The sequence below is a fragment of the Drosophila grimshawi genome, unplaced genomic scaffold (genome assembly GCF_018153295.1).
Source record: "Drosophila grimshawi isolate 15287-2541.00 unplaced genomic scaffold, ASM1815329v1 contig_1377, whole genome shotgun sequence".
Taxonomy (NCBI): Eukaryota; Metazoa; Arthropoda; class Insecta; order Diptera; family Drosophilidae; genus Drosophila; species Drosophila grimshawi.
This window is the reverse complement of record NW_025062900.1, coordinates 15,045,732-15,168,695: the sequence shown is the minus strand read 5'-3', so window position 1 is coordinate 15,168,695 and position 122,964 is coordinate 15,045,732. Positions and strand designations below refer to the sequence as shown.

The 122,964-nt window shown below is 39.8% G+C and overlaps 16 protein-coding genes across 25 annotated transcripts in view; 9 read left to right on the top strand and 7 right to left on the bottom strand.

Annotated features, from left to right (window-relative positions):
- The first annotated feature begins 1,466 nt into the window (after nt 1–1,466).
- On the top strand, nt 1,467–2,819 carry LOC116805269 (A-agglutinin anchorage subunit-like). 2 transcript variants are annotated; one of them, XM_032736256.1, is made up of 3 exons: nt 1,467–1,535; nt 1,638–2,245; nt 2,301–2,819. In XM_032736256.1, the coding sequence occupies exons 1-3, from the start codon at nt 1,490–1,492 to the stop codon at nt 2,763–2,765; spliced, it is 1,119 nt and encodes a 372-aa protein (XP_032592147.1). In that variant the 5' UTR covers nt 1,467–1,489; the 3' UTR covers nt 2,766–2,819. The 2 variants fall into 2 exon arrangements, with proteins under 2 accessions (XP_032592147.1, XP_032592148.1); XM_032736257.1 differs by having other exon boundaries at nt 1,478–1,535; nt 1,638–1,741.
- Nucleotides 2,820–3,936: 1,117 nt separating this feature from the next.
- Nucleotides 3,937–4,681, top strand: LOC6562607. The gene has a single exon (XM_001988054.2). It carries the CDS (start codon nt 3,955–3,957, stop codon nt 4,519–4,521), a length of 567 nt encoding a protein of 188 aa, XP_001988090.1. The 5' UTR covers nt 3,937–3,954; the 3' UTR covers nt 4,522–4,681.
- Nucleotides 4,682–8,046: 3,365 nt separating this feature from the next.
- Nucleotides 8,047–11,089, top strand: LOC6561596 (ionotropic receptor 40a). The gene is made up of 7 exons (XM_032735772.1): nt 8,047–8,146; nt 8,223–8,791; nt 9,199–9,474; nt 9,533–9,959; nt 10,050–10,554; nt 10,606–10,871; nt 10,938–11,089. The coding sequence occupies exons 1-7, from the start codon at nt 8,047–8,049 to the stop codon at nt 11,087–11,089; spliced, it is 2,295 nt and encodes a 764-aa protein (XP_032591663.1).
- Nucleotides 11,090–16,447: 5,358 nt separating this feature from the next.
- LOC6561597 (zinc finger protein 492) lies at nt 16,448–19,284 on the top strand. The gene is made up of 7 exons (XM_032736155.2): nt 16,448–16,703; nt 17,078–17,248; nt 17,326–17,523; nt 17,685–18,171; nt 18,239–18,509; nt 18,577–18,765; nt 18,847–19,284. Exons 2-7 carry the CDS (start codon nt 17,093–17,095, stop codon nt 19,280–19,282), a joined length of 1,737 nt encoding a protein of 578 aa, XP_032592046.1. The 5' UTR covers nt 16,448–16,703; nt 17,078–17,092; the 3' UTR covers nt 19,283–19,284.
- A 2,802-nt stretch (nt 19,285–22,086) lies between these two features.
- Nucleotides 22,087–56,643, bottom strand: LOC6562721 (AF4/FMR2 family member lilli). Of its 6 annotated transcripts, XM_032736368.2 has the most exons (7): nt 33,290–33,353; nt 32,283–32,310; nt 29,489–30,126; nt 29,011–29,223; nt 26,450–26,667; nt 24,585–24,743; nt 22,087–23,856 (listed from the first exon to the last, which is right to left on the bottom strand). In XM_032736368.2, exons 1-7 carry the CDS (start codon nt 33,313–33,315, stop codon nt 22,505–22,507), a joined length of 2,634 nt encoding a protein of 877 aa, XP_032592259.2. In that variant the 5' UTR covers nt 33,316–33,353; the 3' UTR covers nt 22,087–22,504. The 6 variants fall into 6 exon arrangements, with proteins under 6 accessions (XP_032592259.2, XP_032592255.1, XP_001988095.2 ...); XM_032736364.2 differs by lacking the exons at nt 32,283–32,310; nt 33,290–33,353 and adding an exon at nt 53,678–56,643 and having other exon boundaries at nt 22,091–23,853; XM_032736366.2 differs by lacking the exons at nt 32,283–32,310; nt 33,290–33,353 and adding an exon at nt 53,678–56,643 and having other exon boundaries at nt 23,776–23,856; nt 24,575–24,743.
- Nucleotides 34,552–35,568, bottom strand: LOC6562722. The gene has a single exon (XM_001988060.3). The coding sequence runs from the start codon at nt 35,423–35,425 to the stop codon at nt 34,679–34,681; it is 747 nt and encodes a 248-aa protein (XP_001988096.1). The 5' UTR covers nt 35,426–35,568; the 3' UTR covers nt 34,552–34,678.
- Nucleotides 56,644–56,716: 73 nt separating the features above from the next.
- Nucleotides 56,717–78,679, bottom strand: LOC6562070 (suppressor protein SRP40; the record flags this gene model as incomplete). Its single annotated transcript, XM_001988061.2, has 4 exons — nt 78,446–78,679; nt 60,321–60,715; nt 58,602–58,781; nt 56,717–58,017 (listed from the first exon to the last, which is right to left on the bottom strand). Coding segments are annotated over exons 2-4 (1,554 nt in total), but the record flags the coding sequence as incomplete, so codon positions are not given.
- A 2,326-nt stretch (nt 78,680–81,005) lies between these two features.
- LOC6562071 (cyclin-K) lies at nt 81,006–82,637 on the top strand. Its single transcript, XM_001988062.3, has one exon. It carries the CDS (start codon nt 81,053–81,055, stop codon nt 82,355–82,357), a length of 1,305 nt encoding a protein of 434 aa, XP_001988098.1. The 5' UTR covers nt 81,006–81,052; the 3' UTR covers nt 82,358–82,637.
- Nucleotides 82,638–83,457: 820 nt separating this feature from the next.
- LOC6562053 lies at nt 83,458–87,257 on the bottom strand. Its single transcript, XM_032736461.2, has 5 exons — nt 87,072–87,257; nt 85,079–86,596; nt 84,247–84,549; nt 84,053–84,179; nt 83,458–83,996 (listed from the first exon to the last, which is right to left on the bottom strand). The coding sequence occupies exons 1-5, from the start codon at nt 87,222–87,224 to the stop codon at nt 83,812–83,814; spliced, it is 2,286 nt and encodes a 761-aa protein (XP_032592352.1). The 5' UTR covers nt 87,225–87,257; the 3' UTR covers nt 83,458–83,811.
- A 457-nt stretch (nt 87,258–87,714) lies between these two features.
- On the bottom strand, nt 87,715–88,967 carry LOC6562054 (SUN domain-containing protein 1). Its single transcript, XM_001988064.2, has 4 exons — nt 88,749–88,967; nt 88,110–88,685; nt 87,888–88,054; nt 87,715–87,816 (listed from the first exon to the last, which is right to left on the bottom strand). The coding sequence occupies exons 1-4, from the start codon at nt 88,902–88,904 to the stop codon at nt 87,789–87,791; spliced, it is 927 nt and encodes a 308-aa protein (XP_001988100.2). The 5' UTR covers nt 88,905–88,967; the 3' UTR covers nt 87,715–87,788.
- A 330-nt stretch (nt 88,968–89,297) lies between these two features.
- LOC6561649 (protein real-time) lies at nt 89,298–96,018 on the top strand. The gene is made up of 6 exons (XM_001988065.3): nt 89,298–89,512; nt 92,906–93,829; nt 93,886–94,144; nt 94,214–94,332; nt 95,091–95,418; nt 95,478–96,018. The coding sequence occupies exons 1-6, from the start codon at nt 89,450–89,452 to the stop codon at nt 95,756–95,758; spliced, it is 1,974 nt and encodes a 657-aa protein (XP_001988101.1). The 5' UTR covers nt 89,298–89,449; the 3' UTR covers nt 95,759–96,018.
- Nucleotides 96,019–96,950: 932 nt separating this feature from the next.
- Nucleotides 96,951–100,956, top strand: LOC6561650 (peroxisomal acyl-coenzyme A oxidase 3). Of its 2 annotated transcripts, XM_032735752.1 has the most exons (9): nt 96,951–97,343; nt 97,499–97,655; nt 98,194–98,331; nt 98,405–98,624; nt 98,693–98,963; nt 99,207–99,955; nt 100,023–100,177; nt 100,252–100,539; nt 100,605–100,956. In XM_032735752.1, exons 1-9 carry the CDS (start codon nt 97,303–97,305, stop codon nt 100,713–100,715), a joined length of 2,130 nt encoding a protein of 709 aa, XP_032591643.1. In that variant the 5' UTR covers nt 96,951–97,302; the 3' UTR covers nt 100,716–100,956. The 2 variants fall into 2 exon arrangements, with proteins under 2 accessions (XP_032591643.1, XP_001988102.1); XM_001988066.2 differs by lacking the exon at nt 96,951–97,343 and having other exon boundaries at nt 97,404–97,655.
- A 566-nt stretch (nt 100,957–101,522) lies between these two features.
- LOC6562043 (protein adenylyltransferase Fic) lies at nt 101,523–103,624 on the bottom strand. Of its 2 annotated transcripts, none has more exons than XM_032735753.2 (4): nt 103,379–103,624; nt 102,464–103,320; nt 102,195–102,398; nt 101,523–102,125 (listed from the first exon to the last, which is right to left on the bottom strand). In XM_032735753.2, exons 2-4 carry the CDS (start codon nt 103,309–103,311, stop codon nt 101,726–101,728), a joined length of 1,452 nt encoding a protein of 483 aa, XP_032591644.1. In that variant the 5' UTR covers nt 103,312–103,320; nt 103,379–103,624; the 3' UTR covers nt 101,523–101,725. The 2 variants fall into 2 exon arrangements, with proteins under 2 accessions (XP_032591644.1, XP_001988103.1); XM_001988067.3 differs by having other exon boundaries at nt 102,464–103,314; nt 103,379–103,490.
- Nucleotides 103,625–104,828: 1,204 nt separating this feature from the next.
- On the top strand, nt 104,829–114,634 carry LOC6561909 (tiggrin). 2 transcript variants are annotated; one of them, XM_032736521.2, is made up of 6 exons: nt 104,829–104,995; nt 105,643–105,929; nt 107,325–107,566; nt 107,762–110,605; nt 110,726–113,770; nt 114,292–114,634. In XM_032736521.2, the coding sequence occupies exons 2-6, from the start codon at nt 105,653–105,655 to the stop codon at nt 114,346–114,348; spliced, it is 6,465 nt and encodes a 2,154-aa protein (XP_032592412.1). In that variant the 5' UTR covers nt 104,829–104,995; nt 105,643–105,652; the 3' UTR covers nt 114,349–114,634. The 2 variants fall into 2 exon arrangements, with proteins under 2 accessions (XP_032592412.1, XP_001988104.1); XM_001988068.3 differs by having other exon boundaries at nt 107,325–110,605.
- Nucleotides 114,635–114,752: 118 nt separating this feature from the next.
- LOC6561910 (putative mediator of RNA polymerase II transcription subunit 12) lies at nt 114,753–117,698 on the bottom strand. Its single transcript, XM_001988069.2, has 3 exons — nt 117,519–117,698; nt 116,348–116,551; nt 114,753–116,287 (listed from the first exon to the last, which is right to left on the bottom strand). Exons 1-3 carry the CDS (start codon nt 117,656–117,658, stop codon nt 115,579–115,581), a joined length of 1,053 nt encoding a protein of 350 aa, XP_001988105.1. The 5' UTR covers nt 117,659–117,698; the 3' UTR covers nt 114,753–115,578.
- Nucleotides 117,699–120,051: 2,353 nt separating this feature from the next.
- LOC6562565 (neurotrimin) overlaps nt 120,052–122,964 on the top strand; it is a 63,651-nt gene continuing 60,738 nt past the window's right edge. The window contains exon 1 of the mRNA XM_032736699.1: nt 120,052–120,492. The gene's annotated coding sequence lies outside the window, so the exon portion shown is untranslated. The remainder of the gene's footprint in view (nt 120,493–122,964) is intronic.

The following is a 122,964-nucleotide window of genomic DNA, read 5'->3' as shown; positions in this document are numbered from 1 at the left end:
GCATGCGCCGCTGTAAACTGGTTTTAACAGTTTTCTCGTTGCTGTTGTTGTTGTTTTTGTTGCTGTATATAGGCATATAGAGGAGATATTGTCGTATTTATTTTTTGCACCAAACTTTTCGTTACACCACAACAATAACAACAACAACAACAACAACAAAAACAACAACAATAAAATCAAAAACAAGCACTGCTTTTAACTATTTCAATATTTAACAGTTTTTATGTTTTTGTTTTGGCAGCTGATAAGCTTTATTTTCTTATTTTTAATTTATTGATATTTTCTCAGCTGTTCAGTTTTGTTTTGTTTTGTTTTTTCACTTATTTTAAATAATTGTCTTATTTCTTATTTACGCACCTTTAAAAGATTTTGCGCCTTGTTAAACGCCTTGCTTGGTATTTATTTTTGTATAATTATTGCTTTTATTTATTTTCACACAAATTAGTTGTCACTTTATATTGATTTGAATTGCATTATTAGTAGTCGCTTATTTGTTGTTGGTTGTTGCTGTTGCACCTTTAAACTTAAACTTGTTTTTGTCAGCGATTTCTTTACAAGACTAATTTGCAATCATTTATGTATTATGTATGCCCTCTTTCCAATTAATTTTCAAATCGCATTCAAAAATTTCACTTTATTGTTGATGATTATTATTGTGTGATTTGCTTTTGCGATTCGGTTTTTGTTTAGCATTTCACAAATGTCCATTTAAACCGAACAAAGTAACGTCTTCCAATAGCAACCGCGTCGTCTGCCGCCTCCGACTTCGACTTCGTTCACGACTTTTAAGCAGCGTTCCGCGTCTTGCCACCAACACGGCCAGCAGTCGTTCAAGAACTGAACTTAACCCTCGGCGACTTGGAAAACCAACTGCAAGACTCACAGAGACCGGACGCTAACACACACAGCAAGCAAGACGACCCGACAACATCGTCGTCGTCGTAAGCGTCGTCGTTGACGTCGTCTTCGTCATAGTAATCGTCATTGTTGTGGATCGAGCGGGCTCTCTCTCTCTCTCTTTCTCACACACTCTTTATACTCTAATCTCTCACCTGTGCTCACGTGTGCTCAACTAAATGCAGCTGTTTTTGCGTCTGTTAGGTTCCACACATTGTGGACGGCATTCGTGAAACCGTTAAAAATGAATTCATTTTTGAAAGCAACTCAATAAAAATTAACATATATTTTAAAAAAGTATTTAATATATTTGAAACCTATTTTGATAAAACAAAAAACACAGTTTCCTGTAAGAATTTTCCAAGCTTAATGCGTTATCGATATGCGATGTTACCAAGAATGGAGAAACACGCCATAAACTAGATATGGAAATTTATGACAAAGCTCATAAATTATGTTTCAGAACGTTTTGACACTTTCAATTAGATTTTATCATGCACAAAGTCACTTGCTTAAGCTCTTTAAGCGCGTTGTATAAAAGCGTAAGCCGAGCCAGATTTAGAACACAGTTCTAATACTGAAACAAAGCAATATGAGATTGCACTTTGTAACTCACTGTCTGTTGCTCAGCACAATTTGTAAGTAATATTACATTTTATTTCAGTCCAAAGCTTAAAGATAATTCAATACATTTTTGCATATTATAATAATATAGAATAATTCTTTTCTATATAATACAGTGACAATTGGAACAAAAGGGGAAACGTTCCACCTTTTGCTATCAAAATCGAGAGAACTGTCGTCATTAAAATCGGGACACAAATCATTAACGACAGAGCCACCGGTAGGTACATCGCCATCGGCAGAATCATCGCCATACACACCGTCATCGACAACAACGACAGAATTATCGCTAGACACATCGTCATCCACCACATCAGAATTCATGCCAGATACATCATCATCGACAATATCGACAGAATCATCGCCATACACACCGTCATCGACAACAACGACAGAATTATCGCTAGACACATCGTCATCCACCACATCAGAATTCATGCCAGATACATCATCATCGACAATATCGACAGAATCATCGCCATACACATCGTTATCGACAACAACGACAGAATTATCGCCAGACACATCGACAATATCGACAAAATCCAGTACTACTACATACACACCGTCATCGACAACATCGACAGAATCATCGCCAGACACATCGTCATCGACAACAAATACGCCATCAAAATCGACTGAAACATGGACATCACCAACATCGACAACAATATCGGCAACAACATCGATAACAGGGTTTTCAACACTAACAACACCAAATAAGGTAAAGCTTTAAAGTTGCACTTCCAAAAATATTGTCAATTGTATCATTTTTGCAGAATAATATTGAGAGCGAAAAGTTAAATGTGCAAATCGAGCATATCTTATATACATCCAGAACAGGTCATTTTATTGGCAATACGGAGTTTGATCATCAATCAGCTATTCTACGACATGCAGCTAGTCTGGACTCGGATTTCCTGCACGTAAAAATACGAGAATATTATAAGTTTTTGAGTTACAATTCGTTGCGACTAAAATTGGAAGCTGATTTACAAAGCCGAATCGCCGTCACCGAAAGCTATTTGCAGGCTGAGAAAATTGGCGACAAATGCAGAGCGTTCTATCAGAACCAGAAATGGGAACTAAGGCGCGCTCTGAATGAACCCAATTTCCTCAAGTCGCATAAACTGAGATTGCATAGTGAGAAGTGTCCCCACAAGCAGACCGAAGACAGCGAGGAAACTGAGGAAGATGAGGATTTCTGTTTATTTTGTACCAATTGGTTTCCATTTAAGAAATAATACCTTAGGCAAAATAATAAATTTACTGGCCGCTGTCTTTGGCTTTCAATTTAATACACTGATTTATTTTAATCATTTTTTGTCATCAATAAATTAAAATGTATGGATACATAATGTAGTTTTACTTAAGTACTTCTTCGAATAATATATTGACGATAGTCTTAAAAGTCATTGTTGGCTTTGCTAAGTGCGCAAAAAATCAATTTTTGTTGATAATTTACATTTGCTTTCTAATTTGTAGGCAAATCCGAAATCATCAAAAATTATCAATATGCCATGGTGACGGGAAAACTTTCCCATAAATAGATTGGATAGCCCAATGACCATATATTTATTTGATGGCTTTTCGAGAAAAGATCCATGGAATGATTGACCCTATATGGTGAAATATACAATTTAAAGCTTGGGCTGAAACTACTAGTTATGAATAGATATGATAGGAGAAGGAGAAACTCGGGGACATATTAATAAAAAAGCTGTTCGATATATATTTTATTGATCATTTTAAATTATTTTAAACAACGCCCATGCCAAGGGCAAATAAAAAATAAAGAATATAAGATTTCTATGACTACAATCCTTAACTTAAATATCTATAATATTATTTTAGTTGTCATATATAAATCTAATGATTAAATAAACTTAAACATGAAACACTTGACTAATTTCACACAAAACTATTTCGTTTTGGGTTTCAGATAATCAACTTGGTGATGCAATAATTTCCATTAATTTCCCAAGAAAGGGAAAAACAAATAAATACATTAATTAGTTACAATTTGCCTTTGCTGGCGTTTCTCCTAGTCGAGCTTTCTCAACTGGAGCATTTTTACTTGTTAAGTGGAGCCTGTTATATTTGCACCTCACATTTGTACTAATAATTAATCATTTTTAATAGAAACACAGCTCCAAAGTAACTACAAAATTCTATGCAACATTAATTATGTTTATTATTGATTTGGCTTGGGGAATTGGCAAACATAAAATAAACTTATTGCAAAGCATTGTTAACCTTTTGTTCTATATTGACTTAGCCATATGCGGGCGTCAAGTCAGAACCGGGAACCTTGGAACCTAGGAAACTCATTAAATGTCAGCTAATAACTTGGGCTTATCAGCGAAATGTGAACGCTTTAAAAGCACTCGATGCACACAGGCTGGCAACAGTCATCGATAGAAGTTTGCAGTCATGTCAATACTGATCAGAACGCTAGAAGTGTCGGCGTTGCTGCTGTTGCTCCTAGTGCAGATGCAGTGCATCCATGGGAACTCCGAAGTGGCACAGCAGCCGTTGCTGCGACTAAACGAAATACTTACAAACAGGATCACTAACATGTTGAGCAAATATAAGGATTTGAGAAATCAATCAGACAACAAGGAATCTCTGCAGCAATATAAACGCCTGGCAATGGCAGCTGGTCTCCCTTTTGCTCAGCTGGATGAGAAGATAAGGGCTTATAACGCATATCTGGCACACGACATGATGCTTCAGCGAAACGAACTCGCAAGTTTATTTGGCAACAGCAGCTCTGCGAATAGGATAGCTCCCGAATCCAACACAGCCTTCGAGCAACGGGTCGTCAACATTTTGAAAAGACTGGGTGTCTATGATAGGTTTACGGAGCGCGTTTTCAGAGCCATATTCAGCGATGAGCAGCAATTGATGAAGCTAAAGAAGCGACTCGAGGAACTGGACGATGACGAGGATAACAGCCCGGATTGTTATTTGTGGGATGCCGTATTCGGTTTGTTCTAAGAATGCTGCCCAAGTCTTTATATTTATATTCATTACTTAATTAGCCGGCTATATATTGTGAAACACATATTTGTTGCTGCTGCTTAAGCCAAATTTTAATTATTGAATATAAGCAATTGTTAAGTTCAGATTGCCGAGTAAAACATTGCGTTAATTGCAAGCTATAACACTGAATTTGTTCGGCTTTTCAGGCTTTTCTTTTTGTCGAAGCAACTCTAACGGTTCGATTGATTTTGCAAGTTAAGTCAGTCTTAGTCCCTCGTGTGATATGTAGTGTGGCTGTGGCCAGTACTATCTTTAGTAAGTGATTTACATTCGTGCTCTAGCAATTGACAGCTCGTTATGGTGATGAGAGGGCGGCTCTGGGCTCTCGGCTCTCGGCTCACGGCTCTTGGCTGACGGCTCGCTGGCAAAACAAATAAAGTGCATTTAAACGTGCCGGCCCCCTTCGACCAACTGCCTTCTACCAACATGATATACATACACTCAGAAATAAATTGCACTGAAAACTATAAGCTCTTTATTAATTTTAGATATTTTAAATATGGGAATACAATTTTTTATATATGTTTTTTTTTCTATTTTTCAAATACATTTTTCTTAATAATAGAAAATATTTCGAAAAAGTAGAAATGGTAACACTTATTTTTTCTATGTGAAATCTTAACATAATTAACAAATAAGATAATGTTACAGTTCTGTGTACACATATAAAAATCAAACGGGAAACGAAACTTTTTTTTCAAAATATTAGAAAAATAATCAATGGAATTAAGAAATGAAAACTTCTGGCTTATAGATAGAGCCAAAGTACCGTTATAGAAAAACACTTTTTTAATAATGAGGGGCGTCAAAACTATGACGAATTTCTAAAATTTAGGTTGATTTTTTTCTGAGTGTTTAACATGCAGCAATCCACTTAGGCTGTCTGCTGTCTGCTGCCGCTGCCGCTGCCTCATGCAACAACGGCATCGATCGAAGGGCCAAACCGGGCCACATTTCACTATCGTGCGCGTTGAAACAAAAAGTGTTGGCGTGCTGCTGCATCCTGGCCACAGATCAGCTCTTGGCCAGACTCACAGTCACAGAGTCCGACTCAGACTTAGACTCAGAGTCAGAGTCAGAGCAGATGCAATCGCCAGACAGTTGCCCACTCAGCATGGACATTGCTCTTCTTCTTGCCGTGTTTGTTGTTGTTGTTGTTGTTGTTTTTGTTGCTGCTGCTGCTGCTGTTGTCGTTTATCAGACAATGTCGCGTTTGCAGACAGTTTGAAGTTTAACAAGTTGTCGAACGCAGAGCGCGGGGTTTATTTGTTTTAACTCCTCTTTTTGTAGTTGTTGCTGTTGTTGTTGTTTGCGTTAGCCGGCTTTATAAATAGCCACAGACTTAAACGTTGCACTTCTCCATACCCTCTGTGTATATGTGTGTGTGTGTGTGTGTGTGTCTACACGTGTTGATCAAAGGTCATGCAAAGTTTTAGTTTCCGTTTCAGCTTATTTCTTCCTCCCCACGTCCCTCTTTTATTCTACTCTATTTTGCTTTTGGCCTTGCCCTTTGGGCATAATTAATATACACAGATACATTTATGGCAATTATATACGCTCTCATATCATAATCGGGTCATCAGTTTTTTTCATTTATTTATTTATTTTTTTTGGCTTTTCTCTTTCGCTTCTTAGAGCTTATCGCCGAAAATGGCATCAGAACCCTCATTTGGTCAAACAAAACGGCTCAAAGCGACTTTCATTGATTGCCATTTGGATGAGATATGAAATATTTGGTTATGTTTGTGAAACCATTTGTAAAATTGTTGGGATGATTATTACAGTAAGCGATATGATTATTTGTATGCATATTTATTGTTAATGAATCTTAATAACTTATTTTCTACCTTTAGAAAATATTATTAAATATATACATATTCTTAATAAAACGTCTGGTTCAAAGATATAAAAAAAATACACTTCTAAAACAAGCAAAAAATTCTAAACAAACTTATTCGCAAATGAGAGTAGTCATTAAGTAATATTTTATAATTTTTGTGTTTTAAAAGCTTGCTTAACTTTAAAGAGAAGTTAAATAATAATTAAAATATAAATATGTTTTAAGCTAATTCACAACGAATTTGCTTTTATGTTTAAAATTATGTGACTGACTTATGTAAATTTTTGTGTTACGCAAAATACAATTGTGTAGAAATAAATAATTAATATGGGATAAATAATTTTCTTTCGCCAGTAATTTAAGCAGATTTGATTGAAAATATTAAAAGGTAACTTTTAGTGTACAAGATTGAAAATAAAGTGTTGTAAGTACGTAAGTTATTAGTCGATCCCTTCATTTGTAATTAAATCATGATGCAGTCAATTGCAACCCACAAACTAGTTAAGTATCCATCCACACTTGTAATCTTGACTGTTACTTCTGTTGCTGCTGTTGCGTCTCTGATTGCGATAAATCATTGACTGGCGCAACAAAGTAGAGCGTTGACATGTGAGTTGAAAGCGGCAGAAGCAGAAGCAGCAACAGCAGCAGCCTCAACAACAACAACAACAATAACGGAGGCAAAAGAAAAATGCGCACAACACGGAATTAATGTCAACAACATTAGAAGATTGACGACAACAACAGCAACTGGCAACTGGCAACTGCTATCATGCATCTATTGAGCGATCCATCGATCCATCTATCAATACACAGGCATGAATAGAGAGTGAGACAGGCGACGATCACGGGGAGAAATTGTTGTCTGCGAAAATGGCAATGACAAACTTCTGACAATTAAAAAAATAACTTGGCAGCTCCGCTTGGCCTGTGGGCCAGCGTGAGAGTGCGGGAGATTGCCCAGCTAAAGGCCCCAGTTATGATTATGAAAATCGATAGTCGGAATGGGCACATTTCAGCATTTCAACATTTTCAAACGTTTCAGCTGTCTTTTTAGGCTGTCTGCGCTTATTGATATGTGATATTTCAGACCCAATTGCTATAATTGCTATAATGAAACCATTTTTATTTCTTTTTTTTAAATGTAGAAAAAATATATATAATTTTCAGCTTTTTGTTTTTTATATATGCCTATAAAAAAAACTCAAACGTATCAGTTGAGAAAACAAATTTCAAATCTATTTTTTCAATTTCAGAAATTATTTTTCTAAAGATTAAGGTTTGCATTTTTACTTATCCAAATGTTTTCTATAAAAAAAAGTAAAAGCTTTTTTAATTTTAAGAAATTTCTGAAAACAATTAAGTTTCCGGGAAATTCAACAATTTATATTTTATTTATTAATAAAAAAGATTTGTTCCTGGAATCAAAAAAGGCAGAGAACGTTCGTAAAGTTGCAATAGCAATTTTTGTATACTTTTTTAGCATTTCAGCAACTGTCTTTCTGTCTGTCTGTCTGGGCTGTCTGCAGCCAAATGACATGTGATATTTAAGCCCTGATGCAGTAATTGCTCATCAAACAGCAATCATAAAGCGCACTATAAAAGAGCGTGGTGTAGGACTCAAAACTCCATGTCTCAATATGCAGTGCAGTTGGGTTGTGCTGTTGTTGCTCTCTGGGTCGCTGACGCTGCTGGCCAAGCTCAGTCACAGTCCGTGCAACGAATCCGACGTGGCGATAGGTAGGCGATAGGCGGTCGGGCCAATTAAATGATCGATTCAATGCAATTTAATTCAATTCAATGCAATTCGATGCAGCGCTCTCGCAGATCATCAATGGCCTGCAGCCACGTCAATTAGCCATATTGGCATTGCCCAGCTCGCGGCTACTTAGTGGGGATTGCGAGAATGATGACACCATCCAAGTGGATGACTTTATACAGAGACTGCATGAGCTATACTACAAGTCTGTCATATTTTACGACACGGAGCTCTTCTTTGACTACATTGATGCCAATCTGTTGGGCGCCATCGAGTGCGTCAATTTAATATTCCACGAACCGGATGAGCTATCGGCACGCATACAGGAGCGGCGACTGGCCCATCGGCTCAGTCTCTTCATCTTCTATTGGGGCGCCAGGCAGCCGCCAAATGCGACGCGCCTCAGCTTCGAGGAGCCGATGCGAGCGGTGGTCATCACACGACCGCGTCACAAGGCATTTCGCATCTATTACAATCAGGCGGTGCCCACGGGTACCAGCCAGCTCCGCTTGGTCAACTGGTACGATGGCGACAATCTGGGCCTGCAAAAGACCCCGCTCCTGCCCAGCGCCGCTGCAGTCTATGCGAATTTTGAAAGTCGCGTTTTTCGTGTGCCTGTTTTTCACGTAAGTTGTTAGTGGCAGTGAGTGATTCCAATGAAATTTAGTAATTTTATAAGTAGAACTGTGAACGTTATTAAGTGCATAAGATATTGGATTAGAGATTATCTCGAAGTGGAATAATAACCATAATCAGTCTGTTATAGACTTTATCTTTACTCTTTCTTACTTAGTTTGGCTATATTTTAAAATAGAATTCAGAGCTAGTTTGAACAAGTGTTGCTTTAGTAAATGTATACCACAATCAGAACACCTTTTCTTGATGAAAGCAAATAGAGACGATACTTACTTTATTTCAAACGAGCATTTGATTGTCTAACGCATCTTTTGTGTGGTTTTAGTGAGAGTTATTCTGTTAATTTTAGCAATCATTATTCAATTCTGTATAATCTGCATACACGTTAAACTCTCAGTCACCACCCTGGTTCTGGGTTAGCTACAACAACGACAGCAACATTAGCAGCAGCAGTGAGGAGCCGTTGGAGGAGTACGAGAATATCGAGTACAATGAAGTGAATGTCACCGGCGGAAGAGATCATCGATTGCTGATGCTCCTGGCACAACATATGAACTTTCAGTTTGCCTACATTGAGGCGCCGGGCAGAACCCAAGGATCACTGCGTGCCATGGATGACAATGGCGAGCTAAATGATAGCTTTACCGGTGGAATAGGCATGCTCCAGAGTGGCGTAGGTATCCAATGCGTAACATATTGCTAAGTAATTGCCTTTTCCATGTACTTCATAGTTGGCCGACTTCTTTCTGGGTGATGTTGGCCTCAGCTGGGAACGGCGCAAGGCAATTGAATTCTCATTCTTTACGCTCGCCGACTCTGGTGCCTTTGCAACACATGCGCCGAGACGCCTCAACGAGGCCCTGGCCATTATGCGTCCCTTTAAGCTGGACATATGGCCATATCTCATCCTGACTATTGTGTTCTCTGGCCCGATATTCTATGGCATCATTGCCATGCCCTACAAGTGGCGCAGCCGTCGCATCGCCTTCGATGTGGAGCACATGGGCGATCTGTGCATCTATATGGCCTACATCAAAGAGATCACGCCCTGTGTGCTTAAGGTCAAGCGCTTGAGACGACCTCAACCATCGGCACAGATGCCGCCACAGCTTTTCCAGCGTTGCATTTGGTTTACACTGCGCTTGTTCCTCAAGCAATGTGAGTAAGCACTGATATTTGGATATTTAACCAATTCCATTAGGTATTTAAATTGAATTTCTAAACTTTAATCTTGAATCTGCCCCACAGCATGCCATGAACTGTACCACGACTATCGCGCCAAGTTCTTGACTATTGTGTATTGGATCGCTGCCACCTATGTGCTGGCCGATGTCTACTCCGCCCAGCTGACCTCACAGTTTGCACGACCGGCACATGAGGCACCGATTAACACCTTGCAGCGTCTGCAGTCGGCCATGTTGAGGGATGGCTATCGTTTGTACGTGGAAAAGGAGAGCAGCTCCTTGGAAATGCTCGAGAATGGCACTGAGCTGTTTCGGCAACTATACGCCCTGATGCGACAACAGCAGCCGGATGATCCACGCGCCTTTCTCATTGACTCTGTGGAGGCGGGCATTAAGCTGATCACCGATGGCCGGGAAAACAAGGCTGTGTTGGGCGGACGTGAGACCCTCTACTTCAATATACAGCAATACGGCGCCAAGAACTTTCAGCTCAGTCAGAAGCTATACACTCGCTATTCCGCTGTGGCCGTGCAAATCGGTTGCCCCTTCCTGGACAGTCTCAATGATGTGTAGGTGTAGCTCAAGTTTTTAAATCAGACTTTTCCGATTATCAGCTTAAGCTTAATGCATTTGTTTGAGGGCGGCATACTGGACAAGATGACAACGGCTGAATACGAGGCACAGTCTCGTATGATGACCAAGGAGCAGGCGCAGCAATCGAAGGAGTTGGCTGCTGTGGAGAGTGCCCAAGCCAATGCCAACACCAAGAGCAACGAGGCCAAGAACCAGCCACAGCACACACAGGACAATGAGATGATTAGCGCTCTCAATCTACGAATGTTGCAAGGCGCCTTCATCGCCCTCGGCGTGGGCTCGCTCACGGCAGGTCAGTGGGTCAAGCAAGCACTGCCCGAATTAATCATTCATTATTATGAAACTCGCTCGCTTCTAGCTCTAATGCTCTTGCTGGAGCTCTTCTATCGACGCCTGAATCTGGCGCAGTCGCTGCGACGCTGCCGCCAACGTTGGCTGCGTCGCTGGCGACGCTTTAAGCGGATGCTGCGTCACCTAACCGTGCGAATCTTTGCTCTGAATTGGGGTTGATTACTTTATAGCATCGTAGTTTGTATGCAAATTGGCATTGGCAATGCGGCTGTTGGGTGCCACTGCGCCACTAAATTATTTGCAAGCTTCAACAGTGGCACAAAAACGATTAGAATGCATATACTTATTAATATGTATTAAGCGTTTTCGTGTATTTGTTGTTGAATGTTCCCCAAAAAAATAATATATACATATATATAGCGTATGCGAACATTTATGTAGGTCGCTGTAGAATGAGCACGTATTTCATTGATGATTTTTGTGTCTAACAATGACAGTAATATTATGTTTTAGTGATGTTTCCATTCTAACCCAGTTCCACTGTGCTTAACTGACTTCCTCGACGTTTGCTCGGTTTGGTTTTGTCTTTGGCATAATTAATGCGCCTGGCCAGAAGACAAGCGGTGCTGCATGTTATAATTAATCTGTAGCTTGAATTGGATGCGGGCGCAGCTGCCGTCACCTTTGCTGATGTATCTTTTTAAGTTTGTGTCTTAAGTCTTTTGTTTGGTTTTGTTGTTTTTTTGCGCTCAATGTGGCCTAATTTCCCAAGCGGCGCAACATAATTTTCGTAATAATTTCCCATTTCCTTTTCATAATGAAACCAAAACAAAAGCAAACGGACACAGAAGCAACACAAACGAATTTGCCCACTGGCTGCCAGAAAGCACAAAAATGTTCGTTCCGTTGCCCTTAAAACATAAAACGGTTTACGATTTTCATACCGTAATTAAGCAAAATAAATATAAAAAACCAAAAAAAATAACTAAAAAAATATGAAAAAAACAAAATAAAAAAGAAGCCACAAATTAAAACGTCGTCTTCTGCGTTGCGGCGCAGCACAAACAAAAAACTGCGACAGCGGGTGAAGAAATTGACTTTTACTTTGCCCCACGAAAGACGAATCGCTGACGACGACGATCATTGTAGAAAGTGGTTCTAGCCAGTTTGTGCTCCATCGTCGATCGGTTCGCTGGTTCCCGGTTCCTTGGGCCATTCCATTACCATGCGCTCTTCAAGTGTCATACGGCGCGAAAGTCAATTGCATGTTTGCTTTACGGCTATCAGTTGGCTCTTGTTTGAACCCGTACTTGTATTTCTTCTGAACAGCGGTTTCAATTTCAAGAATCCCATAGATCATTGTCATCTGTCATCTTCAGGCCGGAGCGTGTGAGAGTTTTCAGTTTCGTTTGGGACCAACTCTGAAGCTGAAGCTTTTTGCTGCTGTCATTGCCATGGCCTCAGAAAAAGAAACGCCTTTGGGCGTACCTAGAGCCATTACTAATTATATAGTTTCTATTTTGCTTTCCAACGGAAATCTATACCCCTACCAGCCCTACACCATCAAAAGGGGCCTTAATAATATGCGGTTAGACTCAAAAATCAGGGACCGAAGGTTAGCGGATCAAAGTTATAGTTTCGATAAAGTTTGAACACAATTGGTTAAATCAGAAAACGCATGTCAAGAACAAATATTCACAGCCACTGCTGTAATCTGCAATTAAAGCTGATTTGTTACTGAGGCAAGCTCTATGAGGAAGGAAGACGAGGAAGTCTTCAATGTTAATTAGATTTCAATATGACTAAGAAATCTTGAGTTGTAATTGCATTGCGTAAATACACATAAAAATAAGGTTAACAATTAATGGAGCTGCTTTTATTTTAAAAATAGATTGCTAAGAAATTCAAAATACTTTTGATAAATAAGCCAATGTGACTTGAACAGAACCGAAACATTTGCTGCGTTCCACATGGAGTGTCAACACGCTTAGACATGTGTACATGTACAAATTGTAGTCACTGTAGTGTTAGAAATGCCCGCCTTGGTTAGCTACAAAGTAGCGAAGTACAAAATACACCATTAAGATAGGTAACATTTTTGCGGGTTTAGCTTTGGATTCTTATCTGGTTTTTGTAATTTGTTTGCCTCAATGCGCAATTGGGGCACATAATCAGTTAACCTTAAGCTGCATACAAATGTACTCGGCGCAACTCGAACGCTTGAGTAATTTTACTCTTAAAACATACCATTGAAGAACTTCGACTTTAACTTTACTGTACACATATGAAAATTGAAAAACTTCAGATGCGCATTCCAAAGTCAAACGACTTCTGTTGACATTGAAGCGTTTGGGTCGAAAGCCATAACTGTTGGCCAAGAGCCAGTTGCTTCCTGGATAGGAGCTTTCCAACATGGGCGGACATGGGCATGTGCAATATGATGGATAGTTTGCCACGCGCATTGCGAAAACTTGACCAACAATTTAATGTACCGTGAAATATTGTTAGCCATTTCCATTCTCATTTCCATTTCCATTTCCATGACCATTTCCACATGGAGCGGGAGAGACGTTAAGTAATATTTGCGCTAACGATTGCTGGACTGGCCAATGCTGCGTATGCTTCATGTGCAGTCCAAGCAGCTGCAGTCTGTCCATGGCTAATGATCTCGGCCAGCGGCGTCGGTGTCTGCATTCAAGCGTCAAATTAAAAGCAAAGCAAGAAAATAATAATAAAAACAACACTTGCAAGTGCAATTTGACTGGGGCCAGTGCAAAGTTGATGTACAAGCTAATGCAGATGCCGAGATGCAGATGCCGAGATACCGAGATGCTGATGCGCAATCCAGATCTTGGCGAACGAAATGAAAAGTCATCATAATCAACAATTTTAAAATATTAGTTGGCAACAAAAAGCGCTGCGATGCCGTCGGCCAATGATTGTGAACTTGATTTGGGGCCAATTTTCTCTTTCATTGGCCACGGCCAACGGTGACCAGCAGCAGCAGCAGCAGCAGAGGCAGCAGTAACACCAGCACCAACACTAGCTGCAGCCGGTTGTGCCACCAACAGCTCCGCAACGCATGCAAAAATGCCAATTAATGCGGCTGCTGTCTGTGTGTATGTTTGTTTTAATACCCTGTACTTATTGAAAACGAGTAAACAGGGTGCTTTGAATTTGTACAAAGCGACCACCGCATCATCAGCCGAGTAGATCTGGCCATGTCTTTAATATACATTAAAATCGATTACCTTCCTTTGGCATATTACTTGCCATAATATTAGAACTAAGCAGACAATACAATGTATTGTACAGGGTATCGAATAGTTGTGCTCTCTGCACTAGAGCACTCTTTCTAGTTGTGTTTATCTGTGTGTGTTGCGATTGCAGGCCGGCACAGTTTTTTTGCGCTCAAGAATCTGCAGTCTTCGATTTGAACAGCATTGGTGCGATGAAGCGATGCCAACCACTTTCTAATCTAACCCACAAGCGGCTGCTTTGACTGCTTTGGCTGCTTCGGCTGCTGCTGCTGCTGCTGCAATCGTCGTCGCAATTTTTGGGCTCAGACTTTGGGAGTCTCTTGACTGGCTGTAGCTATTTTTAACGGCGCACTTTTCATTTCTGTGTCGTTTCTGTATTTATTTTTTTTATATTTTTTTGGCGGATGCGCCTTCATTTGTTGGTTGTGTGCTTGTGCTTGCCCACTTTACCAGACAGAGTCTAAAATGCGGAAAAATAGCGAGAGTGAAAATTCGTTGCCGGCATAAATTAACTGTAAACTGTAAAAATATGAAAAGCGATAGCGAAAAAGTCTCTTTTGCATGAAAGAAAAGAAATAACCAAAAATAAAAAAAAAAGTGAAAACTCGTATGGTTACTTATGTTTATGGTATTACAATTCTTAAAACAGAAAAATTCGCTCACTTAAAGTCAAAGTTGAGATAATGTTGATTTTATTATTTTTTGAGTCTATTACAACAGCTAACTGGCAGCGACGGCAACGGCGACGGCGGCGTTCGCGTCGGCGTCGCAGTCGCTGTTAAAAGCGAAGAGAAGTGAAAATTTCTCCACGCACTTGCGCTGATTTAGTTTTGTCAGACAGACAATTGCGTTGCTATTTTTATGGGCTTTTTGAAAGTGCTTAACTACTGCAATCCGTACATAAAACGGCAGCACGCCATGAACTTAATTATAATAACAACAAAAGGCGGCAATTCGTGTTTGCAAACATACCAAAAAAGCAAACAAAAAAAAAAAAATAAATAAAAAAAAATAAAAAGAAACATTTACAAATGGCGCACCGCAACATACAAAATATGTTGAAATATTTGTGTAAAAATGTATCTTGAACGTACAAATTAATGCAATGATGTGCAGCGAAGCGTGCAGCATGAACATTTTTTGGGCCAAGAAGAACGTTGAACCAAAAAATGAATATGCAATCAAAATGTGCATGTTGTTGTTGCTATTCTTGTGCACTTAATTAGCTTTGTTGTTGTAGTTGTTGCTGATTTTGTGGTGGGCATCCTCTTCTTCTAGCGCTTCTTCTTCTTCTTTAATGTTGTGCAAGCGCAACAATAACGTTGTCTACTATTTTGCGCTCCAAAAAGCTTCAACGGCCATTGCACAAAGCAATTAATTTAAGGCAAATGAATAAAATATAATGGAAATGAGCATTCATTTGAAGGCTGCTGTGGTCGACGGTGACGCCGATGCCGATGCTGAAACCAGCATCATGCCTGCCACTGCTGCTGACCCAAATTCACCGTCAGCTTTTCCAAAATGCAGTGTTGCAAATAATTTGAAAGTGTAATTTATGACTGCGACACGACGCTGGACTTGTAGACCGGGACCTGGACTTGGACCAGACACGGCAACGACAACAGCCAGTTTAAAACTTTCAATGCAGCGTTTGGCGTGGGCGATGGCGAGTGCTGGCATAATGCCGGCAGTCTTTTGCTTGAACACCCGGCTAATGTGCTTCAAACTGCATAAGTTTTGCAATAAAAATTAATATTTTATTTTATTAGAGCCGCAAGCCAATTTCTTTTTAAATTGGCGCGAGACTTTCGCTTGTATTTAAAACGGTTCGGCTAACACCCATCTGGCAGCATAGTCGATCATATTTTACTGATCTGGCCACGCTCGGCTTATATGTATAAGAGTCAACTGTCGAAGAGCCACACTCTTATTATAATACACGTCTGATATTTTTACAATTTCCTCATATTTATTACAATGTTTTACAATTCTTATACAGCAACTAGAGAACATTTCAAAATTGATTTAAACAAATGCAATATTAAATATTTATATATAAGTACATACATGCATTAATTTTAATCAGTATATGTGTGAGCATATATTTATATAACTATTTCATTTTTAAAATTTATTTGTAAAAGGCGACCAGCTAAGCGCGGTATTTTTTATCCCCATATATTTTAAAATGGTAACCAGCGATCTGGCCACCCTCGAAGATAAAACGCGCGGTCTGGCAGCCCAGTGGCGTGGTTAATGTGCTACTGCTCTCTCCATGGCTTTCTTCACTCTCCGTCTCTCTTCAGCAGTCCACATTCGAACGCACGTAAGAACAAACGAGCAGAAGGTTTTTGTGCTGGAATTTAATTTGTTAGAGGAAGAAAAAACAATAATAAAGTTTTGCTTTCATTCCAAACAAAATTTTGTGGATAAAAAACTGACAACCGGCCGTGCATTAGCCGTTTAAATTAACAGTGCCAAAATAAATCTATTTAATATAGCCACTGTGTGTGTGCTGCGCTGGGCGTGCAAGGCGCAGCAGAAACTATTTTTTGTGGTTGGTTGCGTAAAAGGTAAATTGCCAAATCAAGCGTAAGCGTCCAACTGCCTGCTATTCTGCTCAAATTTGTACAATTTAGATGCATATTGTGCAATTGACGAGTGCAGACAGCGGCATATTTTGAAATGAAGTTACAATTTTGTGTTCGTTTGTGAAGTGTGTGCAGCGCATACATATTTTTTGTCTCATCGTCGCCATTTTTAATCAGTCGTTTTTCGCTGACGTGTGTGCTCTATGGTTGGCTCGCTCGCACACGCCGTATTGGTGGCGTCGCCAGTGTTGTGAAACACAACTCAATGTGCATTTTATTTAAACGAATTTCGCACATTTTAGTTTTACTTTAAATAAAAACAATAAATATTTGAAGTAATTTGCATTGCCATTTAGTGATTTGTGCACATAATGGAAGACCTCACCAAGAACATAATATTCACAAACGCCATCAACGGCCAACCGACAACGATTCAATACCAAACAGCAGACGGCACCATTCTCAAACAACCCAAAATCGAGGGCCAGAAGGCCGATCAACAGCCCACCTTTTACTACACAACAAATGTGAGTGGAACGTTAAATGCGTTACATGCTTTGGCATATTTTCATTATTTCTGTTTGGTTTTTGTCGCAATATGCAGGGCAATGGCGGCACGGTAAATCTGGCACAATTGGCCACCACAGACGACAATAAGACTTGCTACATTACACAGCCAGTTGGTGGCTACAATTATGCTCTGGTCAACGGAATGCCCCTCAATCAGGGCACCGTGGGCATCGCCACTGTAGATGCACAAGGACGCATACAGATTGTCAATCAAAATAAGCCAATTGCAGCGGTAAGTCGCCATCTCTTTGAAAAGAAGGCTTAGCTAAACAAGTAACATGTAAATATGTCAGCTTAGCAGTTGTTAAAAGTTTCATTAAGAGTATATAAAGTAGTAGACTATAGTTAAACATGGGGCAATCATTAAGTAAATCGTCAAACTCTTTTCTCCAGACAATTTCACCACTGCAAAATACAATATCAAACATCAGCTTCAAGTGTGATGTCTGCTCGGAGATGTTTCAGCATTTGGCACTGCTCAACGCTCACAAGCGGATGCACACCGATGGCTCCGATCCGCAGCAGCATAACTCACAGCAATCGAATGATGCCATCACGGTGGTCAACGCACAGGGTCTGGTGCAGACACAAAATATAATCACCGGCAATGGACAGATGGGACAAATACAAATCGTTGCTTCCGATTCACTGGAGCCAGTGCAACAGTCCGTGATGCAGCAGCAACAGCAGCAGCAGCAGCAACAACAGCAGGCATCACAACAGCAACAGCAGCACGACAATTCCAAGTCGAGCAAGTGCATCAATTGCGGCACTGCCATGATGCAACAGTCGAAGCGCAAGGGTCCCAAGCAGGTGCGCTGCGAGTCCTGCATGCAAGCGGAGCAGGCGGCGCAACAACAAATATTTGTGGCACCCGATGGTAAACACCATATCTTCAAATGTGAAGATCTAATTGTAAACTAAATGTTTTCCATCCATAAAAACAGGTCAAATGGCGCATCCTGTACAAATCATATCAACTACACCCCAGGCGCAAGCTCAGCTTCAGCAGATTGTTGCCCAGCAAACTGGCAGCACAACTCCCAAGCGAGAACCGAGCTCATCCGGTCATCATCCGGTGAAGAAGCGCAACTCCCAACAGATGACCAAATGTCAAAAGTGCAATGGTTCCGGCGTCGTTCTAATGGGTCAACACACACATACACATACCGGCGCCAGTGGTTCCGTCAAACAAAATTCTGTCACCGTGAAGACCGAGTGGGTTTTTCCCCATCATTTAAACTATCGCATATTAGAAGCTAATGTTTATTTGTTTTGCTTGCAGAAATCCCAGTAAACCCTTCAGCTGCAACATATGCGGCGGCCTCTTCTCACGCTACTCCAGCCTGTGGTCACACAAGAAGCTGCACAGCGGCGAGAAGAACTACAAGTGCACCATCTGCGGACTGGCATTTGCCAAGGCCGTCTACCTTAAGAACCATGCGCGCATACACACTGGCGAAAAGCCCTACAAGTAGGTGACGACAACCAAAATGAAACGCATTTTATGTTTATCATTTACTCATTAATATATGTGTGTATTACTTGTGTGCAGATGTCAAACTTGTGGAATGCAGTTCTCGCAATCGCCGCATCTGAAGAATCACGAGCGCACGCACAGCGGCGAACGTCCGTATGTGTGCGGGGTGTGCGACAAGGGATTTGCGCGTCATGCCACGCTGTGGAATCATCGTCGCATACACACCGGCGAGAAGCCGTACAAGTGCGAAATATGCGGCTCGGCCTTTTCGCAGGCGGCACATCTGAAGAACCATGCCAAGGTGCACTCCGGCGAGAAGCCGTACAAATGTGAAATATGTTCGGCAGCGTTTGCCGATCGTTTCGCGTTGAAACGCCACCGGGGCATACATCAGAAATATGGACAAACGGCGCCCAGGCAGCCGGCTGGTGATGGCATGGTCGTGCACAAGCAGGAGCTGCCAGACATGGATGACGATGCGCAACAGGAGGTGATCATCGGCGGCTTATAGATAAGAGCAACCAATGCCAATGCCAAGACGACTAGCACAGCAACAACTACGGCAGCGGCGTCCGCCTATCAATCGGCCACGGGTACGGGCATGGGCACGAGCACGGGCACGGGCACGGGCACGGGTTTGGGAACAGGCTCATTTTCAACGCATCCGTATCCAGGCTATTACTATCAGTTGCCAACGACACAGAATTCACAACGTCAGGATGAGCTGTCAGAGCAGGGCGCCGCCTTTAGTTCGGCATCAAACTATTGAGCTGGCGCCTGTACATAATAATAATAATAGTAATCGAGGCAGGAGAGGAGCATCGTCATCATCACCATTACCAGCTAGGCACCATTAACGTTATATATACATATATTATTAATATTATTATTTTTTTTAATACCGTAGTTTTTCATGTAGGGCTCTATAAATTGGGCTTGGTGGCTGTCTCGAAAGAGAACCGCCAAAACGCTTTTTTACGTTTAACAACAAAACGAATCGAACCTAATTTATTCATAGAATGTAACATAGATATGGCGCAATGTGTGTGGTACATTATAAGTGTTATAGTCTATTTCCGTATACAAATTGTAGCTGTAATTTACACGGATTTATATAAGCGGAGGAGCGTGCGTTAGGCGCATCGAAAGCAAATACGTAAGAATCTACGCAGGCATGTACTATATACATACATACATACATAATATACATCCGTATCGTCATTGGTATATGTATATATACATATATGGGTAGGACATTAATTCGTTTAAAAACAATACTAGCATTAAGGAGAAAAAACAAACCAACATTTTAAATACAATTTATGTAAATCTAAATAAGTATTACACGAAACAATTATAACTTTAATAAATAAATCATATTTGAATAATTTCAAAACTATTTACTTATCGCATCCTAGCGCAATATGTCCTTAGCTTCTATTCAGTTCTTCGGCTATATTGATGTTTTTTAACTCGTGAGACCCAGGTCAGACCCATTCAAGAATCTAGGATATTTTCCAAACAGTCAGAAAAAATCATATTAGAATTGAAAAATCGCCTAAACTTGGCCATCATAAATACTATTAGGATATATTTCGATCAACAAGCAAGTCAAATGAATATATTGGATGGTCCTTCAAATCACTAAGATCAAAGTTTTTCCTGTATGCATAATAATGATCATATCTCAGAAGTATATTTGTGCATCCTTGCGACCCATGTTTCCTACTACTCGTAATTACCATAAGCTGACCAAAGGACATCCAAAGGTGTCTGGTAGGGATTTTGCGTTTGACTGAATTTTTTTGTTTGGTTCTTAGATAACCCCCTAAACCTCGTATGCCAATGAATACAGTTAGTCCTTATAATCCTAACTCACGATGTTCATCGAATCCGCAAGGATACGCAGAGTTAGAGTTGTCGTCTGAAAAGTTGCTGTCCTAGCCTTTTTGCTCATCCTAAAAGTATGCTAAGAGATTTGAATTTTTTAAATCTACTTTGTACAACAGATTTTATTGTTGGCTACAAAAATATGCTTTAAAATTTTTGATTTTCACAACCGAATTCAGCCCCTGTTCGACTGTATTGTTACAATTTATTAGACCAACGTAGTTATGACCATTATTCTTTTTGCCCACAGCCCACAGATTGAAACTCATTTTATTTCAATAATGTTGAATGCATTTTATTTATTGTATTTCAAGTCGTTCTTACAAGTACTAAACAACTTACAGTTTTCTTTATATTGTTTGAGAACTAATGTTGTGTGTTGTACGAATCTGTAGAATTGTGTTAATTAAAGCGCTTTTTACTCATATGTATATAATGTAATGAATGTTTGCATGTATGTATATGTATATGTATATGTATTTGTATATGTATATGTATTTGAATACAAGTTCTTTTGTATTATTTACACAAAAATGTATAAATTGTTGTGTGTTTGGTTAAGCAATTTGAACTAGAAAAGGAATATTTGGAGAGTTACCGATCTAATAATATTTATTTTAGCTAAAAGTGAATGTCAAAATTTTGGTTATTGGGCATTATATTAGCTTTTGATTCTCAACTCTAGTATTTAGTACACAAAATTTAACTAATAGATATATATTTAAGCTAACCTAGATCCGCATTTGACTTACACATAAATAAAAAACCTAATTTCAAAGGCTACAAAATGTTACGCTTTATTTTTGGAGGGGCAGAACAAATTCAACAAACTTTAAATAAGGCCATAAGCAAACAATTTGCTCTTGTTACATTTAACACATAGAAGAAGTTATTTGTATATATGTATGCATGTAAATACTCAAGTATTTGTAGTTAGTTATATATATATATATATATATAGTTTTTGATGTGTCTATGTGAATTGCAATATAAAAAGTGAGGTTATGCTTCGAGTAGCGCCGCAGCTTATATAGGAAATTGTCTTGTGTTTTCGCGTTAACTTAATTCTTGTCTCTTAAGCTAGAAAGTTGAAAGTGTTTTAGTTTTTCTTTCTTGCTACTTGGAAGCTGCAGAATAGATCTGAAGGATTCAGGGGTAACGTTCAGTGATATCCATTGAGAACTGTGAAGGACATCTTTCAACAATTATTGGGTCTCAACTCTGTCAACCTTAGCTTGCAGTTATATAGCATGTAGCTTTCGCATGTGACTTGCTGTCACCTGTAAGCTCAGAGATATATGATAGTAAAGCTTGACGTTTTTTAACATTAGTTTTTAAAGTTAGAAGTTAGTTTATTTTTTTTTTGCTGGTGGCTTTAATTCCCCCAAATAATAAATGTTTTTCTTTTAATTTGGTTTTGTTTTTTTTCTTTTTTTTTTTAGATAATTTTCGAGAGTTCTATCGCGATCTGACAAATGGATGGGGACTGATGGTGTTCCAGACAACGAGTGTTCTTTTTTTCTTTTTTGGAAGTGGAGGGCACTACTGATATATGACGCCTGTGTGTGCTCACACTAGCCCTTGTTACTAGTAGATAACTAGCTAATTGCAGTAACTGAACAGCTGACTAACTAACATGAATATTTGTAGTAGTAGAGTAGAGAACGATAGTAGAAGCGACTTGTTGTTCAAAGACTTATTTACTAAATCCAGAGAGCAAAACGTGGAAGCGATTGAGGCACTCTCACATCCGTGTGCTCTCCAAACCACAGCTCAGGGCATCATCATCACCAAAGGTGGTCCTTTTTTGCCTGATGCTGCTGTTGCGGTTGCCAGCCTTTAATCAACTTGATGGCGTGTTGCGTGTGAGCAGCTCATCATCGTCCAGCTGGGCGAGGGCGGCGGGGGAGCCGACATCAATGGTGGTCACACGATTGCCACCACCATCTGCCGCCGAGGGCAGCTTGATGAACTCACTGTCCGTGTGGACGGGCATTATGATGCAGACGAAACTCTGGCCAGTTTGCGAGTCACGCGGATGCAGCGTCACCGGATTAAACTTGTCCGCCTGGCCGTCCGTGTAGGTCTGCAGTCGCTGATAGATCTCCGGATAGTGTTTGCGAAGGAGTACGCCACGCCGCGACAGAATGTCCAAGATGTTGGACAATATTAACTCCCGGTTGCCGGGCACGGTGCGCAGACCCGGATTGAAGGTGAGTATGAGTATCTCGGTGCTCTCCGGCACGGCCATCACAGCGAGTGGTTGCTGCAATGCCTGCTGCTGCAGCTCCAGTTCGGCGAGCACAGTCTTGCACAGCTTCAGCTTGGCACAACGTGAGACCAGCTGGCGTTCCCAGCGCACTGGCGCCTGACCCATGCCCGGCGCCTCGGAGACCACACAAATGGCCACATAGATCAACATCTTTGACTCGGGCTTGTATTCGGTGCTGAGCTTGAGCAGTTCCGAGTACAGTTCCAGACCCATTTCGGCCGGCATCAGATCCGGCCAGCGTACATACGATGCCTCGCCCATGCACTGAAATCCATGCTTGATAAAACCCTCCGCTGCCTCCGCGCTGCGAAAGAGCACACGGACAACACCACGTCCCTGCGACAGGCTACCCCGGCGCGCCAGCAGGCTAAGATGCCGCTGAGAGTCAACGTCGTCCTTGCACGTGGCTAACACCTGCCGGCACAAATTGGAGGCGCGCGAGTGGAGACACGCCTTCCGATGCTTTTCCCAGTGGGCGCGCCGACACTCACGTGAACAATATAGATGGGTACAATTGTGGCATGACTTGTACAGCTTCTTGGCTTCGGCGGGCGTGGCACTTGCCTCACACTTGGTATTGCGGCAACGGATCTGCAGCTGCTGCTGCTGCTGCTGTTGCTGCTGATCGCCGTTATTGCCCTTATCCGCCTGGGCGGAATTGGAGTCGCCAAGCGAAACGCGTCGGTTGCTGGCATTGCTCGAAATCTGTGACTGTGATTGCGATTGATATTGATATTGAGCTTGTGATTGGGATTGTGATTGTGATTGCGATTGTGATTGGTTTGGTTGATTCTGATTTGGATACTGTTGCTGTTGCTGCTTCTGCTTCTGGCTGGGTGCGTCTCCCTCGCTGCGACGACGCAGCAGCTGCTGCTCCACCTCCAGCTGTTGTTGGCGACTCCTACTACTAGCTGTTGTATCTGCTGTGGAAGAGAATCGAAGGCGATATGCGTAAAGCCGATTAGTGGAACGCGTTTACTGCACATCCAATCAAATCTTTCAAAAATCACAATTAACAACAACAACAACAATGAGCATTCAAATGGATGTTTTAATAGGATGTTTTTGTTTTTGTTATATATATATATATATCTTGCCTCGCATGCTGGGAGCAGTTCTAGTGGAAAGGATACTTTCAGTATATATGTATGTTTTAGTGTTGAATAACGACGCAAGCGCAGCGTATATGATATATGTATGTCATGTATTTTTTCTCAGTGTAATTTCGTTCGAAAATAAGAATGGAAAGTAAAATGTTCAAACTAGAACTAAATGCGCTTGATAGATTGCTAGATAATATTTAACCAAGTATATGAAGTTGTTTCAGCAAATCTACAAGAAACGTTAGGATTTAGGAGTATATAGTATATAAAGAGAACACATAGCACTGAGTTAAAGGCCTTTGTATATTGTATGTATATATATATACATATATAGAGAATATATATAGGATATAGAGCTTTATATGCAAACAACAAACAAGAACTGAAGTAGTCTTTTTTTTCCTATACCCATTTGTCTCTTCTCTCTCTTTTTCACATAATTTTCCAAATATATTTTTTGTTGTTATCTTTTCATTTTTAGTTTAGTTTTTTTTTTTTTTTTTTGGTGGGTATCGGATATATTGGATCAAAAACTTACAGGTTCATACCTGTCGTCGAGGACCCTGCTATGGTCGACGCTGCTGCTTGGTTTCTGTTGTTGTTGTTGCTGTTGGTGTTCTGGCTGTTGGAGGAGGAGGTAGTTGGCAGTCCTAAAAGTGAGGCTAAGACATCTTCTAGCGATGCATTGCTCAACGAGCGTTCAGGCGCTTTAGATGCAATTTTAATTACAAAGTTTTTGTTTTTTTTTTTTTTTTTTTTTTGGGACCAAATTTGTTGCACAATATTTTTTTTTTTTTGTTTTGTTGTTAATAATGCACGATATAAAATATAAGAATACAAAAACAAATTGTTGTTAGGCTTGAAAAAATATATAGCGCATTAAATGTTCTTATATCTAAAATGGGGGGGAATTAATTATGTTCATTAAATGATTGAGGTAAGAAATCCAAGTGAATATGTTAAGTTTTAATCAAAAATTACACTGAGAAAATGGCTTATGTACAAGCGTGTATTATTTCGGTTGTAAAGAGCAAAGGGTATCTCAACTATTTCTACAATGCAGCTAAAATAATAAACAAAGAACTACAAAATGATAACATTTCGAATAAAATTGATGTAAATATTGTTCAGTTTTTATTGTAGCCACCATTAGCGAGGCAGACATATAAAGCACTTGATATCGTTATTTTTTTTTGTTTAGAATCTATAATAATCATTTTTACAAAAAATTATAGGTGTATATATATTTGTATGTAGCATAAGAGTATGCGATCGAGAAGGAAATATCTTCGAGTCGTCGTTCGTTGCATTCTAATCAGATTACATTACATATAAATATATAAAAGAAATTAAATTTATAGCACGCTTAGTTGTTAAATAGTCGGCTATTATTATTGTTTAATTTGTTGTTCTTTTTTGTTGTTGTTTTGTTTTGTTGTTGTTGTTGGGGAGTTGGGTATACGAATTTTGCTAATTTTAAAAACCAAGCCTAAAATCGAAAATTCCAAAATTAAAAATGTGTGTTTCTGATGGTGCATTTTGAGCAGAATTTTAAATGAATGATGCCAACGAGATGCATAGCAAACTTATACGCAGATAAGTAAGCTATGCAATTTGTTGGCATTAAATTGGGCGACAAGGAGGGACGAGTACAATAATAATAATAAAAATATGTAATAATGATAATATTGATAATAATACAATAATAATTAACTGTATATGCCATAGCTGTGTTTATTAAAAATTAATTATAAAATTAAATATTATATTTATTAAAATAAGTTTTGTAAACACTAAAAAAAACTACTCATGTACGTTTTTTGCTTTTGATATGCTCAAAAAAGTAGGTTGTCAATTTCAAATGAATTTGTGTAGAAAAATGTGTTAAGAACGTTTTTTGTAATTTACAGTCGTTAAAACAACAGAAACTTCAAATGCATTTGCACTTTGCGCCCTATTATCTAATATTATTATTTTCTTCTGTTTTCTGTTATTTCTTTTTGTTTTTAACGATAAACACCATAATACAAATAAAAAACAAATGTAGAAAATTGCATTTCAAGCTACATTTGTGTATGGGTGTGTGTGTGTTGTGTGTGTGTGCGACTACGAAATCATATAATCTGTTTTTAGGTATATAAAAAGCATATGTAAGCATAGCTACATATGTATTCATATATGTACATATGCATATACATATATGTAATTATGAAAATATATATATATATATGTATAAACGCATTTCTCATTTGTGACCTTTGTGCACAATTACAAAAGCAATTTTTGTGATAGATAAATAAAAACAAATCAAAGAGTTAACTAGGATACTAGGATAAAAACTAAGCAGGCCATTATTGGCCAGGTGCTGCTGCTACTGCTACTGCTGTTGGTCAGATATAAATGGTGGACTCACCGCCACCGCCGCCGACTCGGCTAAGTCCGTTCATGCGTAGTGGCGGCTGTCCAATGGCAACCACCGTTGTGGCATCCAAATGGAGCTGTTGATGTTGATGTTGATGTTGCTTGTTCTGCTGCTGGATCGGGGGCGGGCTGCTGCTGCTATCAATGACGGGCGTTTGCGGTGAGTCCAGCGGACGTGTGCCAACGAAACTGCTCTCCAGCCAGCACTTTCTGTACGAATGGATTGAATTAGACAGATTAGTCTTAAGCCAACAACACAAATACAAATACAAAAACAAAAATAAAAACAAACAAAGAGGCAAACACCAGGCGAGTAGTAAAATCAATAAGTGACGTCACAGCAGCTGTGACTCAACTGACGTTGCACTTGTGGCAGGCGCAACTGCACTAACCTTACACAACAATTTGCATGTTATGCCAAATGCCAACGCATCGCCCAAAAACAGAATACGCATATGATTAAGGCACTCTAAACCCGGCCAACTAACTCACTTGGTTTATATAATTCTATTTGCAATTTAGGATATATATATTTTTGTTGCGCAGCACTCTTTTCGGGTAGCGTTTGGCAGCAGACGTCGCACACGAATGATGTGAAACACACAAATACCAGAAGGCAAAACCCAATTGTGGGATCGAGAGCATAAAAGAGTCCTTCGTTTCCGCTGGGCGTGTGGGTTTATTCTGTGTCACTGATGTGTGCGAGCGCGAGAGAAAGAGACGGAGAGAGATAAACATAGGACACGTTGGCAACTGTTTGGAGGGTTGCTGCTGTCTCGGTACTGCGGAAGCTGCGGCTATGTGGGGCGCCTCGCTGGCGGCCTGACAATAGGAAAAGAGCTTTTCCAAGTGTTCCAGAGAAATGCTTGGAATAAGACTAAGCATAAATATATATATATATATATATATATATGTAATTTGTACTCATTTTAAACTAAACTTTAAATAAGTATTTTGCTTTTAAATAAACTACAACTTTCTTCTTAGATTTTCGATTTAAAAATCGATTTCCTAATCTGTTTATGACTATCACATAATATTTTATAGCCAATCTTCGACTTATGTACTGCCAATAATAAAGGCAATTTTGGTTATTATTATAGGGTAATCAGCTGACCAACAAGTCCACATAAATAGAGCTGCTGAGCATGGCACCCTGTATGCGAATTTGCTCCACTGTAATATTATTGATTTGCATTATGATTGGCACTGGCAAAGTGCTATGTGGACTCCACTCCTCGAAACATGTACAAATGGGCCGCACTGATTGCACAGGTATTGGAAGTGGGGCTTTTGGCTAGGAGCTGGGCTTGACATATTGCCAGAGCTTGGTGGTGGTAGTCCCACATCAGAAAGGCTCTCTGACAGCTGCATTGTTGGCATTTAAATTACATGTGGCGTTTGGGGTTGGTTCGCTTTTATATATTGAACCTTATTAATAGCTGCGGGACAGTTTGCACTGACATCTCGAATCGACTGGCAGATTGAGCGTGAAAGCAAAATGAAATCAATTTCGATTTGAATAGGTGGCCATTGTGCGAATATTTATGAAAGAAAACTCATACGATTTCGATTTGATGAAGCAACTCATTCAGCTTGCCACAAAGCTGCCTTAATATCAATAACGATTGTGTGGGGAATTAAAATATATATATATATATCAAGAATTATATTGTGTTCAATTTCGATTAGAAAAGGTAAAAGTTGATTACTAGATTACATTTAATAGACATTTCTAAAACCAAAAAAAAAGAAAGCATTTTAAGGAATTTTTCTCAGCTTTGATTTTAGTATCCTGAAGAGCATCAACTTCATAATCACACGGAGAATTTCATCCCTTTTTGCCAAGCACACTGATTGACCTGCCCCATTTATGCCCATCAATTGGCAACAGGCCAAGCAAAGTTTTTGAGGTGAAAGTTGTTTTTAGTTCATTTGTTGTTTGTGTTTAGTGTGTTTAGTAGAAACCAGCACAGATATCAGATATTTGGTGTGAGTAACATGTAAGACATGTAGATTGCACGAGGATTGGGTTAGTCACATGGTTAGCCACATGGAAGACGCCAAGACGTTGAAGCGGATGACAAAGCCCAATTATGGGGTAGGGGCGTGCTTACCTCTGGACATCGCTGAGGGCGTGGCAGTTAGGCAGCAGGCAGCAGGCAGCCTGACAAACTGACAATCTGCCAAACTGACTGACTGACTAACTGACTGACTGACGGCTGCAGTTGGTGCTGGGTGTTGGACTTTACAGATAGCTACGCGTTGTGTAGTTGTCGAAGAGAAATGAAAGATTTCAGTACGAAATGTGATGGGATAAAGAGATGGGAGCGGGTATTCAAGTAGATCAAATGATATATATATATAGATAGAGATATAGATATAGATATGGTAATAACAACTACACACAGATGGAGGAAAGTAGGCGACTACTACGACAACTTGAACACTCAATGGTGTCAATTCTGTATATTCTCTGTCTGTCTGTCTGTCTGTCTGTCTGTTTAAACTGCAACGACGGATGAGTTGATGGCTGATGGATCCGCTGCCTACCTCGAATTGGGACTCGCTGATCGGCTGCGCTGCTGCTGTTGCTGTTGCAAGTGCTGCGCCTGCGTCTGATCGTTCACATAATGCACTATGGCCGAGGTGACCTCCTTGATGGAACTTTGTATTTCCGGCGTAACCGGCTGCATCGCACGCACTCCATTCGTCGCAGTTGCCGTTGTGGGCGAGGTGCGTTGCGCCAGCAGCGAGTTGGCCAGTCTAAAATAATCAAATGAGATATGAATTAATTTTAGTTATAATGGATACTGTGAAAACTCTCCAACTTGGCGGACAAATGCAACCATTTAGACTCTTTCTTGGACCCAATTTTATTATATATTTTAAGGTATGTGAAACAAGATCCACTCTCATTAAATTTAAGCACAATATCTAAGTCGAAATGACTCAAGTTAAATTGGGGATTGCCTTGACTTCTTTGCACTGTCCGCCGAAGAGAGTTTTCACTGTACCAACTTGCACTCACCGTTCGTGTGGCGTGCGCTGTGACAGCTTCTCTGTGCTGCGCCAGCCCAAATATGGCTGACGATATGAGTTCCTCAGGACACCGCCGGCGCTGCTGCCGCTGGCCACCGACATGAAGCTGCTGTTGATGGGTGCACCACGGGCAAAGCTGCCCCGCTGCGACACACTCGGCGATGTCTGCGTCGAGTTCAGATGCGAGGTGGACCAGCGTGTGGCGCCCACCTGACCATGGCCATGGCCGTGCGGCGCTTGATGACCCGCCGACGTGGAGGCGCTGACGCCGCTACTCTGACCGCCATGATGGCTGTGCGCCGAGGGACTCAACAGCAGGGGACTACGATCAGAGCGCTGTGATCCCAGCGAACTGAGCGAAGTCGTCTTCGAGTTAAGGCCCTGCCAGCGACCAGAATCCTGTGTGCGCTTGCGCGTAAAATTGCCCGGCTTGTAGCCGCCAGAGGACGCTGTTGCGCCAGCGTTGCCGGCAACGGCGCCATCTGGCGACCGGGCGGCATTTTGATTGTATTGTCGGAACCAGTCAGGTATATTCAAGCGTTGCAGCGACGCCTGCACCCGCAACTGATGTTCGCTTAGGGCGGCCGGATTATGTTCGTGCGATTTCTGTAGCTCATTCTCAGGTGGCTGCAATAAGAGAACGAGAGAGAGAGAGAGAGAAGAGAGAGATAGATTAGAGAGTGTTGGTAGGCAATGGAGAAGATTAATATTGATGCGGGTTTATCTTTACTGTAAATAGATGTTCAGCACTCCAGAAATTGTAGGCTACTCAAGGGAAGCACAACATTTGAGCTAACAATGCGACTAAAAAGCCACTCGTATTGAATTGAATTAGTTTCATATGTCTGAAGAAATATGCCTAAATGGTGCACAGATCTCAGGCAGATCGAGCTGCCACATATTCAAATGGAAGAGTTCTTTTTGCAGTGTTCTTTTAGGTAGTTCAATTACAATGAAAAATAAAATAAAAAACTTGTTAAAATATTTATTCATTTTCAATTTTTTAGCTCTACACATAGTTTGCGGCATCCTTTAAGAGATTCACAATATTCAAAAAAAGATGTGTAGTTTTTTTTATTTATCACAAACTTAATAACTATTTTGCTCCTAAAAATAAATGAAAGTTGTAGTTAAAATATTTATTTAATTTCAATCTCAAATTTATGTTTTAATTCTCTTTTTTTTTTTCTTTTGCAGACTTTAGCTTATTTGAGCCAGTCCGATGGATATCAACAGGTTTTGCACTGTGGCTACTTGCGGTGCCATAATACAGCTGAGATTGGATTTGGTCTATTCCCCACCGAAGCTGGATGATTTATTGCGTGTGCATAGGAAGCGACACTTGAATGATTCAATTTTCGTTTTTTAAAGGACACTACTCAGTGTGTGCCGAGGGGGTCGAATCTGCGATGATTCAGCAGAGCGGAAAGTTTTCAATGGCTCAAGTCAAACTTTTGCTTTTGTTTGGTTTCCTGTCGATTGTGTCCGTGCGGCCCACAAAAAACTTTGTGGCATTATAACCGACACTGGACTGGACTATATGGAGTCATCAGCGGCGCAGCAAGAACAAAACTTTTTTGTTCCGACACTTCTAGGATATGTGGGAGGTGGTGGCTAAAATCTGACAAGCGCTTAAGTCTGAAGGTAAATAGCTCATTTGTTGAGGTCTGGGGCAGATCCAGATTTATGTCAACCGTAAAAGTTATAAACAGATTATGCAGTTGAAACCTTTTCTTCTTTTTTTCGACACCCAAAAGATTTTTGGCGGATTAACTATTTGGTAAATTGTTACATATTTGTTTTGACAAAGTTTTAGGCCTTGGCATGGAAAATAAGTGGAAAGCAAATCGATGTTCCTTTAACATATTAACAAAGGAATTGAGAATGAATTTAAAATATGGAATAGAAGAATATATAAAAAATTTAAAACTAAAATTAACACATTATATTGTCGAATAATTTGATAAATAAATATAGCTTTAGCCTTGCAGCTAATGACAGATTGCCTGGGCTAATAAGTTTTATTTGGGATAGGCACATTCGGCATCATCCAAGGCTCAAGCTCAACATTTCCTAGACAACACACACAGACACACACACACACCAACACACACAGACACACACTCACTCTTATAAATATGTACATTTGTCAAGGCAAGTGCTTAATAAAAGATTTCAAGTGCATAGTAAAAACTTGAGCTAGCATCCCAAGTGTAAACAATGCTTAGGCTACCAACATTTTGCATGGGATGTAGCACAGTGTAAAAGACAAAAGCACACAACATAAGAGACAGAGATAAAGAGAGAGAGAGAGTGGAAGGGAGGGAGCGAGCACGAGTGTGAAAAGACCTGAGATGGACGGAAAAAAACAAAAGACAGACAAAAGTTAATCACAGTCGTCATACACGTATGCAATGGCACTTCAGCGCTGAAAGTGGAGGTGCTACCGGAGAATGGCAGAAGAACGGGCAGGAGTTGGTTGGTGGTGGTGTTGGGGAAAGAAAGGCATTGCTATTGCTGTCAAGTCGCTCATGTCGTCAGTTGTTGTCGTTGTTGGCGTGACAACTGCTCTGCTGCTGTTGCCACTTGCCAGCCAGCCATGGAAAGTGGTGCAGTGGTGCAGTGGTGCAGCGGTGCACTGGTGCAGCACAGCAGGCGGAAACAGTTGGATGTCGCTAAAGCTTATGTGGGTCATATTCTAATGCCGGCATTCGATTTGACGTCAACATTGTGTGTGGTGTTATATGATATAGTATATTAAATAAATTATCGCACTCATTTACCTGATCGTATTGCAGCATATTGTTCTTACTGTACAATGGTATATAGAGTATTTATATGGGTTTCTTGGTTTCCTTGCGTTTTTTAATTTTTGAATTTTGAACGAATATGCAAGGTGTGCGTGTGTGAGATATTTGTCAATAAACAAAAATAAACACACACACACACACACACATACACATACATACATATATTTGTACATTTAGATACAGTTGTTGCTCGCAAATTGTAAGTTTACAATTGCTATTTTAAAAAAGCTTGTTTCTTACTGCTGAGTGACTACTGTATCTATATATGTCCAGATATATATTTGTATGCATTTCCATATACATTACAAAACTCAATTAGCACGCACACATTCAGCCATGTACAAAAAGAAAGTCAATAAAAGTGTCACACACACACACACACACATACACACAGGGAAGCAAATTCATTTACACACACACACACACACAGACACACATTGGCAAAAAACTGCAAGCCATAAAATAGGCACACCCCAAAAAAACAGGAAGCAAAACTCTCTTTTTTTGTGCTGGGAAAGGTTCAAAATGTATTTTTATAGCTTTTGCATATTTTTGATTAGATTTTGGTTGAACGCGCCCCAAAAACGGCAGCGATTTGACCTTACAAAATTTGACTAGCACACAAAAAAAGCATAGGGAATAAACCAAAAAAAAAACGCACGCAGCAAAACACCAATACACACACACACACACAAACACACACGGACTAACACACACACACACACGTATCTATAACGGTACTATGGCGCAGCGCGCGCATCAATTCATATTTTATTGTCAAGGGAACAGGGCACTAAGTATTCGAGGGGGAAGTGGTATAGAGTCTTGGGTACTATTTGCAAGACTTTGCCAAATGCGTTTCTTTTTGGGAGGGGGCACTTTTAAGACTTCGTCGTATGTGTGTGTGTGTGTGTGTGTGAGTGTGTGAGTGTGTGTGTATCTCGCTTAGGCTAAATGAATTAATCAAATTTGGCTTTTACTTGAGCAAACATGGCGCGCGCGACATGCAACGCTAAACAGCAACACACACATATATTTATATATATATATGTATATATATATATATACGCACACAGCAGCTCACGCGCACTTGCACACACACACACACACACACGCACACACAGAGACACACACGAGCGCAGACACTACGCGCCGTTAGCCATTTCCGGCGCAGAAATGTGTGCTACGCTTTTGAATTTGTGATAGATACTAAAGCAGGCGAGTCGAAAGGCTAACGCCAAAAGCTGTTGTAGCCGCTTTTATAGCAGCTTCGGCGCATGGCCAAAACCAATACAGACAGCGCAACAGCGGCGAGCTTTTGTTATTTGTTTCTTTTTTTTTATGGCAACAAGGATGCAGGCAGGCGCCAAGCCAAATGAAATGCCCTGTGAACTGAGCCACCCTGTGTGCAAGGTTGATAAACAAAACCACAGCAGCAGCAGCAGCAACAGGCGGTAAATTCAGCGACAACAAAGCAATCACACACACACACTTGAACACTATATATATTAGGTGTTTGTCTGAATGACAGCTGCCTAACCGAGCAGGCTGTCATTTAGGATGCTTATTTTTAGATCATATTGCCCCCGAGCCACAACCGGAACAGCAAAGCCGACACTCGTTAAACTTAAGCAGTGCATATGCAGCAAGAAAAACAGGAGGCAGACAGACAGACAGACACGTTGACAGCCTGCTAAATTGGAGCAGATTATTGAGATGATGCAGCCAGCTTGGCAGTTGACAACCGTGTCACTGGGTCTTCTAACACTGCCTCTAAATGGGGAGAGTCCGAAGAGTTTGTGTGCAGCAAAATAAAATCATTATATCAACGTGGAAGATAGCGTGAGAGAAACAGAGTGCGACAGAGAGATATGGGAGAGGTAAGCTGACAATAAGACAACAGACGAGTGGAGTGAGAATAACACGTGTAAAATATAATACAAAACGTCTCAAGTCGGATATGCTTACAATATATTACAGTTGATTTCTGTTAAATATATAATGTATGAGCAGCGTATACAAATAATAAAATAGTAATTAATATTATTACTAAGTTGCAAACAATTAAAAGTGTGTAATTAAATTGAAAATTTTACAATTTAAGAAGTTGAAGTCATCGTAGAAATAAAGTTTATTATTTACGTCTATCGATAAGAACACTTTTTAGAGCCAGTGTAACGAAGGTCGTTCTATTAGCAATTACCAAGCGCTAATCTAATCACTATATACAATCAGCAATGGGTTTTCTTGTAATAGTTTTTTAATATCAATATGTTTTACAAACAAAAAATGAGCTTGGTTTATATTATTGTACTGTGTTTGACTTAAAAACTAAATATTAAAGCTGAGGGCAACTTGGTGTGCCCAAATCACAAAGTCATAAAGCGCAGCGCTTTGTCGAGGAAACACTCCTCGACCGAGCTCTGACTGCTTGCAATGCCGCGTCGCGCTTTGGATGACATTTGATTCAACTGATGCCGACCACAGTGCATCTTGTGGCCCAAGCTCTCCGTGGAGGGCGCCTTGGCGTAGTCCCGCTTCAGCACCATGCTGATGATGCGGGAGCGAGTGGTTCGATTCTTCGGCTTGCTAATGACCTGCGAGCGTGGACGCAACGGCACTGGCGGAGTGGACCCACCATAAATGCCCGATTCAGTGGAATCCGAGTCCAGGCCACCAGCACAACTGCAATAGGTGACACTGCTGCGGGGCGTCTGATTAGCGCTGCCGTAGGCCTCATCATCACAAACATCATAGGTGGGTGAGCCCGTCTCGGCAATAATGGGCAGTGCTTCACTTATGGCATAGGGTATGCACTTGGCCTCCAAGTACGTGAGCGGCTCGTCGACAGCCTCCTCGGCGCTGGGCGTGGGACTGACACAACGATCGCTTTCCAGCTCCGCAATGCGTGCCTCTCGCAGCTTCTGCTCCCGTCGACGCTGACGTCGCTCGTGACGCTGCCGTTCGATGCGCTCGATGGTCTCCAGACTCTCAATGAACAGACCCAAATCATGCTGACCAAAATGTGCCGCATCCAGTGTATAAGTGGTGCTCATCTTGCCAATGCTGGCCGGATCGGCAAAGTTCACGTACTGTGTGCAAGTGTAGGTGGCCATCTTTGCTTGGCGATAATCTTGAAGATGCTGAATAGATGTGCTGGCTTTGGCCGCTGCTGTGCAACTGTTGTCGACAAGCAGTCTCAAACGGGGTTTATATAGCAGAGTCAAGCAGGTCAGGCAGTCAGCCTCTGAACTGTGATCCCTTTGCACCAACCCAACCAACCCACACAGGTAGGCAGGACAGGTAGGCGCGTCCTAGCCACACCCCCCAACGTAAGGCAAAATCCCTTAGCGCTAAATGCAAGTTGAGTAATTACGGTGGGTGACCTGGGAAATTCCTTGATTGCATTTTAATTTCGGCATTTCCCGAAGTCTATAAACCAGAGTGCTTCGCACGTGTTCAAATCACTGCCACTGACACTGGCACTTCTCAATTTTATAGCCTGGCAAATGCATTTGACAGTTGGCACATTTCTGTCTGGGGTCAGCTAGCCCATAAAATGCAAATCGCTGCGAACACCTGGCTGACATCTGCTACCAGCTCTGCATAACTGATTAGTTGCTGTACGACTAGTAAAGCTTGCCAATTATTTAGAATTACTGTGTAAGTCATATATTATATATTATGAATTTACACCTGTGACAAGGTTAGTCAAACTATAAATAAAGCTGACGAGTGTTTACTGTAAGAGGAGGCGTTAAAGAATCAATCAGCTTATTAAAAGTTGATAAGATTGCGTTTTCTAATCATTTATGCTCGCAGATACCACAATTATGGACAAAGTAAACAAAAACAGATATAAGCAGTGTTTACAAGCTCTAAGAAAACTACAAAACTTTAAAACTCAAAAGGGGAGAATAAGAATAATAATTAACAAAAGATTATTAGAAATACGGCGCCTGTGGCACATGTCAAAAAACTGGCAAATCGTTAGTTAATTTGAAGTTGGTGTTTAAATAAAACTAGCACAAGATTTGCCTCCAGATGTGAATATAATTCATGTTATTTGTCGTAAATAGATTCTTAACACAAAAATCAAAGCGTAACGAAATCGTTAACATATTTAGACGATGACTCGAGCTTTAAATGTGTAATTATATAACTTTCAAGAGAGAAGAGAGAGAAGTGTAGCACAGGGGAATAGAGACTTAAGATAACATTGGTCTTGTGACCTAAATAATCTGGTATTTAACAGCTTGCTAAGCTGGCGTCAGCTTAAACTAAGTAGCAGCTTAGCTAGCGACTAAGATTAGCTGAACCAAAAACAAGACTTAAGCCAAGACTGCTTATGTTAATCCAATTTAAGCTACCTGCAACTCAGGTAATAACACAGCCATCAAATTCCTAAGTGCATCTTAGCTTTAGTTAACCAAATAAGCCCCGGCATTAACTGCGCATTAAACATTTTTGATTTAGTAACTTAATTTGTGAACTTAAATCCAAATAGGTTGTGCAAATTGCTAAACATTATCTGCTCATCATCATCGGCAGTCCAGACAACAGTCGTTAAAAATACAGCCAGCAGGTCCAGGCAGGAGGCAGAGAGGTCTGATTGATGAGTGTCGCATAAATAGCAGACACGTTCTCAACGTGGTCAGCCAAAATCATATGCATGAGTTACCAAAGTCGACGAGACAGGGACAGTGAACAATAACTTGACTTGTCTAGACGACAAACGACAGACGACAAATGACAGACGACGGCAAGGGTGCGTCGCTGACTAATTAAACTCATTACATTTTTACATTTTTATTTTTATTATTTTTTTGTGTGTTTGTGTCCCACAAACTGGCCCTTTTTGCGAATCTCAGCTGATTTGTAAAGGGAAATAAAGTTCACAGCGTGCGATATATGCATAATGTACAGTTTGCAGCTGCTGCCCGAATTCCAAAACGTTATTCATTTGAAATATAAAAAAACCAAATGCACTTCAGAGTTGAGATGAGAGATGAGAAAAGTCTCAAAATTGAAGGGAACTGCTGGCTGGCTGACTGGCTGGCTGGCTGGCTGGCTACTTCTTGGGAACAGCCGCTGCTGTTCTTCAAATCCATTGAACTTTCAATTAAGCACGTAGCAGAGTCGAGTGAGAGGCAAGATTGAAGCATCGGGGCACTTAACCCATTGATGCCGCTGCTTTTAACGAGCTGCAAATTGTTTTTGGCCACTTAACAGCTCTAATTAATTGCTTTAAATTATTAAAGACAGCAGCGGCATCTTTTTTGGCGTTTTTTATAAAGTGATTTAAGTGTACAAACTTACGCGCTGAGTTGACTTGTGAGACGAGTCTTATATATGAATTTAAATATATATATATATATATATACGTACCTGCAATGAGAAGAAATAAAGAGAAAGCAAATTAGTTAAATTGTTTTTAGAATGCATCGCATTCGATAGCAGCTCAGACTGCACCCTACGGAAATATCAATTTACAAACACATAAATGCCAATTGGCAAATGACAAACCCAAGGCGACAGCTACAAGCCACAAAAGAGGCCATGGGCTGAAGGAGGTGTGAGGCACAACGAATTGTGCAGACATTCATCGAGTCGTTTGTCGTCGTTTTCAGTTCTTGTTGAACAAACGAACAACCAAAACTTCAATTGCTTCACATTTGTTAAAGACAAAGCAAATCGTAAGGGTGTGCAACAGTGGCGTAGTGCTCAGGCCTGTCAAGGGGAGCATGGCTATGGAAGTGGTGGTGTGGCAGCTTGAAAGTGCCCCTCATATTTGTGTAGTGTCAGTGAATTTAACTTTAAGTGCAATCTGGAGTGCATTTTGCGTTTGTCATCATAAATTAAACTCTGATATGGAAATAGAGGCGTCATTTATGAGGAGAAAATGTTCACAACTGCCATCAGATTGGTTTAATATTTGAATATATTTATTTTGATTTCAGATAGCTTAGTTAAGTACCAGAAAATACATAGATCTCAAGCGTCTTTAAGATAGATACGATGAATTTCGAGCTCTAACTTTAAATATACTATTTACCAAGGAGTCAAGCTATTATAATTGTTGACAAAGTTATGGCTCCGGAAAGTTTTCGATCCATGAAGACAAGAATCTTTAAATGCAGTATTAAAGAAGGGCTAGTCCGTTCCAGGTTGAAAACGACTTGGTTTTTGAAAGTCGGTTCAGTTTAAACCAAGTTATGACGCGTCCATAAAAGCGTCAAGTTTAGCAGATCACAAAATGATCACAAGTTGTATTATTGTACTTTGCAGATGATAGCTGTCATGGAGTCATCAACTTATGATGAAAACCGCATACCACCCCGTCACTGAGTCATGGAATGCATGAAGAATTACAGCTCATCTCAGCTCTGATATGAGTAGTAATAGGGTCAAAATAATAAGAGAAGAAACGAAAACAAAAGTTGACTGGTGTCTTGTGGCATTCTGACTGTTGGACTCCGTGGCTGTTTGGCTGTTGGTTGCGTGCCGATCGTCATTGGAGCTGTGGAGTGTCTATTTATAGGGCCATTGTAATAACTCCATCAGCAGCGGAAAGTGATCCATGGGCGGGCATTTAGAGTAAGTGGCAGCAGCTACTGTGCTGGAATGCCAGCATAAACTTCAAACAGATGTCAAGCCGCCGGTCGCGTAATTATTATTAATGTGCTGCTCCCTTCCAATTCCAATTCCAATTTCATTTCCAACAATTTCCAAACTCAACTCAACCAAACTCAACCCAACCCAACCCAATTTCAGCCCAACACACAACAACATCAGTTTCAATGTGATCTCATCTAGCAAATATTCAACGAGCTATGCGTCTCTGTTTTACATTAAAAATATTATTGCCAGAGATTTTTTTATTTTTTAAACGAGGCGTTTACTCAGTCTCGCGGGTTGTTGAACCTTCGGCCAACATGTGGGGCGGTCTGCGATTTGCTTTGCTCTGCAATTTTCCCCCCAAGTGCGTTCTTTACCAAATGAATGGCGTGCTTTGATAAATGGCACATGGTACCGTATGACTACGACTACGAGTACGAGTACGGGCACTAGTAGACGTAGACTTTGCTTGGCCACAACACGACTTATATGGCTTTCTTATTCTGTTTTGCAAGCAGCCGCTACGCAAATTCATTGTCACAATTCTTGCTTGACTTGGGAACCGCTTCAAGTCGTCTCATTGATAAATTGCACTCGAAAACCCACACACTCAATCAACTGAGAAATTCTCTGATTGCAACAATTGTGCGTGCAAAAGGGGGCGTTTAGCAAAAAAGAAAAAATAAATAATAATAACAATAATATGAAACCGAGCTAAAAATCATGAAAATTGCAATTAAATGCTGACAATACTGATGGGATTTCAAATTGATAAAACAACTGCTGAAGCGACATTTATAAAATGTATATAAGTGCTGATAATGGTCATCCACCGATATCTGAGCATATATTTGTTTAAGTTCTTGAAAAATAAATTAAAACAAACATAGAAATTTGGTTCAAACTCGACAGCTGGCTGAAGTGCGAACATATCGTATATATTTTATATATATTTCAAAAGCTCCTCCTTACTTCTTACTTGCAATCCCAGTGATATTCTCATGAGCTTACGCAATTGTTATTGGGTTATTCACTAGCTCAGTCAAGCCTAAATTCAGGCCATAAAAATTGCATAGAAAGGCTATATTTAACAAAGATTAATGATGGTCATTATAATATTGAACATTTTGGCGGTTAATTGAAAAATTGATCAACAGTATCAATAAATTGCACGAGTTTTCTCACAGACAGCCAAAGCGGTCGGCGGGGAGCGGAGCTTAAATCAAATCATCATTTTAAAAAATTAATAACAAGCTTAATTATGCAGTGTTATGGCTAATGCGCATCGCTTTATGCAAGCGCCGATCGCCATGCGGCATTTGCCACAGAATTTGATTGCGATAGAGGAAATAGACAATGCGACGCAACACAAATGAAAATAAATTGAGTTACGCGGCAAGTTGGACGCAAATGCAATTTGGCTTTAGTTTAATTAAGTTTTGTGTGTTGCTGCTGCTGCTGTTGGGCAACGGGCCAACACTATAAAACCGCTGTCCAATTAACTTTTAAACAATAACAATTCCAAGTCAAACAAAAATTGTTATGCGTGGCATGCGGCTGCTTTTGGCAAGATGCGTCCATTTGGTGCACTCGGTCAATGGGAGTTCGTAGCACCTTAACATTTCATTTCAGTGGCCCAAACAATGTAAATAGTGCCAGCCAGTCAAGTATTTAAGATTTCACATCGAATCTGGGCCGACCGGGGCTGCTGACTCAGCATCGTCGTCGGCGAGGTGAAAAGTGCGTTTTGCATAATTTTCAAGCAACTTAAGCAATTGAATTCAATTGCCTAAGCATGGGCGTTAATCAAGCTAATTGCTGACATCAGCTAAGCGACGGGCCCAGCATTAGATACGAGGGTCGATTCAGCAATGTATTTTCCACTCCAACAATTTGATTTTGATAACAATTATTACAGCTTATTGGCATTGGTGTGGAGAGGCAAGTGTCTGGTCCAGCAAACATTCAATGTAATCAAAATTATATTTTTGATGCAATACAATTTATAGCAGATTCAATTAGAGAAAGAGAAATTGATAGAGATAGCTGGAGAAATTGTTTACATCAGCTTAATTTGTCTACTTCTATCAAAATAGACTTAACCATTTGTTAATCTTCCGAATCTAAGTTTTAAAATGTTAAAAAAATAAATATATAAAAAATTTAAGCTTAAGCATCATTCGAATAACAAAAATATCAAATATTTTCTGCTTTATAAAAACAATTAATTTTAACAAAATAATAATAAAATGCAGGCACATTTGAAATAATTAAAAATTTGATTATTTCAATAACATTTTTTCGTAAAACAAAGCAGGCACATTTTAAATAATTGAAAATCTGTTTATATAATATATATATAATGATATAATGAATATCAGAAATGTTGATTACTAACGTTAATTAATAACGCAATTGAGTGACCCTCTTGAAAGTGTTCTGTGTTCTGTGTTCATATATCAAGAGCCGCAGAGCGTTGCGTAAGTCTGACTCAGTCATTATCACATAACGCCTCAGACACGACTGGAATTTCAATAAACGAGTTCTATTACAAATACACATAAAGTCGCACTATTGACAACATCTATATATATATATATATATATATATATATACTGAGTCGCCTTTAGCTGTTTACAAAGCCAGCAAAGACAAGCAATACGAACAACAACAACAACAAAAATTATGCATAGCAATGCTAAGCGTTTTATAAATAAATATGCAATAATTTTTAGCGAACGTTTGGCTTTTGTATCAACAACAACAAAAATGGCAATTTTATGAGCTGTGCAGAGCCGTAATTCAATTGCACGAGCTCAAATATTTGACTGTCATCAATCATGCAGATAGAGTATGGAGGGTGTGAGGCTGTCTGATTGGGTGGGTGGGACTGGCAGCGACTACTTAGCTGGCCAACTATTTGTAAGCCTGACCTTGGCAGTTTTATTGCCAGTTTTGTTATTATTATTATTTGACAGTCTGTTCCGCTAGCCGAACACCTTAATTCCATCAGCACAACATGATGTGATGCAATGTGTTGATAGATGATAGTTGATGTGACATTTGACGGAGCAGGCGCAGTCAAATCAATGTGAATTAAGTCAGACATGGCGTGCTATTTGGGCAGCGGATGTATCTGTTGATGTGCATAAAAGTAAATATAAACACACACGGTCGGGCAAATATCTCTCTACACAATCATTTGCGTAATTGAAGGCAACAACAGCAACAAACCAGTTTTCAAAAGGCATTGGGTCAATGGAGCGTATGCGTAATACAGACTACTAAGTTACTAAGTAGCACTTTGTGCAAAATGTGGAGCAACAGCCAGTAACAAGGTCAGCAGATACTGTAACACTGGCTCACACTCAAAAAATAAACATTGACTCTGAGAAAAGCGCAATCAATTGCAATGCAAGTGTAAAAATATACGCAACTGTGTGGAAAGGTGTTTCATGGTTCAGTTATAGTTGGAGCGAAGTGGAAATGTAATTTTTCCATACATTTTAAACCCATTTTTTGTCAATCTTAAGTCGAGATGAACGGGGTGAAGCTGCCATTTGCTCCAACCTATAAAGGATTAGAATGAGAAAAACTTAATCTGCCTATTAATATAAAATGTAGAAATGATACAAAGATTTTTCCAAGACAGAAAACTTGTAATTATAGACAGAAATGCCAAAGGCAAAAACAAGCTGCACAAAAACTAAACTTCAAAATGATTTGATCACATTATTTTTTAATAGTACAATATTCAATGTTTAATGGGTAATTGTTGTATAACCAGAGAAGCAAATACAAATACAAATGTTGCAAATGTCACGTAAATCTGGCAATAATGACTACTGCACAAAAAGTGCATGTCCAGAATGAAAGCCGGAAATTCTAGAGAATTAAGTGAAAAATCATGTTTTGTTTTGCTTTTCAGCTGTTATTCAACTTGATTAACTTTCATCATTCATAACTAGAAACTACAACGATGTGTGTTTCGGCTATGCAGTCTGCATAGGCAATATGTATGTAAAATTATATGTGTGTCTATAAACGTATGTAGATTATATCTTCGCAATCAACCACCAATAACATGCTCAACACACTCGCCTGAACTGAACCCCAAGTTCAGTTGAATTGTGAACTGCAACCCTTTTCGAACACAATTTGTAACATTCTAGCAACAATTTAAGAATTTATTCAAACGAAAAAATACAAAAAAGAAGAAAAAAAAACTGGAAAATTATGCCTGACTGCACCTGAGGCGGCGGGGGGTGCACATGGCGCACAGGGGAATACCTGGCTGACCAGCGGTGTCTGTGGTCAAACCAAACCTGGAGGTCACTGACACATTCCACATTGTGTAAGGACTGCCAGTTTGCTTGATGGATTGACAAACTGTTGAGCCGAGTTCCCTCAGTTGCCCTGGCCAACTAACAAAAAGTTTGTTGTTTGTCCGTTGCTATTGATTTGAACGCCAGCAACCCTGACAAAAAAAGGAAATAACAAAAAAAAAAAAAAAAAATACACCCAACAGAACTTAACCTCAGCAAGCTTGCAGCGGAGGTGACGTGACTGAAAAACGGAAGCGGATGTGGGCGTCTAAATCGTTGAGGGGCGCTCCGAAAAAAAGTCGAGTTAAATGTGCTCAACTAGAAATTGCTCTCTTTGGGCATAATGCAATTGTGCTTATCAGCCTTATGACCTGCACCCGTTAAAAATGTTTAAAAAGGATACAATGGGGTTGTTTGAGGATCAAAGAACTAAATGCAATTTAAATCCTTATCAACTTAAGTGATTTCAAATGTCTTTTTTAACTATATCTTAAGTAATTATTTTATTTAGTAGAATGAACTATTAAATATTCATAATATGCATGTATATTTAATTTATAAAAAGAGACTTTGCCAGAATTAAATATATTGTTTATACTTTTTTGTTGCTAGCTTGTGCCCCTCTCTTGACCACGCAGCCAGCTATACTGTTACATGACAACTCATCAAGCTAATCGACTTGGCTGGCCGAGGGTAAACAAGTTCTGACTATAATTATGAGCAGTTAGGTTAGCTATCGTATATATGGCATCCATAACTGCATCTGTGCATTTTATGCTTCCTGTTGATTGCAATTAAGCGGGCATGTCATAATTACATGTAAAGCATGGGCAAAAAGAACGCAAATTATGGTAAAGACAGCCAGACACGCAGACATTCAGACAGACAGATAGACAAATATCAACTGTCTGTCTGTGTCTGTTTGTTTGACTGACTGACTGACTGCCCGTGTGAAGTGGCATTCATCGAGGCAAAGAGCCATTGTCATGCCTCTTTCAGTACTTATGTACCTGATGACAGGCAAACAAATGCGCTGGGCCCAAGCTTTGATTATGGCCAGAACCCACAAATGGAAGCAGCAAATGAGTACTGTATTCAAATGGGACCCACTACAAATAGCCCAACAAGTTAGCTAGCTACCAAATGGAGTTCTGACAGCAACTGTAAATGTTTCAACAACAACCTGGAGACCGAGGACAACACGTGCCACGCATTTATCAAATGCATTTCACGCCACGCTGAGCTGATATGCAGTCCCCTCCCCCGCCACGGCTAATGAGCGACCCTCGCTATCTAAATATATGTATGTATGTAGAAGTATATGTATGTTTAGCGACCATATACAAATAATTTACATTTTATTTCAATTTACTTAGACGGGAGAAGCGCCCCAGGCGAATTCGTTCCACAGTCGCAATCGCCACACAAGCTGACCTTTTAGATGCTCACTTGGAGGAGCAAGCGGGTTGCAGCGTCGGAGATAAACTCTGCAGGCGACGGCGAGACGCAAATGTCATTTCCATTTGCATGTGTCACTGTAAATAAACCCCCAAGGAAATGCTGGCAACTGACATGGCATTGAACGGCACAGAAATAGGGAAAGTGGTGGATCTTACATAAGCATAAGACTGTATGCCCTAAACTGGAGAAAATTGAATGGTATGCGGCAAGAATGTATGCTGTAGATAAGCGTGATGACGCATAAGCATACATATCAGAAGTATTTATTATGGCCAGCAAAAAAAACGCAAGAATGATTTAAAGATAATTATGTAAAATACTTGTGATTAAACCGTTGAATAGATTACAGACATCAGCAAGAACTTCTTGCAATTATTATAAGTTGTAGTACTAAAAGCATTTTCAAATTAATTGCATTTGATTACCATGGCAACCCATGACCTTTGAGGATGTCACACGATGTACAAATTAAAATTAAAATCAAAATTAAATTTCAGAGCAAGGAAAAGAGCGGGATGGGAGCTAGTATTAGTTAGTAGTCAAAATACACATTTATTTCAATCCGAATTATGAGTTTTAAGTCAAGATAGATGGGAATTTATTTTGGTTACCAACAATTTGTACTTGCAACAAAACAAAATAGAAAATCAATTGGAAAAGCAACCCTTTTAATTGCATTACAAACTAACAATGTCAAAGGTCAAAGATCATACATATATTTTTCACTTCTATTTGATTGATCGCCTGTGTTGGATCGACGTGTGGCCAACAGGCAAACCCATTGAAAGATAACAAATACCCTCCCTTGGCAAGGCAAACCAAAATGCCAAATGTCTTATGACTCGAACAGAGAGAGAGAGTATTAGAGAGAGAGAGAGAGAGAGAGAGAGAGAGAGAGAGAGAGAGAGAGAACAAGGGGCATGCATAATTCCGTAAATGCTTATATATCATTGCATACATATATATATATATATATTTTACATAACAAAGTCTAGAGAGATCTCAGTGTCTCGCTCGCTTTTTTATGTCTCCCTGCAACTCTCAACATATGGCAGACAACAAAAAAGGTAAACAAAAATGCAACCAGAAAACAGGGCGGTAGAATATTTGAGTGAAAGATGCGGCACATTTAAATGTGATTTATATGAAAATGCCAGCAGCAGCAACAACAACAACAACAATGAAGAACGGCAAAGTGTGCGACTATTTTTGGAATGCCAGCAAGGTGAGGGGCTGTTCGGGGTAGTCAAACAGCAGCGGAAAAGGAAGTGCGCGTTATTTGTTTGCCCCTCTTTCCACATAGCTACGTACATGCATATATATGTATGTATGTATGTATGTATGCATGATGTACATATGTACATCTATTGCAGTTGTTGTTATGTTGAACTATGCGCCGCTTGCTGTTCACGCAGCTTGGCTCAGTTTAATTCTTCAAGGCAGGTGTGCATTTTTTCGAAGAGAGGGCAAAAAACGGGAGAGCAGCTGACACAGTTGTGCTGTGCATGTGTGTGTGTGTGTGTGTGTGTGTGTGTGTGTGTGTGTGTATGTTTTCCAATCAGCATTGCTGTCGTTTAGCCTTGGACGTTGGCTGTTAAGATAATTATTTTGCCATTGGCCCACACACAGACACACTCGAGCCTAGTCGTGTTAACCCAGTTTGAGGTCGAGCTTAAAATTCAAATGTGCAACTTTGCAGGCTTGCAGTCGAACTAGATTCGTTTAACGATAACTACACTGTGCCAAATTAAAACATATAATTAATACATTAATATATAATCATACTTATAACAATACATACAGTTAACAGTGATCATTTATTTTCAGTGCTATACTCAACTCATACCAATATACAGCATAACCCTGTATATATGTAATTAATAATAATAATAATAAAAATATTTTACATTTATAGCTCTCAGTTATTGTATCTGACTGTGGCAGCTTTGGAAATACTTAAGCAATAAAAAAAAGCATTTGATGGATAAGAGCCAAAAATAAGTTGCCGAAGAAAGAGTGCAAAATACTTTGAAGTATCTTCTTATGGCTACTGGGCTACTGTGTTTATTTAGCATTGTTTGTGGCGAGTTCAGTGACCTTTAAATAGTAATAAACACTGTGCTCACTCAGAGGATGAACAATGAAACAAATAATCAACTCAGTAATCAATCAGACTCGATGATGTCATCGTTTTAGATATTTTCTTTGAAATGCCATTGTTTAATCAAGTGCCCTTTGAACTATTTTATTGCTGTACAGTTATGCTCTATTCAGTTGATTATTAGAACACACTGTTATGAGCTGGGGGGAATTATTATCTGAAATAATAATAACAATTAGGCTGTTTGTGTTAATAAATTCGTTCGTACAACTTTTATCTTGCTGAACAGAAAGAGATCCTATTATAACTGATTATAACAAATTGTTTATTGGCAGCTTAACTGATTGGTATTATTATTATTATCAATTGAGTTATAGCATAATATAAACTGCTTGAAGAAATTTTACAAAAGTTGTTGGACAAACTTTTCTGCAATGGCTAATATGACAATTAGCGTTTATAACTCTTCTGCTGATTTCTATGAATGTTTTCCACACATTTCAGTACTTTTATTATTTTTTTAAGCGTTAGTTTTTTTGGTATAATATTATAACTCATGTTAATCCAGTTTAAGGCCGAGCTTAAAACTGTAACCGAATAATTAAAGTCTAGCCCAACATGCTGAGTGAAATTAAGCACAAGTAAAGGCTTTGTGGTGTTAAAAATAAAACAGTGCCTTTCTTTTTGTTCTCCCTCTGCCTATTAGGCACTCTCTCCTTCTCCTTCTCCCTCTCTCTCCCTCTCCCTCTCTCTAACCCTCTCCCTTGTTCTCTGTCTAGTTAGAACAATGACGGCAGCTGGCAGCCGCCTTTAAATGCCCCGCAAAGAGGACGCATCCCGTGCACAGTGTTGACTTAGGCCCAGAGACCCTCGTTGTGCCAATTCTGCGAGCAACGCGGCATAATAAAGTCCTTTAACCTTTTGCTCGACATTTTACTTTTTGCCAGGATTTTCTTTTTATGGCACCCTTTTGATTTTATGCAACTGCAACTTCCGCATATCTTGACGTGGTTTTTGTGCACTGCTTAGAGCCACTTCAAGCCAAAGGTTGTAAAAGGTTTTTCTTTAACAGATCCTGAAGTGTGAAAAATGCAAATGTGAAAATGTGTCATGGATTTGTTTTCGTTTTATTTTTATTTTTATTGGATATGTGAATAATTTGACAACTGTGTGTCTGGCGTTGGACTCAGCCATAAATTACTCAGCATTATGACGAAAATTTGATTATTAGTTGAATGGATGAAACACAATTAGAGATGTGAATCGTGTGAAGAGCTGTGCGTGAGTTCTTTGTCCGTTTTCTACATAAGACATAAGTAAACACACAGCTGGCCCCACTGGCAATAATTTATCATATTTTTTGTTTTTATTATAGACAATGCCTAAAAATAGTAGAAGAACAACAAGTTTACAAACAAGTCTAGAGTGTTGGCCACTTGGCTGTTAAGCAGCATCGAAAAGGCCAAAGATTCGACAATAAACAAAAATAAGCTGCAACCAGCTTAAAATTCCAGCATACACAAATCTCGAAACAAATAATATAAATACATATTAATTTTTTGTGTTCCTTTTGCTTTTCGGTATTCAAATTTGATGGCATGTGCAAAATGTTTTTCACATTGGGTGGGGCGGAGGTGGGTGGGTGCTACACACTATTATTTTTAGATTGCAAGTTCATTTCGCAAAATGTGAACAATTTTATTATTATTTCATTACTTTACTTGGCCGCACTAAATTAACAGTTCGTTAAAAGTGGCAACAAACAGCGTAAAATCGTTGAAAATCAGTTGCTGAGTTAATCAACATTTAATGCATACATTTTTCATACATATATTCATATATTTTTAAATATATCTGCTGCAAAAAGGTGACTCAATTTCTGTGCGAAGAAAGTGTGCTTAAATCAAAAGTGTTTATGGTGTCGTGTCAGCTGACGTGCCCAAAAAGTAGATCGCATTTTGGCCAACTCGTAAAACAATCTGACATTTAGCGTAAAATACAAAAAAGAAAAAAAAACTAAAATAAATATAAATATAAAAAATAAGAGCCCAAGTATATAACTAATAGGTTTTTATTGGCATTATAATTTGCATGTTTTGTGGCAAACTATGAACGCCATTTGAGGTGTGAATGGAATTGCCGAAAGCAAATACAGAATACAGATTAAAAATAAAGCTGACCAACAACTTGGCCATAAAGTATAGAAATGAATGTTTATATGTACATTGGTTTAATGTGTTTGCCAAATAAATACTAGATAAAGCCATAGACTAAGTAAAACCCCTAACTTGTTTATAGAATTCATAATAAATCATTAGAAATCTAAGCAACTAAACAAAAATCTCAGATAGCATATTATATATATATATATGCTAAAAAAGAAAAATGTTTCTAATATTTTAACATTGTTCTCATTTAATATGTATGTATAACGAAAAAGATTCCCACATATTTTCTAATTTCGAAGTTTGTTAAGTTTGAATCAGCTCGCGCCTTGGTTATAATTAAAAAAATACAAGACTCATCAATTAGCTTCAATGAATTTCGAGCGAATTGTTTTCTCAAGATCAGCTGCACCCAGCAAACTGCGCACACAGGAAAAACTGATGAAAAGCGCCCACATATTTCCTTTACAACAACAACAACAACAACAGCAGCAACAACAGCGACAACAAATAACAATAACAGTCAAATTGATTTGCGTTTAACAGTTGAGGGCGAAACAACAAAACAAATGAAAAAAGAGAAGAATTTTGTTTGTCAGTTTTGTGGGTTTCTCAATTTCAAATGTTTACGCAAAAATGAAAATTACACGCTGCGAACGCAATGGAAGCGAAATTAAAGGCGTGTGAAAAATAAAATAAATTGTGGCAAGCGCAAGTGGCGCACTAAGCACAAACAAAACTCTTAACGCAAATGAGATGTACGAAAAATAAACTTCAATTAATTAAATTTCCTGCTTTGTGCGCACTTTCTGTGCACACTGTGCACACTGTGTGGGAAGCGAGTGTAAAGCGAACGGGGCACATTTCAAGGCAGACAAAATACCGTTTTAATTTGAATAAATTACGACGTCTATGAGACAATAAAAATGCTTAAGCCATGAGCTCAGCTAAGCACTAAATATTTAAGTATTTTAATTACTTCAAAAAATTTTTTTAAAAAAAAAAAGTTGATCAAATTATTTGCGCGATTTCTGCGTCTTGTCGACTATTTAATAGAAAGTGGTTTTTTATTTTGCTTGCTGTAATTTCAATTTGACTTTTTCCGCAGCTATGACGAAAAAAAAAGAAGGAAAGCAAGTTGCATTTTTCGCTATTTTTGTCGCGATCACTTTGACATTTTAGGTGTGTGCAGGTGAGAGCAAGATGGCTGTCAATATTTCAGATGTGCACTCGTTGAAGCGCAACAAATAAGGAAAAGCAATACAAAAGATTGTACAAATGTTACCAAAGATATGGCCAAAAGAAACAGGTAGAAATTGACACAAAGAGACCGATCGCATAACAGCTGCCAGTCATAAGAGAGAGATATAGAGATAAAGAGAGAGCGCACGTCTGCTGCGTAAGCAAAGAGAGCACAGCTAAGAGCACAACTTTTTAAAGTTACAGCAGCTCTGACCAGATTATATAATATATCACTAACAGACTGCTCTCTGCTTTCTGCTCTCTGATCACGTTAGTTTAACAGTCAGGCAACAATGTAATAACAGCACTTGTAAACTTGCTGTGACGGAGACCGACCACTGATCTCACTCTCTATCGCTCTCTTCGTTTGGCAGTCGGCCAAGCGCTTTGGGCGATGTTTTTTTTACCTTCGCCTTTGCCTTCAATATTTACAAGAATGTAAACAGCAAATATTTGATGAAACTGAAATCTAAGCGCAGCGGACAATTGAAAGCCCAACGGGAGGGGGCAAGTTGTGGGGAGAGCGTTGAAATTTTTTTGTGCTTTATCAGGCGACAAGGAAATACACGCAAAGATAACCAAATATGTACACACTTATACACACATACATTCGGACAAGCAGTAAATACACAGTTTGACAAAGGTAATAAACAAGCACAGTGACTAAAAACAAAATCAAAAACAAAAACAAAAACAATAAGAAAACAAACAAGAAAAAGAAAATAAAACTGGCACGCTTTTCTGTCGGGGATTAGAGAAAAGCAGGAGGTTTTTTTCATCTGTCTCTCTTATCAAGCGATTTGTTTGTTTACACTACAAGACGAAGCAGATATGATAATTCCTGGTTTTAATTAAGTTTTTAATTTGTATGCCTGGCGGCAACATCATTTCTACGCTTTGCTTTCTTTTTCAGCAAGTACTTTTCATAGTTATTATTATTTTTCATTATTATTCAACATGACGACAACTGTCAAGCGCAACGAGCACAACAACAACAACAAATATAAAATAAAATTTCCGCAAGAGCAAACAAATACATATGTATGTAAGTGTGCACTAAATACATAAGCATATACATATATATATACATATGTAGTATAGTTTTAGCGGAAATCAAGGCGAAAGTTTTGGCTCCAGCCAAACGTGGGAGTTGAGCACAAGAAATAGAAGAAAAGACGCCAAAAAGGGCGCAGTTTTATGGCATTTTTTTTTTTTTTTTTTTTATCAATGCCAATAAATTAATTTAATGTGTAAATGAGCCTTGATGCCCTAAAAAAAAGAAAACAAATACATTATGCCAAACATATTTCAGTAGCCATATCAATAAAAATATATTGGCAACTTATTGAAATATTATTTGCTTAATTTATTTAATACTTAACATTGAATTTTAGTTTTTGCCAAGACAATTTTATGCAAGTTTATTTTATGACTTCAATTAATTAATATAATTTTCTTTATTCAATAGAACCGATTCTTGCACAGAATTTTGTTTAGCCTCCACTTTCTACAGATCTGTACATATATTTATATGCATGAAGGTATTTTAGAAAATTTATAAAATAAACATTTCGAAAATTCGGTTGACTTGTTTATATTTGATATTTGCTTGCTGCATTCTTTCATGTTTAGTGAGCAATATTTAGTCATCTAACGATTTATTTAAAATTGATTCTATTTATAAACTAAATACGCAAAAACCAAAAGATTATTGGCATAGTGAATGAAGGATTTCTGGAATCGATGAGGGCAATAAAAATAGCTGGTCTGATAAAAAATCAATTAAAGAGCTTTATAATTGCCATTAGATTATGCACAAGTAAATAATAACTACACTGGCGTCCAAATTAAAAGCCCCACAACGAACACAAAATAATAACAATGTTTAAAGCTCACCAGAAGATGTAAATCAAAAAATAAATCTGCAAAACTTTTGGGTCAACAATTTCATTTCGTAAATTGTCAGGCAGACCCAAAACAAACAACGACTTGATTAACATAATGACAAACAAATTGTGTTGGCCAAGTCTAATGAAGGTCGAGCCAAAAAGAGGGCGTGGCCAGCAGTCATTACACATATTATATACAATACATATGTAAACAGTATACAGTATATAGTAAAGGTCAAGTGGTCGTTGTCTCTGCTGGAAGATGATATTAAATTGGGTTGAATTTGTTGAGCGCCAAGGAAATGAGGAGAAAATTGCGAGAAAAACAACATGAACACCGATTTGAGCTCTTAGGGACTATAAAGGAAATACACACACATACACACATACGCACATATATACATATATATAAAGTACGAAAATATCTAATAAATCATAATCCATAATCCGAGAAGCAACTCAAGGCGTTAAGTGCGCGTTTTAAAACGCGTCCATGTGCCAAAGCCGATTAGCGAGCGAATTGTGGGTGAAAAGGATACGAATAATGTTAATGCAAATGCAACGAGCATTAAGCAGAGGAAGCGCCCCCAAAGCGAAAACGAGTGGAAAAAAAAACCGAAAAAATAAATGACACAAATTTCAGTTTTCTTTTTATCTGTTACGCGCGACTGAGTTAACAGCTAGCAGGCGTGGCTGGACGGGGTGGGGCTGGAAGTGTCATGAGCCGGCTGTAAATGACGAAATCAATTAACAGCCATAAGGAAGATCAAAGCTGCGCTCAATTGGAAACGTAAGAATGAGAGCGAAGGCGAAAGTGGATGGAGGGTGAGAGAGGGAGAGAGTGAATGAATGGAAATCACGTCGTATGCATAATTCACACAATGAGGCGAAATAACATGGAATCGCAAAAAAAGTATAACAGTTATGTTAATCTTGGAATAGGAAAGCTGCAACGAACTTGAAATACCCTTTTATAACTATATACATGTATATGATATACATTAAAAATAATTTAACATTGCATGAATCGATATTTTTATAATTTTTGAAATGCTTAGTTGCTTTAAAATTGCATATCGATTATATTTTTATGTTAAAAGGAAACTACTAAAAATATCCAGATAGCAAGCAAACAAATAGAAACATTTGTAAAGATTATAGAAAATATACAGTCTATCTAATCTGCTTTAGTTCGAGCTTAAACACATTAAGTTATTAAATACTAAATTAACAAAATAAGTGAAAATGATATGAAATTCGAATTTTTTATTTTTCCAGACTTAGCAAAACTAGTTGCCAATTCAGGCAGAGTCTCACAGCGAATAGACCCTTTCCCCATTGTTGGCCAACGGGTATTAAGCAATAAGGGAGCGTCTAAAAGACATTAAATGGGCGAGGGGGTTGATGGCGTTGCCCGAGACAAAAGCCATAAAAACTATGGGCAAGTAGTAAGTATTGTGTGGTGTGTGAGCCCCAAGGGCGGTTCAGATAAAGGGAGGTGTTAAATATACATATACATATATATATATGGAATTGTGTATTGTTATGCATAGATTTTGCTGCTCACCAAAACATTCTTTTGATTCTCCTTGTCCAACAGAAATTCCATGCTTTTGTGCGGCCTTCGCACGGAAGCAATTTGAACGCCGCCCGCCTGCGAAGATGTTTTGATTCGGCTCCTGCGACTGTCAACATCATCCTCATCGTCGTCATCGTCATCATTATCCATGTTATAGGTGGCACTGGTGACATTCAGTCGCTTGACGAGATAACGTTTGTGTTGCTGCTGCTGCTGTTGTTGTTGTTGCTGTTGTTGGGTTGGATTGCAGGTGATGTCCATCAGGGAGCGTGTTTTGCCCGATATAACCGTTTCGTGTGTGTCCAAATTGGTTTCGATTAGACCCATTTTACCACTATCGTCGTCGTGGATGGGCGAAACAGCCACCGGAATGGCTGTCACCATGGTGACTGGTCGCGGCTTAAAGCCGGCTGTCTGCGGACCGCCCAGCTGATTGAACATTTGCGTCTTTTGGGCGACGCTGGCGCGCGACGGCGATTCGCTGTCCCGAGCCATATCCCTTTCAGACATTTCGCGCAACTGGCCGTGTGTCAACTGTGCGGCAAATGCGGCATATTGCTGCCGTTCGGCATCCAAAAAGAGAGCATTGCTCTCCGCATGGGCAGCACTCGAGGGACTGGCGACATGGGCAACACTGTTTGCAGGCGCATGCGTTTGTCGTGGCGGCAGCTTTGGCAACGGCGGCTTACCAGTCACAAGCTTTTGCAGTGTCGATGTTTTTGACTGTTCTGGTTCTGTATTAGCAGCTGATGCTGCTGTTGCTGTTATTTGCCGACTGTTAGCGCTAACAGTGCTCGCCTCGGAGGCGTTGCTCTCATCGTGAGCATTGCTGCTGCTGCTGCGCGGCGGCTTTAATGGTATATAAATGAAATCCTGTGCAGTGCCATTGCTAGCTGCATGTTTGGGCTGCTGTTGTTGCTGCTGCTGCTGCTGTTGTTGTTGCTGCTGTTGTTGTTGCTGCTGCTGTTGTTGTTGTTGCTGCTTCTTCTTGCGTCGCAGGGAGAAGCGCAATCCGTGTGCAAAGCGAGAGAGAAAACTTTTTGAGCTAGGATGTTTCTCGTCCGTTTTGTTCGCACTGCGCTGCTTTAGTGGCGATTCATTGTTGTTGCTGGAAACAGACGCGGAAGCGGAAACGGAAGTGGGCATTACAGCCTGTGATTTGGGCATAATGCCGAATTTGTCAAACTTGTTGTCCTCGTGGGAGTCGTCGTAACGCTGCAGCAGTTGCTGCGATGCGTAGAGTATTTGATGGGCGCGATTTGTGGGCGGTTCGCTCAATATGGGCAAATGTAGGCTGAGGGGGCGTGTGGCAGGTGGTGGACTTATAACGGTAACTGGCGTAATTGTTTTAACGATCGCGCGCGTTGCTGATGAGCTCGAGTCGACGCGCGTTTCAACACTGACGGCAGTAGCTACGCTTGAAACTGAAACGGGCTGAGGCGATGTTTTCGTCGTCTGCTGCTGTTTCGTTTCCATGCTGGCGATGTTTTCGTTGTTCTCATCGCTCTCCATGCTCTTATCATCGATCACGCTCTCTGGCGCTCTTTGCTGTTGTTGTGGCTGTTGCTCTTGCGCTCTTGGCTGTTGCGGTTGCTCTTGCGTTTCTCTTGGCTGTTGCTCTTGCTCTTGCGCTCTTGGCTGTTGCTCTTCTTGTTTTGCTCTTAGCTGCTGCTCTTCGTTATAGCGCACTGCTATGTTCTCGTTCTCTTTGGTGTTATAAATAACAGTGGCATCGTTGCTATCCAACAGCAGCTGCTCGGAATCGTCATCGTCATCGTCATCTAGCTGCTCTTCGTCGCTGCTCGCCTGCTCCTCCTGTGGCTCCTCCGATGACTGCTCCTGCCAGCAATACTTGCTCACCACCGGACAGAAACTCACCTCCTTGCTGAACGAATTGCGCGAACCAGCTGGCAGCAGTATGCCCAAAGGCTTCGCTTGAGTTGCTGCCAGCGGCAGCTGATGCATCGAATTGTGCGCACTGCTCACATAGATGTCATCCTCTGCTTCCTGGCTGCCGCTGTCGAAAGCTGACAGATTCGGAGTGCTGCTCACCAGACTGCGCTGCTTTGCCGTCGAGCTTTGAAAGCGTCGCTTGGGCAGCGCACGTGTGTTGGATTTGGCTGTGGTGAGTTGTGAGTTTTGACTTTTTGGCGGCAACTCGAAATTGCACTGCTCCAAGGATTGGGCGTAGGAGGTGCGCAAATTGGTGGGATCCTGATCGAATGTCTTGCCAAAGCTGCTAAAAGTGATGACGGTGGCAACGGGTTGCGAGGGGGCAATTATGGGTGCCGGCAAAGATTCCTTATCCAAATTTATTCGCTTCTGACGCGCTGGCGGTTTTCTTATGGTCAACTGGACATGTTGCACTTGGGGCGGCGACGGCGGCGGCGTTGCCTCCTTCTGCTCCACGAACACTTCCCTCGCCGGTCGCTCCTCCATCAGCTCCTGCTCGGCCGTCTTGTCATTGAGTATGGAGGCATTCTTGTCATAGATCTGACTCAGCTCGTCCAGCAGAAAGTTGTCCTTGCAGATGAACTGCTCGCAATCCTCGCTCGAGCTAATGCGCTGCTTGCGCTTATCCATGCCGCGCTTACAATTCTCGCTGGGATCCGTGTAATCGAGTAGTGTCAGATTCTGATAGCTGGCATTCAGATAGCCAGCTCCACAGCCCGCTCCTGCTGCTCCTCCTGCTGTTGCTCCTAGGCCGACGCGATCGTTCCAGCTGCAGCTGCGTCGCATGCGCGGCAAACTGAAACTGCTGCAATCGAACTGATCCAGATCCTCGCTAGAACTGTGCCCACCGCCACCACCACCACCAGCACCCGCACCCGCACCCGAACCCGTCTCGTGGCGACGCTGCTGACGACGCTGTTGCTGCTGTGTGCGCCGTCGTCTGCCCAGCTGCTGCAGCTCGTTGGGCACCGATGTGGATGAGCCTCCGGCTCCCTCTCGACTAAACACTGGCGAGGAGCTACTGCTGCTGCTACTATTGCTGTTGCTGCTCCCGTCGTCGTCGTTGTGGTTGTTGTTGTTGGCGTTGTTGTTGGTAGCCAGCACGTAGCTGTTGTTGTTGTCCGTTAGCAAGTTGGGCGACGAACCTCGCGGCTCGCGTATATCGGGCAAACTGTTCCGCAGCCAAGTGAAAGAGGCAACCGACGATGCTGACGTCGCCGAATCGCTCGGCGATGCTGCGCCGCTCTCGCAGCTATTTATAGACGATGTCGGAGAGGCAAGCAGCAGCGATGATGCTGACGACGCTGATGTTGATGCTGATGCTGAGGCGGAGGCGGAGGCGGAGGCAGAGACGGAGACGGAGGCAGTTGATTGCGTCTCGTCCACGTTTGTCTGCTGCACTATTTTCGTCTGACACAAATCATTAGAGTTTAGTGCGTCGGCCTCCTCCATCTCCATTTCCATCTCCAGCTCCAGCTCCAGTTCCTCCTCCTCCTCGCAGAGTTTATCGAAATTCTTTGGTATGCTTTTCGATTTGGTGCGTCGCAATGTGCTCGGCTCACAATACCCCGAATCCTCAGACAAATTCTCCGCCGAATTGAGGGGCAGGCGTCGGCCACCGCCAGCATCTTGTTTGCCCGGACAGGCGCTGAGTAAACTGTGGCCGCTGCTGTCGCTGCTGCTGCTGCTGCTGCTGCCGCTGGATGTTGACGATGTGCTGCTCGACTCCGAGTCGGATTTGATTTCGGCCTGATGCACGAGACTCTTGCAGGCGCCAAACAGTTCCCGCTGCTGCTCCTCAAAGTCCAGTTTGTGCAGCTCGTAGTACGTTTGATGCAAACGTCCGTCGCTCGACTCGTAGCGCTTCAGCAGCGATGTGGCCGATCCTCGCCGGCTGTCCGGGTTGCTGTGTGTGCCACTGCTGACATTGGAGCTGCTGCTGCCGGCCACCGTTTCACAGCTGAGCAGCGATGGTGAACTGTTGCCCAGACTGCTCATGCTCTGGTGCTGCTCCTGCAGCGTCAACTGTCGTTCCAGCGACTCGAACTGCACCAGCGACGAGCTGCGCGACAGCGAATGATACGAATCGTTGTCCGAGTAGAAATCCTCGAACCCTCCACCTCCGCGACGACTGCCAGTGCTGTTGCGCTGTCCCTGGCTGCCGTAGCTGTCGCGGGAGCACGCCTCCAGCGCCAGGAAGCGTTCCAGACTGTTGTGTGCCTCGGCATCGTAGCGTGGCGGCGGCGGACGACGCAGCTGCACCACATCCTCCAGACTGTGCGGCTGCTGCTGCTGCTGCTGCAGTTGCTCCTCCTGGGAGCGACGCGCTCGTTTCGGCGGACAGGCAAAGTCACGTTCGGATATGGCGTCGATATCTGCAAACAGTAATCAGTCAGTCAATAAAGTTATTTCTTTTGGTGTTTAACCAAGTACAGTGATCTCTCGCAAATGTGTACGCATCAACAAATAAAGGAACTTTTTAATTTGTGCAATAATTTGATTATTCTGCTTGAATTGAATTGAATACTTGATTATTTCCATTATTGGGAAAATATAAAACTAAAGTCATCATTTTCAGGAATATATTCATGGAAAATTATAGAATTTGAGAGGATTTTCATGGAAAATTCTATACACTAAATTAAATAGTTGATGATATCCATTTTTGATGGTTTCCCGCAAACTTTGGTGTCTTAATTTCTTGGAAATGATTTCTAATTTCTAATTTAATTATAATCCAAACGATTTTAGCTAAGAACATAGAAAAACATCATAAAACCTATTTTCAGATTTGAGAATCTTGATAAACAGAACTTTGTATTTCTTAAAAGTTTATTATAAAAATACCCCTTGAAGAAATACCCCTGAAGTTGTAGATGACATCAAGTGCAAGTAGACAGCTGTAATCTGTTGGCGTTGCTATTTGCGAGCGATCACTGTACTCGTATTTGAGACTTACCCTTGTTAATTTCGACTCTGATGACCGAACCCGTTTCGGACTCCGCGGAGCTCCAAAAGCCGCCACAGCTGCCACGCTGCTCGTGGCCATTCCAACTGTTCTGCGCATGCTCCTCATCCTCGGAGGTCTCCTCCATGATGGGCTCCAGCATTTGACGCGAGCTGGACAAGTAAATGCCATCTGAGAGAAAGAGAGAGACAGCGGGAGAGAGAGAGAGAGAGAGAGAGAGAAGTTTAGTTATTTATTTTTAATTCCATTAGAGTAGATTATTTTTAAGGGGCGCACTTTGCAGCCGCGTTTGCCACTTGCGCATCTTTTGCAGCACCGTCTCCAGCTGTGCCTGCAGCAAAACTGAAGCGCAGCGCGACAGTCAGCCTGCCCCACAGTTGTCTTCATTCACAACAACTGAAATGTGCAACTGCAACTGCAACTGCAACTGCTTCTGCAATCTTATCGGGATCGCTGCCAGGGCGTGCATGATTCATGCGGCTTAATTATGCAATTTATTAATAAAGTGCCCGCAAACAACAACAAAATCTGTGTGTGTGTGTGTGAGTGTGTGTGTGTGTGTGAGTGTGTGTGTGTGAGTGTGTGTGTGTGTGACCAAACTGACCATCTGCGAAGTCAGACCTACACACATTTCAGAGCTGAATCGACGAGAAAATTGTATACCCTTGCAAGCATTTTCTCAATCTTACACAACATCCTTAATAAGTGAAAACTGTTTTATAAACCGCTTTAATTATTCAAGTTGAGTCTTTAATTTATTGGCAAATTAATCAGAAATGCAGTCTTCGGATTCGCCAAGTCATCCAAGTAACCCTTCAGTGCTAATCTTTTAGTTGATCTCAGTTTATGATTTCGTTAATTGCTTATCTTAAAGTTTTATTTGAATATTGGATTTCATTCAAATGCGATCAATTTCGATATGTTTTGTATTCATTTGAAATTGGCATTTTTCAAAATAATTATAATAAAAATACATTTTGAAGCGAGGAAGCACCAAGATAAACTGAGGACAATCTTGGGCACTCGAGGGTTAAATAACACTTCTGTTTTACTTAGCTGGATTTTGTTTTGGAATACTACAAATATTCACAGAATAACTAAGCTGCTTTGTTATCATATCAGGATGACAACTTTCCCAAGCTAAATTGTATTATTTATTTATTGAATACAGCTTGAAAGTGATCAATAAACAATAATACAAGTGCATTGAAGGAGACGAATTTGACTCCTTAAAGTATATTTATTCTTATCGGACTTCTACAACATACTCCAAATAATGTTCTAGAATCAATTGATTAAAAGATGTTTTCTTGTATGAATTACTTATTTATTTTTTAAAGATATTTGTACAAAACTCATTCATAGATAAATAGTATTAATAATGGCCAAAATGATCAACATTTATTGTAGAAGTCTCTTAGGAGGAATCGGTTGATTTTGGGAATCAATAATTAAATGTAGCCTTAGCAGAAGTTGGCTTTGCTTACGCATAATCTCAATCATATAATTTAAATTGACTTTGCTGATTAAATTCCAGCATGAAATAATCTTTTCAATAGATAATGACGCAAAACATTGGTTATTATTGCTACACATTTTTGATATTGGCCAGTTGCTCTTGACTATATTATGGCACTATCCCCTGTTAATTATTTATAATAACTTAAGCAGTCTCTTATCGATAAAACTCTTAATTACTTTTGGACTCACCTTGCTGTTCAAATGCCCCCAAATTCCAAGTAACTGGTGTGTTTAGATAACCCGCCAGATCCAAGTGTTCCATATTGAATTTGGCAAGCCTTTTAGCCTATTTTTGTTTAGTCTTTTGTGTGGTTTCGTCTTGTTTGCAGTTTCGCTGCCAATAGCTTTTATCTACAGCTAAATACTAAATACTAATGTATTTATATCGTTGTTGTAATGCTTAGTCTCCAAGTATCACATCGGTTCGTTTCTGATTCTTCAGGTTCTCCTCATTGAATGCAACCGGGGCATTTAGCACCATTTAGTTCCAGTCGCCGTATCGCAACACTTTTGACTCTTTGTGCAATTCGGCGGCAGCATTCGGTACAGACTTTTGTTGTATTTTCGATAAGCGAAAATGATATCTGTAAACAATACAAAAGAAGAAGAAAAAAAACAAAACCATTGGCAATGGAAAATTAGTACATATTGATAAGAATGAAGTCATATAAGTCTATATTAAAGGGGCAGGGAGTGTTTTTTAATTGCTACCTTACAACTGCAAATGCACTGCAAATTATTTGACAAACAAACTCTCAGCACAACTAAGCAGATGTTTATTAAAATGCACCTATTTAATTAGAATACTTCACAAGTCAAGTGCTAATATGAAAGAAATACAGAAGCTACTCTCGTTTATTGAGCTATTGTTGAATGACTTCAAAAGTGAATGTTTAACATTTCAGTACATTTTCAACAACCAACTTATACAATCGGATAAATGCAATGTGATTGAAGATTGTGCTGAAATCAAGTCTTCATTAGATATAAAAATAATACTATAATAAGTGGATTTTTTAGTTAAGATTTAATTAGTATAATCTTTGAGGTAATCTCAAATAGAAAACAAAATTTAATGTTCATCTTTATATATTATATATTTTTTTATATATAAGATATAAGAAAAGCAAGTTGTTTTTGAAATTAATATTTAATTAGTATAATCTATGAGGTAATCTCAAATAGAAAAACAAATTAAAGCTCATATTTATATATTATATATGTTAACACTTTTTTAGCAGCCAGCTAGAGTTGTATTAAATTATAGTCAATATAGCTTTAATATGGCTAATACAATTACAAAGCGAAAATGAATTGAACTAGAAATCAATTTCATATTTTATTCATTTTTTTTTTTTTTGATAGTAAAATAAAAATGACTTTGTGACTATTGAGTTGGGGGCGCATTGAACTGATTCAGCTGAATGCCAATAGATGTATTTGTGCATGCTTTGCACATGGCAAATGTATAAATATAATAATTCAAAATCGGTGCCCGTGGGCGATCAGCAATTGAGTTGTTTGCTTTGTTTTCAGTTGCATTACACACACACACACACACACACACATGATTGGCATTGGCAGCACATATTCCCATTAAAATATAGTATAATTTACAGTTTAAAGAAACAGGCGATAACCCAATTCTGCGCCCGCAATTTTCAATGTCAAAAGGGTTGAGAGGGAGCAGCTCGGATTTAAGTAATATATATATATATAGTAAATTGTATTATAGTATTGGCTGGGCATATTTTTTTGCTCTAGCGTCATTGTGGGTCTGTGGACCAGTTGTTTACAGTTTCGCAATTCGTGCTATGTAAACTCAAGTTATTTATAAATCGATTGGAAATACATATTGCACAATAAACATGCTACGCATGGAAATACACAAAGCACATGTTTGGCGCAAAAAATCAATTCATATATAAATATATATATATATATATACATGTTCGCAATTAAATGCGATCTGTCAAGGTAATAGGAGTTGGCCAGAAGTATTTGTATTAATTACTGGATATTTGATAATTGATTACAAATATTATATTTGACAGCTCGTGGCACAAGTGTCAAATGGTTTCATCACATTTGAAATCATAATGAATATATATATATATGTTTTTAGTACAGTTCTAAATGATTATAGCAGGACTGAACAAGTCAACAACAAATATCAAGCCGATATAAAACCATTTAGTACATTTTTAGTACGCCTATAAATGATTTTAGCTGAACAGCTGAATGATTATTTGGCATGTTCTCGCTTTTTAGAACACATTATTTTATGGTATTTCATCAGGTTATTGTTTCAATGCGACTTTCTTTGCGTTGCCACATGAAATATGAAAGAGCTGTCATAACTGTCATGCATTTGCAACAAATCTTTCCCAATTAATCAACCTCAACATTCAAAATGTTTTGGGAGTACAACGTGAACACTTTGACAGCTGTCCAACAACAGCAGCCACAACAACAACAACAACAACAACAAGAGGAGAATATTGTTTAAAACAAGACACATGTATGGTATTAGAAATCAAGAGCATGACATCAATCTTGTATCTCTGGCGTCCTATGCAGCTTATCGCTGAAACCAGACAATATATTTAATGTCATTTTTTGTAGTTTTTTTTTTTTAGTACAAACGATAGAGGTTTTTGTTTAAACGATAGTGTTGTTCTCTTTTTTGCTAAAGATAAGATAGAGAAGTGTGTGGAATAATACTGGCCAAAGCAGACACCCTATATAATAATTATAAATCGGAAGTTATTTACTTATGGCTTTGCCCGCATGCATCCATCAAATTCTGGCCCACTAAGCTCAACTGCGTTGGACCTTGGACAGTGCAAAAAAAAAAGCCCAGAGATACATGAGGAAGGTGTATGATATATACAAACATAAATATATTTACATACATATACATGTATATGTATATCTATAATGTGTACCAGGCGATAATGCAATTGTCCAATTGAAAGATTGTCACATGTACTAAAAAAAAGGCGCACACAAAAGTCATTCACTCGAAATAAACAACAAAGCACCCAAAAAACAAATATATATATATATATATATTTATATATATATATATTTATATATATAAATAAATAAATAAGTTCACATGCCAAATTAAACGAAATGCGTCACATTACGTTCGCTTCTAAAAATAAAATGCCTAAAAAAAAGCCTAAGCAACAAAAAAAAAAAAACATTTTCAGCTCTTGAGGCTCGGGAAGGGCACAAGAAAAGTTCACAGAAAAGCATAAATTATTTAATTAGACGGTGTGTTTGAGTGTTTTTGTTATCTTGTTATGCATACAGACATCATATATATAAATATATATATAGAAAGATGTACATATGAACGTTGATTTGGTCAGGAATTGCGGAAATCTTAAAAATTTTAACAAAAATTCTTGGTAGCCATCTGGCTTCTAGCGGAGATCACGATCCGTCTGCCAGTTGCCTGCCAGCAGCTTTTAATTGCAAAAGTTCAATTGCCCCCTCTTTATCTCTTTCTCTCTCTCTCTCTCTCTCTCTCTCTCTCTCTCTCTCTCTCTCTCTCTGTCTCTCTATCAACTCCCCCCTCTATGGCCTCTAGGAAAATGTGCGCTTTTAAGTTGTTTAACATTTTCTCTTTATGCCGGCTACGCATTGTTTTTTTTATAACCTGAACCCATTCAAAATTTAAAATGGCGAAAAGGGGTATAACAAAGTTGTGCAAGTGTATATAGCAGTATATATATATATTCTTAATCAGCATTAGCCGAGTCATTGATAACTTTCGCTGTTTGCAAATAAAAATCAGAGCTTTAAAAATATATATTTTCAATTGATAAAATAACTTTCCTTGTCATAATATTAATTGTATGTAAAAATGTTATCAACATGAGTTAATCGAATTTTGAGATTTATACGAAACAAATATAAAATACAAATAAAAAATGGAATGTTATAGATATAAACTTAAGTGCAAGGTATCTGCTAGTCGTGCTCACTCGACTGGTGCATTCTCAGTTTTTTTTCTTTAGCTTCCTTCAGGGCATGAATCTCTGTTTATTTTGGTTCATATAAATGTTGTACAATTTCTTGTTGGCCTTTCATAAACAATAATGCTCAAATGAATTATTGGATAAAGGGGATCTCTCTGTTTCTCTGTGTCTCTGGCAAGCTGAACACGTTTGTTTTTTGGGGCGTGTCTCAGTGCTCGCTGTTAACATGACTCACTTGTCTTGTTGGCCAAGTGTCGCGGGACTTTATGTTATTATATCGTTATGAGTATGACCAAAGTGGGAAATAAATAAGTGTGCAAATGTGAATAAATGTCTTTGCTGGCATTAGCATATTAAAGAGATTTTCGCATTTACTGCACTTTTACACCAAATGCAAAGTAAACAGTTATTAAGCAGAGCTACATATGTATTTTTAATGTTTTCATTTTCTCTGTTTATTTTTTGCAACTTAACACAATGCATTTACTTTGTGAGCAAATTTAATATGTGAATCGTGCAATAATGAAATAAAGCCAAATGCATTTTATTAGTATACATTTTATTTAGTACACTTTTGACATCATTTTGATATAGTATAGATATAAACCCGGCTTTAGCATATTCAGGTTTAAATTGTTGACATTTGTTCAGACTTCATTTGGTAAACTTTATTACAGTGTCAAAATATATAAAGTTATCTCATCGCACAACGTTTCAAATTATTACACAGATTTCTTTTTTATCTGGTGTCTATATATATTCTGTATATATAAAAGATATCTTTCGGCAAGCAGCATGCCCTCTGATCGAAACTTTCTCACCTGTGTTCGTTAAGAATCGGATTGTTCGTTTTGTGTGTAATCCTTAAGCGATGCGCTAAAATCTCAAAAATTTTAACACCAAGGCACTCTGAGTTCATACTTAGCTCATGTCAGAGCAGAGTTAAATGTCGTTTTATATATGTATATATTAACCATAACAATTGTGAGCTGCGATAAGCGTTCTATTAACACATAACACACACACGCACATCAATATTTAGATATATATACACAAATGGCAAACAATTTGGCGGAAAGCGTTTCGTTTTGGCAAATTTCGTTGCCAACTTTCGCACAGTTCGATTTAGTACTAAAACCCGCGCTCATTTAGTACGGGTCTAAAAGGCAAAAGGTGCGCGCGATTCTTAAAAAAAAAGAAAGAAAACCAAAAACAAATACAAATACAAAAACAAAATGTGAGTGCGACGTCAAGCGACATTTCCGACTGCCAAACGCCGACCGCAGCGTTTGAGGTGCGCTTGAGTACTAGGCAGAAAAAATATTATTAAAAAAAGCAACAACAAGCCACACACACACGCACACACACACACACACGCACACACAACAATCGCAGCTGCGACGGCGACACACGAACATAATTCTTGTTTGGCTTTTGTTTTTGCTTTTGCTTTTGTTTTTGCTTTTGCTTTTTTATAGTATTTATTTACAATTTAATATTTTTCAACGCAGCGAATCGGGCGAATTGTGCGACTGCCGAGCGTTTTACAGCAGTGGAAAAGGCAAACAACACTCATCACAGATAATAAGTGTAAATATTCGTAATCTGCAGCGTCAAACGCCCCCACAAACAAATCTATTTTGTTTTTTTTTTTATTGTTGTTGATAGCTGCCGCCGCCAAATGGCCGCTTACCACATTTTGTGGGGCATGGCGCGCCTCCATTCCTCGCGAGCTGGCTAACGAAACCAAACTGGTCAGCAATATGGTCAGCACATCCAAATGCAAAACGCTCAATGAGCATACGATTTATTTCTTTTTTTGCGACTCTCCAACGCAATTAAAGGAACAACAAAAACAAAAAGAAAAAATCACATTCATTGACGCAGATAACACTTATCAGCCTGTTATATCTCCTACTGATTGTCTTGGAAACCCGTTAATACTTTTGTATGTACATTGGGCACAAGGTGAATGGCAAAGTTAGCAATCAGCCGGTCGACAACAAGTTCGAAAACTAATCTATTTTCATGCTGTACTAAAATCTAATTAAGGGTTCGATTCAACAAAAAAGAACGCCAAAGATTACCTATCCTAGTGGGTCATCTAAATTTAATCGCCCGATGAAAGCTATGAAAGCTATATAATGTAATAGACCGATGATCATCATCTTTGTCAGTATGTTGGTAGCATAATAATTTCGTAAGTTTGTGCGCTGATCAAGAATAAATATATAATAATATATATAATAATAATATATATACAAAATGAAAAAGAAGTTATTTAAAAGAAATTTCGGAAATAAACTGGAATGGATAAGTCTGGTACTTAAAAATCAAAAACAATTAACCAATGTCCTTAAAGGTTTCCTTTTATTTATGAAAATTAAACTTTTATTTTGTAACTGTGTTTTTGAGTTTCATATTTTTCATTTAATAACGAAAAATGTTGTTCAAATTCAAAATGTTTAAATTTTTATAATTAATTTGTTTATATTAGCGTCAATCTTGGTAATAATATTAAATGAATAATAATTTGATTTTTAAAAAGTAAATAATGATTAATTAATAAGAATTAGGTAAATCAAATGCTGTTCTAAAACTCATTTGAATGTCAAAAATATAGGAAGTAAAAAATAAATAAATTATCATAAAAACTGACAAAAAATTGGCTTTAAAATTCAAGTTAATTATACAATTAGAAAAAATGAATGCTATTTAAGTTTCAAAAACATAAAGCGATCAACTAAAGTTAGTTCAACTGACAAAGATATCAATTAACAATGTTAAGCTGCAGCTGTCTGATAATTAATGTAGTAAGTGTTATCAAGAAAATAAGTGAATCAATGTTAAAGCATGAGTAAAAAATAAAAAAATCACGTACAGAGCTATGAAACATACAGAAAATGTCGATTAAGCTTCTTTTCTGCAGAAGAAAAGGTGGCAAAGATGCTGCAAATGCATTGGCCTTATGCGCTGCTTAAGTCTCAATAATATTAAAAAGTATCTACGGTTTTTACTCATAAATATGTGTGTTGTAGAAATAAAAGAAAAAAAAAAAAAACAATTTAAATTGTGAATAGCATAGCTGTTTAATGTTTTATGAGCTGTCAGCTGGATTTATTAAGCAATAAATCATGCAACAACTGTGATTGGTATTCAAATAGAGAAATAGGTTTATCGCTTTTCTATATTACAGAAAAAAAAGCAATATTTGACTTTATATGACCAGTTTGGTTTATGGCAACTCAACTTTAACCTGAACGTAAGCACACTTGTTGCTCTCCTTAATAACGCTTGAACGTTGAACGACCGACGTGTTTTTGCACCTTTCGCCAACTCAGACAATGCAATCTGCAGTAAACATTTTGTTAAGATTTGTGGTGAGTTTCGCACAGTCAAAGTTGAAAGTGTAATAAACTTGCGTGTGAAATGCACGAACAGTTTAAACAAAAGGCGCGCTCGCATTTCTATTCATACATTTTGCACACACACAGAAACACTCCACAATCCAAATCGTGCTTTCACTTTCGTCTGGCCACGAATCAAATTAAAAGATTCATTAACATTTTTTGTTTTTGTTTTTTTTTTTTTGTTTGTTTTGGTTTTGGTTTTTCTTCCCAAAGTGCAAACCATTGTCGAGACTGAAGCTGATGCGACTCAAAGCCAAAAACTCGACTCGACTCAACTTCAACTCCTCCCACACAATACACAGCTTTACACAATTGCAAACTTATTTTTTTTTTTTTGTTTTTTGTGGCTTCTTCAGGCTGCCTTTTGGCCATTTTGTTGTTGCGGAAAGCTTACGAAATTTTTTAGCTGACATAGTATTGTTTATTGTACCCAGTTGTTGCCGGCCATTCTGCGGAGTTGTGCAATGTTGCTTTTGGGAGCTTTGCAACTGGAACTTTTCACTCGCTGCATAGCGCACACAGCAGGAAGTTTCTTTCTGTATAAAAAGTGAATGCCAGCCAACCCTGGCAATAAGTATATATACTACTACTATAGTCTATTGGGGGTATATGAATGTATATGTATATATATGACTCGGCTGGTATTAATTGATCTCGTGCTTTGTGGCACGCCTTCTGTTTCACTTTTGTTTTTATCTTTTTTTTATGCAAATTCAGCTGAGCTCATTATAAAACATATTTTCTGCTCTAATGAAATGTTCAAAGCGAATTGCAGCCTTGCGGCCAAATTGTTGCCAGTTTTGTGGTCTAATAATTTGATTTTTGCAGTTTCTTTTCGAATTCATTTGATTCCTGTTTTCGTATCTAGGCCAAATGCTTCAATTTATTTACTTGTCTTTTTCTATATCTTTTTCTTTTTTTTTCTTTTTGCCCAGTGTATATGGTGACATTTAATGGCGAGCATCTACAACAAAAACAACAAACACATTAAATCGCCAAATCACTCGGGCAAACAATGCACACAATAAAAGTTCGTGGGAAAACCGCAAAACTTGTTGCGAATTTTTTTGTTGTGTGTGGCAATTGATTAAGTTTGCATCTAGCTCCAAATTATTCGTACTATTCGAGCTAAAGACGAGTTCATCGTCGTCATCGTCATTATGCAAAAATGCCATTTGCAAGCGCTCTAAAAATACATTATTTGTTATTGTTATTGGCGCTGCTTGAAATGCCAAAAATTGTATAAATCAGCGTTTATCTTGTTTACGATTTCATCATTCAACATAGCAACCGTAACATGTTCTAAATGCGCCTCAGCAATCGTTGTGGGATGCGTAATGTTATTATTATTATTATTATAATTATTATTACTATCATTATTATTATAATAATTATTAATATGATTATTATTATTATTGGTATTAATGAATATCACCCAATTTTGATTTGGCTTTTTTAAACAGTTTTTCAATCGATAAACAAAGTATTAAATAATTTTTTATGTAGATTCGCAAAAAAAATCCTTCTTTTTTAAGCATTTACTAATAGCTTAATACATGTTTATTTATTATAAAATCGCATTTAATGTTATGGTATAAGGGGAAGTGACTTTAAATCTTGTTAGTTAAATGATTAATAGGCGTTTGTCCATATGAACCAGGCTGTCCGAACCGAAACGAATTTATGTTCCGATTTTGGTACATGATGATTGTGGTATTTGCCAAACTAGTTTACAGTATTTGGTTACCTGTTGGTACCTTGATTTCACGGTACGGTGTTGATTAGGATCAATAGAGACTAACAGAGAGACACATTCACATTCACATTCACCTAAGTAACCGGATCGAATGTTCGAGAATGTTTCGCTATTATGTTTTGGTTCCGATAAATTTGGAATTTATGTTCTGATTCCGATTTTGATTCTAAATTTCAACAGGTCAATTCGTAATGCATAAACTTGTTATTATTTATTTATTTCGAATCCAATATAATTTTAGGCTTGGCCTCCTACGTAGTACAAGAAAAAACACTGATTTATAATGCACACTCAGCATGTATATCGAAATGCAGTAATGCCAAGCCCAAAATAGATATATTTTACTTCCCACTTCAAATATATATATATATATATATATATAAAGAAAATGTATGCGATGAGTAGCATAATTCAGTCGAGCTGCTCCCTGAGCTGAGGAGGAAACATTGTGTTCCACTTTAACATTGGGGTCTCAACTTTTACTGTCAAGTTGTGTGACTAAACAAAAATTCCTAACTGCAAAATTTAGCAGCGTAATTTGTAATGCATAAAAATGCCATTAGGCAGATTTTAAACACTTTGAATAGCAGACGGGCGAAGATGAGGCAACCAAACTGGCAGAACGGAATCGCAATGAGGCAATGACTGTGGGGCCGGTCGACTGTGTGTGTGTGTGTGTGTGTGCCAAATTCACGTGGAAGTAGCACAAGAGCCGCAAAATTGTTTATTAAGGACGGGAGTGCGAAAGACAAACAACAACAACAAAAGAAGTTAAGAGAAACAATGATGAGCATGCAGAGCTCCACAACGTAAGCCAAGCCTGACACGCCTCAGCGCTTGTGCAGCAGCAGCAGCAACAGCAGCAGCAACAGCAGCAGCAGCGGCAAAATGTGGCACTTAAGAATCCAGCATTTGAATGGCCGCCAGTCAGGCAAACCCAAAACAAAAACAACGTCAAGCCAATGATAAGCCCAGTTAGACAGACAGATTGGACAGAATGACGACGGGAAAGTAGGTGGGCGGTTAATCAACAGCTACGTATGGATCGGATCGAGGCGAATCGGTTTGGGCAGCTGGCAGACAACGTGGGTGCAGCAAGCAGCGGCAGCAGCAACAACAACAACGACAATAGCCAGATTGTTGTATGCTACGTGCAACGCTTGCAGATTCAGTTATCTGGCAAGACCATAAATTAGAGTCGACTGTGATTTGAATTTCTCGTGGCTACCTTTTTTCATTTCTTTAGTTTTTTTAGCTGTGTATTGCGGTCGCTTGATTAAGTTTTTCCATTTACCTTGTTCGTCTTCCACTTTTGCTGATTGCGAACGAAGCGAAACAAAATGACAAGAAACCGCAGCACACACAAAAATCGTTGTCAAGTAAATTAAACAGAATGGTGCTAGTTTTGGCCAGAGCCAGAATACGGTTCAGTTCTGTGGGAACAAGGTCATCCAAGGTACTCTCCCGTCGAGTTGCGAACGGAGAACTGTTGCCACTGTTCTCACTGGGAAAATGCTGCCACATTTGAACTGAAGCCGGCGGATAACAGAGAAATCCATTGTGCAGCCAATTTTGAATGTGAAAATCCACAGCGAAGTGGATTTTGGTTGATCTTGGTTACAATTATTGTATATGCACATATATATATAAATGTATTTATATTTTGTATATATAATCAGAGTAAAAAATAACCAAGAAGAACCAAGTTATCTTTGGCAAGCCGTTGATTAAATACCCTGGCAGATTTGAGTTGTAATAAGCACGACTCTGATTAATGTCAGCTTGAGGCTTTTGAGTCGATGATATTTTTGTCTTTGGTATTATGTGAATAAATTTTGCTTGAATATTAATATATGTATGACAAATTTTGTGGCATTTGATTAAATAACATCAATATTTTGAAGAAAAAAAAATTCATTTTACACATATATTTTTCTATTGATTCCAGTTTGAGGTTTGACTTTCTAAAATCTGTCTACGGCTATAAGTTGTGACCTACAAAAATATAAGTCTAAATGGGTATATAATCATCAGCATACCAAAGAAAACTGATCTTTCCTGATCGTAATAAGCGTTGACTTACATAAGACTTAAACTCATTGATTGTTCCCATAGCAGCTACATGATATAGTGATCCGATCAGGTGAACTCCGGGCTATGTTCTGCTTTTAAACTGACGGAGTTCTGCACATATAATTATAAAATTTCGGACAAAGGTACATGATTCGACTCGGCTAGTGATGCTGATCAAGTCTAAAAGCAAAATTCAAATACCCTCTAAGGTATAAAAACTCGTTTCCTATAAAAAAAAACCCAAGGGATAAAGAAGTTAGCCACAAATTGTCGGCTCTTCACTGAGCTATCAAAATGTGTGCTCTTGTTAAAAATGTTTTCAATACGCTCTCATAATTTGTCTGTTAACAAGCAAATGTCAAATGGCTAACTATAGCAAATAAATAAGCTAGGCATTAGAGTCAAAAATGTTTAAAAAAAAGAAAAAAAAAAACATCAAATTCGCCTAGGCACAATAAATACTCTGACCGGGAAATTATTTAAGCTTCGGGCTAAAAATATATCGTTTTTTGTTTATATTGCGATGAGAGTCAATAAACAAAGAAGACAAAAATTACATAAATTATGCAAATTTAGGCCAAGATAGCCAAAAGCGGTAGTCGAACTATGAAAACAAAAACCAAAATAGAAAACCAAAACAAAAAGAAATCGGACCGTGTCCGAGCAAACACCTACACCAACCTACACCTGAGGTGTGTGTGTGTGTGTGTATGTGTGGTGTGTGTGGTGTGTGTGTGTAATATCATGTTGTGCATGGCCAAATATTTGCTGTGCTTGTCATAGGATTGTGTTATTGTTTCATTGCCGGGGATGAATAGCAACATAATGGACAGATTGACAGATGGACAGATCGACAGCTGTTGAGTGCAAAGGAGTCAAGTCATTTATGAAATTACTATTTATAATACAGACATTTGAATGGTGAAAGTTGTGACAGCCACACTCTCAATCAAAGTGCACTATAATTGCCAACAAATTAACAAAATGAATTTTCAATTAAACCCATTGAACTGCCGCCGTCCGTAAAAGTGTGGCCAATTGCAACCAATTGGCAGCGGAAGTTTCAACAGCAAAACTGTTAACAAAGCAAACCACTGAAGATTTCAAAAGAATCGACAAAGCCGAGGTTCATTCAACTCAACGCTAATCAAGACCTAACCAAAAACAATTACCTACACTGTCCAAAATAAATAAAATAAAAGAAATACACACACACACAAATGGTCAAATCGAACGCCTTTTGGCCGACTGAGCCCCCAGTTCGCAGTTGGTCAGGAAATTAGTTGGAATTACAAATTACGGAACGTGCCGGAATGACCAAAACTCAAAACGTTCATTTAACAATTTACGCGATTTGACGATGTGACGATCTGGTTATTGGCCAAAAATTGATTGGTTAACTTGGTTAAGCGGAGGTCAAAACAATTTCCAAATCAAATTGCAATAGCTGTGTAATGGACCAATGGATCAAGGCTGCACTCTTAGTTGCTTGAGAAATTGTTATTATATGAATTATTATTATTATTATTATTATTATTATATGAAATGAAATCGTTAAACCAACAATTAAATGCATGATTTATGTAAATCCAAAGCACTAAGCAAACAACGTACCAATTATTTGGCATGTCGAGTTTGTTTTTTGGATTTTCAGCATAGAATGTCGTCAGAAGACTGCTTTGAGCAACAATGCCGTTGTTTGCCTAACAACATTTGAAATTAGATTCCTTCACATGCATTCTCAAAATGTATGTCATTAAACAACCACGCTGTAAAATTATTCAAATATTTATAGAATAAGTTATTCACACTCGAGCTAATTTTTCACTGCCAAAATTCATTTAGTCATTAAGAATGATGAATCAAGAATGTATTTTTCGGATCGATAAAGCCTATAATTACAACTATACCTATCACCATACAATATAAATAGCCATAGTGAGAGATTCTGAGAACCTACAGATGACTATCTCTATATCATTTATTTTCTTATTCAAAAACCGTTGCTATGCGCTGAAGAAAGGCTGCTAACAAATGCATTCCTGTGCCAAATTAATGGCCTTTATAAGAGATACCGATTGCAAAGAATACGTATCAATTAATTTCTGAAACTGATACGCAGCTCAACTCCAATTTTAGACCGGATCTGGCAACAGCATTTAATAATTGTTTCAACAAAAAAAAAAGAAGAAAAAAAACCAATAATAAATGCAATGCAAAGCGTGTGTTTGTGAGTAGAAATACGAAAAACCAGTTTCGCTTACTCTTTCCCAAGACATTGTTGCTGTTTGATGCTGTTTGTGCTGTTGTTGCCTTGTGGCATGCAAACCGACAGCGTTATTAGTCATTATATGTGGCTACACATATGACTATCCGTGTAAAATGAATATGCTATGCAGTATGCTGTATGCAGTCAAAAGTCATGGAGACCGAATAGCTTGGCTCCACCAAGCGCCGGTGCGGCCTTCACGCTGCCCGCTGGGCCAGCTGCACAATCTATTTAGCGCGGGTCCGGCCCAAAATGGGGCGTCAAAAATTGTTAAGCGATTGAATTTCATGTGTCTACTAGTGGTAGTAGCTGTTATGCTACCTTTGCTTTTTTTTTGGTAAATCCATAATTATTAGCTGAGAAAGCGCTTGTTGAAAGTTCGAAATGGGGAAATGCTGTCTTTAGTCTTGGACCAAATGTAGAGCGCTGAAAATTATAATTGTGAAAAAAAACTATGCTCGATCGAAGCAGTATAAGCATTATAATTAAGCATTTGTATAAAACTATTCAAGCAACCTTAATTATTTAAAATTGCAGCATGTTGGGTTTATATTCAGCTGTGCAGCTGTTGAAAATGCAGCTCAAGTAAAATTTTCATTATTTATTTCCACAAAGCTAATTGAGCAATCGTCTCACACTAGACAAATAAATATAAATATAAATAGCAAATTCAGCAACAAACCAGACATTCAAAACCAAGTGAATACATTTCCTAATACAATTTTGAACAATGCTTAAAGTCTAAAATTTTGCTTGCATATTTAAAGATCTAAGTCTTTCATTTGAATCTTCACATGACTTGAAAGTTCAAAGCATTTGCAGCGTTTGGTTTATGAAATCAAGTAAAATTAAGTCTATAATGATTGCAAGACTTTAATGAAGCTATTTTTTCTTCTTTATACACAATATCTACATATGATCTTTGGCAGGTTCCTCCACAACAATGGCTTGTAAAAAATTGCCAGCCAAGCAACACAACATAAATGTGAGAAGATTCTCAGCTATAATTTTTTTTCCTCTATGTTTTGTGAACATTTTAATTACAATTTTCAACAGCAAACTGAAAAATAAAAAAAAAACGTGGGGAAACATAAAAGTCGAAAATTCTTTGCCGCTTGGTTGTAAATTAACAACAAGCTGAAGTTAAGAGCTTATTTTGGTTGCTCGGCATTGTCAAAATATTTAAAAACCTTTTTACCATTATTTTGATGTTGTTTTATGGCGTTTCAATGAACTTTTGACAAAACCCATTTTGTATGTCAAAGTTGAGGGACAGCTTTGAAAACTGGTTGACTTTTATTATTTTTCAATTAGAGGCAACGTCATGGCTCCCAAAAAAACAACTAAGGCCAATTCCAAGCCCAGACCCAGGCCGCAGGCCCAACTTAGATAGTTCAATAAGCCGTCTTGCAACGCGGTCAACAAATGTCAGAAGCTCTTAACGGAAAAGAGAGTGGCGACACTTTCTACCAGAGTCAGTGAGCTCCGCAACTTGGGGACTCAGTGTGCGTGCCTGTCTTTAATCAGGTCAGCATATAAATGTGTAAAGTATATGGAGGTAGTAGAACGCAAAAAAAAAAGAAATAAGAAATAAGAAAGAAATTACAGAAATAGAAGCAAAAAACACTTAATAATAACTTTGGCCAAAGGCTAAGCTTCGTTGATGTCTGCCTTCGCCTGAGTTGGTTGGCTCAAATGAAATTAAATGAATTAAAAGAAATTTCGATGTGTGCAAGTCGATTTATAAAGTTTCTGTTACTTCGCATAATAATAATAATAGAATAATAGGGCGCTCGGGGAAATGGTTCTTCTTCATCATCTTCTTCTTCTAATGCGAACTGGGTCAACAGCAAACAGCTTAAGAGCCATGTTCATTTGGCCGTTTCCAACTGCGATTGAATTAAGTGTAACGCATCATTATTAAATAGCCAAGCGCAACATCTTTTTGCCACATTTTGTGTCTTCATGTTGTGCTGCGCCGTTGAAACTACGATTTTCTTCCATTTATTAATGTTTTTTTTTAAACTTTTTTTGTAAATAAAAGTAAAAGTTAAAGGCGTTTTTTTTTATTTGTCCTCCATATAACTATAAATAAAATATAACCATGCTCTCACTTTTTGTAATAGGCACGAACTAAGAAAGTCGAACTTCAAAATAATACAAAATACATAAATAAATATTTATTTATTTATTATTATTGATTCCGGGCTAATTTTAGTTTTGGTATAAATATAAAAAAAAAATACGACAAACATTATAATTCATAAATAAGTAGTTATTTTAATATTTTTCATGCTATTAAGAAAAAGCGAAACAATCGTTTACCAATAAAAAGAAGTATATAAAAAATATATAAATTAATCATTTATTAAAGAGGTTAAAATTCATAAATGAAAACTATTTTGAAAATTTCATAATCGTGAACGACCAATTTCAAACGAACATAGTAAATTTTATATTAAAAAAAGAAATAAGGGAAAAAATATTATAAACAAATTATGTGCGCTAATCAACCATACTTTTTAAACAAAGGCATTCAACTTGCATTAAGTACTAGAGCCAGCTTTTTCAGCTAAGTGTAATTCAATGAACCAAGCGAGCAGCGCAGCTATTTCTACAAAGTATATTAAATAACAAAATAAAAACAAAAACAAAAACAAAGAAGAAAAAAACAAGTTCAAACAAATTATATAAATGGTGAAACGGTTTAACAAAGTAATCACCAATCTGACTGATTGCTTACCCAGCTGTCACAGCTGCCATATCATAATAAGCACAGTTATGTTTCAAATGGCTTTAAGCTGCTTTTTGTGTTTTGGCTCTTTTAGTTTTTTATTTTTTGGGTAATTAACATGCAGCAGCAGTTCAGATGCGTCAAGGAACTTGTAAGAGGCACACAAAAATTACGAGCACTTTGGTGCGTACGAATATGGCCAAAACAACTTCTATATAGACAATAAAAAGCAACTTAAAAGGTAGCTGACATTTGATGGGTTGTGGCCCGCGACTGAGCCACAAATATGGACAAGGCACGCGTGATTTATGGTCACGTCGAGTGCGTTGTGCGTTGTACAACAGATCACCATTCCGCATCTCCACTACTACTTCCCCTCTCTCTCTCTCTCTCTCTCTATCACTCTTCCCTTTGGCCATTATACAGCTTCCATTGCGTGCGGTTTTTCGAGATGGCCAAGAATGTGCGGAGAATCATTTTGAAAAGTGTTTGCGGCCAAGCGGCGAGTTCAACGCCGCTCCATTGGGCTGGTTGGTGGTTACGCTTGGCGGCGGCCACAACAATTACAGTGCTGTTGCAGTTGGCTGTTTGCAATTTGCAACATGCAACAGATACAACGGCGGAGCAACTAAAAACAATGCAAACACCACGCATCGCATTGCCAATCAAAATTGTTAACATATTGTTGAAAGCAAAACCTCAAAACACACAACTCAAAAGCCTGGTACAAAAACATTAACACACAGACCCAACAACAACAACAACAACAATAGAGAGTATGCGAAATCAAGATACAAATTGGAATTGTGAACATGCTACATCACTATGTTGGCTAACAAAATAGTCTCATCTAAAAGTTGAATAATTCGTAAAAGCCAATAGCATTTAGCATTTAGCATTTAATAGAAAGTATTCTATTCAAGCGAAAACATTGAAATAAGACTCTGTTTCAGTTTTCTACAAAGTAAAAGCCAATTTGGAATGAAATCGCATAATTTATATGATAAATAACATTTCACGCCATGCAAATTATATTATATTTGATTGCTTTATAATTATACATAATAGTTGAGTATTTAAATTTCAAAGCCCAACAAAATCAATAATTACTATTTATTGTTAGCCATTATGCAGCAAATACGATCTGACTCATGTATTATATTATAGAGTTTGTAGAGCTACTGACTGCTCTCTGTTTAAATTAGATTATGTTAGTCATAGCACAACTACAACTACAAACTCCAGCAAATCTCAATGCTTAAATATTTACACAAATTACTTTAAGGAAAATTCAAACTTATCAACAATGTTACATAATTTCACTATTATTGTGGCAATTTGAAAAGGCCTTGACTCTAATTAGCTATTGTATTTGGTACATAAACTATGAACTCACGAAATAAATTGACTAATCTTTGAAAAGCAATGCGAAAGATTTGTCATACTCACAAACATAGTATATTTTTCATATATATTTTCCCTTTTATACAAATGAATCAACTGCATTGATTTTCCAGAAATTGAAGTGCAATTTAAAAATTAAACACAGGCCCGTGTCTATAATTATATAGCGCACTGTAGCAATCGAGCGTATTTCAGGCATTTAGCTAGCAATCCGTTTTGAATTTGAGCTACCTGCAACTTGCCACATGACTGAATGCTGTGTGTGGCAGGTTCAATCAACTCGCGGCTCAGCTCGAAGAAATCAGGCTCTAATGGCCTTGGCTTGCGCCCGCCCAGGCGCCCAAAACACTCATTAGCTTGGTTAAGCGGCTTGACGCGCCCCGCAGATGATCTAATCGACAAACACTTAACACTTAATTTTGTGACGACGACGACGACTTTTGTAGTGAAATGCGAGCGGCGATGATAAATCACAAATAAACCTGCAGCAACGCCAATTTCCCATGTAGGATGGCTAAAAACTACACAACTGAATCAACTAAAATAGAGATGAATAATTAATACGAACTAAATTACAGGTGAAATTTCATATACAAATTATTCGTTTCTGCTAAATTCTGTTCACTATCGAAGACTTAGACTGAATAACTTATGTTTAAAATTGTTCAAAACTTACTTATTTATCGTTATCGACTGAGGTATAACGTAAAAAATATTCCAAATAATGCAACGCTTGACTCGTAACGATAATCCACATAGAATGATTCCAAAGAATACATGCAGTAGAGGGAAGCTTGGGAGGAGTTGGTTTATAGCTTATAGAGATAGTGGGAGATGGATAGATACACAGGTAGAGAAAGAGACTAAGATCGCGATACGAAGCTTGTGGTTACTCTATAACTTTTTCTTTATAACATATTTTCTTTTCATTTGCTTTTTTGCTTTTTAGCTTTTGTATTATTGAAAAGCTTCTATTTTTTTTTTCTTTTTGTTATTTGCCTAGGCAAGCACTCTTTTTGTTGTTTAGCACTCGCAGCCACTTCTTTGATTATTATTTATGCTTTATTTGCAGAGCCGTTGTCCGAAACGAACGCGCTTTTAAGATACAAAAAATAACAAATACAACTACAAGGCAACTGGACGGAATGTTTTTTATTGATACTTTTTTTGTTGTTGTTGTAGTTTTTTGTTGTTGCTGCTGCTGCTGCTGCTGCTTTTGCCAGCTGCGCGATCCGCTTTGGCAACTGGCGACGCTGACGACGTTTTAAAAGTGACTAAAAAGCGTCGAGCGAACGCCAAGCGCAACGAAGCTGCAAACGTGTCTTAAACGGCCGAAAGGTGTACGCGACAAGCAGGTAGACACACATACAAAAACATTGAGAGCGAGAGAGAGAAAGACCGCTCCAGAGAGAGAGAGCGAGAGAGAGAGAGACGGTTGGTGGAGCGCATTGCGATCGGTTTTACAGACCACGGGCAAAGTAAAAGCTAAAGAACGTCAATAAACTGGTTATAGTATGTTTCTCTGTTTCTCATCACTCGGACCGGCACAATTCTATTTAACTAACTTGGACCTGTCTGGAAGCGCCCCCAAGGAAGCAGCAGGCTCCAAGCAACTGGGCAAGGTTAATAACATCAGCAGCAAGAAAATGAACAACAAAAAATACAAATAAAAAAAATGCACAGACTGCAACTGTGCATACAAATTGTATATGAAATGTGAGATAAAACTCAATGCTGGAATTTACAGCTGCAGCGTGCGCTGGGAAATGGAAACTACCAGAAATAAGCATCGTTTAGAAATTAGATCTTATTTACGTATAAAGCTTTTGTGAATTTATATAAATCAGCTTAGAATATATGGTGATAAGCGAGAAATTAAATTATGTTCAATTATTTTTAGTTGTTAAGCTCTTTTTAACATTTTTTAAAAGCCCTTTAAGTTCGCCAAGGAAATAGTTTAATTCATAAAATGATCAATTTAGTTGGTATGGAATGATATAGAAAACCCAATTTATTATTATTACTAACAACTGACGTCCAGGAAGCGACTACTGCATAGATACATAGATAAAGCTATAGATATATGTATATGTATACATAGGCATCAAGCCACATAAAGCTCTTGACTTGTCTGGGTTGGCAGCCTAGGGCGCGCCATTGTTATTTATTCTCAACACTTCCTCGAGCGCAATGCAAACCAGTTTCTGGTATTTTGCAATGCTGCTGTTATGCAAAATGCAAAAAAAAAGGTTCCCAAATGCGACAAAAGTGGGCGGGGTAAAAACTGGAAGACTGGAGGAGTCGTCGGCACATAACCAAATTCCTGTTAGACGAGGCGATGTGTGAGCTGTTGACCGCATTACTTGATGTCTGCACATGGCATATTAGGCCGACGACAACGACGACAACTGGAAAGGCTGGTTATAAAAATAGTAGTTACCTCAACTAAGCCAAGGCATTGCGGCTAATTGGCTGTACATTGGCCATGGCAACTGGTAACTGCCAATTGGCAACAGGTAGCAGTTGTCGTACCATTTGATGCAGGCGGCGCCGGCAATAAATATAACATCGTGGAAAAGCAACTTAGCCGAAAAGCCAACATGAAAAACTACAATCAATTATTCGATTAGATATTAGATTTATTAACCTTAAAATCAAAGTCAACGCAAAAATTCCCAATCCATCCAAGCAAAAACTTCTCATGTAAACAAGTCGCATTTGGCACATATAAAAGTCATAAAAACATTCTTAATGTTTCTTAAATATATAAAAGGCTCAGTCAAAAACCGCGCTGTACAAGTGACCAGATTGATTGCTGCAGCTGCTGTCCCCAAGAGCGTTGCCACACTCTGTAAAACCATGTCAACACATAAACTAGCATTTTAATTTTAACATACATATGTAATTTAGCATCATTTTGAATATGAACACGAGCTGAACGCGCTTTAGTTACAAGCACATGGTCACACTGAAAACGACAACAGCTGTTTCTGACTGAAGGTGCACCGTTTTTAATACCACAAATATTAACGCATGCTTAAGCACTTATTTAACAGAATTTTGATTATAGTATTAGGAAAAACGATGTGTTCTGAATAAAATGACTGCAAGTAAAAAATAGCACACAACAAGATGCAACAAATTTGTATTCGCATTAAGCGTTGGTTACGCACACAAAAAAGAAATACCAATAAATAAATAAACCTAAAAAATCCCATATGGAAAACCACTAATTCTTGTGATAGACAACCAAACAAAAAAAAATTGGTTGGCCAGGAATAAGATGCCTTGTTGGTACTATGACAAAAAAGAACTACGTGAGACACCCTCAATTCTGGATGGCGCCACATACGAAACGGAGCGTCGCTATCGCAAGGAAGGCGCACGCTTCATCATGGAGTGCGGCACCAAAATGGGCCTCGGCCACAACACAATGGCCACCGGTGTCGTCTACTTCCACCGCTTTTACATGTTTCACTCGTTCAAGAGCTTTCCACGCTACGTTACTGCGTGCTGTTGCCTGTTCCTCGCCGGCAAAGTGGAGGAGACGCCCAAGAAATGTCGCGACATTATCAAAACGGCACGCGGCATACTCAATGACAATTATTTCTACTCGTTCGGCGATGATCCCAAGGAGGAGGTAATGACACTGGAGCGCATACTGCTGCAAACGATCAAATTTGATCTGCAGGTGGAGCATCCATATACGTTCCTCCTCAAGTATGCCAAGTGCTTCAAGGGCGACCAACAGAAACTGCAGAAGATGGTACAAATGGCGTGGAATTTTGTAAATGATTCCCTCAGCACTGTGGTCTGTCTGCAATGGGAGCCGGAGATTATCGCTGTGGCTCTAATACACTTGGCCAGCAAGCTGAGCAAATTCACAGTACTGGATTGGCTGGGACGGCAGGCGCAGCATCAGCGTTGGTGGGATATGTTCGTGTCGAATGTCACCATGGAGATACTCGAGGATATTTGCCATCAGGTGCTGGACCTGTACCAGTCGACGCAAAAGGAGGGCCAGGAACCGAATAGTCCGCCACAGAAGCCACCCAGTCGTGCCGACAGTCCGACACCGACAACCAATGTTAAATCTCTAACTGCCAACGTCGATTGTCCTCCACCACCAGCAGCATCCCAACAGCCCAGTGGTAACGGTGGCAACATCGAGCTTAATAACATACAGACCATTAAATCGCTGGCGAGCGTGGTGTCAGTTTCTGGGCCTTTGGCGCCGCCCAGTGATACGCTGCCGCTAGGCATTGGTGTGAATGCTGTGGGTGCACCACTGCCACCACCGCCAACGAGTAACTTGAACAGCAATGCTGCCAACTACCACATGTACCATGCACCACCGCCGCCGCCACCCCCCGTTGTGCCCATGCCGCCATATGCGGGCAATGCGTGGACACAGCAACCGCCACCGCCGACCCATTATGCGGCTGCGGCACTGCCACCATCCATGCCCCCTAATATGGGACCGGGACCAGGAGCGAACAGTGGTGGCGGCGGTGCACCCGGCTACTACAATGCTGGACGCCAACAGCAGCAACAACAACAGCAGCAGCAGCAGCAACGCTATCAATAAAAAAAGCATTATTTTTTTGTTTTTAAATCAATTGGTGGAGTTCAGTTTTAGGGAGATTCACACATGAAATAATATTATAAAGCGTAATTTTATTAAAAACAAAAACATTCTCACCGTTGATGCATTATTTCAGGGGGGGACATTATTCTAGTCCAAGGAGTTGAGGCTGCGTCTTTTTGTCTTGAAATGTGATGAGTATGTGTATTCAAATTTCGATCTCTCGACGCTTACACGCTCCTCTAATCGTGCTTCCCCAAGTTGCTTGCAACAAATTCTAAAATAATTAAGGAGTATGTCATTGTGTGTGGAATTTAATAATCTAATTAAATTGCAATCAATCCGAAGTCACGATTAGTGTCACGTATAAACGCCTTATCTGTGTGAGTGTGTGTAGATGTGTGTGCGAGTTTACTTGGCTACTTAATTAGTATACAAGCTAAGCTATATATACTGTATATATATATATTTATTTATATATATATGTATATAAATTTATTTTATGCATGTATGTATCTATATATTTTTATATTGTGATATACGTTAGTGGGCGTGACATGTACTCAAATATGTGGTACTCTATATAAATATTGCAAATCGATTAACGGTTATTGTGAGTAACGTCTATAAACCATACATAAATCCGCACATTACTTTCTCTTATTTTCTTTTCGTTTTGTTTGACTGCCGAGTCGCCGCAATTCCCCCCCTAATGCAGCAGCGGCAACAAAATTATTTCTATCGCTTATGCGTGGCTCTTTGATTTTCTTTTCTTTTAATAGGCAGCATTGGCTTTCAAATGCAATTAGAACATAAACAGATCTGTTCCGGTTTATTCTCATGTCTCATTTCGGTGGTTTATCAGTCGTATCAGCGTAGCAAAATAAATCCCAAATATTTTAACTGATGACAATCGTTTAACAAAGTTTAGCTAATATGACAAAAGCCTATCTAGATAAAAGACATAAATCCTATACTCATATTAATCCGATTTTCATTTCATTGAATAGAATCGTTTCTAAAACAATAAACTGTTTGTGTAAAAGATTTTTAAATGCAATTCATGTTTTAACGCACAACAAACAAATACTCATTGAACCGTATAAAATATATAACAAAACAAAGTCTCGACAGAAAAATAGAAAGATATTAAATAGTAGTTATTTTGCTGATTTCATTTGAGAACTTTAACAGAACTGAACAAATATATATTAGAGATCTGATATGAACCGAGCTCATGTCACCAGTTTAAATATTATAATATTTATTTATGTGAAAGTTACTTATAAGCCCGATAAGTCCGATAAGAAGTTAACCGGAATAGACCTATATAACTTGCAGCGTTGCATTCAAGAATCTCGAAAATTGAAAAATTAACAAGGAGCAACCACGCATAAGCGTATTATGTGGCGTGTTTGTGTGTGTTTGTATGGGTGTGTGTGAGTGTGTGGCAGCTTCTAACATTTGCGTGTCAATGTTAATTCACCACAAGCATAATACTGCGGTATCATTAGAAATTCAGGCAGCTCGAGCTGCGTTGACGAGATTGAAGTTAATGCCGCAGCCGATGCGGATGTTGTTGCCGCTGAGCCTGATGCCACCGGCGTCTGTTGTGCCTGTCGCACAATGTGGCCAATTTTGCCTGCAATGCGATAATGTTAAAATGGTATTGAAAGGAAATGAATTCACATAGCTCACCCAGCACATTGGCGAGATGGAAACGCGCATCCAACTGCCGCAGCACATTGAGATCGCGATGGCGCTTCCAGGCCGCCAGAATATCCGTTACCTTCACGGGCACCAGCGCTGTTTGGCTAGCGTTGGTCTACAATTAAATGCGAGCTAATTAATATATATATTCGGTATAGTTTGAAGCGTCTTTTCTTTCTTACGCGTTTGAATTGTACGTTGAGCTGATGTTGCTGGGGCTGCTGCCGGGTGATCAGCTCGATCAGATTCTTGAGCTTGCGATGATTGCACTGCTGCTTGGAGGCATGCAGCAGCAGCTGCTTCAGATTGGCTGCGTCGGTGACACGTGGCGACGGCGCCGCAAGCTGCTCAAAATAGGCATGCAACAGGGATGCATTGTAGGAAATGTGAAGTTTGTCCAGCGCCTGCACCAGATGCTCCTCACTCAGATGCGCCGTGGACAGGCGCTCCACCAGCGGTTCAGTCGAAAAGCTTTGCTTGAGCAGCTGTTCATATGAAATACAAATAAACAAATAACAGATACAACAAATTGTTAAATATATGTTTTAAAAGATTTAGGATTGTGCTGATAATTAATTAATTTAAAGCTTTTGCAATGTTATTATCATTGTCATATTTTATATGTCTAATTATCCAAGCATTTCTAAGTGTGCTCGAAGTAAAATCAAATTAGCTAAGAAATAAATTAGAAAATAGGGCTTGAATCAAATTTTTTATCTATAAATGAGCTGGGAAATAAAGCTTAAATTAAAAGCAAGTTAAAAGTTATGATTGCAGTTGCGTGCTTTTGATTGTGTTGAAGTGTTTGCAAAGGTTCATTTGTTATTTAACAAACAAAAATATAATCAAGCAATGCACAAACTTTGTTCCAAAGAGGACAGTGCAAGTTAGTCTATAAGATAATTATAGATATGGATTTTCTTGAACATGATTGAACACTTTAACTAAAGCTGAACAAAATAAAACAAAAATATTGATTTATTTACAAAAACAGAGAAATCTATTTCAGCTCACCTGCATGCCGCCAAAATTATTATCACACGAAATAAACCTTTGGTTGTAATGACCAATGTCGCCGGCGCCACCAGCCGGATTGTGCCAGCTGAATAGTCCGCCATATTCATCCAGATAGCCCGGTGAGCCGCTCCGACAGCGCGTCTGCTCGGCTCGGGCATAGAGCGAGAGACTGCTGCCACGACCGCCGCCGCGTCGCCGGCACTTGGCACAGCTGCTCAGATCGAGTGCCTTCCCAATGGTGTTGGCCAGAAACTCCTTCTCCAGGCAGTCCAAACACGTCTCCTCGCCGCTGCCCAAATCGAATTGTGTGGAATTGCTGGCCATGGCGGCACTGGCCGCCACTACAGCTGCCGCGGCGACCAGCATGGGCGCCACATCCTGTTGGTGCTGCTGTTGCTGCTGCAAGGAGACGGCACGAAAATCGGTGCAGCTGTAGCATCGTTCATCGAAGCTGGGCTGCGAACGTCGCGACTTTGACGAGGAGGAGGCACAGCTCTTGCTGGCGGACACCAGTGATGATGAGTTTGAGAGTGTGCTGAGACGTTTGGGCTTGGCGCCCGTTAGCTTGGAATTGCAGGGCTCCTCCGTGGCATGCGAATTTCCACTGGGCACACTGGTGCTGCGACTGAAGCTGCTGTACACCAATGTGCTAGGCAGCGAGTGTGCTAGGGTCGTATTTACATCTGCACCAGAAGTGGTTGCACCTAAAAGATCCTCATCATCCTTGCCGCTGCCTATGCCGCCGCCGATGCCGCCACCGCCACCGCCACTGCCGCAGAGCAGCTCATCCGCATCCATATCGGAGCAAGCATCACCATCATTCTTGATCTGATCGAGATTCAGACTAATGCGTGCAAATTTCTTGCTCAAACGCTGCAATGCCTCCTGTGGCGCCGGCATCGCCAGCTCCTCAATGGGTGAGCTGTAAAGCTGGCGTGACTGTGTGGGCGTGGACAAGTGCCTGCCACTCTGCAACTGACTGTAGTCGCGTGGCATGAGCAGGAGATTTGCATGACCAGCGGCAGCTGCGGCCGCCTCCTGTGCGCTGGCCGCAAACTCCAGCTCCGACGATGGATCCGGCTCAAAGTCCATTTCGAGAAAATCCGTCTCGTCATCGCGCACCAGACCAAAATCCAAATTACGTCCGCCACGCCCGGTGCTGGCATCCAGCGCTGCCATATCAAAATCAGCGGCATCGCCACGATACGCATAGACGCAATCATCCGAATTGAGAGATATCTCCTCGGCCTCCACATCATCGTCCTCGTCATCGTCCTCATCATCGTCGAGCAGTATGAGATCTTCGGCATAGTAATTGTCGCTGGCATAGCTCAGGTTCTCCGTCGAGTTGTTCATCGAGGTGCGACTCGAGCTGAGTCCCCCAACGGCTGCATCGGTGGGCGAGAGTGCGGAGGCAGCCAACTCGCAATTGAGCGCAGGCAGCGCACTCAGCGCGTAGGCAGCGCCGATCCCGACACCAATGCCAATGCCCATGCCGAAGCCAATGCCATTCAGCTGGATGAAGCAACAATAATTGCATTATTACAAAAACAATAAACAATGGCAACAAAACACATAAACATGAAAAGAAAAACAATTCTTTTGTTTTTTGCCTTGCCAAAGATTGAATACCCTTTTGAAAGAAAGCGCCGCCTTGGGAACTATAAGTTAGGGTCAAGGATAGCTTGGGTATGCCGAAGATTAAATTCCCTTCAATCTGCTTATCTCATTACATATTTAAAAAAAACAAAAATCACCGATTGTTCCAATTTTAGCTATATGAAAGTAGTTCGATGCGGCCTATTTCACTTTTCAACAAATTTTGAAACACCCGTTGCAAGGGTATTAAAACTGAGACTGGTGTGCATAGCAACAGACGAACAGACGGACGGAACCAGACATACTAATAATAAATGTAATTATTTACTGCCTACAATATCAGAATACCCTCGATGAGGGAAGGGTACCCTTCTCACTGCTGGCAACTTGCCTTATCACTAGTTACTGCAGCTGCAGCAGCAGCAGCAGCGGCAGCAGCGCAGTCACCGTCATCGTCATCCGCTACAGCGCCGTCACTTTCTTCTCCTCCGCCCTCGTCCTCGATGTGTGCGACACAAGTGGGCGTAACAGCAACAGCGCCCATCGTTGTTGTTGTTGCTGCTGCAGCTGTTGTTGTTGTAGCTGTTGGTATTGGTATTGGTATTATTGTTGTTGTAGTTGCTGTGGCAGCTGCTGCTGTTGCTGCTACGGCGGCGGCGGCTGCTGCTGCTGCTGTTGTTGTTGTCTGTTTCTGTTTCGCTTTTGCCATTGTCCTTTGCAGCGTTGCCTGCTCCTCGCCATCGGGGCTGGTGTAATTGTGTGTTGAGTTGCACGCCACAAGATTGTTGTTGTTGTTATTTAGATTCAATCGCCACAAGCCATCGTGTTTTAACTCATTTATTTCAATCTTATTTTCTTTGCCAAAACCAAAACGATAATCGTTATCGCTCATGTCTAACTTTAAGCCTACACCTTAGAGATGGGCGATGATTGAATGTGTACCCCAGTAACTGCTACTTGTTTAAAAGCAATTCCATTCGGACAAGTAGCAGTGACGCAGTCACGATTTTAAAAGAAACTGTGAAAATGAGGCGTATCACAAAGTGTATTTTCTTTGAAAAAGAACATTTAACAATTTGAACACATAAACAACTTTAACACGTTTTCTCTATGGTAACTTGCCGTACACCTCTATCCTGCATATGGAAAGTAAATCTTTAAATTGTATATTGTTGTTTTTTTTTTTTTTTGGTTAACAAATAATTACCGATAAATGCAGGTTGAATTTGCGCCATGATTTGAGTTGAATGTAATAACTAAACTTTGAAAGCTGCTTGTATTTTTACAAAGGAAACTCTGTGCCCGTTTTTTGGGCGCATTCTCATAAGTCCACTGACCCAAGAGTTCCTTTTTGTGGCTGCCTGGCGGCAAACCCTAACAAATCAAATAAAATATAGAAAAATTCGATATGAAATGGCGTTGAGCTTACATAAACCTCAAAATCCTTTGGCGCATTATCCACACATCGACTGGGAGTCGTTTCCTTGGGAACATGCGTCAGACTGAATTCCTCGATAATTATAGTTTTGGCCAGGTGTAAAAACACCGTTGCATTCGACCCTCTAAAGCCAAAACACGAACCAGGCAATAGATTCGATCTCAGCATATTTACTGGCGGATTGGCCATAAATTCCAAGCCTAGCAGTTTCCTAATGAAATTAACTTCTCCTATTGGCTTTGCTAACACATTAATAATGCTTGCGCCCAGCTCCTCGGAGGCATAGTTGATCCTCATCGTGGACAGGGCCATTGCTTCATTTTTTGTCTCCGGCAAATTGCCCTGGAAGGCACATCCCGATGTCATCACTTGCTTTTTGAGATTGTAAACATCGTCCATGAGAGTGCCGATTTTGCTTTTGAATAGCGTTTCCACTTGAGCATTCAATTCGCTCGAATCGCATGTTCCTCCAGCTGAGGGTCCTTTGCTAACCGCAGGGTCACCTGTGATGTGGTTGTATCCCTCTCTCTTCTCTGTGCAATGCCGTTGTTGCTGCTGCAATGTTTCCTGCGAGAGTCAAAAGTCAAAGTTAGAACAACAGAGCTAAATATTCACAGTTTGAATATTTACCGAGAGGAGGGAAATATCTTCTCTCAGTCGCGAAACTTCCAAATTGGTTTTTCTACTATTCCACAGCAAATGATAGAAAAAGATCGCAAGAAGTGATAATGTGAATAAATAAGTAAAATAGATGCGCTTTTTACATGCAGGTCTACCTGCATCCATAGTTATACTCAGTTAAAAATTGGAACAAGTTAAATATTTACAAAAAATAAATAGGTTACTTTGTTTTTAAAAAATACCAACGAAAACCGTTTTCGCTCAGTGCTGCTAAACTAACAGTTCCATTTGAAATTCAACAGCACTTATCGATAATACTGTAAATGGGAGAAACGATATCGATACATTGATATATTGATGTACCAGCTCTAACGAAAACAGTCAAACGCTCGCGGAGTGTACACAAAAAAGGAAAGGCTTTCTTTTCAGCCAGCTGCAGCAGTTGCAAGCACAATAACAAACGCTGGGGCTGCAAAAGAAACACATCGAATTCGACTAAACTTCAACAAAATTAGAATCAAAACAAAAAAAAAAAAAAACAACAACAACAAAACTGACTTAACTGTTAATAACAAAATACAAAATTTGAGTGAGAATTAAAAGGCGCTTTTTAGCGCATTTTTGTGCATTGAAACAGAAGCAGTGCAATTGATTAGAAAGTAAAAATTGATTTTTAACCAGTGACCAAGTGCCAACCAGCAAACAACAAAATGGTGCAAAAATTCCAATCGCCTGTGCGCGTCTACAAATATCCCTTTGAGCTCGTTATGAAGGTGTGTATCTTGTTTGCAGTAGGCGTGTCATAAACAGCGCCCCCTCTCTTCCCCCCTCATGAGTATGTCGCTCTCTCTGTGTGTGTGTCTGTTGTGTGTGCATGCGCCAGGCGCGTGGCTGTGTTAAAACTAATCGTATAAAATATAATTCTTACAAGTTATTAATTAAGCACAGCTGCCGTTGTTTCCGTTGTTTTTTCAACCAGCTGCTTGACTCCTTCCGCCAGCATTTATCTGTGGCTGTCGCATCGCATCGCGTGCAGCAGATTAATGAAATTAACCTTGACGTTTTCCATCTCTGTCTATCTCTCCATATTCATCTCGCGCTCTCCTCACGCTCTGTCTCTCTCTCTCTCTCTCTCGCTTTGTCTCTCTCTGTGTCTGTTGCTGTTCGCTCAATTGAATAATCCGCGTCTATAATTTCATGAATGGAGCGTCGCATTTGTCCGCTTTGTCGTTCGGCGGGTCGAGGTGTAAAGAACACCGGGCAGCTGCCCGGTTCGTGATTTGCATTCCATACAGCGACAGAGACAGAGACATGCAGGAAGTAAGTGATTATGGCCCATTGTCGACAATGGACAACAATCAACCAAATGGCACTCATAACACACGGCGGCCAATAACTAACAAGAATAATCAGTTGGTTAGCTTGGTGATTGGTGCTCTCCATAATTAAATACCCTTACATACATATGCTGATAGATTAAAGAAAATAATTTTAGAAGTGTACAAAATATCTTTACGAATTCAAAATATCTGATATGGTTTTAATTCCATTCCAATTATATTTTTATTTAAATGTTAAATTATTTTATATGGCCCTCTTCAAGGCTATTTGAATGTCCCAGCTGATAACATCGCAATGGCTCATTCCTAATCATATCGTGTCAGATACTAATTGACTATCTTTCTGATAAGCAGCTGCAAAACACATTTTGTTTTAGCTGTGTAACTAGAAGGCTAGCTGGAAATTTGATTAAATTTCGCATAAAATTATTGCGTCGCAAATACGCTGAGAATTCAGTGACCTGCTGTCGGAAATCAATTTATTATGATTTTAAATGAAATAGTTTGCACTTGTCGTTGGGTGTAACAAACGCAACCCATCAGAGTGTCATTGACTTTAGAATAAAAAAAATAGAAAAAAAGAAAGAAGAAAAAACACAAACAGCGAGAAATTGCGTAGTCATTGCGCAGTGCTTTTACTCATAGAAAGACTAACTAATTGGCTTAACAGTAAAAATAATCGCTTTAAGCTACACAAAGTCAGCTATCACTTTTGTTGACGCATTTTGTCTATGTGGACTACAGACCCACACAATCTGGAAAGTGAAGAGAGCGTTTCGGTGATTAAAAAAAGTTAAGAACTTGAGACTTTAATGAAAATACGTAAGACTGATAAGAATAGATAGCTTCTCGAAATTAATGCTGATCAAGAATATATTTCTTTGCACAACTTTTTGTTACTCATTTTCAATGAGTTCAGGATATTGAAAAGAAAATAAATGCTTTGAAATTTTATATATTTAAATATATAATTAATTATAATTTATTGACAGCAAAAGCGCACTTTTGATTAAAACTAACAAATATAAACACTTTATCTCTCAACCATTTTAAAAATAGAGAAACTGACTTATCATTTGCAGAGTTCATTCATTTCTTTATTGAAGAATATGCAAACATATTATTATCTCGATTCTTCTTGCTAGTTAGCTGGGAAAGCATACGCTGCAGAAATGATGTAAAACACTGACTTACAAAAATAACAATAAAATAGTTGGAACTGACAACACGGGATGTGTTGTATTCAAAAGCTTCTTCTTTAACATTCAAAAGAAAATGTCATCTATTTATAAACGCAGCAGGAGGCGACATAATGAAAGTTGTGAGTTTGTTTACATTGACGTAACAACGAATAGATAGTGGGCTAAATGCATGGTGCTCAAGGCCATCAATATCAATTTGGCATCAGCGTCAAGCCGCCAACGTGACAATAATTTGTGTTTTATTTCGCATACGTCACATGGGCCGAGAGTATTTGCACACTTTGTCTATATTTAGAGGCGACAAAAAGCTAGACCCAATATCGTGAAGTAAACCAACAAGACAACGTTTAATGGGCAATTAGCATTTTATATGACTGCCGACTTTGCTTAACGGCAACAGTGGCAACATTATACCAGGCTATAAATCTGCTGTGAACGGCAGAGCTGAGTCTGTGCATCAGTTGAACTTATGCTTCTTTTCACACGGTCTGAATAATTGAAAGTTCAACGTGGCACAACTTGAGGGTGTAAACAAAAACAAGTTGTCAAATCGACAACATTTTCCCAGCCGAGTGACAAGGATCACGTGCCGGGCACGTCGCCTGCATGCCTGGCAACTTTTTAAATATTTATGCAGTCGACTTAATTATCCTTGAGCGTGTGAGCCCTTCAAATGTCAGCGAATGCCGTTTACAACTTTAAAGGGCGTGTGACTGCGGTTAAAAATTTGTTAAAATACAATAATTATTGATTTATTCTTTAAAATCAATAAAAATGCAGGCAATAAAAGTATCGGCAACGCATCGTCGAGAAGACACAACACAGTCAATATACATTAAATAAAATCTTCCTACAAAAAAGAATAATATAGAATAATATCTGGAAGCACTTTAATTTAATTCCACATTAGTTGTGTATATATAACAAAATATTTGTATGCTGTTGAGTTGCAGCCGTATTTGTTTAGGTAGCTGCGTAGAAATTTATTTTTCCGTATTTGTTTGTTTACGCCTCTTGGCGAGATAATGAGGGCAGCATTAAGCAATAATCATAAAGTACCGAAAAATTGTTTAGCTTAATTCTCTTGCAAAACCTATAACCGATTGCTGCAGTAATTAGAAAGTTATTTTTGAAACGTAAATAAGTCTCTACTTTAAAATCACATTTATTTATTCAACTGCGATCGTAATTCTTATTTAATGTTAACTCTGCCATTTGCTTTTCAGTTAATATATATATATATATATACATAAAGTAAATAATTTACTCGAAACAGGTTCAAGGCTTTATTAAATTCGTTCTAAAATGCCTTCAAAATACCTTTGCGATGCAGAAAACTTTTATATTTTCACCTTTGGCACACATAAATAGACAGCTGTTTTTTCTTTAATTGGCAATGATTATGCAAATATTTAGCTTACATACATATTTATATTTATATCTCTATCAATATCTGTTGAGCCCATGGCTATAGGCCAAGTTCAAGTACACTTGCATTTCATAAATTGGCTGCTGTTTAATGGCAATGAGCCATTGGCAGAATGCCGACAATAGTCGACAAACATGCACACATAATGCAACTACAACTACAACTACAACTATGACTGACTCTTCTCATTCTTAGGCTTACGAGCGACGCTTTCCGATATGCCCCCAGATGCCCATTGTGCTGGATTGCGAGGTCATCAAGGACGAGTGCCTGGAGAATGGGGCCAAAAGGAATACAAGTCGTCGCTGCAAGCTGGCCGTCGATGCGCCCTACATCTTCAAGAAACTGATTGGCGTCGACTATGTGTTCTTTCTGCAGCACAACTTCTTGGACATGTCCAATCGAACGCTGAGCATCGAGGCGGTCAACGAGAGCTTCTCGTCGCGCATTGAGATCTTTGAGCGTTGCCGCTACTATGTCCATCCGGACAATGCCGAATGGACATGCTTCGATCAGACCGCAACGCTCGATATTAAGAATTTTTTCGGGTTCGAGCATTCCATGGAGAAAATGGGCATGAAACAATACACACAAACGACGCTCAAGGGCAAGGAGATTATTGAGTTTTTCATCCGACAGCTGGAGGATGAGGGCGTTACGCATGTGGAACGCTGGATGCCGCCACTGGATGCACCCAAATCGCCTACCACAGAACAACATCATGATATACTGCTTGATGGTGATTTTATAGCACGCAATTTGGGTCAACTATCGCCCATGCAGGAGTCCAAGCTGTTGGAGCTGCGAAAAATGCTCGATGGTGTCGATGATCTGGAGCGTATGCCCAGTTATCAGACCATCTTGCGTTTCTTGTCAGCACGCGATTGGCACGTCAGCCAGGCCTATTCAATGCTCTGTGATTCACTCAAATGGCGCCGTGAACATCGCATCGATTCACTGCTCAAGGAATACAGCAAGCCAGCCGTTGTTGTCGAACATTTTCCGGGTGGCTGGCATCATCATGACAAGGATGGCCGACCCATCTATATACTGCGACTGGGCCACATGGATGTCAAGGGTCTGCTCAAGTCCCTTGGCATGGAGGACTTACTCAGATTGGTCAGTTGCCTAATCAATTTTAACTCCATTCATTTTGAAAACCATTTTTTCCTCAGGCTTTGCATATTTGTGAGGAGGGCATACAGAAGATTAATGAGTCTGCCGAGCGTTTGGATAAGCCAGTGCTAAACTGGTCGCTTCTGGTCGATCTGGAGGGTCTATCCATGCGACACTTATGGCGTCCCGGCATTAAGGCCTTGCTCTACATCACCGAAACCGTTGAGCGCAACTATCCGGAGACAATGGGCCGTGTTTTGGTCGTACGTGCTCCACGAGTATTTCCTATTGCCTGGACAATTGTTAGCGCTTTCATAGGTGAGCTGACTATCTTCGATACTTTGTCTTTAATTTAATGCTTAAACGTATTTATGCCATTATTTGCAGATGAGCATACACGCTCCAAGTTCTTGTTCTATGGCCCAGACTGTGAGCACATGCGGGACGGACTCGCTCAGTACATTGATGAGGAAATTGTGCCAGATTTTCTTGGTGGCCCATGCAAGGTACATTTTGGTGGTGGGGAATCATTGTAAATCTCAAGAACTGTCTCAAAATTTTCATTTATTTCTTGTATATATATTGATGCAGTGGTCGCTCGCAAGTCAAAATGCATCGATTCCAAAACTGATTATAACTCATGTATAATTCATATAATTATTCAAGTAGTTTTTATCAATGTTCTTCAAAATTATCATGGCCATTTCTAATTGATGAGCGACCACTATTTAGAGATACATACAATATAATATTTGATTGTTATTTTCGTTACTTTGTTTATCCAATTCTGTTTTCAACTGTTTGGGCGCTCCTTAGACGCATTTAACGCATGTGGAACAAGTCAATCATAGATACCTAACGCATTGTTATTTAGCTGAATGCGATTGTGTAAGCAGCTTTCGAAACTCTCCTAAGACAACAAAATCACTTTGTGCCGTTAATTATGATTTTTGTTTTTCTAATTGTTCACATTGTTATTCTGTCCTATGCCTTTGTGTTGCGAACTATGTCAAGTCCATACATATTTAAATATATATATTTATATATATATATATATATATGCGTTTTGCTGCTGCGCTGCGTACGCTCTTCATTGTGCCCATTGTCCGTGTGGTCCTTCAACTGTGTACACATACACACCCCCCCCCTACACACACACACACACACTTTGTACCTTGAAAACAACAATTAAAAAAAGCTTAGCATAGCAAATGCCAATCACTTAATGATTGTTACTAAATGTTGTGCCTTCTTTCCACCACAGACCATGATACACGAAGGAGGCCTTGTGCCCAAATCACTGTATAAGATGAACTCACTGGAGGATCATGATGATGAGACGCCCGTTGCGTCACGTGCTGCCTCCGCCAGCGTTGTCGATGCGAGCAACGAGGGCAAGCGATTGTCTGCTGCACATCAGCATAATCATAAGAATCTCTACAAGACCATTGAGCTAAAGCCTGGTTTTACACACGAGCTCCTCATACGCAATACGGATCCAAAGAGTGTGCTCACCTGGGACTTTGATGTTATGCGCAATGATATGCATTTTACGCTCTATCGCTTCACCGAAGATCTGCCCGAGAAAAGTGGTGCGTAAATGAATACATTTCACTGTTCATCATTAAAGCTTAACAATTTCCAATCGCAGATGCGGCTGTTTCCTATTTTGATCTGCAGGACTTTGTGGAGGGCGCCAATTACTTCAGAGAGGAACCAACGCTCATTTGCCGACACAAGGAGAGTGTTCAGGGCTCGCATGTTATGCATCACAACGACAGCTATTTAATGCACTGGTTCAGTCCTTCGGGTGCGCATTTAAATATCTTCTACGAAGTGCTCAGCTCGGTTAACTACAAGGGCTCGATGACCAGCCTACAGTCGGCCTTCTCATCGAACTCATCGGCGGCCAGCTCCTGCCAGAGTCGATGATATGAGTCGAATAAGCAGAGCGACGTTGAGAGGCAGGCCACAACGTCGCCCTGCGCACACGGCGTGGATATGGATCAGGTTGGGTTGGATTTGCTGTCGGGCACACTCATGGAGAAGAGCTTGAATCTATTCGATACACCGGATATATTTCTTTAAGCTCGTTATTTGCAATCTCGTTTAGTAAAAAGTATAGTTCGATTTTAATTTTATTTTGTTTAGCACAATTTTGCCGTTTACTTTTGTCGAATTATCGGTTTATTTATAGCATATCAATATATATATATATATATATATATATATATATATATATATACATATATAAATTTGTAACAACATTAAGCCAAAAATGAAATTTGTGAATTAGGACTTTTACAAATACACACGGTTGTATCAAACAAATTCAAATATCACGCAATTCTCACATTAATTTCAAAAAGCGTCAATTAGTCCATTTCAGCAAGTATTAGCTTTTGCACATACATACATACATACACACATAAATACATACAGACATCCAAGGAAACAGACATAGAAACATACATACATAAGTATATACAACGTAATATTAGTAGCGCAGATCATTTTATATGGCTTTTTATAAGAGTAGCAATGAACGTAACGAAATTATGCCACGACATTTTGTGCGCTTTAGACACTAGAAATCAAATATTTAGAAATTTACATTATGTATGACTAATCAATGACTACATGTTACCTAATTAGTTTAATTCTGGGTCTAAAAATCAAACGATTAAATCCTTTTAGCCTATTGCAATGATTTCAAAACACATAATGTAAACACTTACACACAAAAAACGTTTGGAACAACATCTAAGCAAAATGCCGTTTAGAAATCGAAATTAATGCTGCAAATTTTAGAGATAAATATTTAAAGTTAAGCTCATGATAATGATAATCATAACCAATAATACAAACAGAAAATACAATTTTATTTAAATAGCCAAGCAAATGCAGTGCATGTTACCTAATTGTATAAGATAAAATAAAAATGCAAGTACATGTGTTTGTCAATATTCATTAATGATTTCGTCTATGATTTTTGTTGGGATAATCCGGTTTATATTTTATATTATAATTTAAACACGGGCGCCACATTAGTTGAAATCCCGCGCTGTAATTTCAAATTTGATTTGCAGTGTGACCGTTGCAGAACGTCAGACTTGCTCGCTTTAGAGCACTACACCTATCAGCTGGCGGCACTTGTGTTTATTACTGGCTTTTGATTGATAGCAAACAAGTTAAAATTGAGTAATAGTACATAAAATACTTATCATTTACTAGCATGTAAAAACTGTTCAACACAAATTTCTTATCATGCCGCTTATCAGTAATGGCTGAGTGAACAGCCCGCGCCTTGTGTACTCGATTCAGTCAATGCGAATTCTATTTTGGCTTAATGACCATAAAAAACGGATAAGCACCTGCGCCGCGAAACTATTGTAAAAGGCGTAGATTTGCAAAGTTTGAAAACAGTTTAAACGTAGCGCTGACCGTTAACACACAGCTAAATTATTCGCAAGCAAATGGCTCAAGCAGCGAACATGGTTGCATTTCAAAGTGCCAAGTAAGTGAATACACTTTCATTCATATAATTGTTGCTGCTGGCGTCGTGCAGTATTTGTTGTCTACGTGACTGACGATGGTCAATGAACGCAGCGATAGCGATGCGAACGCAAATCACTTGAGTGACTTACTCCAATCTATAACGGATTATTACAGGGGTAGGCAGGATGTCGAGCCGAAGAACATATACGAGGACACGAAGATATTTCCAGCCTTTCGCGGCGGTCCTTTGGCAGAGTATCGCGAAAAGGCGAGCTTCTGTTACAAGCGCATGAATGTTCTGCTGGAGGGCGAGGAGCACATTCGTCTAAAGGTTAGATTTACTGTCGATGTCATTGACCACATTAATATATTTATATATACTTAAATGTATATAATTAAAAATACATGCAAGCGTGGTGCAAAGTTCAATTTTTATAGAAACAACTCGAGACGTCAAAAACCTGTTAATCACATAATTTTTTTCTAGATCAGTAGTGTTTGAAAAAATCATCTTGTCATCTTGCTTTATTGATCTTAATTACACTATCTTTATAAGTACACGTAGCTATTTTGTAAACTGATCGCAAGCGGTGGAAAAATGTTGTGTATTTATCTTTATTATTTTGCTTAATGAACATGGGTAAAAGTTCAATTTTGATCCAATCGACTTAGTTTTAGCTTAATATGCACAACTACATAGAGAATAATCAGTTTTCACTGTAAGCAATTTCCTTCAATGATTACGAGTTAGCCTATCTGAAATTGTGTTCAATGGTTCAAATACTTCACAGAATAATAAAGTTTATCTGTTACTAGTTACCTTATCTAATCGCTGACTAATCAAAGTTTTGCTCTCCAAAAATAAACAGCACAAAGTTTGGCAGTGGATGGAAGAACATCCCGACTTTCAGCGGGAACCGGAAGCGCCCAGCCTGGAGCGTACAAGGGAGCTGGCCAACAAGCGGCATCATTTAATTTGGGAGCAAAGGTTCTTCGGCGTCGATGAGGTTGACTTTAATGCAATGCAATCTGTGTTTGTATGCAGTAATTAATTCTGACTTTGTATATTTTTTAATGCAGTATCTAACGACGCCGCATTTGATGTTGGCATTTGGCCAAGCAATCTTCAGCTATGACTTCAGCATGTCAGTCAAATTCGTGCTCTCTAATGGCATGTTTCCTAGCACCTTGGTGTCCAATGGCACTGGCCGTCTAGGCAAATATGTGGCGAAGATAGCCAATGATCGCATTCTGGGCGCTTATGCTCTGACCGAGGTCTCTCATGGAACGAATGCAAATGGTTCGAACAAATGCATTTATATATTATTTTTGACAAATTCAATCAATTCCATATATTTCATTGAAAAGGCATGCGCACACGCGCCACATATGATGTCAAGACAAAGGAGTTCATTTTGCACACACCGGACTTTGAGGCAGCGAAGTGCTGGGTTGGTAATCTGGGCAAGACTTGCACCCATGCGATTGTCTATGCACAGCTGTATGTGCCGGATGAGAAGCATCAGGGCTTGAATGCATTCCTGGTGCCCATTCGCGATGAGCGCACGCTGCTGCCATTGCCTGGCGTCACCGTTGGCGACTTAGGCGAAAAAATTGGCCTCAATGGCATTGACAATGGGTAATAAGAACAATAATTCGAATGGTTATATTTCAAGCATAACTAAATGCACACAAAACTAAAATTTCAACCAGAAAAATAATGCGAGGCAAACATCATAAATTTAAATTAAAATTAGAATTATTTGTTTTTAATCATCAAACATAATTTGTAAACTCTTGGTAACTTAACTTAACTTGTTGCTTAATGAAGCTGTGCTGAATATTTTATATATTAATATAAACAATTTGAATTTTTTTGCAGATTTGTAATGTTCAATCAGTATCGCATACCTAAGGACAATTTACTGTCAAAGACAGGCGACATTGATGCCCAGGGCAATTACAGCAGCCCCATCAAGGATAGTCGTAAGCGATTGGGAGCCTCTCTGGGCGCTCTATCAACGGGACGTGTCAATATCACATTTTTGGCATATGTATCGCTGAGCAAGGCAATTTGCATTGCCACACGCTACTCGGCCAGCCGTCGGCAGTTTGGCCCGAACGATAGTAAGGTGGAGTGGCCCGTGCTTGAGTATCAGTCGCAGCAATATCGCATTTTGCCACATCTGGCTACCACGATAGCATTGCGCGTGGCCACGCTCTGGATCTGCAAGATCAATGTGGATCTGACCATCAGGGGTATGATGGGCGAGGATACGTCCAAGGAGGGCATGGAAATACATGCAATTTCATCGGCACTCAAGCCATGCGCCACCTGGGCAGCACGCGATGGCATCCAGGAGAGCCGTGAAGCCTGCGGCGGTCATGGCTATCTGCGGGCAACGGGCTTGGGCGATCTGAGAAATGACAATGATGCCAATTGCACTTATGAGGGTGAAAATAACACACTCATTCAGCAGGCATCCAATTGGCTGATCAGCTTGCGTCGCAGCAATACCAATTTTGTAGACGTGTCGCCGTTGGAGACAGTCTCGTTCCTGAGTGATATGAATGTAATACTGCAGATCCAGGGACAGGAGCGTACCCCAGCTCAGGCTCTCGATGTGAATAGTGCGTGATTATTATAAATTCATTGTAACGAAGACATATATACTAATGGAGACTTTGCATATTACAGATTTGCTTAAGGCGCTGAACTGGCTGACCGCCTGGCAACTGGATGAAACAGTTAAACGGTTCGAGAAGCTGCAATTTGACGGCAAAGATGCATTCGAGACACGCAACAATATTCAAGTGTTTGCGGCACAAAAGCTATCCATTATCTATGCAGAGGTGGGAATTATTCTACAAATCTAATGCATAATTTATGTGTGCTAAAAGTGATTTTGACTTTTTGATTTTCACAGCGCACCATTTACTATGTGTTTTATAAGTTTGTGACCGGTCTGCCCGCCTCGCCCGAGCAGAAGGTGTTGCTTCAGGTGCTGTCATTCTATGGCGCCAATTTGGTTACCAAATACTCAGCTATATTCTATCAAGGAGGCTATTTCCGCAATAGTTCGCACATTGAACTGTATCAGCGTGGCATATTGGAGCTATTGTCAGTGCTGAAGAATGAAGCCATTGCCTTGGTGGATGCAATTGCACCCACCGATTTCGTTTTGAACTCGCCGCTGGGCATGAGTGATGGCAATGTGAGTAACTGTTATTTAAGCATTTATCAAAAATATTATGACTAAACATTTGCTGCACTCGACAGGTTTATCAGCACTTGCAGCGCGCCATTGTGTCCACGCCCGGTGTACACGAGCGTCCAGCCTGGTGGCGTGATGTTACTTACAAGAATTATTTACAACGCGGCAAGTTGTAAGATTCACAAAAATCAAACTTAAACAAAAAATATCACATTTTATTATTCTCTTATTAGTATTTTAAGTTTTATGAGTGCCTTTGTCATGAATGTCACTATTATTTGAAACAGTCTTGTACTTTAAAGCTTCGTGATATACTATGTATGTTCATGTACATATAAAAATGAGCAATAGTGCTAATTATAGTTTACACTTCAATACATCAAGGTTTGCAATAAACTTATCTTGTTGACGTTGCTATTTGCCCTTTTAGCAATTGCAAATTTTATTTACAACTTTGCTTAAAGGTTCAATTTAAGACTGCACTAAACAAATTGAATAAATAACGAAATCAAAAATAACAAGGCTGTGTAATATTCTCGTTGATTTTATACTTAATACCTTCCTGTTCTGAGATTTGCAGATTACACCTACGAAAAGAATGTAAATGCAAACTTTTTCTAGTCACATGTGATTTTGTTTTGAGCTTTTATTTTGTACAGATGGATTTTTGTATTGTATTTACATGTTATGCGCATTCAAAGTGAAATCTTTATTGATACACGATTTCACCAGCCGATTCAACTATGATCCCCTTTACTGGCTTAATAATGTTATCGGCTGAAATATTGAGATGTTATACGCCCATCTCTGATAACTTATCCGGTTTCTCTTAGGAATATTGAGCTGATATACGCCCATCACTGATAACTTATCTGATTTTTCTTAGGAATACGCCTACTGATAGTTCTGGTCAAAATATATTTACTACGCACCGATTATTCGTTAACGTTTACTGGCTTATACAGTGTTTTGTGCGTTAGTTATTATTATGCTCTCTATTAAAGCATTTTGTTATTATATTTGGTTAAATCTTTTAGCTTAAATACGATCACAGTCTGACAAACGATTTTCTTGATAAATACATAAATTACAAATATACACAAAATTGCCGCTAAACCACACAATATACAACATACAATTTGCTAATAAAGTTGAGCAACCATTGGGCTATTTTATGCATTGGGGGTCAGGGCATCCCATTGACACCTGAATCCAATCCTGAACCCGACTCATATGGCTCTGGGGCGCTTTGCGCAATGTGCGACTGCAGCTGGGCCAATACGCCACCTTCGCTTTCCGTTTGGATGAGCATTGGAATTTGCTGGGGAAGGTCGCTGGTAGCCCACAAATACAAGTCCAGTGTCTTCTCCGTGCAATCGGCAATGAAACGCACAAAGGGCCTAATGTCGCCCTCATTGGCCAGCTTAAGGAAATGATAGTACTGACTGCGCTGCTGTTTGGGTATAATAACTGGCGGATAACCAGCTCGCATAAGGAGCGTGTTCATCAGCAGACGCGAAGTCCGACCGTTGCCATCAATGAATGGATGGATATGCACCAGTTTATAATGAGCAAGAGCCGCATAGCTGTGTAGGGTAGAACAAAAACTTGAGTGCTACTCGAGATTAACTTGGGTAAGCATTGTGTGAACTCACTTGACCGGATGCAGGGAGTTGCTTTGCTCGGAGTTTAGCCAGTGCTCGAAACGTTGCATTAACAGGGCCAAATCTCCGGGGCCTGGCGGCACATGACCGCCCACATATACCTGAGTGCGTCGAAACTCACCACCTTCTATGGGATCCACGTGGCCCAGCACGCGGCGATGCAGCTCTAAAATATCCTTCAGTGTGATTTCTAACCTATAACAGAACGTTGTTTTTAAGTTTAGCTGCAACGCATAACAGAGGCTTGAGGCATTACTTACTTTTGCACAAGACTGGCATTAATGTACTTCATGGCCAAGTCCATGCCGAGAATTTCGTTGTGCTCATCTATCGACTTGCCATCGACGGCCATACGGGTTTCCAGCACGGAGCGTGTCTGTGCCAGCGTCATAGTATTGCCCTCAATGCCCACCGAATGGTAGATGTGCTGAAAGTAGGCTTCTTTCTTGGCACGACGCAGTGCAGCGTTCGCCTCATGGATGGCAGACAGGGCATCCCGTTTCTCATCCAGCGATACCAGACGACGTTCGTCCAGTGTCTGGACAACATTCGCAGTACGCTGGCGATTGGCGAATGCTTCCGAATTGCTGGGACTGATGCTGAGGGCTTGGAAATAGTACTGATCCGCCAGCACAATATTACGCTGATTATGCTCGAGAAATTCACCGTAACGGAGTAGCACCTCCGGATGTTTGGGCGCTAGGGCCAGAGCGTGCTCAAACAGCCGTGCTGCCTTGTCATCCTTGCCAGATATATGCATGTCCAGGGCGAGACGCATGGCACCCAATGCCTCCTTAATGTTCGTCTGCTCCGCCTCGGTATAGCTGGCACCAACGCTATCGCTGACACTTTTGTCATAGAACTCCTTAAATGCATTTAACTCATCCACCGAATAAACGGCAAACTCGTCGCGCGTCTGCAAATAGTGGGCAGTGGGCAGATGATGCAACTGACGCAGCTGCAGCCTCCATCCAAACAGAGACACCGACGACGACGACGTCAGCGCATGGAAGACAAATGTTGCCAAGCTGCCAGCTATGAAGAAAAAGGCGAAACGATATGTGAACTTCATCTGTTTTGGTTCCTGAGTCACCTTGCCCGTTTCCATAGCCTATAACTGAGAATTGTACATTCTTTATTCCGTTATTATTGGTTGTGTATCTCGTGCCACGTACCTTTTTATTTTGGGCCTTTTATGTTAGTTATGGGCCTGTTTCTGTTTCACATTAGATTTGCACAGCTGATACATTTTAGTCAGATTTATCAAACAAATCAACCACGTATTTATTTAATACCATGGCATATGCTAGAGATGGTCGCGTGCGCGATATGTGACTCGCAGAGCATGCACGATGAAAAGGCACGAGCTGTAATTGTCTAAACAAAAACTCCTTGATCAATTAAAAAGTATATTTTAATATGATTCTCAATGATGATATTTGCTGCAATGTTTGCTTATTTATATGTATACATTTATATATAAAACCAATTTTCATGAAATATATCGCATCAACAGTCCAACTATGTTTTGATTCGTTTTTGGGATGTCACTAGATGGCGCTAATAGAGTTTTAGTTTTGCCACTAGGTTGCGCTTTGCGCAAGGACACTAGATGGCGCTAACAGATCTTTAGTTAGTCACCTCGTACCTCGTTTATGCCAAGAATACTGGCTGTCATTCATAAAATTTAAGATCCATTAATTTAATTACCAATTTAGTTCTAAGAATTAAAATCGTTAATGACTAATTCCGCATTTAATTATTTGTGTCATTTTGTAATTGTCTTCTGAGTTTGTCTCGCTCTAACACATATTTTTTATTGCCAAACATATATTTTGTGACTTGTGAGAATTATTTGGTGTTTAAAATTATTTTTGATTACATTTTAGATTATTTTCTTGTGACTTTTGGCCTATTGTGTATAACTTTGTGTTTGCTAATAAAGAGAACGTGTTCTAAATTGAAATTTAAATATCAACAGGATGCGAAATCTGTGGTCAGATCTGTGTGGTTTTCCCCTTTGTGGTTTGTTGTGCTTTCAAAAAATTCGTTTAAAGTGACCAAATTTTCTAGTTCTGTAAGGCCAGTCAAATTTGCATTGTTGCAAGTGTTTTCATCTTAATTGTTTTGAATCACTTTTTAAATACCGATGCCCACGCAAATGACGTGCCTCCCTCCTCGACACTCAGCACAGACAGACAGACAGAAATGCAAGCGAATGTGTTCTCCAAACAACTCATGAGCTTATATGAGATCATATACTTGAATGAATTCGCAATAAATATATTTTTTTGATCTATTGTCATTGGGTGTAAACAAAATCAAATCGGTCAGACGGCTACCGGCTTGTGATTCACCTATATGAGCCAAATATATGAGCTCATTAGAAGAATCCCAATACCGGTTTTTTGTCGTTGAACTATGACGTCCACCAAATATGATCTTACGTTTATAATTAGTAATATTTTCGTTGTTTTCCCAATAGACATCTCTTGAATTGATAACGGCATTGCGCTCTTTGAGAAGATTCTCTTCTCAACGCACACTTTTTTCTAATAAAAGCTTTACGCCATGCGCTCCACTGTCAGTTGCTGTTCGGCAGCGCATCGCAGCGCAACGGTACTTGAATCGTCGTGAAAATCCACAGTGAAATCGGTGAAATTGTGAAAGTGAATATAAGTGCTGGCTGATCCTGCGAATTGTAATCGTGTGTGTGTATGTGCGTGTGTGTTGATCTCCAAAAACAATAATTGAGAGCAATTATAGTGCTCGCAGTGGGAACGCAAGTGAGAGTGAGTAAGAGACATATACATATACATAAACATATGCATATGTATGTGCGAGTTTATATTAAAATTGCAGTTATATTCGTTTATTGTGCTGCGAACAGCATCTAAAAATAATCAGCGCCTGCACTCAAGCCAGAAATAAAATTGAGTTCGGGACGCGCATAGGCAAATGTGACCCAAATGGAAGCATTTGTTTATACATCGACAGCGTTGATTTATGGGCCAATGCTGCTGAAGAAACACATATTGTGCACACACAATTAATTCAAAAATTCGATTTGAAAATTACGACGCAGACATTTTAAGACCTTTCAACAAAGACACCGGATGAATGATGGCATCCAGCTTGGTGACAAAAAATAATAATAATGAAAAAATGAAAAAAATAACTTTAACAACAAATTGTATGCTAAGTAATATGAGCATTATCGCCTGGTTAACCTCTGTTGGCCCTCAGTGGGCTGATAATCCCCTGCTATAGACTGAACTAGATTTCATTTTCAAGCGCTTATCATCCATAACATAAAGAAGCACCAAAAATCTTTTCAATTTGAGGCGAGCTTATTAGCCTACAACGACGTTATATAAGCACAAATAGTACTCAATGCATTTAATATTTATGAATGACATCGTTTTTCTTTCTGATCTAGTTTGCTCAGAATGAGAGCTGTAGGCGCTTGTGCGTTGCTCTTGGCAATCTGTAGCTGCCAGGGCTATAACAGCTTCAGAACCAGCTACAGTTCCAGTTCGTCATCATCGTTTGGAGGCGGCAACGGACAATCGCAATCGATGCAATTGCAAATGCCATCCCAGCTGACCAGCTGGGCATATAGCCATTTGAGGGAGGTGCGCGAATTTGCCATACGACTCACGAATGAATTCAACTCAATGTCCACAGGCGGCAGCGGCAATATGGGATATGCCTTGAAATGGAGTGGTAAGTCATGGCTAAAGATCGCAACTGATTATCAGTTATGCCCTTGCAATATATACAATCAGAGAGATGTGAACCACAAACGCACATATGAGTCTACCTTTTAATAAAATGTAATATTTATCAAAATGCAAAAAAAGAATTCTAGCACTGACCGTTAAGTATAATTGGTATAAAGTCTATGGTAGTTCTATATGGTATATGAAATGAACAACAAAAAATGTTGCTAAGAAATTGATTTAATGAAATTTGATTATAGATTCATCATATTTAAGCCAGTTTTGATGTTTTAACACTTAATTGAACAAATATGTTGCTATTCACAACACATACGTATATTAAATAGGTTTTCTCAATTTTGCATAACAAATATTATTAAAATATATATAAATTCAAACATTTTTGTTACGGTTTTAACAATTTATTAATATAAATTTGCGTGATTTCGAAATAAAATAAAGTTCAGGCTTTAATTTAATTTGGAATTGTTAGACACTTATGTATTGCTTAGAGCATTGAAACAATTTTATTATCAATTTTTAGGTTGGTGACTTTTTAATACGGCAACACCAAAAAAAAGGTCCGCGAGATCATTATATTTTTTTTGGTGCGCCCCATCCATATCTAAGGTCAGATTTGTACCTTAATCGGTCCACTTGGAGATTGAGTTATTAATACATGGTGATTAACTAATCAGCTGGACAAGAGGCATACTTCAACATGACTTTTAGAGATAACTTTTGATGTCGAAATATGAAGTGACATAGTTATTGAAAATTATATTTTAATTTGTGAAGTGTAATTAAACATTTACGGAAACGGAGGAAAGGAGAGATAGAAAAATAGAGAGTGTGCGAAAGGTAGAAGAACGGGAATGGAGAGAGCGAGTGAGACGGCGAGAGAAAAATAGAGAGAGAGAGAGAGAGAGAGAGAGAGAGAAAGAAAGATTGGAAGAAAGAGCGAGAGATGAGACAGACTGTGAGAACAAAAGAGATAAGGGGAGAGAGGGAAATAGGCAAACAGACAGAGAGAGAGAGAGAGAGAGAGGCTGAATAGACAGCGCGAGAGATTCGGAGTAAAAGGAGAGAGATAGCCGAGAAATATCTGCGGAAAAGTGTAAGAGGCTCAGAGTAAGGAAGAGAGAGAGAGAGAGAGAGAGAGAGTTGGGGAAGCAAATATTGCAAGAGAGTCAGAGAAGGATAGAGAGAGAGAGAGAGCGAGAGGAAGATGATTAAAGTGAAAGTCTCAGTTATATCAGCTGCTAAGACTTCTATTTAAATGAACATAAATTTATAATTTTAAGTTTTCATCATATATAACTTAGCAAATTAAGGAAGATAATTTATTAACTCTTTGAACTCTTATTCATATTGCCTTTTTTCATCTTTTTTTGACAAGACAACATATTGCAGCTGACTGGGAAGAGTGCCAGCGAACTGGATGCTTTGTGTAAGCAGATCAGCCAGCAGCTGGTTAATGATATGCGACAGGAGCTAATGAGCTACAGCCAGATCGCTCAGGCAGGATTTTTCGATGCCAAGGCGGGAGAGGTGCTGGAGAAATACGCCATGGGCGGCGTTCAGCAGCAAACTGTGGATTTGAATCCATTTCAACCGGTCGATTTGAGCGGCTTCGATGAGGTGAAGAATTATGCGTATCCCGCTGAGGTGAAAGTCATCGATGGCAAGACCTATGTGGTGCATCGCAATTGCACCGAGGCCACAAAACTGTCCTCTACCTTTGGCAGCAATACCGCAGCTCAATTGAATCAGGGCTACTTTGCGCCCAGTTCGAGCATTTCGAGCACAAACGTTAATCGACAGTCCTCGTTACAGGATTATATTGGACAGCGTTTGGAGCCAACAGTGGTCAATTACAGATCAGTGGTTAGCATCGGTGATACCAGAGGCGGTGCTCCCGTTCCCACATACGCAAGCCAACCGCTTGAGATGCCCTCTTTCAGTCAGATGGGTGGACCTCTTTCCACAGTGACAGTTCGACGATTCAATAAGACCATAACAACACATGCCGATGGCACCAGCTCCGTAGATGGTAGTGAGTCGCAGCAGCGCTGGCAGGATGGTAAACTGGTCTACAATAGCAGGCAACCGTTTGGCCAAACCTCCGTTTCCGGGGACGATCAATGGAAGCGCGAGGAGCGTGAGCATTTCTTTTGGTATCTAACGACGCCACAGCGTCTAGAGGATTGGCAGCTTCAGCATGAGGATCGTCTGCTGGCCGTTGCACAACGTTATCACACCACATTGCCCATACTGCAGGAGTTCCATCGCAGGGAGCTTGCACGCTATCAGGCACTGTTGGGTCAGTATCAGGCCCAGGTGCAGGATGCGACCGCATGGCAGCGGCAGGAGCGTGGTCGTCTCGATTGGCTCATCCATCAGAATAGTTTGAGCTCGCAGGAATTTGAGCGTTGGCAGCAGGAGAATAACGCAAAGTTGCGCATGGTGGCCCAAAGGAACGGCATATCGCAGGACCAACTACAGCAATGGCAGCGCCAGGAAGTACAGCGTCTCCATACCCACTATAATCACATCAATGATTCACTCGCCTCACACGTAATCCAAGTCCCTCAGGTGACCATTCACGACTCCAGCTCACTGGTTGTGGACAACGCCCAGGAGCAGCAGCGTATGGAAGAGCTCATTCGCCAGCACAATGCGACAATTGCACAGCTCCAGAACGCGATACTGTCGGATCAGCAACGCTTGAAGGATTTGTCCTTGAAATATCAGGGCGATAGACAGAGTCAGACACAGTGGCTGCGAAGTGAAGTGGCACGCATTGGTGATCTCATCAAGGAGCAGAACGAGCAGGTGAAGCAGATTAGTGCCTGGCAGAGTTCGGAGCGCACCCGCTTGGAAACGATGCTCAAACAGCATCGTGGCAGTCTGAGTGAGTTGCAACAGCAAATAGCTCAGGATCGCAGCTATGTGCAGAATCTGGCTGCCAAATATCGTGTTGGAGTCGATGAGCTGGAGAGGTGGCAGCGGGATGAGCTGCATCGTTTGCAGATGGTTGGACAACAGCAGATGGAGAGTCACATCAAGGATTGGCAGGTGCAAGTCAGTGCCGGATTGCGCAATATTATCGGGCAAAATCAATTAACCATTGAGGAGTTCCAAAGCTCCATTATCAATGATCGGGCACGCCTCGAGCAATTTGCACACACCTACAAAGTGCGCGTGGAGGAGATTGAAATGTGGATTAAGAGTGAACTCCAGAAATTCAAATCAGAGGGTCTGCTCAAGGATGTGAAACAAGAGTTGGCCTCGTGGCAGCAACGGGAACGCGAGCGACTTCAGACTCTGGTGCAGCACAATTCCTTCACCGTGGAGCAACTGGAGGCGAAGATTAAGCAGGATCAATCGCACTTCTTTGACTTGGCCAATACGTATCAGGTACGTGTCGAGGATATACAGGAATGGCTCAAGAAGGAGCTAATGCGTCTGCAGAGCGAGGGTCTCCTCAAGGCGGAAGCACTCAAGGATTGGCAACAAGCGGAACGTCTACAAATCTCCAAGTTGGTGCAACAGAACAAATATTCCACAGAAGAGTTCGAGCGGAAACTGCTCGCTGATCGTGCTCGTCTCAATGAGCTATCGAAGACCTACAATGTTCAAGTGTCCGAGATCGAGCACTGGATTCAGTCGGAAGGGGAGCGACTGCAGCGTGAGGGACAACTGCATATGGAGGCACAGTTGAACAATTGGCAGAAGATTGAACGACAGCGCCTGCTCAATCTGATCAACAAGAACGATCTATCCATTGAGGAGCTGGAGACAAAGATTACCAAGGATCAGACGCATCTGTATAGCCTCGCCCAGCAGAATCAGGTGCGCGTCGAGGAGATCGAACAGTGGATCCAGCAACAAATCAAAAAGCTCCAAAGCGAAGGCCTCATCGAGATGCAGCGTTTGCAAGACTGGCAGCAGGAATGGCGCGGCAATCTAACCAATATGGTGCAGGAGCGAGACTACACCGTCGAGGAGTTCCACAAGTGGCTGCTTGAGGATCGCGCACGCCTCCAGAGTCTGGCAATGCAACATAACGTTCAGATCGAGGAGATTGAACAGTTTGTCAAGAAGGAGGAGCAACGTTTCATTGGCATGGGTCTGCTCAAGCCCAGCGAGAAGCTAACCAACTGGCAGGAAGTGGAGCGCCTGCATCTCAAGAATCTCGCCCAGCAGCAATACAAATCAACGGAGCAATTGGAGGCGCGTCTGCGTCAGGATCGTGAGCTGCTCGAGAAACTGGCACGCCAATACAGCGTTCAGGTTGAGGAGATCGAGAGCTGGATGAAACAGGAACTCGCCCGTATGCGTGACGAGGGTCAGCTCCAGATCGATAATCTAACCAGCTGGCAGCTGGCGGAACGCGAACGCCTCGAAGCATTGATCAAACAGAACAAACAGTGGAGCGCCGAGGATCTTCAAGCTGAGCTGCGCAAGGATCGTGAGCACATGCAGACAATGGCCTTCCAGTACCACACCTCCGTGGAGGAAATCGAACGTTGGGTCCAATCGGAGATCGATCGACTCCAGCAGCAGGGCAAACTCAACATTGAGCAGCTCACCGCTTGGCAGCAGGCTGAGCAGCAGCGTATTTTGTTGCTCCTTCAATCACAATCTAACATTACAATGGAACAGTTCGTGACCAAGGTGCGTATGTCTGAGCAATATATATCTCAAAATCCAAATATAAATATATAAACTGAATATAAAGTTCTAAAAAAAAGAATAGATATCTGAAATGATTACGAATTGATCTCCCATTCACAGGTACAAAACGATCGCAGTTTCCTGCAGAGATTGGCGGATCAACATCATGTGAGCATCGTAGAAATTGAGACGTACATCAAACAGGTTATTGAGGATCTGGCCAAGAAGGGACAATTTGAGATTGAGCAGCTGCAAACGTGGCAACTGGTGGAACGCGATTATATCAAGACCATGATAGCTGAATATAAGAATGGATTGTCCACGGCCGAATATGAGCAGAAATTGCTGGCGGATCGGGCACATTTGAATCAGCTGGCCGCCCAGTATCGCCTTAATGTGGAGCAAATTGAGACATGGATGATATCGGAGCTGAAGCGCTTGCGGGGCAATACGGAGAACTCTCTGAAAACGCTCAGTGCCTGGCAGGTGTCCGAGCTGGCGCGTCTGCAGAATCTGGTTAAAGAACAAACGCACATCAGCTACGTGGAGTTCGAAATGGAGCTGCAAAAGGAGCGGGATCGCCTACAAAAGCTGGGCAATCAGTACTCGGTGAATGTTGAGGAGATCGAGCAATGGCTGCGACAGCAATTGATTAATCTAAGGACCACTGGCAATGCCAAAGTGGAGAATCTAACCAAATGGCAGATCGCGGAACAGGAGCGCTTAATTGAGTTGCTGTTGAAGCATCAGAAGGATCTCAACTATGAGGGTGTGGAGAATGAGCTGCGCAAGGATCATGCTCGCCTGCAGAGTCTATCGCAAACGAATCACGTGAGCATCGATCAGGTGGACAATTGGCTGCGCGATGAACTGCAGCGATTGCAGCAATCGGGATTGGTGCAATTCGAGCAGCAGACGCAATGGCAAAAACAAATTAGCCATGGCATTGATAATTGGCTGAAACAGCAACAGGACTCAACGACCTATCAACAATTTGTGGACTTCCTGAAACGTGACAAGGCTCGTCTCAATGGCATTGCCAGGGACTATCATGTGACTGTGGACCAAGTCGAACAGTGGGTGCAAAAGGAGACGGCCAGACTATCGCTAATTGGTGTCATCGAGAAGCCGCTGGATAACTTCAGATATGAGGAAACGATCAACATTGGTGAGTCGCAGCCGTGGAGGGAATACTTGACCGCCGGTCTGCGCAGCGAGGCTTTTGTGAAGCCCATGTCGTGGCAGGAGTATAAGCTGTATGTGGAGAGACATCGGCCGAACTTTGAGCGATTGGCGCAACAATATCACATTACCATCGAGGACATTCATCTGTGGCTGGATCAATCCGCAAGGCAGCTGGCCAATGAGGGACTCATCACTGGCTCTCACACCCTGACGAAATGGCAGCTTCAGGAGCAACAATATATCCAAGATCTAATCAATCAACAGCTTCGTCGTGGCCAACAATGGAGCATTGAGGAGCTGCAGTTGAAGTTGATCAATGATCAAAAACACATACAGGACTTGATGCGTCAATATCAGATTAGAATTGAGGAACTCAAACTATGGTATAAAAACGAACTCAAACGTCTGCTGGATGAGCGTAAAATTAAGAGTGACTTTGGATTGCCGTGGCAGACCAAGGAAACGGAACGTATCTATCAGACCGTTTTGCGTAATCCGATCAATCGGACTGAACTGGAGAAACTGCTAATGATTAATGTTAATTATCTAGCGCCACAGTATCAGATCAGCACTGAGGAGCTGCGTATGTTTATCCGGGAGAAACTGCAGCGCTTTGCTGATATGGGACTGATTGTGGATAGCCAGGTGGTGGGCATCAAATGGCAGGACCAGGAACTGCAACGTCTGCAACAGATTGGCTCCAGTGTCATCATTACGGAGAGGGAGCTACTCGAGCTCATCGAACATGACGAAAAGTATCAAATGGAACTGGCGCGTCTCTATGGCGTTGGCTTGAATCAATTGGCGCCATGGCAACGGATCTCTGTGACCGGCATGTCCACACGGCATCAGTTGGAGCAGCGACGACTCAACGTGCTCACCAAGTGGCAGGAAAAGGAACGTGATCGCTTATACGATTTTATTGGTACACAGAAAATGACGTTGCGACAACTTCGCGACTGGCAGCGACAGGATGAGGAGAAACTGCAGAGATTTGCCCAACAATATGGTATCAGTTTGCATGAGCTGAAATCGTGGCAGCTGAAGGAATTCCAACGAATTATGGATGTGGCCCAATACTATGGCATGTCCCTATCTGAGCTCCAACAGTTCCGCGATGAGGAACTACATTACTTGAGCTATCTGAATCATCGGAAACTCTTAGCGGAGACCGAAGTCCTGACCTGGGAGAACAAACAGCATTGGCGCCTGCAGAAGTTGCAGACAAAGTACAATAAATCTGGCGAGGAGTTGAGCATCTGGCGTCGCACTTTGTATCTGTTGAGTCAGGGTTTGATCGATCTGCCCGCTGGCAATGCTGGCTATGTGGTTGATCCGGGCACCACCAATGCCACCGCTGTGCAGAAACCCATTTTCTCCAAGGATCGTGGTGATCAGCCGCCCCATGTATACGATGAGACATACAGTACGGATGATGAGGAACCGGGTTTGGAAGGTGAAACGAAGTTACCATTGCCATTGCCCATGCCAATAGCATCTACCCCGTCGCCATTACCCTATCAGCGTGGCTCATCGAATGGTAATAATGCTGGCTTCGAATATCGTCGCACAGATTACACATACAATGTGCCTGTGAGTGGCGCTTCGGCTACAGCAAGTGGCGGACTTGGTGGCTCCACGGCCAGTGCCAGTGCCAGTGCCAAGCTGGGCAAATGGAGCCGGGAAGCGGGCGACGAGCCGGGTCTTGCTGATCTGGGACAGCAGGAGCAGGTGGATTTGGGTCAGCAGCAGCAGGTGGATTTGGGCTGGAATGATGGTGGACAACAGCAGCAACAGGAAGTCGACTGGAATTCCAACTACAAATTGGACAGCGATGCTGGCCAACAGCAGCAACAACTGCTCGATGATACACAAGATTTCGGACAGGTGCAGGTCGAGGACCTGAATGGCCAGGGATATGCCCAGACCCATGGCTCCAACTACGGACAGCTGAAGCATGCCGAACCAGTTGAAACAACGGTAAGTTAAGTCCTGCTGATAATACGAAAATAGAATAAAGCTAAATTTCTTATTTGTGAAGATTGCGATTTTGCGATTGAATATTTTTCAGTGTAGAATTCAAATTGATTTATTGTATATTACAATTATTAGAAGATTTTTTTTTTTTTTGAAATAGGTCTTTCGGTATTTACACTTGTGAATATAGATTTAGTTTTAAGTCCGTATGAAAATGTCTTTTAAGAATCATTGAATATAAAATATGATTTGCTTATAAGCAATTACATTTTAAGTATCGAAAATTTTGGATTATTTAATAATTATAATAATTATTTTAATTTGTTTTAATCTTTTTAACATAGAAAATCGAAAGCACCATGCAATCAATATAATTTACAACTACTTTAAAATATTCATATAATATTTGAAACTTACTAATATAGTAAACAAATCGAATATTTATGCATATTTTAAGTTTTCACGAATTAGATATATTCTCTATGCATTATCATCAAATATTTATCTCTATCTTTCAATTGCAGACGATAGCCAGCACGTTCGACAAATTTAAGAATAAGATAACCGGCATCTTCGGTTAGAGCTCGAAACGCAACGAGAACTGCTATAAAAACATAAGCGCATTGAAACCCGAAATGAGCCCCAAAAAACATGGATCATAAATCAAAACAACGAGCAAACACTTTTCTACAAAAGTTTCTTTAATCAGTTTAGTTTACACTTAAAACGAAAAGATTTTTGTCGGTCGCAGTTGTACCGCAACACCTACTAAATACTTACTTACATACATATATGTGTAATACTCGCTCTATAAGGACGTACCTTTGTATTTTGTTTGCATTTTGCCTAATAAACTTTGAAAATATATAATTTGCATTTACTGTACTTCATCATCATCATAATCAGATTCTCAACTGCATTGAGCATATATACATATGTATGTATATATATATATATATATCTAGAAACATAACGAAATGGTTTATAATATAATTGCCATATAGTTCAATTACTGTATTCTCAATTCTTTGTAGCGATATGATTTAAAAGGCATTTAAATATATGTGTGTGTGTGTGTTGTATAGGATAAAGTTTGTTGTTGTTGTTGTTGTGGCATTTCTTTCTTAATTCGGTAGCACCAGAGTTAAAAGAAATTGTTTGTGTGTATTTTGCTAGGCACTTAAATTGCGCAATAGTTTTGTTACAGATTCTTTGAGATATACTTTTATGATCGCACATTATTTTTAAAGGAGGCATTTCTAAACTTAAAATTAGTTTATCATTGGTCTGTAGCTATTTATTTCCACTTGCTTGTCAGACTTTCCGTATTTTCTTCTAGCCAAACTTGACTTTCAATTCCATTAAATATGGCTGAAATTTGAAGTATTTTTCAGTCAGAGAAAAATTATTATGAAAATATACCTCGCAGTAATTATGAATTTTATTTGAAATGTTTTTGAAATTTTTGCAAGAACCTTATCAAAACCGGGCCACAGATATCGGAGTATTATAGTTTATGCCATATGTCTGCAAGGGCTTCAAAGCTTAATTTTGAATTCAACTGATTACTTCAAATTCTACTAAACATTTGCTAAGTGGATATTGTCGGGAGTGTGTCGAGCTTATAAAATAAATAGTTGGTTTTTTTAGTAGAGTGCATTCTTAAAATTCTTTCCTAATCACTTCTGTTACTTTTTGTAATTGTCAGCTGTAATAATCATATAATTATAGTATAGATTAATATACCACACACAGGTCTTTTGTAGGTCTCTTGTACATCATTTATATATTTACAGTGTTATTTGCACTAATCAACTAATATGCACCTCCAATTCAGAGCCGTTTGCCGCACCAAAGTGCGACGCACGAAATTGAAGATCATCGCTGAGCTCCTCCACAGCCACGCCCACACCGACGCCCACGCCCATGCCCAAGCTGAGGCCATCGCCCGTTTCCTGGAGCACATGATGCTTGAGCTGTTCGATTTGATGCAACAGCTTGAGTGTCTCGTCATCCAAATTGTCATCCTCTTGCCGCAACTGTTGCTGCTGCTCCTGTTCGGCATCAATGTCCCACTCCAGGGATTCGGGCGTGGAGATGTGAGACCATGAGTTCTGCGTCGACGAGCAACAGGAGGTGCGCGTAAGGGAGCCACCATAGCGTTGACCACCCAGACGTGCCTGTCGCATAGTCGCATAACGTCCCTGACTGGTGGCCAGCGATGCAGCTGTCGTCAATTGGTCCAATGAAGCATAGCGTGCCTGAGACGACGCCAATCTGGATGGGCTGTCCTGTGGCTGTGATTGCTGCTGTCGCTCCTGCTCCAGCGCTTTTTGCTGTCGCTGCTGGTACTGGCGCAGCTGTGAATACTCATGCTCCCACTCCAAATCCAGCGAGGAGCTAGCTCTTGAGCTCGTGAGGCGAGTGTAGTTCTGTAGCTCCGTCTCCTTGCTGGGCGTTGCTGTGGCATTGAGCAGCTTGTGTGCATCCAGATTTTGCAGCTGTATGTCCGCCAGGCCACTGCAATAACAAATAATGCTGTTATGCTGTTCGAAGGTTCGTCCTTCTTCTTCTGCTTACCTGTCATTTTGCAGCTTTGCATAGCTTGGCTGTTGCTCCCAGTATCTGTCCAGGAATTGTGGACATTGCTGCTTCCGCTTGTACTTCAGTATGCGATAGACAAGGCCACGTCGCTGACATCGCTCACTGGCAGTTGGTAGCAACTCCACTTCCGGCTCATCGGCAGCTCCTGCGGCTTGGGTGGTCCTCGCTCTGGGCCGACGCCTGTGAAGAGTGGGCAATTTGTATGTCATTTTAGCATAATGTAGCGGGTATGTGGCTTTATGCAATCAATTTGTGTCTCGACTTAAATAAAGAACAAAACGACTTTGTAACACATGAGAATACATAAAGAGTAACTAATATTGCGGATTATTGTTTGGAGACTTCTAATTATAATTTAAATATATTTTTCGCTGGCTAAAGATCAATTGTTTTTTATGTTTTATAAATATTTCGATATATTTCGAATCGCAACTAGTCTAATTTTAGCTATGAATATTGCAGTTTCCTATTATTATATAAATTTTTGCTATTTTCTAATCTCGACTACATTTTCATTGTAAAGCCTGAAAGTTTATAAAAATATAAATATTCCAAATCTTAAATTGAAATAATACGAGTATATAATTTCAAAACAACATTAAAAATGACAAATTGAATTAACATTATTTAAGTCTACAATCTACAGAAAATCTACTTAAAATACCGTTAAAGTTTTAAAGCCAATTCAAAAATTTTTACCAACACAGAGTATCAAATTAATGTCACAACAGAAATATGTTGCTTCTTGCCTGTGTTGCTTATGTTGCGAGAGAAGCCCCTGCTGGCCACTGTTTTAGTGAAGGCAACACGCACTTGAGCGTTGCATACTTTTAGGCTGTTGACCCTGCAACGCTGGACGGAGCAGAAAAGAACATTTACCAAGACTGGCATAAAATGTGCCCTTTAATGGAGGCGGCAACACAAATTGCGCTAATTAGAGGGAGCTAACGGCAGGGTGGAGTGGTGGCGTGCCCCTTTGGGGTTGTATTGATTGTCATCAGTTCACTTATTGGATTTGTCGTGGCATAGCATACTTTTGTGCGAGTCGCATAGTAAACAAAATGGCAATTTTAATTAAGCGTATGCAGCAGTATGTGTGGAATGTGGCAGTAGGTTGCTTAGTGTTTTTTCTGTTTTCTTGGCTTACCAAAGCAGCCAGCTGTTGGCCACGGCTGTAACACAGGTTGTGGAGCTGCTCGAGGAGGAAGACGATGATGAGACTGTGGCGGAGTTTGTGGCAGAGTTGGTGGCGGTGGCGGCAACGCAGCTGCTGAGACATGAACCCATGCTCTACAGGGCTGCCTGCTGGTGCTGCTTGCTGCTGTTGTTGTTGCCACAGTTGATTTGTTTGCTATTGCTGTTGTTGTTTTTGTTACGCTCCTTTTGAGGCGAGTAAAATTTTACGCTAATGTTGCGTGGCTTAATTGACTCGCGGTGGGTGGCATGACGTGCCCACTTTTCACTGCTTTCCTTTTTGTCAGATTGTCTGTGTTATGCTTTTGTTTGTTGTTGTTGTTGGTGTTGGCTGCGCACTTGCATTGCTTGAGGTCAAGGCTCACTTTTCTGCGTTTGCTTGTCTCCTTCTTCTAGTTTTGGCTATATTGTCTGTCCCAAGCATTTTTCAATGTTACTCCAAACACACACACTTGCACACTCGCACACACACACTCACTGACTTTGGCACTAAGACAAAGAAAGCCTCGAGACACGCGTAACTGTTTTGACCATGTGTGAACGTCACTTGGTGACGCACCGCATGATTCCACTGGCTTCCATTCGTGTGTGTAAACTGAAACAGTTGCAAAACTTTCTGTTGTACTACACTTTGTTCCAGCTGACGCTGGCAAACTTGTCTACGCGAGGGGTTGGGGCTGACTTTTGACAGTCAGCTGTTGTTTCTACCGTTTGCTTTGCAGTTGTCAGTTGCCGCTGAAGTCAATAAGGAAGCGTCAAGTGCTAAAAGCTTTTCTAAACTGCCTAAATTTCGAGCTTGAGCAGTTAAAAGCTCTGCGCTGCTGCACTGTTAAAGCTCAGTTACAACTTTTGGGGAAATAGTGGTAAATTTTCATGACTTAACATACAAGTAAGTAACAGTTCTAACTTAACATATGTTCATGGGGTGATTACTTTACATACTGCTGAAAGGCAGATGTTGTTTCATCGCCACTGTTAATGCTGCTTTTCGTAGAGGGGTTAGCATAACAGTGTAAGAGTGTCCTTGCCTGTTATAGAACATAAGGAATGTTAAGTTATCATGTTAAATCATCACAACTGTTAAATGGATTTCTTGGTGCCGAACTAATGCGTTTTTACCATTCAAAATGGATGAAATGTGAATTTTTCACAAAAAAATTGAATGCAGTCGGGAAGACATTTTTCTCTTAGAAAATTAATTTGAAACTAACAAGTGATCAACAGTTTTCCGCTCATTTTTTCGACTTCAACTTCTTGTATACAGAAATTTCATAAATATTTTTCTTATTGCTTTCCATTAAGCAGTCTCCCTTCAAAATATTCATTATTTCACACATGTGTGCCATAAAAATTCGACTAGCCAGCAATTTTTAATGCATCCAAAACGCACACACGCACAATGCCATTGGATATGTATTTTAAAATACATTAAATGTACAACGGCTTCAAGCCCCCAGCAACTATTCAAACTTACATGCTCATGCATGTTAAATGCAGAGACTGAAATGTTAAAGTTAAGTAAAAACAGCAACATTTGCTTATGCTTCTAATACCATATGCTAGACACATATCCATACAACATAAACACATGAAATCTACTTTGTTAATTGGTTGGGAAAATGTTATGCACAAGGCGATGCAGGCTTTTAATAATAAGCGTTTCATCATTATGCTCGTTATGTATTTTATGTGTTATGTATTATTTTAGAAACGAAAAACAAACAAAAAATAAAATGAAAGAGAAAAGACTTTTCAAATTATACTCGAAAAACGAACTAGATTCTTAGAAATTATCAGAAAAATGTTTATCTATAGTTCAAATACTAGATATTATAAAATACAAATTTAAAATTTTTAAAATTTAGCTTTGTATTACATACATATGATCAAATAATTAATATCATGCAATTCGTCTGTTAGATATTATATTGACTAAAGTGCCTAGATCTTGAAATATTTGTACATTTTCAATCGCAGCTACGGGCGTACTGAATAGAGAACAAATAGTCTTTTCTTACGCGATGTTCATTGGTATAACGAGTATTTAAATTGGAGATAATCACATATGCCCAAAGGATTATTGTTTATTTCTCATGTAAAAATGAATATGATGGTTATGGTCATGTTTTTATGGAGGTTAGAAATCGCTGTTGTATTTATTGTTGTTGTTAAGCTTGTTATGGCCACAATATTTACGCACATTTTTGTTAACTGAATTAGCTATCAAATGGAATAATATAATCCAATCGGATTCTCTAAAACTGTATTGGGACTAAGTACTTGCCACGCTTGCCCTGCTGCATAACATAAAGTTGCCGAAGTCCACGACGACCAACGATGACTTTTGTCTGCATTTCGTCTCGGCTCTGTGTATGTTTGCCACGGACTTCGGGCTCGACATTGGCTGTTGATGCTGCTGCTGCTGTTGCTGTTGCTGCTGTTGCTGCTGCTGCTGCTGCTGCTGCGTTCGTTTCTTGATTCGTTTCAGTGCCAAATCGGCTGTCGTTGTGCGCGGTTGTTGTTTATTCGCTGTTATAATTCGTTCTTCGGGTTGCCTTAGCCTTGCCACAGACGCGTCTTTGGTTTGTTGTTGTTTATATGCTATGCTTAGCCAGCATAGTAATCACAATAATCTATTTGCAATTAAAAGCTTCTGTCCATCAATTGCATACAATTGCCTAATATATGTATTAATATACTATGTGTAAATGTGTGTGTGCGTTTGTTTGTGCCGGCGTCGGTGTGTCTGCAACTAAATATATATGTCTCTAACTCATCTGCCTAGTTCAGTTCTTGTGCTTCAAGTGCTGCAAATAAACCGATCTGCAACAAACATCAAAATGCGTCGAGCTGTCGTCTCGTTGATCTATTATTAGATTTACAGGCTGCCCAGCTGCACATCCCCCTTCGCAAAAAAAATTGACACGGTGAGTTAGCAAGTCGGGGGAACCAAAGTTACAAAGAACTTAAAATTAATCTCTGTGAATTAGATGGTAAGACAAAGAGGAAAATAATGAAAATGAAAATCCCATGCGAAAGCAGACCACAAAAATGCGGGGAAACTAGTTTCAACAAATAAGGTGTAAGGATAACAAATGTAAGCTGCTTTCGCTAAAGTATGTTGCTTTTGGAGAAATGGAGATCGCTTGCGTTTTCTATTATTTTTATTTAGATATTTAAAAGGAGTGGCAATTTCAGTTGAATTTTGATTACTTTTGGTAATAATTTCGAAGAAGATCATAATTTGTGCGCAGATAAGATCAGAGTAAATAGTTGCTAATAAGATTCAAAGAACTGGTAAGAGAATGCAATTTTTATTTAGCAATGATATCTCAGGAAATAACTTCTCCTTCATAGAATGTGAATAATGTAGATAAATCGAAGCAAATTAGTTTTCGAATTCGTTATTCGGTTAATTAGCATTGCTCAAAACTTGCATTTGCATTTGAGCTAAACAAATCAAATGATTTACAAGGGGGCAAACTGACGATTCATACTCAAAGTGTGTCTAAATTCGGTCGATACAAATCGAAAGCAAACAGATCCAAATGTTTGTTGTATATTCTTGGTGAGTAAAAGCAGCTGGCATTGCAGATGTTCATTTCCATCTCAGACGGCCATTTGTAAGGCACTACCGAACCCTTGCCCCATGGCTCCCTTTTCGTTAAGGGAAGTATTAAACACTTTTGCTGTCTGCTTTGTTTATTAATGCGTGCAGCAGCAAAGCGCTGCAAAATGTTGCTTTTTGTACTTTTGTTCGCTTTGTTGTTTATGTGCTGCATCCGTTGCAGCGCCAAATGTGAGCATTTGGGGAGGCCCCAATGGCAATTTCACCGTATGCAACTTCTCAGCAAGTTTTACTACCACGACGAATGCAGGCCTGTTGTACATGAAAAATCACGCACTGAAAACTTAATCTTAACTTGGCTTAACAAATGTAGCAAATTGAACACTAGACTAGCCAAGGCGCTAAGTGCCTCATGTGTGTAGTCGCATTGGTTTGGTGTGTGTATGTGAAGCTCAGAACATTCATTGGAATTGCAATTGTGGCTTAACAGCATTTCTACTACGTGTAATTATACCAATTGAAGTGCGAAAATTCGCTAAAATCTAGTTATGAAAATTGTGGAAAACCAAAAGCAGCTGAAGTTAGTAACAAGAGCGCTTTGAATAAATAGACTAATGCCGTATTTATTGGTGCAACTTATGAGTTATATATATAAGGTGGCTATAATTATTTCGCAGCCACCTTGAGATAGGTTTGTAAATTAAATATCTTAGTTGAAGGGTAATTGGATGTCGCTTTAAAGCAATAACTATTATGCTGATATATTAGAAAGTGCAATATTTTTATCTTTTTATTGTACACAATTCGGATTCGACATCTAAATCTAAAAGATTATCGGATCGTAACGATATTTACCAATTGCATAACTATTTTGGCGCTTGAGCCAGCTTAGAATTATAGGCTAAGCCATTATTGCCAATACAGGGATTGTTTTTGGCCCCATTTCAGTGTCTGACAAAAATTTAGAGATTTATTGGTTTGGATAGGTAAGTGGTTTTCTTATAGTAGCGAATAATGTGGAAATAAGCTAAATGGATATATAAAATGGTATACAATATTATTATCAGTGCAATGTTATTAAGAATCGATAGTCAAAAAATATATTGAATATAAACATTTTCCAAGATATTCCTATTTACGATTTAAGGAATTGGATAACTAACTTGGCAAAATGTCGTCCCAAATAAAGTGAAATCAAATCGGCTCGATGCTTATACAAATATACAGGAAAAAAGTCAATTTCTACTACATTTCCAACTTTCAATATCTCCATTGCAATACATCATCATGATGATTAAGACATTGTCTGGCGACTGGCAACCGTTGATGTCCATCAACGATTTTGCATAAAACACGAATCGTTTCAGCTCGGAATACAATAACAACAACAGCTGAGTATTTAACATATTTTATGCTCATTAAGTGTCACAATAAGTGCAAACACTTCAACTTTTACCAAATGGCCAACTACCGGCGCCTTCAGCTCCCATGGCAGATTCTTTGCAAAGCTTTAGCTATTTGTGCATGTATACCCTATACAGCATAAGTGGGCATGATGTCTTGTCTTCTGTACAAGTACAATACGCTCTTAACACTTGAGTCCATCCGGAAAGTAATTGTTATGATTTAACAGCCGCCAATATCAGCTTTAAATATTTTATTTAATTTTTCCTCGGCACTAGTTTGACTGAAAGAGAGGAGATAAAGCTGTACGAAAATGAATAAACTATTTATTTATATATTTATAAGACTAGCAATGCTTTTTTCGTGTCTCTGGCAGAGTGTGTATATGGTATAAGCATTGTCGTGCGTATTCAGTTCGACGAGATTC

What these genes read in the sequence shown, in the direction of transcription:
- LOC116805269 (XM_032736256.1), top strand. Translation starts at nt 1,490, where the DNA reads ATGAGATTGCACTTTGTAACTCACTGTCTGTTGCTCAGCACAATTT. An exon ending in TCTGTTGCTCAGCACAATTT is followed by an intron (nt 1,536 to 1,637) that starts GTAAGTAATATT and finishes TATATAATACAG; the next exon opens with TGACAATTGGAACAAAAGGG. An exon ending in CACTAACAACACCAAATAAG is followed by an intron (nt 2,246 to 2,300) that starts GTAAAGCTTTAA and finishes TCATTTTTGCAG; the next exon opens with AATAATATTGAGAGCGAAAA.
- LOC6562607 (XM_001988054.2), top strand. Translation starts at nt 3,955, where the DNA reads ATGTCAATACTGATCAGAACGCTAGAAGTGTCGGCGTTGCTGCTGTTG.
- LOC6561596 (XM_032735772.1), top strand. Translation starts at nt 8,047, where the DNA reads ATGCAGTGCAGTTGGGTTGTGCTGTTGTTGCTCTCTGGGTCGCTGACG. An exon ending in CGAATCCGACGTGGCGATAG is followed by an intron (nt 8,147 to 8,222) that starts GTAGGCGATAGG and finishes AATTCGATGCAG; the next exon opens with CGCTCTCGCAGATCATCAAT. An exon ending in TAGGCATGCTCCAGAGTGGC is followed by an intron (nt 9,475 to 9,532) that starts GTAGGTATCCAA and finishes TGTACTTCATAG; the next exon opens with TTGGCCGACTTCTTTCTGGG.
- LOC6561597 (XM_032736155.2), top strand. Translation starts at nt 17,093, where the DNA reads ATGGAAGACCTCACCAAGAACATAATATTCACAAACGCCATCAACGGC. An exon ending in AATATTTGTGGCACCCGATG is followed by an intron (nt 18,172 to 18,238) that starts GTAAACACCATA and finishes CCATAAAAACAG; the next exon opens with GTCAAATGGCGCATCCTGTA. An exon ending in ACTGGCGAAAAGCCCTACAA is followed by an intron (nt 18,766 to 18,846) that starts GTAGGTGACGAC and finishes ACTTGTGTGCAG; the next exon opens with ATGTCAAACTTGTGGAATGC.
- LOC6562722 (XM_001988060.3), bottom strand. Translation starts at nt 35,425, where the DNA reads ATGGCCACCTACACTTGCACACAGTACGTGAACTTTGCCGATCCGGCC.
- LOC6562721 (XM_032736364.2), bottom strand. Translation starts at nt 56,428, where the DNA reads ATGCGACGCAGCTGCAGCTGGAACGATCGCGTCGGCCTAGGAGCAACA. An exon ending in CCGAGTCGGCGGCGGTGGCG is followed by an intron (nt 24,744 to 26,449) that starts GTGAGTCCACCA and finishes TTGCATCTAAAG; the next exon opens with CGCCTGAACGCTCGTTGAGC. An exon ending in AGCAGGGTCCTCGACGACAG is followed by an intron (nt 23,854 to 24,584) that starts GTATGAACCTGT and finishes CTTCCACAGCAG; the next exon opens with ATACAACAGCTAGTAGTAGG.
- LOC6562071 (XM_001988062.3), top strand. Translation starts at nt 81,053, where the DNA reads ATGCCTTGTTGGTACTATGACAAAAAAGAACTACGTGAGACACCCTCA.
- LOC6562053 (XM_032736461.2), bottom strand. Translation starts at nt 87,224, where the DNA reads ATGGGCGCTGTTGCTGTTACGCCCACTTGTGTCGCACACATCGAGGAC. An exon ending in ATAATTTTGGCGGCATGCAG is followed by an intron (nt 84,550 to 85,078) that starts GTGAGCTGAAAT and finishes TCATATGAACAG; the next exon opens with CTGCTCAAGCAAAGCTTTTC. An exon ending in TCAACGTACAATTCAAACGC is followed by an intron (nt 84,180 to 84,246) that starts GTAAGAAAGAAA and finishes ATTTAATTGTAG; the next exon opens with ACCAACGCTAGCCAAACAGC.
- LOC6562054 (XM_001988064.2), bottom strand. Translation starts at nt 88,904, where the DNA reads ATGGATGCAGGTAGACCTGCATGTAAAAAGCGCATCTATTTTACTTAT. An exon ending in AAGATATTTCCCTCCTCTCG is followed by an intron (nt 88,686 to 88,748) that starts GTAAATATTCAA and finishes TGACTCTCGCAG; the next exon opens with GAAACATTGCAGCAGCAACA. An exon ending in AATTCAACCTGCATTTATCG is followed by an intron (nt 87,817 to 87,887) that starts GTAATTATTTGT and finishes TTCCATATGCAG; the next exon opens with GATAGAGGTGTACGGCAAGT.
- LOC6561649 (XM_001988065.3), top strand. Translation starts at nt 89,450, where the DNA reads ATGGTGCAAAAATTCCAATCGCCTGTGCGCGTCTACAAATATCCCTTT. An exon ending in AATTGTTAGCGCTTTCATAG is followed by an intron (nt 94,145 to 94,213) that starts GTGAGCTGACTA and finishes CATTATTTGCAG; the next exon opens with ATGAGCATACACGCTCCAAG. An exon ending in TTCTTGGTGGCCCATGCAAG is followed by an intron (nt 94,333 to 95,090) that starts GTACATTTTGGT and finishes TTTCCACCACAG; the next exon opens with ACCATGATACACGAAGGAGG.
- LOC6561650 (XM_001988066.2), top strand. Translation starts at nt 97,419, where the DNA reads ATGGTCAATGAACGCAGCGATAGCGATGCGAACGCAAATCACTTGAGT. An exon ending in TCATGGAACGAATGCAAATG is followed by an intron (nt 98,625 to 98,692) that starts GTTCGAACAAAT and finishes TTCATTGAAAAG; the next exon opens with GCATGCGCACACGCGCCACA. An exon ending in CTCAATGGCATTGACAATGG is followed by an intron (nt 98,964 to 99,206) that starts GTAATAAGAACA and finishes ATTTTTTTGCAG; the next exon opens with ATTTGTAATGTTCAATCAGT.
- LOC6562043 (XM_032735753.2), bottom strand. Translation starts at nt 103,311, where the DNA reads ATGGAAACGGGCAAGGTGACTCAGGAACCAAAACAGATGAAGTTCACA. An exon ending in AATGCCAGTCTTGTGCAAAA is followed by an intron (nt 102,399 to 102,463) that starts GTAAGTAATGCC and finishes GTTCTGTTATAG; the next exon opens with GTTAGAAATCACACTGAAGG. An exon ending in AACTCCCTGCATCCGGTCAA is followed by an intron (nt 102,126 to 102,194) that starts GTGAGTTCACAC and finishes TACCCTACACAG; the next exon opens with CTATGCGGCTCTTGCTCATT.
- LOC6561909 (XM_001988068.3), top strand. Translation starts at nt 105,653, where the DNA reads ATGAGAGCTGTAGGCGCTTGTGCGTTGCTCTTGGCAATCTGTAGCTGC. An exon ending in ATATGCCTTGAAATGGAGTG is followed by an intron (nt 105,930 to 107,324) that starts GTAAGTCATGGC and finishes TTTTTTGACAAG; the next exon opens with ACAACATATTGCAGCTGACT. An exon ending in CCGAACCAGTTGAAACAACG is followed by an intron (nt 113,771 to 114,291) that starts GTAAGTTAAGTC and finishes TTTCAATTGCAG; the next exon opens with ACGATAGCCAGCACGTTCGA.
- LOC6561910 (XM_001988069.2), bottom strand. Translation starts at nt 117,658, where the DNA reads ATGGGTTCATGTCTCAGCAGCTGCGTTGCCGCCACCGCCACCAACTCT. An exon ending in GCCAACAGCTGGCTGCTTTG is followed by an intron (nt 116,552 to 117,518) that starts GTAAGCCAAGAA and finishes CACTCTTCACAG; the next exon opens with GCGTCGGCCCAGAGCGAGGA. An exon ending in GCAAAGCTGCAAAATGACAG is followed by an intron (nt 116,288 to 116,347) that starts GTAAGCAGAAGA and finishes TTGTTATTGCAG; the next exon opens with TGGCCTGGCGGACATACAGC.